The sequence below is a fragment of the Amblyomma mixtum genome, chromosome 9 (genome assembly GCF_055824585.1).
Source record: "Amblyomma mixtum isolate Tamu chromosome 9, ASM5582458v1, whole genome shotgun sequence".
Taxonomy (NCBI): domain Eukaryota; kingdom Metazoa; phylum Arthropoda; class Arachnida; order Ixodida; family Ixodidae; genus Amblyomma; species Amblyomma mixtum.
In genome coordinates this window covers 6,276,748-6,409,723 of record NC_143020.1, presented here as the reverse complement: position 1 = coordinate 6,409,723, position 132,976 = coordinate 6,276,748, and the positions used below count along the sequence as shown (strand labels likewise).

Genomic DNA, 132,976 nt, shown 5'->3' with positions numbered 1-132,976 from the left:
CCATGCTCTTGATCGCAGACAATCGCCTCTCACAGATACGCATCAAGAAACAGCATTTCACTGTGGCGAAGAACAACTGACGTGTCACTAATACAACTATCACCTCGCTTCTTGATATAGAAGGCTTCCACAAGCTCACGTTCAGTCCTATCTCGACTTTTCAATAGCACTTTGCAATCATATAGTCGAGGCTTGCAGGCTACACGCTTCTCTTTCGAGCAGGCTTGGCAGTGGTCTGGAAGATGTCCTCTCTTGTTTAAAGAATTCTTGTGTTCAAGCAGGCGCTCATTAAGACAACGGCCGGTTTGTCCAACGTACACCTTGCCGCATGTAAGCGGGAACTCATAGACTACTGCTTTCTTGCAGCCGACATGTGGCATTCGGTGTCTGATGGTGCACTCTTGTACTTTTGTTCTTCCAATCCGTGAACACATTCCGGCGAGTTTTCGCGGCGCTGAAAATACCACATCGACGCCATACTTATTGGCCACCTTCTTCAGGTTATGAGAAGTGTGGTGTACGTAAGGTACAACTTCCGGCCTTCCCTGCTTTTTTTCTTGAGGTCGGTTGTTTTCCTTGCTGCCCTTCAGCTTTTTCAGCAAGGTCTGCGCCACGGAGAGAACCAGGGAAGCCGGGAAGCCTGCTTTCTGCAGCCTGGACACCTGGGAAGCATAGCTTGCGTGCATGGCATGGTGGCAAGACTTCTTTAGTGCGGAAGCTAAGCACTGGGAAGCGATAGCCCTCTTAACGGTCTTAGAATGGTTCGAATGGAAAGGCAACAAATCTTTCTTTGCGCGTGGACAGTACTGCCAGCAAACGTGTGAAGGGTGGAAGGTTAGGGTGAGATCTAAAAACTGTAATTTGTTATTACTGCTAGGCACTTCGTGTGTGAAGGTGAGACCCATGCTATTCCGACCAAACGTACCTAAAACATCAGCTACTGCTTCGTCAAAAGTAAAATCGTTATCTGCCAAAAGGATCAGGTAATCGTCGACATATCTAAAAACGTGAACTATACAATCCGTGTCAAGTTCTTCACTCAAGGAGCGGTCAATCTCAGATAAAAACATATTACAGAGTACCGGGGCGACACACGAGCCAATACAAATGCCCCTTTTTTGTAGATACGTTTGGTCATTAAAGTCAATAAAAGTGGCCTTGAGATAAAACTCAAGTAATGACAAAAAATTGTCCACATTCAAACCGGTAGCGTTTTGAAAAGCAGTGGCTCCATTTCTGTCAATGCAATTACGCACAGCAGAATAGAGATGTACATGCGGAACAGAGTAGAAAAGATCTTCTACATCAATAGAAAAACCAGAGCTTATGTTCCTATGAGTCTGAAGGAAGGCTATCACGTCATCCGAGTTCTTAGTTGCAAAGGGGTCTTCTACTTCCAAAGTCTTCAGGTGCTTGAGCAAAAATTGGCTGATTTGTCGTTGCCAAGTTTCCTTTTCGCTTACTATAGTCCGGAAAGGCATTTCGAGCTTGTGTGTTTTGGCGGCGAAAAAAACCGAAAGGCTGCTCTTTTCAGACTTGTTGATGGCCCTGGCTAGTGTCTGCAGTTGCAGCTCATCACACAACGACACTGCATCTTTTTTCATTTGCGTCGTCTTCACTTTCACGGACCTGAAATTCTTCTTCACTGCTTCTATTGCCTTTTCGTTGAATAAACCGGACGGCATTGCCACAAAACCGCCTTCTTTGTCTGCCTGCACGAGCTGCAGATCTTTCGCTCTAAAAAACGAAACGACCTTCGCCGTGGGATCAGCTCGATGGCTGGGAGGGTTTAGATCCCTGACTGACCTGGTGAGGGTGTCGACGCCGTCCAAGAGGCACCTTTCCTGGTTTTCCTTCGTTGTTTTGTTGGCCAGTCGTCGGTTGAGGGCCAGCCATTCGTGTGGCTTAAGAAATGGAGCCACTGCTTTTCAAAACGCTACCGGTTTGAATGTGGACAATTTTTTGTCATTACTTGAGTTTTATCTCAAGGCCACTTTTATTGACTTTAATGACCAAACGTATCTACAAAAAAGGGGCATTTGTATTGGCTCTTGTGTCGCCCCGGTACTCTGTAATATGTTTTTATCTGAGATTGACCGCTCCTTGAGTGAAGAACTTGACACGGATTGTATAGTCCACGTTTTTAGATATGTCGACGATTACCTGATCCTTTTGGCAGATAACGATTTTACTTTTGACGAAGCAGTAGCTGATGTTTTAGGTACGTTTGGTCGGAATAGCATGGGTCTCACCTTCACACACGAACTGCCTAGCAGTAATAACAAATTACAGTTTTTAGATCTCACCCTAACCTTCCACCCTTCACACGTTTGCTGGCAGTACTGTCCACGCGCAAAGAAAGATTTGTTGCCTTTCCATTCGAACCATTCTAAGACCGTTAAGAGGGCTATCGCTTCCCAGTGCTTAGCTTCCGCACTAAAGAAGTCTTGCCACCATGCCATGCACGCAAGCTATGCTTCCCAGGTGTCCAGGCTGCAGAAAGCAGGCTTCCCGGCTTCCCTGGTTCTCTCCGTGGCGCAGACCTTGCTGAAAAAGCTGAAGGGCAGCAAGGAAAACAACCGACCTCAAGAAAAAAAGCAGGGAAGGCCGGAAGTTGTACCTTACGTACACCACACTTCTCATAACCTGAAGAAGGTGGCCAATAAGTATGGCGTCGATGTGGTATTTTCAGCGCCGCGAAAACTCGCCGGAATGTGTTCACGGATTGGAAGAACAAAAGTACAAGAGTGCACCATCAGACACCGAATGCCACATGTCGGCTGCAAGAAAGCAGTAGTCTATGAGTTCCCGCTTACATGCGGCAAGGTGTACGTTGGACAAACCGGCCGTTGTCTTAATGAGCGCCTGCTTGAACACAAGAATTCTTTAAACAAGAGAGGACATCTTCCAGACCACTGCCAAGCCTGCTCGAAAGAGAAGCGTGTAGCCTGCAAGCCTCGACTATATGATTGCAAAGTGCTATTGAAAAGCCGAGATAGAACTGAACGTGAGCTTGTGGAAGCCTTCTATATCAAGAAGCGAGGTGATAGTTGTATTAGTGACACGTCAGTTGTTCTTCGCCACAGTGAAATGCTGTTTCTTGATGCGTATCTGTGAGAGGCGATTGTCTGCGATCAAGAGCATGGATAAGAGCAAAGGCTATTTAAACATTCTTCCCTGAATAAATCCTGTTGAAAGTGCAGCGCTCGTCCTGTTCCCTTCCTCGTCCGTGTCCCCGTTTTGCGCTCTCATGTCTTTAACAAGTTTGTAACCGACGCCAGTTGATGCCTTGGTATCTGACCAAGGATCTATCCTCTGGAGGATGTCTAGCTCGTTGCAAACGATAGTGCTGTGTAATTTCTCTGTATGTCATCATGCGATCCCTGTCTGTAAAGACCACCTCGCTCGGGTCCGCCCGGAAGGTAAAGCCTCGGGCGAACTCATGGGCCGTCTCATTACCAGGCAGGGATGCATGTGCTGGTGTCCAGACTAGTGTAATTTTCCGGTCTATTACATGACAGCTTAGAATTGTATTCGTTAGAGGGGAGACTCGGCTCTGCTGAAATATAGTATTATAGCAACTTTGGAGTCACTGATGATGTACCTCGCTTTTGTGCTTACACAAGCAAGTGCTATGGCAGCTTCCTCTGGAGTCTCTGGGTTACCCGAGAGTATGGAGGCACTTATTTTGAGGATTTGTTTATTATTGACGACCGCGAGGGCCATCGTGTTCTTACCATACTCAGCGGCATCCACGTAGACCACGTCCTCGTCTTCGTAGGAGCGGAAGCGTTTCTCTAGCGCCCTGCCCGTTTGGCCCGGCGCACTGAGTGATGAATAGGATGCATATTCCTGAGTAATGGGGGTACAACTATATTGTCCCGAATTTCTCCGAGGATGTCAACTTTGGCAGTTGTTCTGTTACCTCGGCTCAGATGGAGTTCTTCTAGAATGGCCCTGCCGGTTGTGGTCCCGGATAAGCGTTCGATTCGGGACGTTCTCGCTGCTTCCGTAATTTCTTCCAGGGTATTAGGCATGCCTAGCTCTAGGAGGCTGTGAGTGGATGTACGGATGGGCAATCCTAGAGCTTGTTTCGTGCACCGCCTGATAATTCCATCTATGTCTTCCTTTTCTGAAACTTTAAGATGAAGGAAGGGGGCAGCATACGAGATATGGCTTACTACGATCGCCTGTACCAGCCGCAGGAGATTCTGCTCTTTTATGCCGTGTCTCCTGTAGGTACTCCGCTGTATGAGCCGCATAGTTTGTTGCGCGCAGTTTTCCATCTTAGTTATTGCATCACCGTTATACCCGCTGCTTTGTATAATCATGCCTAGAATTCTGATTTTTTCAACATGAGGAATCTCCGCCCCTTGCGTTTTTAATTTGCTGTTAGGGATGGTTCTAGTTTCTCTTTGATGCAGCGGTCGATAAAAAAGAAGCTCAGACTTCTGCGGCGAGCATTGCAAGCCCCTACGACTGACATAGTTTTCTACCTCATTTATGGGCTTCTGTACCGTACGTTCGATGTGCGCGTCGTGTCCATGGGTCATCCACATGGTGATGTCGTCCGCATACATGCAGAAGTTCAAGCCAGCTATCCTCTCCAGGCTCTTCGGTAGCCGTATAATGGCCACGTTGAAGAGAAGAGGGAGAGAGAGAGAGAGAGAGAGAAAAGGACGGAAAGGCAGGGAGGTTAACCAGGCGATGCCCAGTTGGCTACCCTACACTTGGGGAGGGGAAGAGGGGAAAGTAACGAACCCTGCGGGGTGCCTATGCTGCCTTTCACTTTCACCAAAGGGGATGCGCGCTATCCTGACTGAAAGGAAATTGGCATTGTAGTTGTATGTGCGTTCCCCCGACGTTTAAAAGAGCCAGGTTTTCTAGTATCACCTCGTGTTTTGCATTACCGAAAGCTTTAGTAAGGTCAAGTCCCACAATTAATTTTGCATCCAGCGACTTAGTGTCTAATATGTCACGTTTGAGCTGTATCATAACATCCTGCGTGGACAAATGCCATCTAAAACCTATCATCGAATGGGGTATAAGTCGTTGTCTTCCATGAAATTGTTTAGTCGCGTTTGTATCACATGTTCCATCAATTTGCCAACGCAAGATGTGAGGGATATAGGCCTTAGATTTTCTAGATTAAGCGGTTTCCCTGGCTTAGGTATGAAAATTACCTCAGCGATTTCCCACTGTTTGGGAATCTCACTCTTCTCCCAGCATTCTTGCATGAAATTGGTCAGCGCTATTATAGATTTGTCATCTAGGTTTTTGAGCATTTTGTTGGTTACGCCATCGGGTCCGGCGGCTGATTTGGTTTTCAGCTTTATTTCTGCTCGGACCTCGAATTCGTGAATAGGGGCGTCTAGTTTGCTGTTGGATTTACCCTCATAACGTGGTAAGGAAGTTTTGGTGGCGGAGCATATATATCGACAACGAATTGCATCGAGGAGTTCCTGCTCCGAACCTTCAAATTTATAACATAATTTCCGTAAATATTGTCGTTGTGTTAATTACTACCTTCTGGATCGAGGAGGTGCCGAAGGAGGTTCCATGATTTTCCGAGGCCGATATTGCCCTCAAGCGGGTCACACATTGTTTCCCAGTTCTGATCGCAGAGTCTAAGTGCATATTCCTCAATCTCTTTGTTGTGGCGCGCTAGGCGTCTTCTGAGATTGCGATTCCACTTTTGTCTCTTTAATCGCTTTTCCATACTAGCTTTGGCCTCCCACATATGAAGAAGGCGGCTGTCTAGTACTTCAAGTTCCACATTGTCGTCGAGCGTTCTAGTCGCATTCTTAGCATCCCTGCGGAGTTCCTCCGCCCATTGTTCTATGTTGGTGATTTCTGCCTCTCTCCCGTCCTGGTTACGAGCGTCGCGGAAAGCGTCCCATTCGATAATATGCGGGGAGCGCGTTTGGCGCTTGGCAGGGCCAACGTCAGTTTCCGTGACAAGTATGTAATGGTCACTGCCTAGGTTTAGCAAGGAGTTTGACCAATGAGCTGTACCTGCATTCTTCACCAGGGTGAGGTCTGGGGACGTGTCAGCGCACAGGCTGTTACCCACTCTTGGGGGGGTGAGAGGATCCGTGAGCAGGGTGAAGCCCATTTGCTGTATGTCTAGCCATAGCTCTCTCCCCTTCGCACAGGGCCGCGGGTAGCCCCACGCAGGGTGGTGGGCATTGAAGTCACCTAGAATAACCAGTGCATGCTTGTTGCCGATACGCACCACTTTTCTGACGAGCGAGTCGAATTTAACTTTCTTTTGACTTGGAGTGCTATAAATATTAAGAATAAAAGTCTTAGTTGGGTCTTTTTGGCCGCAATAAGTTCGACGAGGACGTGCTGTACGTGGCGGATGCCCGTGGCATGCTCAATGGCCGTAATGTTCCTTCTAACGCATGTGGTAACATTAGATTTGTTGCCTGCGGAGTTAAAAGCTTGATAACCAATTAATTTTGACGCGCCTCCAGTTTCCTAGAGGGCGATAACCTCTGGGTGCACCTTCAGAGACGCAAGGAGCTGCTGGAGGATCGGCCTTTTCCGCCGAAACTTCCGGCAGTTCCATTGCCACAGCGAATAGCTGTTATTCTTTGCGTAAATGGCCATGACGAATTTGCTGAATGGCATTTTCCACAGTTTGTTGCCATATGTTGATGGCTAAGAGCTCATTCCTGTGTCCTTGTGTTACGTCTGTGATTCCGTGTATTGCGGAGAGAATGACTGAATTTGGCTTTGCATGTTGGTTTCCAATGCCTGAAATTGCGCTTGCATTTTGTTATCCCGGGCCTGAATCTGGGTCTGAATGTTGGTCTCCAGTTTATGGCAGACTTCCTCTAGCGTAAGTTCGGGTTGTGCGCCCTCTAACGGTTTTCTATTGCCGGGTGGTGGTAGGAATTTTTCCACCACCATCGTACTCTCATGGGTATTATTTGTGGGTTTTTCGGGTTCTGTCGTTTCTTATCTATCTGGATCTTAAGCTGTAGCTGCTTCTTAAGTTCCGAGTTTTCATTTTGAAGGGCCGTAACCGCACCGGTTGATTTTTGCACCATGCGTTTAAGTTGTAAGATGTCCTCAGACCCTCAGCGTGGATGAGTAGGAAGACCTTATCTACAAAGCTCACCCTCTTGTGGTCATCCGGCACGTTGGTCTTGTCCGTGGGCGGCGTTGACCCTTGCTGATGACACTCTGAGCGTCCCTCGATTTTGGGCCGGGCTCCATTGTTCCATTTGTTGCCAGTGTTGTCCCGCCCCCTGGCAGCGGAGCGCTTGCGAGAGCTGGAGTGGCCCCTGGAGCTGGAACGACCCCGGGAGCCGGAACGACCCGGGAGCCTGAAGGGTCTTTGCAGCTGAGGCGGTCCCGGGAACTCGAGCGACCTCGGGAGTTGGAGCGTCCCGTGAGCTGGGCGTGATCACCAGAGCCTGTCCCCGACTGAAGGCGCGGGAGGGAGTCCTGTCGCATGTGAAACCCCCCCCCCCCCCTCTGCCCTGGTTCTTGGTCTGCTCTGTCGTCAAGACGCGTTGCTCTCGCTGTCTGTTGTTGCCTTGCTCTCACTGTCTTGCGTTCGTTCTTCCCACTGTCACTTCTTAATTATGTGCGGGGTCCTGTACAGTTCCCGGCACTTCTTGTCTCCGAGTATGTGCCCTTTCCTAAAGAGGGCCCATTTTGGGTCACAAGTATGTTCCTGAGGGGGGTTACTCATACCACATCTTCGACACTAAATGTTTTCTGGGTTCGGGCACACGTCGGCCCGATGTCCGAGTTGGCCACATGTCACAGAGACCTCATATTTCTTCTTGTAGAGATGGCAGCGTAGCGGCATGCCTGCATAATAATTCCAGTGTGGCACTGTCCCATCTTCAATGAGTAACAACATGGTGCGAGACTCACGGCAGTAGTCGCCTGACTCCCATCACCTCCGGGTTACGCGAGCACTTCAACATATCTTGAATGAATTCAATGGTGTCCGAGGTCGGAATTCCATGTATAACTCCTTTCCCACAGCCGTCCGGAGTAGCCAGGTAGACGAACGCTTCAACGCGTCCCTTTGGAGTTGGAATGGCGCTGATTTTCAGGTACTTTTGCATCCTCTCCGGGCTGCCAGTGCCGATGAGAATCGAGTTTTGCTTGTGGTTGACGAGTACGATAGCTTCCTTTAAATTCCACTGGTTTAAAACCTGCCTCCACATTCACCGCGTCCGCCACTATTGCGTCAGTGCGTTCCATGATAAGTTTGAGACCACCTTTCGGTCGGAGCACTATTTTATGGTGCTCGGGGGAGAGGCGCGTCTGCTGCGTGTCACCAGATTGCCTCGCCAGCTTCCTTCCCTCTCTCTTTATCGCCATTCTTGGCGCCGAAGCTTTGTCTTGCCTCCCGTCTTGGCTCAGGTCGCCAGCTTCCTCTCCCTCCCTTGTCTGCGAGAGGGCCTTGACTTTGCAATTATTAACCTTAAACCAACCTAATTGAGAGCAGAGCTCTTCAGGCTGGGTAATCTCTCGTTCCACAGTTACGTCCACGCGAGTCATGACAGCGACAAGCCATCCAGTGCGTCCGCTCGGCGGGCGGCTCGGGGAGCCGCTCACCAGCGTAAGCTTAGCAGCCTGGCCGGGTGGCGCGAGTCCAAAAGTCTCTAGAAATTGCAAAAGAGGGCTTCACTTGCCAAAAAAGTGGTATCGCGGTAATCGCGAAGACTTCCGGTGTTGAAATAGCACAGTAGTTTGCGAGCAGAAACGACAAAACCGACGAAAACATCGAACATTTGCGGAGTGCACATGGGATGCGTCCACTCTCCTCGACGCCGGCGTCCGTCGCCCCCAGCCGTGTCGACAGCTGTCTCCAGGGACGAAGAGGAAGAAGGAACGCCTTGCGAAACGCAGCGGCGAAAGACTTACTTTGCAATTCGGCTCAGCGAGTTCCACTCGGCGAGCTGTAGCTATCGCGTCACTCCAGGTCTAACCAGTGTTAAACCACAGCCATTTTTTTCTCCTCCGCTGACGTCCCCCACCTCTGTGCACGTGGCAGTGGTAGCGGCCCAGTTGCTGCCAGTCGACTAGCAGTGGGATGCTGTCGGCGGTGGTCACTGTCGCGCTTGTTAGACTTGCTGCCCGCAGGATAGGATAGACGAACAAGCGATAAACCGAGCATCGTGGAGGAGCTGCAAGTACGCAGGCCCCACTGCTGCTTATATAAAACTTTCTCTTTCCAACACAAGGTCGTTACTTAAAGGAATTGGTTCTCATCTCCGCGTTTTGTCCTCGTGGGGACTTTGAGAAGAAAAGAGGTGTTTCAAGTCTTTTACGGCTGCGTTGACGGAATCTTAGTGTTCACCGATGTATGCCTTCACAGCTGAGTGGATGCCGTTGTGTTCCAGTGTTTGCACTGAAGGGCCCGGGGGGTCTGTATACGTCGAAGGGGTAGCAGCACAGTACAGTCTGCCATCATTAGTCATGTAGCCCTAAGGGGCCGTAATTCAAAGGCGGTATTGCGAGCGTGTATGGAGCTGGAAAGCTTTGCAGGGGATCTGATTTGCTGTCGTCTGGGTCACTAGGGGACACGAGCATGGGGACACGAGCATTCGCGGTGCCGGGGGTGAGTGCGTCAAACGAAACGCACTCATTAGGCCAGTAAGGGCATTCTTGCCGCAGTTTCCTTCCGGCGAAGAAGTCAGTACAGCCGAACTTGTTAACTTGAAATGCTCTGATTTCATGCAGCTGAGACTGAATCCATCGTGCGAAGGTGCGTCACGGGAAACCGTCTGCCAGAATACCTTAGCAGCCTGACGTGCGAGGACTATCTGGGCATGGTCCAGGTTACGTGCGAGAAACCTGATACCCTCATCGTTCCCGACGTCAACGACCTGCGCCAAGTAAGTATAGAAAAGGAAGTCCTGTTTTTAATGCGGCAGCACAAAAAAAACCTCATCGGGATAAAAATATGCCGTCGGTAATAACATTCGCCCAATAAATGGAGTGAAGTGCCGTACCCAAAATTCCTGTCGACTTGAGAGAAGTGGCGTCACGAGAGCGGAAATGACGTCACTAGCGGCAAAAGACATCAACAGTTCCTTGCTGTTGCGTTGCAAACACTTTGGTAATTAGGTATCCTCGGAACTTTTTTTGCAGGTCTCAGTGTGAAAATAGATTACATCATTATTTCATCCTGACATATATAAACCAGCAAATGACTACTGTGGTTGTTATCACATTCGAAACTTTCTACAGTTGGCTTTCGTATTCTAGTTATTCACTTGCATATAACTGCGTAAGCAGGTTCATTGGAATACAGCATTGAGGCACCCTGGGCCTGCGTAAAGTCGCAGGCCAGAGCTTTTAAAGCTAGGGCCTGCGTCGTTAAGTGTTCGGTGTCTCCGAAGTGATATGAAGAAAATGTGAGGCCGCTGAAGGGAGCCATTAAAACTATCGTGTCCCCCGTATTTTTGCCGACTACCGATGATGAATGTTACACTTCCCTTTGTAACTTCCGTTACAACATTTTTTTTGGGGTCTCCCTCGTTGACCTGAGTATGACCTGAATGCGTGTCTGTTTTTCGTGTTTTTAAGTGCATCCAGAACCTTGAAATCGAGCAGCTGTGCACGGAAGGACAACGTTTGACAGTAAGTACGGCCAGTTATTGCCGTCTGAACACTTAATTCGGCAAAACTGCCAGAACCATAATATTCAACAGACATTTTTTATCTCTTGCATTTTTCATTTTTATACATGTCGCAGTCCGTTGCTAAAAAGCAGCTTTATCTTATATCGGAAAGGCACCTGCTTATAACAGAAGCATCGCTGCAACGAAATGCGTAATTTTTAGCTCTGCAAAAGCGGAAGTAACTGTCTTCTGATAAATGCTGCGCTGCTTAGTTGTACACGGACAAAGAAACTGGACAAACGCTGAGGTTAAGCGCAATAAATACGTTGAAGAGGTGGTCCGGAGGGAACAAAGAAGCCCGTTGAACTCGAAATAAAGTTCAGAAGTGCTTGGGACTGGGCTCACCGTTAGTCCAGTTTCTTTGTCCGTGTACAACTAAGCAGCGCAGCATTTTTGAGAAGATGTTCCAACTAGCCCAGTCCCAAGCACTTCTTAAGTAACTGTCACCTGAAGACTGTCCCTTCTTTGAACCATGCAGAGTATCTAAATGTAGAATTCCATTCTTTATTAGGGCTTCGGTAAGCGTTCAGCATTGCTGTTCTGAAAAGTATTTGATTGTGAAAAAAAAAATTATTTACCTTTACCGGGCTGCATGGAAGCCGCCATTAGTCGTGCTTAAATATTTAGAGCAAGATTCATACAAGTAGAAATCAATACATTTGATATAAAACGAACAGAATCGATTGCGACGCTGCGGTATAAAGTACCGCAGCCTAGGAGTTATTGAATTTTGTGAATAAAAGGCCTTGATTGTGGTTGATTCGTGAGCCTTAAATAACAGCCATCAAAATCGCAATAGATTTCCTTGGAACTGTTTGGGCTCAAAAATAAGCTAAAAAATCAGAAAAAAGTGACAGGATGGTATCACTTTGTAACGCGAGATTCAGTGGCAGCTGACAATGTATATATATATTTCATGGTATATTAAGATATCAATTATGAAAGAGATTTCCTATCTTCATAGTCCTAGAGAGCTGTTTCTGGTTTTACACGCGTACTTGCTTTCTGACTACCTCGCCTCTCCAGTCCGACGCTCTGTAATAGGCGCGCAGTGCTTCCGATGACCCCCTCCTTGGCGGCGCACGTCGTATCAGCTGCCGCAAACTGACCTTGTGACAATCCTCCGCTCTTACTGCACCCTCCTATTTCTATGGTAATCGCTCTCCGTTTCGTTCTGGTGGCAACCACTCACTAGTTACGCTCACATCAGACCATCCTCTGTCCACGAGAAGCCGACCTCCGAATGGTCCATAAGGTAACGCACCCACCATGGACCATGGATACTAGTACGCCGACGCGTGCCGTTATAAAAAGCAGCGATCTCTCCCTCGGTACCAGAAGAGATTAAAAAGTTGTCTCCAGATGTCATCATCTTTATCATCATCATCAGCCGGACTACGCCCACTGCAGGTCAAAGGCCTCTCCCATGTCTCTCCATGTAACCCTGTCCTTTGCCAGTTGCGGCCAACGTATCCCCGCAAACTTCTTTATCTTATCCGCCCACCTAACTTCCTGCCGCCCCCGGCTACGCTTGACTTCTCTTGGAATCCTCTGCACTACCCCTAAGGACCAGCGGTTATCTTGGCTTCGCATTACATGCCCTGCCCAAGCCCATTTCTTCATCTTGATTTCGACAAGGATGCTATTAACCGCGTTTGTTCCCTCACCCACTCAGCCCACTTCCGATATCTTAACGTTACACCAATCATTTTTTTTCCACAGCTCACTGCGTTGTCCTTAAGTTAAACCCTTTTCGATAGCCTCCACGAAGGAGATATATCGAATGACAAAGTGCGGGTTGCCGTGACCTGTGGCGACAAGGTTGCAAAGCACATCTTCAGATGATCTTGAAGTGAATATTGCAAAAAATAAATTCATAGGCAATTCTTCGCGAATAATTTGAATGCGTTAGAAGCCAAGCGTTCGTTATAACAGAGGTGGTAAAGGTAGGTTTGTTATATGCGAGATAAACGCACTGAGTACGTTACATCCTAGGTCCACACACAATAGTTCGTTGTACCCGAGGTAATAACGAAAATTTGTTATATTCGAGGTTAACATACGAAAGTTCATTGCCACCTGCCCCCATAGCAGGCGTGCCACCTCTCACTGGGTATACGGACAGACGGCGCTCGCCATTCCCATTTGCACTGACCCTACAAATGCTAACTTATTAATAGCGCTAGCCTGCTTTAGTCAACAAGTTAAATAAAACGTTTGGCTCAAAATGAAAAGTCAATATCAGATTCATCGATTCTCGCACTAAAAAACGAATTGCACATAAATATTTGTTGAAGCTATATTGATCGTGAGCACTAATCATAAACGGCACGCATTATTTGCAGGGGAAAGACTTATCTAACTTGGCTAATATACAAAAGGTAAGTAGTATTCTTGCTATTCGTGTTATGCTACAAAGGAAACGCATTTGTTGCTACCTTACTCAAATTCTGGAGAAAAGCATTTTTAAGCGGGAGATATTTTGTGCGCAATTTATTCATATATATCAGAATTTTTCTATAACAATCAATATATCTTCAACTCTGCAGTCAGCAAGTTGGCATTTTTTTTTGCTATTAATGTTTTTGCTAGCGTCAGAACCTTTTTTCATTGTTTTTCTATGGTGATCTTAACGGCTCGATGCAAGCGATCGCCAAAGTTTGAAAGATTTTGCTACACATCGGAAGAATGGACTATTGCCTTCAATATTTAGAACACAGTACCTTAGAATATTTCAATACTCAGGAATCTTATCCAAGAATGTTGGACAAGGATAAAGGGGGACCTTCAAGTTTCGATCGCTCCTTTTATTAAAAAGGTTCTGATAGAGTGTTTCATGACGATAATTTCAGGTTATTCTACTGGCATGAAATACATTTATTACCGCTAATTTAGCCTCTCTGTGCGGGCAAGATGGAGGCACTTCCTTACGATAGCGATAACTAATAAACTAATAAGGTATTTCACGCAATCTGAGGTAAATCCTAGATAACTTCTTGAATGAAAATTTTTGACCGTCTTTTTCTGGTTGGTATAGAATAAAGTTGCATTCTACAAAAAAAAAGTATCAAACGCTGTTGTCATTGCCTGCGAATGTGTAGCTCTACTTTTCTTCTATCGTTCCACTGGAGGCTTCACTGCATGACGAATAATGGATGGGAGAAATACTTTTTTTTTTTTTCGCTGAGTAAGTTGTCTGGTTCAGTATCCGCTGAGAAATGCTGCCAACTGAACCTTGCGCTGCTTTTAAATAAAACACAAGGTTAACGGACGTTATATGCGACATCTCAAGCGGCGCGGGCCGACTGCCAACCATCGTCTGTTCAGTGTCTTCTGGTCGGCAGCCGACTAAATTGGCAAAACATGCTCGGCAGCTGACTGGGCCGTGAACACATGCCAGGCTGCTCGGCTTAAGACTGGCACGAGAGGTCGGGCCCGCTTTCAGCTCTGACGTAAAGCCAGCCGGACCTCAAAAAGCTTGGCATATGCAGATGGTCCTATGTGGAACCTGCATGCACCACCGGGCTACATATACCACGGCACCCAAACAATGCACCTAAGCACTGCACTTTGGCTTTATTCATGACTTTGGCGATAAATGAAGTTCTTTTAGTGATTGAATATCGGATTTTTAAAACAATAATCTTTTTGCCAGCGTTATTATATCCAGCATCCCTGGCATCCTACAGAGTGAGCAACATCTAGAAAAGGAATGTGCTTGTTCCTGCTTGGCTAGCTCCACATACTATTCATTAAATTGCATAACGGCATTTTTCTGCCCACACTGAACTTGGCTAGCTCCACATACTCTTCGTTAAATTACATAAAGGCGTCTTTCTGCCCACACTGAACTTACACGAAAACATAGCACAATTGTTGGATCACATGTAGGTCATCCGAAAGCACTGTTTTAAATCAAAATACACTGGATGCACCGGTTCACGAATACGGATAATTGAGCCTTCCACTGATAATCCTTTTTTTTTTTGAGTGCATTTACTCCAAACTCACGCCGTTTCTTTGGTACCTGGGAAACTTCCGCGGCTAATGGCTTTCGAGAGCTTGGAGTGGAAAAAGTACAAACCTAGCTAGTAGAGTAGTAAAGTGCAAAGAGTACAAAAAGTAGTAAATCATAGAAAACTTATGTTGTCGGCTGGTTTTTATTTTTAGTTATGTTTCTAATTAAGCTGGCCATGCGCTGCAAATAAACCAAAATTCTGTGGCACCCAAATGAAACAACAAGACGCTCGCTACTGAGCAATTCTTCATTCATTCATCCATCAATGCTTTTGTACCATGGAGGAAGGGGAGAACTGAGGAGAGGCGGTTCCGTCACAATTTTCGAAGCCGGCTCCCCATGCCCGCCTGCTTGGAAGACGTGTCCGCGCGCCAGCGCATGCGCAGCAGACAATGCAGCAGACGACGCTGCTCCACTTAGCTATGGTGCGTATAGCCTAGCTGCGCCGTCGGCCAAACACTCCCAGCAGTCCTTGCGAAAGCGCGTGACTTCCGGACCACATTTCTGGCGTGCGGCTCGGATAGCGAGGGCCTCTCCTGAGTTTTTCTTCCTCCATGTTTTGGGCAAAGGTGACCTGAACCTTAAGTTGGAAGTGAGGTAAGGTTTAGATGAAGGCTAGGACGTCGGACTCGGAAACGAAGTCAAGCAGGTCACTGATCTTGCGTTTGGCGTCGCCACTGCATTCCGTCCAGTATCCGTGTGTCTGAACGTGGAGGGCAGAGGACGGGGTGGCTCGCTTTGCGGGGGCAAGTTCGGATGTGGTGCCGTAAATCGACGTTGCAGACAGCAGGGCAGTTGAGGCAGTTATTCATTTTACCATTAATGGTGCTGCTTACCCAAGAGAGAGCACCTAGCGTCTACGATGCCTCACTCGCTCCATATATAAAGAGGCTGCGACGTCCCCACTCAGTCATATCCACACCGTTAAGTACCTCCTCTGCCAAAAGTAACCGAGAAATAGGTTTTTGCCTCTCAACCATATAACGGAGCCATTACGACACCGCTGAAGACCGAAAAGTGCCAAAACGTGAGGACACAGATTCAGAGCTTAGGGGCTGCCGTAAGCGCTTCGCTACGCGGCTTAGAAATAAACCATCGTTGCCCGGTTATCTTTGGCGCTGACTGTACATGCAGCGAGCCCTAGCGCCTGTACCCGCGACTGTGGAAATTCATTCGCGCGTTCCACTTAAAGGGGTCACGTCGTGTGTGTATTTTGGCTTTGATGGCGAATAACGAGCAAAGGCAATCGAGCACAATGCTCAAGACTCCTGACGGACTATTGTTTTTTTAAGGGTTACAGTTTGTATGGTATATTTCTTTCTTTAAGGAACCCTGCAACTTGCGATAACTCTGAAATTGCGTTCTCTCCGAAGATTAAGTTGAGGTGGAAATAAATTGCGTCCGTGTGACGTATAGACCTAGACGGGCCCTCAGTGGTACAAAGAGCATTTGCGCGTGCACTGTTAACACCAGTTCTCCCACTTCAACGCAGTTTTCGCAATGCAAGCCAAGCAATCGCATGACATTCTCTCGTTTTCCTTTGTGATGGCACAAGCGTACAAAATCTGATACAGCTCGCATAGCAAACCCTTTATCGTCACTATTCGCATCAACCGCCTTCTTGCACTGCGATGGACATAACCCAATAAGATAGGACACAATGCAGATATGTGTGCTGTTCAACTTTGTGCGACACTTTCCTAGTTCATTTTCAGTGCTCACGGGAACGTATTTAGGGTAGGGATACAAAGGTTGGGTGCCAAAAGTTGAATTATTATAATGGCCTAGGACATTCGATCTTGTGTTGTCATCAGCAGAAAAGTTTCATCTATTTCAAACATAGCAGTGAATCTAAAGTGCAACTTGCATTCGTGAAGCTACGGTATGTCCAGCAGTACCTGTGACCAAAAAGAGCCTTGAAATCAAGCCCAAATAATAGTTATTGCTGGATTATGGGTGAGCTTCATTGAGATTTTCCGACGTGCGCTCGACTCAGCACGCGGAAGATCACAGAGCAGAATAACAGCACATGAAAATTGCGAGACACGGGAAATTTAATTTGGCGTATTCAAAGCACCCTAAGAAATAAGACCTCTAAAGCTTACGCCGGAGAATATTTATAGTGGAGGATAATGACACGTTTCAAGTGTCGTTAAATGATGCGTTATTTTCACGCTCAGAAATGATCAAAATTGCATAAAGGAATATTTGATCACTGGACGGTTGGTGTCGAAAGCAGGTAAGTTTTTGAAACCCCCTCAGGCGGCGGAAGAGCTCGTGACGTGAAATATATCTTTGAACAAACCATCGTGGATATAACAAATTAGAGATTTCTCGAAAGTGTAAAAAGCTAAACCAAGCTAAACAGCATACATGAACAGGAAAGAGCAATTAAGATGATCATCCGATCTTAGAAATCTACAGTACGGTGGCCGCACGTCTGCAAAGTAACCTGGTTAAGAGCCTATGCAAACAAGACAAAAAATGAACGGTAGAAAAGGCGGGTACTGAAACAGATCCAGTAATATAACGAGGCGGGTATGTCCGTCACAACAACATATTCAGATAATTCTATGTCCATCATTCGGCCTAGTAAGGTTGACGCAGTCACCGTAATCAACCACGGGGCACTGAAATGCCGTGGCAAAGTCAGCGTTGCCCCTGACAAGTTCGTTCACTACGGCTCTAGCCTGCGAAGCGATGCTGCAACGGTAGTAGGCGAAGCGGGCGTAGAAGAACTGGGCTTCGGACATCCGGTAGAGGCTCCAGGCGTCCTGCACTGTGTACCAGCTAGCTCTTGCAGCCGCTGGTGTGACGGCCTCACCACGGGCTGTGCCAGCAGCCCCGACAATGGCGGCGATTTGCAGCCCCATTTTCAGCTCTACCACACGGTGCATGTTGTCGAGGTACTCGGCGCCTGAGGCTCTCAGCACGCATTCCCTGCATGAAAAGTATTGTCAAAAATAACCTGGAAATAGGAATGAGGGGACTTTTTTAATGCGAAATCATTAGATGGCTGACTTTCAGGGTCATGTCCGCAAGATACGGCAAAGTGTGACGTCACGAGCTGAGTCGTCTCGTCATGAAAATGACGTTGCACCTACATAATACTAGTTAGGTAACGGCAAGACTAGTTAGTATGGTTAGTGATGACATCATATAAGTGTGGCGTCATGACAGGCCACGTGACATCGATGTAATGTGACGTCACACGAGATCATGTGACAATGGCGTAATGTAACGACATACCTAGCCACGTGACAACTATGCAATGGGAGTTCATACCAGGTCCCCACTCAACCCCCTCGCCACCCCCTAATTCATGAAGGTCTAGATGACATCCCGGCGATGATCCGCCAGGGTGGCTTAGTGGTTAAAGGGGAGCTCCGGCGATTTTTCGATGTTCATCTCGACCGATGTTCATCTCGATCGATGAAAATGTGCGAAAATGAGCGACAGGACAATCCTGAGAGGTACGAGTCGCATAACCTAGAGGGAGTGGAACGTCCGAAGGTCGTTTGCGTGGAATTGGTGCGTAGCTGCGACGCCAACGAGATAGTTGCTCGTCAACCTGGAGAGAAGTGTATCCTTAGTGAGTGTGGGAAACCTAAGGAGTCAGTTGTTGGTCCCGAGGTGCACACGGGAGGCTCGCAGCAAAGAGGAGAGATGAACGCACCACTGCCGGAGCAAAAAGAAATGAAGGGCTGTTATCTTGAGTTGGCAGGGCTATCTGTCACTGATGTAAAGAAAGATGGGGTTGTTTTAAAGCCTAGAGAAAAGAACCGCATTGCGTGTCAGAAACAAGGTTCTGAGCGTGCGACGCGGGCGGATAGGTCAGACAACAAACCCCCCCAGAATGCCAGGAAGTTGTCGCCTAAAGGCGAAAATGGCAGTAAGGCCACAAAAAGCCCCAGACATGTAAATGCCATTTTTTACAAATTTGTCAGCAGGTTACGCGCAAATGGTTATCCGGATGAAATAATTTCCAGTGCTTCCGAAAAGTTGATTAAATTTGTAAAAAATGGGCGACCCAATGAAGGCAAGATGCTGAAAAGACCAGCGGTGGTTCCTTACACGCACGGCTTGTCTCACGGTCTCAAGAAGGTTGCCGGCAGGTATGATGTCGATGTTGTGTTTTCTGCTCCCCACAAACTGAGCTCCATGTGCAAGCAGGTTGCACAGGCAAAGGAAAAAAAGAAGAAAGGCTGTCAGGTACGCCATGTTTCACCCTCTGTACCATGTGCAGAAAACGTGGTGTACCAAATTCCCTTCTCTTGCCGTGCTGTTTACGTCGGGCAGACCGGCAGATGCTTAAACAAAAGGCTCATGGAGCATGCAAACACAAGGAAAAGTGACCCTCTTAGCCACGTTGCCGCTCATTGTGAACAGTGCAAATGCCATCATGAAAGGGAGCAAGAAAGGAAATCGGAACAAGACGGCGGGCTTCCGCGCACAAAGTTCCGCCGCAAAAAGTGCAAGTGCGCATCTGAGTACAAGAAAACCGAGGTTCTGTTCCGCCATAAAGATAAGCTCACACGCGAAATAATGGAAGCGCATCACATCCACAGGCAAGGTGACGGATGCATCAGCAATCCTTCCGTGACACTTAGCAACAAGGAATTAGCATACATCACTTCACATGTGACATAGGTTTTGATGTTCACTGCCCTTACACACTATCATCTTACTATTTGTGTTATGTTTTCGTATATATACCCTTCCGTCCTTCAGTAAACCCAGTTGATAGTCAGCGCTTGTCTTGTCGTTGTCCCGTCTTTTTTGCGCTGTTCACCAGTATGTATGGGTGCGGGTTGAAGTGCCTGATGTGATGTGTACGCCAGAGTGATGGGTGACGGCAACTTCTGATGTGCTGTGGGCTGCACAAATTCTTCATCTGTGACAACGGGCGTGATCTACCATTGGCTTCCTAGCGATAAGAAGCTTCGCGACAATTGGATGAGAGCTGTCCGCCGTGTGAACTGGTCTCCGAGGAATCATTCCCGCTTGTGCTCGGAGAATTTCGCGCCAGATTGCTATGAAGACAGCGTGTACCTCAGAGGCAGCTTCGGACTCGCTAAGGCTTCGTTCAACCGGCGCTTGAAGGCAGATTCTGTGCCAACGTTATTCAAGTACAACCGTCCATCGCAGCGGCCAGCTGAACGAAGCGCGGCTGTCAGCTGCAGACCCGAAAGACGCTGGTTCGATCCCGGTCGCTACGCTTGAATTTCTATGGAGACGAAATTCTAGAGGCCCGTGTACTGTGCGATGTCAGTGGACGTTAAAGAACCCCAGGTGGTCGAATTTTCCGGAGCTCTTCACTACGGCGTCTCTCATAGCCTGAGTCGCTTTGGGACGTTAAACCCCATAAGCCATAAACGAACCGCCCTAACACAAACTTTGTACTAAGCTCGACACTGCCGAACTGCAGACGCGAGAAAAGAAAACACAGTAATGAAGAACGGGCTCATTTTTCTGCCACAATTTAGAAGACGAACTGTTTTTTGGTTTCACGGCACATAAGCAACGGAGGCTATCTTAAGTGAATAAGGCTTAGCTGTCACCAAAGAAATGATTCAAGCATGTACAATGTGGAGTACTGGTCACTGGCCAAGATCAATGAGGATGAAAATGTTGAAGTTTCGGGAGCACTATGGCTCCCTTGTTTACTAGAATTGTTCATTTTAATTGTTACGATGGTGAACAAGGGAGCCGTAGTGCTCCCGCAACGTCAAAAAAATGTTCATCTTCATTTACCTTGTCCAATGACTAGCACTCCATCACCATGATACCTGACTAGACGGTATGCTGTCAAACCCCCAACTAAAGCATGTGAAAATCTACCAGAAGCGGTGGACCAGAGGCGTCTAAAAATACGTTCGCAGCGAAGACGCCTGCCTCCGACGCCACTTACTCTGTAACCATTTTGACGACGCTAGCGTGCAAGGAATAGAGTAAATTTCATCTCGAACGTGATGGAGCTGCAACAAAAAAAGTCTGCTGCATGCAAGAACGCGTTCTTTCAGGAGTGATCGCTTCCTTTCCGCATTATCGTCACCTGTGGGATTGTAGAGCTGTCTTCGTTTCTCGTGACCAGTCCTTCCAGCTGACCAGTTTGAGCCACATCAAGGCGGCCATGCGACTCGCAATGACCGCAGCGTCGGCGAGCAGTGGGTCAGTGGTACCGGAACTCAGCCACCCGTAGCTCAGTGATGACACGTACAGACTGGTCTCATTCGCAAAGAGCATGCGGTCCGCCGTTCTGCTGTCGGGGTTGTCTCGAAACCAGGGCAGGCCTCGTCGAACTGTCTCCTTTTTAGCGTCGAACTCGAAGTTCAAAGCCAAGAACAAGTTCTGGGGGAAGCCCTGGGAGGTCAGGTGCGGCACGGCTGGCTCTCTGAAGACCAGGTCTCCAGGTAGCATGAGCGATATGTTGGCGACTAGGGCCCGGAAGTGGTCTGTGTCGTTTCCGGCTGCCATCAGCCGCCGAAGTGGGTCATATTCAATGAACCGTCGCCGTGTGGCTTCGAAAATTTTGTGCAGCTGGCGGTCTTTAGCAGGAGTCGCGAGTGCCGCCACGTACGTTACGCGCCATAGGTGGTAGCTCCGGCGTACGTGTTTTTGACAGACGTCCTCGCTACGCATATCAGGTGAACTTAGCGTGTTGCCCTGTGTAATGTAACGCATGGCTTGCAGAGTGACAAGAAGCATCAGGTACAACGACGACAACGGCTGATGGGTTGCGTCTATCAGAAGGCGAACGTCCTCAAACAGGCCCGCTTTAGCTATGGCAGAAATTATTTTCGCACGGTCGACATCTATAAGGAACTCGAGCAATATGTTCTTGAATTGGGACGCTTCAAGATGTCCGAAAGCATCTCTAATCTCCTTCAAAGACACGGATGATCGTTTTGGAGAGGCAGCCGGAAATTTCTGTTCCCACTTCGAGACGTCCTCATTGGTATAATTAGTGCCAAAGTGCGAATTAAGGATGGAGAGAGTGACATCAGAGCAGGAAGCATCGCAGTGATGTTGGTGGTCACCGACACGAGGTGTAAATCTAACGAACATGAGCCACGGTGTTTTGCTTGCTGAGCTCAATACTTCGAAGATGAAGGGCAGGCCGTACCGCTTATTCACCACAAGGCCCAAACGAAGTAAGCTTGCGCCACTTGTTCGCGTGGTGGTGTTGGTGATTTCTAACACGGCCGCCGCAACATCCCGGACTCGCTGGTGCTCCTGCCATATCTCTTTGATGCACGATGTGTAAAGGGTGTGAAGTGAGACTGCAGCCTGACTGCCGTAGTCCTGGGTGCCCTTGATGATGTCAGAGGTGACATCCAACTGCAAAAAAAATGGCTTGGGTTCAACGTGGCTTGAAACTAGTTGCACGAGCGAAAGCTCTTTTAGGGATGGTCTACACTGTCTGAAATAAAATATCAAGATCAAGGGTCAAGGTTAAAGGACAAGGTCAGGTACCCAATGGTCAGAGCAATGTGATCTCGGGGTCGTACTAATATAGCTCGGGGATACCACGACGCAGTTAAGTTTCTTTCGACCTTGTGATGCATTGAAGGTCATTGTCAATGTGGCGCCAACTGTCTCATATCAAAGGTCAAGCCCAAGGTCAAAGGTAAAGGTTAAGGTCCGGTACCCTGTGGTCACGGTCATATGATCACGGGGTCATATACTACCATAGCTTGGGCCATACCACCACGCAATTCGGTTTGACCTTGTGAGGCATTGAAGGTCACTGTCTGATCCGCATCGAAATCGTAAGTTGTACCACGAGGAGTAGGACTCTGGCTTTCAAACACAATAGTGGCATAGAGCTAAGCGCCTCATGAATGATCTGTTAAGCAACTTACAAAGTTGCCTAGCAGGAACCCAAATCTCCCGAAACGCGGCCACTCAAGGACACTCGCATAACATCATTCCGTCATTCACTGCAGCAAAGGGCATCTAGTGGAAATGAAGAACAGAATTGTTGATAGCAATTTTTTGTGTGTGTTTTGTAGGTAGCTAGTACTAACGATATGACAAGCTCGAGAAATGTTAAACCGAAGATAATGTTATTGTTAACCACATGTCTTAAGTGGAACAAGACGCCGCGTCTCGACACTAGACCGTTTCATGCCACAGCTGTCAAGCAGAGATGCCCCTGTTCGTAGCCACTGGTTAGTCCCTTCACGATGCGTTGTGATTGTGCAGGTTGTGGTTGATTGATATTCAACACGAACTACGCTGGCCAGTATTTCCGGGAAACTATCCGGGGTACTGCATGTCAAATATATAAACCTCCACGTTCAATTGCTAGGAAATGAAAATATTGGTTGGTTGGTTTATGGGGGTTTAACGTCCCAAAACGACTCAGGATATGAGAGACGCCGCAGTGAAGGTCTGCGGAAATTTCGACCACCTAGGGTTCTTTAACGTGCTCTGTCATCGCACCTACGCGGTTAGGAAAGTGGGCGCTAGTTGCGATTGGTCAAATGAGGTCATGTGACCGTAGTGCGTTGTGACCAGATACATACAACTGTCATATACTTTCCTCTTGAGGGATAATCGTAAACTGCCGTTCATTATCTGAAAATACCTCCGCAATGCACTCGATCCGATACCCATTCTTACTCTCCTGGTTGTTTCATCTCCGGGATCCGGACCTGCGGTGACTACCTGTCCTATGTAGTGGATATAGGTATTCCCTCACCAATCCCAACGCTTCGCTGCCTGTGTTATATAAGTTGGGTTCTCTTCCGACACTGTTGAACATCAGTTTTCTTGATATTCCCGAAAGATGCTTGTTAGATCCCGGCCGCGGCGGTCGAATTTCAATGGAGGCGAAATTCAAGAGGCCCGTGTACTGTGCGATGTCAGTGCACGTTAAAGAACCCCGTGCGGTCGAAATATCCGGAGCCCTTCACTACGGCGTCCCTCATAGCCTGAGTGGCTTTGGGACGTTAAACCCACATAAACCAAACCAAACAAAGCCACTTTTCTTTATATTAAATTTTCGACCTAATGTTCTGCTTTGCGTGTTTGGGTCTTTGATCATACTTTGCACTTTGTCCCTTGCGGTACCTAAAAAGGAAATATCAGCGAATCATCGATTTACACGTTAATCTCCATTTAATTTTATTGCCTACTCTTTCCAATCCAGATCATTAATACTTCGTGTAAACTCATGGTGAAGAGTACCGGAGAGATCGTGTCTCCCTGCCTGACATCCTGCCTGATTAAGATCTGATTTCTTTTTCAGAGAAGAGCTATGGTGTCTGTGCAGCCGCTGGAGATATTTTTCAGTACTTTTACGCATGCCTCTTCCATGCTCCGGCTCCGCAATTCCTGCATGAAAGCTGTAATTTAGACTGAGTCAACTGCTTTCTAGTAATCAATGAAAGCTAAATACAGTGATTGGTTACATTCTGCGCATCTCTCTGTGATCTATTTGGTAATGGGAAAATGGGGTCTTGTGGGGTAGCCTTCGAGACTGGAAGCCTGGTTCTTTGGTTGTTCCGTTCGCGATTACGTCAGTAAATACCTTGTAGACAACGAAGAGTCCGAAATAGTCGATTGTGTAATAAAGGCAGTTCCGGCGCCTTCCGGTTTTTAGAAAATAAGAAAATTGATATAGATTGCATTCAGCAGGTAAACAAGATTGTATACTTTGCTACTGAGACCATTAAATAAAAGTTACAGCTCATTTTCGCCATCGTGCTCTTCGTAGAAAATCTCGAGGTGTAAAATTATTGGAAATTTTCCTACTCGTACTAAGCAAGCAAACTTTCATTATTGAGCATACACGTCGGAGTTATGCGAAACGGTACGGCTTTTTGAATGGTCAACAATTTCTGGGCAAATTTTTGAGCAACACGGATTTTTTGTTTTCTTCTTGCGGGTTTACAACAGGGACATGGTTACGGCTCTCAAAATCCCAGAAGATACAGTTCTAGAGTGCCGACCAGTTGCTGAATTTGATATCGCTCACACCGGGCGGCTCTCCACAAGGCTGTCTCGTGCGACCACGTGAGCAGTGGAATATTTTTATGGCGTCAAAATTCTCCAAAAAGGAGCGCATCGATGAGGTATGCAAATTGTTTGCAAATGAATAGCAGTTAGAATTATTGCCTGCACACTGGATTCCAAGCCATATTTGTGTGCGATGTCACTGCACGTTAAACAGCCCGAGGTGGTCGAAATCTCCGGAGCCCTCCACTACGGCGTCTCTCATAGCCTTAGTCGCTTTGGGACGTTAAACCTCATAAACTAAACCAAACCAAACTAAAGCCATATTTGAAAATGGCCGCACCATAGCTGCCGCTGCGGTGGCTCAGTGATTAGAGTACTCGGCTACTCAGCCGGAATACCCGGGTTCGAGGCCGACCGTGGAGGCCGCGTTTTGATGGAGGCGAAACGCAAAAGACGCCCGTGTGCTGTGCGATGTCAGTGAATGGTAAAGGTCTCCAGGTGGTCGAAATTATTCCGGAGCCCTCCACTATGACACCTCTATTATCTTTTCTTCTTTCACTTTCGTCTTTGTCCTTTCATTACGGCGCGGTTCGAATATCCACCCAGATATGTCAGACAGTTACTGCGCCATTTCGTTTCCTGAAAAACAAAATTTTCACCATAAATCCGAAACAGTTTGTGCTATCTTCGCTTCCGATACTTGCCAAAAGAAAGACTTTTGCAATTAGAACACCACAGCAGCCACTTCCAAATGCCTGTAAAAGGGCAGAAAATTGCAGCATATTTCTTAAGCAGGCATTACTACTGGAAGCAACGGGGTAAGCCAGCAAGGATAGGACTGCAAAACAGAAAACCTGCCGTGCCTAGTGCTTCCGGCATCCCATTTTTCTGGTTTGGTTTATGGTTTATGGGGGTCTAACGGCCCAGAGCGATTAAGGCTATGAAGGATGCCGTAGTGAACGGCTCAGGAAATTTCGACCACCTGGGGTTCTTTAACGTGCACTGGCATCGCATAGTACACGGGCCTCTAGAATTTCGCCTCCATCGAAATTGGACTGCCACGGCTGGGATCGAACCCGCGTTTTTCGGGTCAGCAGCAGAGCACCATAAGCACTGAGCCATTTTCTCTTTTCGTGTTGCGCTTTTTTTCCTTTTGCAAGTGCACCCTCGCCGAAACTAGAAGTGTAGTCACCATGCGCAAGCGGCTCACCAGCAAGTCGCGTGCCACGTCACGCTGGACGAATCCTGCCTCGAGGGCGTTCTTGCAGATGTACGCGAAGAAATCTGTGCACGGCTGCTGGTTGGCGTCGATGGCGGCGAATAGCGTGGCTGCCTCGCTGGGGCAGCAGAACTTGGTCCCAGTGGCACTCGTGTTAACCCTATTGGCAGCCCAGTGAACAGCGAGCCAGGCCAGCGCGGTGGTGGCGGTGGCCACAGCGACCCCACATGCGCCGCTCAAGCAGGCGCTTGCCGATCGTAACTCCTTACTTCGCAGGATGGAAGTCCGAGTCGCGGGGCGACCGGTGCCAGTTGGCGAAAGTAGGTCTTCTTCTTCTTCTTCTTCACCATAAGAAAATGGCACATACCCACGCGGGGGGATTGGCCAAGGTGCGGTGGTGAATGCCAAGGAGGTATGAGTGCGGGAAAAAAGCTAAGTCTTCTCTCGCCGGCCGAGCTTCCATCGCGGCTGTCTTCTTCTTCCTCTGGAAGGCGGCCTCGAGGAGCGCGTGCCGCTGTTAGTGTCCAGCGCCCTCTTTGGGAAGAGTTGTCTGCTATACGGCTCGTGCTCCTGCGGCAGCTGCCCTTCTGTAATTTTCAGGGCCGGCCGAGAAAGAAAAACAGCTTCCCATAGCCCTCTTATTTCTCGCACGAAAGAAAGAACGACGAATTTAATTCACAGTTTTTACAGCACTTCTAGATAACTTCCGCTAACTTGCACTCTCTGAATCGCACTGTCGGCGTCCACATTAGCTCAGTGTTTTAAAATCCAAAATTTCCACATTTTCGTAATGTCCAAGAAATTTATTTAAACCTATTGTGGTAGGTCTGAAAAATTTGACATCTGTAGTAACGGCGACGTTGACCGCGTTTACTTGAGGAGTCGCACGAGTGCCTTTCATTGTTTTCCTGACTTCAAGCATTTGAGATGTGCGTTGCCTCGGCTCATTTTCTGTTTGGAGTGGGCGCTTAGATAACGTGAGTTTGGGGTTGCGGTCCCAGTGCAGCTACTAATGTCGCTTCTTTGCCCACAGTGGACGAATAGAAAGAAGAATTTTCTTTTTATCGCTCGGCAGATGTCAGAGCCCTTTCATGCTACCAGTTGCAAAACTTCCATTACGAAGGAAAGAAACAAACATTTATTGAGAGGGAAGAAGAAGGTGGTTGAAGGCAAGCACGCGGAGTCCTGCCAATCCCTTGCCGTGGGTGTGTGCCACTAAGACTGAGGACATCATCATCATCAGTCCACGACCCCAGTGGCTCTGGCCGCCGTCGTGGAGATAGCGATATGAGCGCCTCCTGGTATGCCAGGGTGGCGCTGGTCAGCCGCACCGCCCACTGCTTCAAGAGAGAGAAACAGAGATTAAAATTTTATCGCAAAAAAGGTGGCTGGAGAAGATTGTGAGTGAAGTTCTCAGTTCAGGACTCCAGTAGCTTCCGCCGACGCTTTGGCGACGGCGACTAGCGTCCCCTGGTCTCCCAGGGTGGCGCTGGCCAGCGTCACCTCCAACTGCTCCAGCGCCGCGTTGGGCCGCTTAAGTGGTTGGGTTTAGCTGTGCATGTAATATGTGTGAACGTATTAACACCGCCCACCAGGGACATGTATCTGCGTATAATGTTGGGTGAATGCGGTGTAGGTGGTGGAGGTTGGGGAAAGTCAGTGTTTGGATGCGTATTAGGTGTTACGAGTCCGCCGGGAAAAGTTGCTCATGTGGTGGGGTGTAGAGTCGCCGATTTAGGCGAATGGTCTCTAGGCGGGTGGAAAAATGGGTTGAAATTCGGTAGAGGATGTCATTGCTGTGCGCCGTTGGGTAGTTATATTGTTGAGCTAGGGCATCGGCCCTAATACTGCCTCAGACAGTTGCATGTCCTGGGGCCCAGGTGATGACGTGATCATAATGGAGAACGCCGAGAGTGGCGCGTGGGACACGACTACTAGAGTAGGCTCTTCAGGCGGCATGGGAGTCTCAAAATGTTGCAGCTGGGGTGTTGGGTGTCGCTCATTTTGATCCTGATGGCTATAGCGATGGCTTCTACGGCCGCTGGGTCCGAGGCTGTGAAGGACGCTTCAGGATAAGGGGTTTGGTTGGGCGTACGAATCTGTAGCTCACCAGAAACGGTAGCTGACCCGCTGACACATCAACTCTAAAAAAATGTAGCGTAGAAATTAACGCCCTAATTGTGTTTGATGCGCTGGATAAACTCTGCAAACTGTGCACAGTTGCTAATGGCGACACAAATACGAAAATTTCTAAGGGTTTAATTCTTCTAACGCAGGTATGACGGAAATTTACAGCCGCTGAAACTAAGGAGAAAATGGATGTCCATGATAAAACAGCGCGGAAAAAACACGAGGACGGACGTCCTCGTGTTTTTTCCGCGCTGTTTTACCATGGATAGTAATAACCAACTTGCCCACCTTTCTGTACTTCTAAAAGGGATGTCTTTTTAACTTGTAGTTTTTTTAACTTGTAGTTTTTAATGAAATGGGATATTAACAAAAGCAGAAGAAAAAACAACCACATGCCGCCGGTGGGATCCGAACCCACAACCTCCGAATTTAGCGCCCGGTGCTGCACCAACTGCTACAGCGATGGCTGTGCAATCTGCTGCTTTGGGTGGTATTTATTTGTAGTGTAAGCGAACCTCTAGAGTGTTCAGCAGCGCCGCCCACATCCACAGCGGCGGACGTGGTACGCCCTTTAATACCACGAGCGCCACGTAGGAACGCCGTCGAACGCGAAATTCGGAGGTCATGGGTTCGGATCCCACCGGTACCATGTAGTTGCTTTTTCTTGTTTTTACTAATCTCCCTTATGAAGAAAAACCACAAATTAAGAAAAAGCCATCCCCTGTTCGCTTCCGTCATATGTACCCTAACGAGCACCTCTACTCTCTTGTATGCTTCTAAACAGTTAGACAGAGCGAAAGTTCCTTTACACTTGGCTACGCTTGGTTAGACGCTTGAAACGCCTCGCAGGCGTTTCAGGAACACTGTCAACCACGCTCTCATCCATGTCAAAACTGCACGCGAGAGCGACGTCGCCTTCTTAAAGGGCAGCTGCAGCACTTTTTTGAGAATTTTGCGGTATTCAAGGATTCAAATCTATGTAGGCTGTAGGTAAAGCACGCCGGTTTTTTTTTTACAGTAGCCTTTAAAATAGTGACGTAATCGACAATTGAAATTTGCGCTTATCCTCAATGCACCAGAGGAGTGCAGAAAAACTCACCGTGACGTCACGGAAGGTATGATTTTAAATTACCGCTGTCGTCAGCCACACCCTGCCCTGACGCGTTAGACGCGGCCAAACTCTCGGCAGGGTTCGCCTTTGGTGGCGTTGTTTTTCTTCCTTCAAAGCAGGCATTTGTGCGTTGGAAATGTACCGATACCTTCGATGACGTCATCATGACCCCCCCCCCCCCAGCCCACCCACTTGGCGTTGTGCGCTGCGGAGAAGCTTGAAGGGCGTCCGGATTTTAATCGGCCATTACTTCGTTATTTCAAGTGCTAGCCCCAAAAAGACTTCACAAGCTTTACCTCCAAGTTTTCGCACATTCTACCCTCTTAAGCTCGTTGATGTCTAAAACCTATGCAGTTTCCCTTAAAGTGAACGTCGAGTCAGGTGCATAATCACATGACCACATGTGGCGAAGCGGCGGTCGGCGCGCAGCGGTCAGAGCAGCGGCGAGTCACGTGGTCTGACGTCACAGCGACACCTCCGGCGCTCTTCCTCCTGAAGGTCAAACTGCAACACCCGATGACCTTGGCGAAAGATGGCGTAGCCCAATAAGACTTGAAACCCCTCGTACACCCGGTAAATTTGTTAACAGTATCGCACGAAGAACGACTCACTGGCTTGTCAGCGCCTTATCATGGCACAGAGCGGTGAGACAAGCAGGAACAAATGTATGAGTTTCAGATACGCCGATTCACGCTGACAAGGCGCTGACAAGCCAGAAGGCCGTTGGTCGCGCGATGCTGTTAACAAATTTGTCGGGTGTACCTTGCAGGACCAATATGTGGTCTGCAGAATCCCATTTCCGTGCGAAAAATGCTACATCGGCCAAACCGGCCGGTGTGTCAATGTTTAGATAATGGCGCACAAATTGGCTATTAAAGACCCGTCTGGATCAGGGCACTTGGCGACACATTGAAAATGACTCGTGCTCTTCCGAGAATACAGTCAGTTGATGTCTAGGATTAAAATGAAAAAAAAAAATGCAGTTAGCGGTACTTTTTCTCTCACAGTTCTTGCTGTTAAGCGCTGGTTACTACTTTCTATTTCTCATTAATTCTTTTTAATTTTATTTCACATATTTTGACGAACGGGTTCACAAAACGTACTATAAACCAGAATATGACCGAGAGGAAAGTCTGCACGATTATTCGTTTTCACCACGGCGCTAGGCTGCTGGCCCACAAGACGCGGACTCGATCTAAGCAGCGACGGTCGCGTTTCGATAGAGACGAAATGTTAAGACGCCTGCGTACTACATGACATGACATCCTAGTTGAAATCAAGAGGAACAAATCGGCTTGGGCAGGGCATGTAATGCGAAGGCAAGATAACCGCTGGTCCTTAAGGGTAAAGGAGTGGATTCCGAGAGAAGGCAAGAGAAGGCAAGGACAGGGTTAATTGGAGAGACATAGGAGAGGTCTTTGCCCTGCAGTGGGCGTAGTCAGGCTGATGATGATGATGTCGATGATGATGATGTACTGTATGATGTCAGTGCACTTACAGACACCACATGTGGGCGAAATCAACGGAGCACTGAGCCCTCCAATACGGCGTCCCCCATAGCCTGATTCAGCTTGAGGCGTCAATCCTCAGAAAACCATAAAATCAGTCTTTATCACCTTTTGCAGAATGCTAACCACAGCAGCAGCGTGAGTAATAGACAAAATCACAGCGTATACTGCGGTGAAACTGCGTTGATCTCACGGACACTGCTGCACAATCCCCATAAAAAGAAGTGCCGCGCAGCCCAACTTGCTTCGCTTATAGAATTTCTCTTCATCGTCCTTTCACTTGAATAGTAAAAATAGTTTCACCAGGGTCGTCCATGATTGTGTCATAGACCCCGCTATCGTCTTTTTGTTACCAGTCAGGTGCGAGCGCAGTGCAAAGAAGCAAAAAAAAAAATTCAGGGGGGGGGGGGGCACTTTGTTGACCTAAGCCGCCGCGGTGGCTCTGGTTATGGTGCTCGGCTGCTGACCCGAAAGACGCGGGTTCGATCCCGGCCGCGGCGGTTGAATTTCTTCGGAGGAGCAATTCTAGAGGCCCGTGTACTGTGCGATGTCAGTGCACGTTAAAGAACCCCAGGTGGCCGAAATTCCCGGAGCCCTTCACTACGGCGTCTCTCATAGCCTGAGTCGCTTTGGGACGTTAAACTCACAAACCAAACCAAACCAAACCAAACCAAACCAAACCAACCACTTTGTTGACCTAAAGTGCTGTGAGGCGAAACCCTTTAGCGCGGTGTTGCGGCTTGTGTCACTGATGTGTGGTCAAGATGTTAATTAAGTACACAATTGTTTTCGAATCGTAAATTCTGGAGACACAGGAGGGCGTTTGGGGATGCATCCGTCTGATTAGGCGCCTTTCTGCAAACACTCCCCAGCGTCTTAGACAAGGAGAACTACATATTCCAGCCCGCCGCGGTGGCTCAGTGGCTACGGCGCTCGGCTACTGGCCCAAAAGACCCGGGTTCCATCCCGGCCGCGGCGGCTGATTTTCGATGGAGGCGAAATTCTGGAGGCCCGTGTGCTGTGCGATGTCAGCGCACGTTAAAGAACCCCAGGTGGTCGAAATTTCCGGAGCCCTTCACTACGGCGTCCATCAGCCTGAGTCGCTTTCGGACGCTAAACCCCAATGAACCGAACCGAACCAAACCTTCAAGTTTCTTTTGATCGTCCCTGTGCGCATGGCGTCCCTTCGCTTGGCTTTCCAACCGCAGGCTATTAGATAGCGACGAAATTCGTAAATGCTGGCTATTGGGCTATTATATTTTGATGTCGAGCTCAAAGTCAGCGTACTGTAAAATACGAAAAAAAGGGAATGAGAGATAAAGCTGTAAGTCCTGCGTCTTGTATTGAAGTTAGGCTCAAACCTCATGGTATCTGCTCGGTAGCATAGAAGAAGGCTATCTGTTTGATTAGCCAGATCCGCAACACTTGGTACATCGCGTGCTTCCTACACCTAGATTAATGCTTCATGGTGAAGAATACTGTTGATATATGATTTTGCGTTCATATCTTTGTTTAGTGTTTCAAACGCAGAAGATTTCTAGAGATATGTGCGGAGCTTCTTCGTGCTCTTTGTGGCTTCATGGTGAGCATGATATTTGGTATTCAATGCCCGCCATTGGCTCCGCTTTTGTGACGTGGCCGATGCCCTAAAAACGTGATGAAGCGTCAGAAACAAGCTCAAGCGCTGAAAAAACTTAGACGCCTTTCGCTGGTGCTTCCTGACGTTTACAGTGAGCTTGCGCGCTTCGATTTCTACTACCAGTGTAGTCGGCTTTTAGGCCTACGTTTTGGCGGCTTCGAAAGCATCAGAGCTGAGCGAACAGAGCTGCAGAGCCTCTACCGTCGAACGTTATTAACCGTTCTATCGTCATGACATCCAAGGACCTCGAGACACTACGCGACCATCTCTGCCGTTTGGACCCAAGCGTGCAGCAACTTTACCAAGCGCTCTATTTGCCACGACAGGCGAGTTCAGGCGGCACAGTGCCGTCAGGTGTGGCTTGGAGCAAGGTATACGATTCCCTCCTGGGAGGCGTTGCGATGGAAGAGCGTTTACTTCGTATGGCCAGACTTTACGTTTGGCTGACGCCACATAACCAACTAGGCCCGTGGCAGGTGTATCGCCTGAAGCGCGACGCGTCCCTGTTCTTCGACTGCCCAACACTGTTCCATCACGTCACAGCCGCGCTGCGCCTTCCTCACTATGACGTGGCAATGGCGGGCAACTCTCTGCACGGTGTGTTCTATGCGTGCCTGCTCACCGCCGACGAAGAGACTGGGCAATCCGAACACAATGTTGTGTGCATCGCCCTTTGGTCTGGACTTCCGTTGCTAGCGGTCCGATTTGAAGGAGCCAGCATTGGACACCGCTTTACGGTCGCTCTGACAGCGGCGCTATACGGAGAGACCTTCTCTCTCATATGCAAGGACCAGGAAAACCTGAACAGTGCGTTCTCCGCGGGACGCAATATTTTAGACCAGCTTCCTAGCCTTCAAAGCGGACACCAGCCGTAAGGTGCAGCTTTGCGGAAAGCGCCGGCTGATCAAGGTCAGTTGTCCGCCGATGAAGTTGGCCTAAAGAGCGGTGAGCACTCTTTTCTTTTCCTTGTCATAAATATTGCTGCTCTGGGTGGTCACTATACCCTAAGTGCGAATACATCGCCTCGTTAATACATTTCATTTCATGGGTTCCTTTCGTGTAGTTTCAGTGCGAGGGAATGTTCCGTACTTTTCGTTCGAAGTCCATGAGGTAATGCAATTACGCTGAGGCTCTCCAGTTGCGTGGGGCCTAAGAATTCAAAGCCATATTTGTCCCATGGAACCATGGGCGTGCGACATGAAAATCGAATTGGAGCGCCAGTTAGGTGCTCACATATAAATTCGCCAGTAAGTCAAGTACAACAATGATAGTTCATGCAGCTTTAATTGTATTTAGCTGCGGATTAAGGACTCTTAGTTTTTAGTAATGCGATAGTTAGTGCGTGGGTGCGTTGACAGGATGCAGGCCAATATCTTGAGTATGCGCTGCTTCACAGCGCATGAACTGTGATGAAGCGACGAGCTTTTATTAATGCGTGTATTTTGCTGAAACTGTGTTCAGAGTATAAATACAACTGTTTTCAAACTCTGTCCACCTTAGCTTCTCCAAAAGTACGAACCCTCTACCCTCCAGTGACTCTTGGAACTGTTCAAAGGGAGTTAGCCATTTCAGAATCGTCCTTGACATTGCTTTGGGTAACGAAGTGTTCAGAGTGACGATGTGCTTCTTAAAGGCACCTGGTATGAGTATTGTGCATAATAAGAGACAATTTTTAACGCGAAAAAAAAAAACACCAACAATATACCAGCCTTGAAGGCTTCATTGCCCAGAAAATGTGGCGTCGGCGTTTTCGGTGTTGTGAGCGAAAAATCGCGAGCCCGACTTTGACAGGTGCTGTCCAGGGAGCAGCCTAGGAGGCAGGTGCCACACCTAGGTCACGTGACCCAGCGTAATCATTACAACCTGCCCACCGGATATTGAGGAAACTGCACACTCTGGCAGGTGTCAATTAGATTAATGATTGGTCGCTCTGGGAGAGGAAACTGGGCCCGCACAAGGCTCTCCGGTGGTAGCACCTGCCATCGTAGGGACGTGGCAAATCACTTAACCGCTGCACCACTGCGCCGGAAGGGGTGTGAGTGAGGAGACCCCATGGATCTATCAATGTATAGTACAGAATGAACTTCGGCGTATATCGAAATTAGCTCGTTACGCCATAGCGTCATACCCTTTGGCATTTTTCGAAAGGGCTAAAACAACGTGGACAAACAAGGAACAGACAGCGACGAGGGCTTTGTCCGTGTTGTTTTAGCGCTTTCGAAAATGTCAAACGTGCACCAACTAGCCCGAACCGCCACTCTTCATACCCTTAAGGCGGAGCTTAAGTGTTGCCTCCAATTTTAAATTTATTTATTTTATTTATTTACAAATACTGCTAATCCCAATTGGGATTGTGGCAGGAGGGCTTAGTAAGGTTAACAGAACGCGGTCAAGCATAATTGGAACATTCAACTGGTCAGCATGTTAAGAAAAACAACAAACGGTAAAACGAAAATACAACCGAGCTGTGACGAAAACAATCAAATAACGCATAAAATAAGGCTAATGTCCGTAGTATTATGCAAAGAATAAGAAAATATTGAAACATTGCTAGTTGTTATAATACGCAGACAATAAGTAAACAGTAAATATTATAATCGTACACTGCAAAGGCATTAACACAGTATAGGTGTTTAGTTTAAGTAACACTGCATAGTTTGACAAAAAAAAAACTTACACATAAAAATACAAATAACCATGGGTATAATAATAACAGAACGCAAGCAACCAGGAATGAATAACTAATAACAGGACATACTCTCAACTGCAATATTAAATTTTGTCATTGATGAACAGTTAGTAATAGATGGATCAAGGCTGTTCCATTCTCGAATTGCTAGTGGGAAAAAGGAATTTTTAAAGCAGTTAGTATGGAAATGATACTCACTTAATGTATGCGAATGTTTATGACGCGTTGATCTTGCTTCAGAAAGGGAAATATATTTAGTAGTGTCGAGTTTTAGATGTCGATTTATTAGTTGAAACATGAGTTTTAGTCGTGCGACTTTTGCACGGGTCTGCAATGATTTTATTCCTTCAGTTTTCATTAATTCAGTAGGCGAATCGGTTATCTTGTATTTGTTAAATATAAATCTGACTGCTTTTCTTTGAACGGCTTCAAGTTTGGTTATATCTTGATTAGTATAAGGAAACCAAACGACGTTAGCATATTCGAGAGCAGATCTAACCAAAACATTGTAGGCTAAAAGCTTAGTTTGAAAACGGGCTAATGTGAGGCGTCGTCTAAGAAAAAAGAGTCGTTTCAAAGCTGTTGAGGTGATTTTGTCCACGTGAGCGTTCCACCTGAGGTCATGGGTTATTAGTACGCCAAGACACTTATGATTAGTCACTAGAGTAAGTGGTGTGCCATTTATAGTATACCGAAAGTCGGATTTATGTTTCTTTCTAGAAACTGTCATAACAGCAGTTTAATTTAATTAAGCCACCCCGGGACTTTGTATTTAATTTTAGGTACGCGCTCTGTCTACCTGCCCTTATTTTGTATTTTAGGCACTTGTTTGAAAGTTTTTGATGCATTGGGGAAAAAAAACTACTGTTCTGTTCTGTATTGAAGGTGCAGCGGAAACGGGACAATGCTGTGCGTAATCGCATTTTGTGTCAATTCCACTCAATAGTGACTGAAATGCACCCCTTCCTGAATGCGCAATTAACAGACTCGCCTTTGTGCGCATGTGATGAGTCACTGATTGTGCGCTCATGCACGCGTTCAGGCTCAGGAGCGATCTGCGGAAGCGGAAAGGAATCGCTGCTCCCGCCTTCACAGATAGGCGCTCTAAAGGAGACCCGACAAAGGGATCCTTTTGATAAACCATGTTTAGATATTGAGCGATGCAATAGACACTTTTAGTTGCTGCGTACGAAGCGACATCGCATACGCAACGCTCACTACGTTCCGTACGCTGTAAAGGACACCCCCGTCACACTTTAGTTGGCCGTACCGCCGCGGAGCAGTCGCGTAGCGCGTTGTGTTCTGTCGCCATCTAGTGACAAACACTGAAAGCGCTGTAGCGCTCGGCTGAACATTTTACAGTTTTGACAATATGAATAGTATATTACTGTTTTTAATGGAGGAAAAAATGTATAATGTTTAATGAAGTGCAAAAGTAGGCACATGACTAAAAAAAATTATTCGACAGGTGCGGTTGTTATGGCGATAAACGTACACAACGTTAGTTAGGCTTAAACGGTCAAAAATCGCCTCATTATCTGAAAAACAAGGGGCATTTGTCCCTAATATTTCGGCGTGTGGGTGAGAGTAGACTAAATAAAAGCTAACAGCACAGTTTAGGGCGAGCCATCGCGTTGAAGAAAGCAGCGGCGAAGTGAAATCGGTCCGAAGCGGGCGAGATGGTCGCCGCCATGTTCTCTACGCAGCACGTAGCGTCCCGCGTTGCGTACGCTACGCTGTGCTTTGCAGCGGGCGGGCGTCCGCAACGCGCGGCTAGATACGTTGCGTTCTGCGCATGCGCATTCGTTACCCGCGGTGTCGTTGCGTACGCAAGCTCACTGCGTACGTCCAACTAAAAGTGTCTAATATCCGAAAAGATTCCGCGCCAAGCGGTTCGGCCAAACGGCAGTGGGTTGACCACAAGGATTTCGCCAAGCACACTTTAGAATTTACATTGTGTCTTCGGCAATTTTTCTCGCCTAGTCATTGCTTGCTGGAGGACACAAAATTTTCGCAAGGGCCGAATGTTCTGCTTCAAAGCCAAGAGGCAATGTGCGGCATAAAAAAATATAGGAATGATAAACGTAACTGATGCATCAAAATGCTTAGTGGCTCGAGCGTTCCTTGTTGCTTGCGACCTTGCTGCGGTGTTTCAAATGTCCCGCTGTTCCGCTCCTTTCACGCAAGATGAAGGTTCACTGCGCGTTTTGTTTTAGCACTCGGCGTTTGGTTTATGGGCTTTAACGTCCCGAAGCGACGGACGCCGTAGCGGAGGGCTCCGGATGATTTCGACCACCTGGGGTTCTTAAACGCGCAAGCACACGAGCCTCTAGCATTTCGCCTCCACCGAAATGCGACTGCAGCGGACAGCATCGAACGCGCGTCGTTCGGGCCAGTGGCCGATCGCCGTAGAAACTGAGGCACCGCGGCTGCTACCTATGCGTTTGGAAGGGGATGGAAGTTGACCAAGACGACGAGATTCAAAGCATAGCGCTAGAGATTAACACTTAAACACACCTGATGGCAGTCGTATTGGTGCAATACAGTGGCCGGCTAAGTGGAACTGTTCGCCCCGCCAAGGGTTCGAATACTGTTCGAGGATAAATCTATTGGCTTATTTCACGCCCCGAAAGGATGTGACATAGACGCTGGATGCCAAGGGTTTGTTCCAGTGCGGCTTCTATGCTATCACATAGTACTGCACTATCAGTACACCTATACTGCGCAGCTCGCCAGCGGCAGTTACTGCCCATGCTCAAGCACACTTGCCGTCCTGAAAACAGGCCGTTGCCATTGTCTTGTCCCCAGGAACTATGAGTGCGTCTTGCATTTTCATCAGATTTCATACTTCGCGGAGCTGTAGCCTGCTGCAGCTGAAACTTGAGAATGAACTTAACGGAGCTGCAACATTGGTATGACGGCCTAATATCAATTCTTCGTGCCAACTGAATGACGCAACCACGAGTCTTTAATGACCGCAAAAATCGCCATTTTTCAGGCGTTTAGGCAATTCGTGTCGAAGTAGCTCAAGTGTTTCCAACTTTTCAGCCACTCACACCCTAACATTCACGTTCATACCTGCAGTTTCCCCTGACTGGACACGATTATGCTTATAGATAGAACAATAGAAACGTGGCGAAACAGAATTAGCAATTACAAAAAATGTCTTGACCAAGTTTAAAGCATCTGGATGGTAGCGTTGAAGTGCTGCGGCCCTATATTGTAAAGAGGCTTAACTGTCTTCGAGCAAATCCTGGTGCCAATACCAAATAACAGATTTAGCGACTAGCTAGAAGCGGTGGTCTCTCATGCTGAACTACCAATAATTTAGCTCAGTGGGGTGAGCACTGAACTTAATAATAGGGGGCAGTTCACATAACATTGTTCAACGCAGCATTTTCTCTGTTCTACATATGACATGTTTGACTCCAAAGAACCCAGCGAAACTTTTTCGGAAAAATGTGCTATCTCTGATTTACCCCCTTTTGTTATGGAGAGCGCTAGGGAATTCCTAACCGCTCGGAAAAGCTTTGCAATCCTCCATAAAATCAGGGCATTAGTGCGCCGTTGTATTAGCGGCAAATTACAAAATTACATACCGAGTGTGCGCACAGCGTGCAAATTATTGGCTGCCTACGTTGGTTTTTCTGCATTTTGGCTGCTAGTTTATATCAACATACAACTGAGCATTAGCGCCAGCCCGAATTGTGATATTTAACGCGGGCATCATATTGCTTGTTTATGCCTGCAGTAGGTTATCGATCCACTTTCTTATAGTGACGACTGCCTCCACAAATTCTTCAATTTCGTAGTTGGTTTTCATACGTTGGCCACCCTTCATCGCACGTGTGCGCCTTTGCTACCATGCTTGTAGCGCTGTAAAAGCATGCAATTCACCAGCGCCATCCAAGGATTTTTGCGGTTGGTGATTACTTTTCAAGAACCTATACTGACTGCGAAAACTTCGAATCTCAGCATACTTATGGGCACAGCATCAAAGAACGAATACGTACTTTGCTGCTGCTATCAAGATGCGCACTTTGCATCTGCCACCCTGAACTAGTAACGTTTATTTCAGAGCGAATTACGCGACGTGAAAAAGCGTTTTAGACCATGTGGCCTTTTCCCCCCGAAGTGCTACTGATATGACCACTCTTATCGCGGGATTACCTGTGGCATGAGTAAAGTTGATCATTTTCGAGCGCCGGAGATATTGCTCATCTGGGTGATTGATTACCTTGAAAAACAGCGCTAGATGAAGCGGCGGTGAGGCCCAGATAACGGGATGCTCGACGCTGACAAGGAAGTCCGCACTTGGCGCAGAAGCGTGTCGCGTGCTTCGCTTTCGAGTGTTTTGGGCGTTTCGGGCAGCGAGCATTTTGCGGCACCTGGCTGAATTGCGGTAGCGTGAGCCCAAACCTGGCTGGCGCGGGGATTACGCTCACCTCTCGCGCATGTTACGCGGTTTTACGCCGTTTGGCACGAGTAGGCGTAATTCTGAACTGTCCGTTTAAAAGAAAAGGATTCAGCTTCCTTTGATACGCGTAGTTTCTCCCAGTTAAAGGGCACTCAGGGAGCAAGAGCCGTAAGACCCCTGTCTCTACGTCCTAAATTGGGGCCTTCATTTTTATTTAGTCCTAAGTAAGCAAAGTTTAGCACGTCCATTATATCTTACTGAAGTGTGGACCGAGGAAGCGGTCTCGATGACAAAAAGGCTAAAAGCGTGCAATAAACTTGTCACCTCCCGTGATCAACAAGAGCCAAGAGTTTTACCAGAGCAAGGCTGCGTGTCGTGTACTCGTGTACGCGTGTAGTGTCCCCTCCATTTTTTTTCTGGTTCAGCTGCACATTATCTTCACGTCAATTTTTACGTCGGCTGTGCTGTCACCAGTCAGTCCACCACAGCTACTTTCGCTCTCCCTTTCTCTTTTCTCCTTGCACTGCTTTTTGCAGCGAATACAAAGCGTAGCAGGACACGTGGCCTTAAACGGCTGTGGATGTAAAAGACGAAATGTGGCCACGCTTTTCGCTCTTTCTGAATTGTCAGAAGCGACAGCGCAAGGTGTGCTTCTATGACTCCAGCTTCTATACTCCAGCTTCTATGAGTTTAACAATTGGTTCGGTTTATGGGGTTTAACATGCCAAAGCTACTCAGGCTATGATGGACGCCATAGTGAAGGGCTCGGAAAGTTTCGACCACCTGGGGTTCTTTAACGTGCACTGACATCGCACAGTACACGGGCCTCTAGTATTTCGCCTCCATCGAAATTCGACTGCCGTGGTAGGGATCGAACCGACGTCTTTCGAGACAGCAGCCCAGCTCAATAACCACTGAGCCACCACGGCAACGATACCGAACAGCTGCGCGGGCGACCAGCGCACACTCAAGAACGCCATCCGACTTGTTCACGTGGACGTTTTTCTCCGTGCCCTTTGATAAATAACATGCGCTTATAGAGATACATCAAAATGGGAGCCTTTATTTACTATGCACTGGTGCACTTGCGCCGTTTTCCTGGAAATAGCAGCAAAAACGCAGTGTTTACAAAATCTAACCCAACGCCCGAATGTTTAATTAAAAATCTGTCTTTAAAAATTTTTTTCGCGATTACGTCCTGATCACTAAAGCGCACCAGGCGTCACTGCTTATCTAGAACTTGCCACTAACGTTCTGAGTGCTTTGTTCCTTGAAACATAAAAGTTACACCCGCTTACTCTCAGGGCAGAACGAATGACAAACGATGTCTGGTTGTCAAAATTATTAACTCAGTGTTCAAGCAAAGCTTGACTGCTACTGCACTGCCCTGCCACTGAAAATAAATTGCGGATTCAAATATCTGCAATATACTATGGATGGTTTATGGTTCATACTTTATGGTTATTTAACGTCCCAAAGCGACTCAGGCTATGAGGGACGCTGTAGTGAAGGGCTCAGGAAATTTTGATCACCTGCGATTCTTCAACGTGTGCTGACATCGCGCAGTGCTCGGGTCTTCAGCATTTCGCCTTTATCGAAATTCGACAGCCGCGGCCGGGTTCGAACCCGCGTCTTTCGGGTTAGCAGCCGATCGCCATAACCACTGAGCCACTGCGGCGGCCTTATCCTATGAATGATTCGACGTATGTGCTGCTGAGGTGTAATGCAACACGCATGATGGTCTGAATAAGGGCCGCAGGTTTGAAATCGGTAGCCAAAGTTGGCCTACCTCGGAGGGTGGAGACCCTGGTGCAATTGCCAAGCCCCAGAGCGGGTACCTTTAAATGCATGCATTTAGCTGTTTCTCGTTTTGCTCTTCATTTTGGTAGCGGACGTGTGTGCGTGTGCGGAGAGAATGGAGATATTGCTAGTCGTGTAAAGGGAAGAACTCTCGACACGAATGCAAAGAATGTCGCTGCATACGACGCGATATCGCAAGGGAGTGAATGATCATGTAGTTAATGAGAATTATTGTCCAGTGGTGCAGCGGTTAAGCGATGCACCACTGCCCTCCGCCGGCAGCTGCTGCCACCTGTGGGGCTTGTCCGACTCATGTTGCTCTTCACGAGCAACCTCTCGCAGCGAATCATTTATTAACTGTCATCTGACACGATGGTCAGTTTGATCGGAATCCGACGGGCAGGTTAGGATGATGCCAAAAGGTTATGGGACCTAGGCGGACCCCCTGCCTCCTAGGTTCATTCTCTGGGGATTTTTCTAGTTTTGTTTTTCTCACCGTCAACGACGCCGGCGCTGACGCCGACATCGACACCGGAATTTCTGCGACGCGAGATCCTTAACGCTATCGGGTTAGAACGCGTGTGCTCTACTACCACACACCATGCGGGTTTTCTGAGCCCGGCTACTGAAGCGCCGCCAACGCCGCGGCCCCACACCGCTCCTCACACTGCGCCTCATTGCGCCTGTCACGTCGGACTACTTGTTTTATATGGATGCATACTGTGCTCGCCTACCGGTGCTACACACAATCCATGGGCGTGCATTGCGCAAGCCTAAACTACCGCCCTATCCCTACACACCACACCCTGATTTGCTATACACTCCGACAGGCATGAGCATGTCACATCACCCCACATGCGGCTCTAATTAACACTTCCACGGCCGTAAACGCCTGGCGATTTTAATTTAAGTTTGTTGAAACGTTCTCGAAGTTGAACAACCTTCGTTCAGAATAATAATTTGTTTATTAAGTGGGCCACTGGCAATACGATCATAAAAAAAGATTAAGTAACCAGACTGCATTGTGTTCATAGCGTTCTTTGAGGCTGTATTTCTTGTGCTGCTAGTTTTTAATTCTGGTTGAGTGGCTTTTTTTTTCAGTTGTCTTTTTCTCTCTGAGTGAGCGTTGCCTTGAGTTTCTTTTCTTTTGGTTTTCAGCTGCAGTGTCGTCACATGACCCGAATAAGTGGGGACCGTTTTAAAACCGTCGACATACGAAGCTGGCAGGAGGGACAGTAGCGACGTATCGTCCCCGAGCGCTGGCTCCAGAACTCTCTGCACGACGGCATCCCAACAGAATGCCCCTTGGCTGCCTTGGAAAGCACTCCTTTCGCAACCCGTGCACTTCAGGAGTTCCTCAGCGCTGCTGGCTGGTAATCAAGGCCCGGAACCAATTATGCCGCATTGCATTCGTCTAAAGAAAATTCTAGAGCTATGTCCTGGCAAAGGACATGGCTCAGCTGGACTCGTTTTTGTCCATTTGCTTTTGTCCACCTGTCCATTAGTATTTTAATTAAAACGTTTGACAAGGTGCACCTCCATTACTGCGCTTACCGAACACCTTTTTCTTTTTACAAACTTTTATAGCAGGTTACGCCAGGGCTCTTTTTGTTGACTTGTTACGTTACACTTGTTCTTTTTCAATTTGCAAGAGTCTTTTTGTTTCTTGTTTTCATGGCGCGAGACTTGCGCCAAAGCATGCATATTCAGTTTTGTTTTTATGCGTTTAGACAATCGTATGTTATTTGTACAAGCATTTTTTACTTGATGTACTAGGAGATCTAGTGTGAATTCCATAAATAAAAATGTTGTAGACGTTCCGGAAGCGTACCATGGAGGCACAACGAAACAGTAATGACTATACAAACAGTCCAACGAAAAAACTCAGTGGGCGGTTACCAGCTCTAACGCATTTTTTCTGCGACAGGTGCTGCAACTCCCAGTGCTGAGTATTCGCACGTACGTTCTTTTTGCCTCGACGTCGGCGAACGCACATTTCTCTCTAAAAGCGGAGCACTTGTGGACAGAGCTCAAAACGCATTGACTTCCTATTCCACACACAACTCGTTTCCGGGTTCTGGCCATCCTCTTGCATGCAGCGTCCCGAGCACGGTGTCTCCTCTCGACGGTCGTGGTGAAAAACTTTGAAGGGAAGGACAACAGGGCATTGGTCATCGTCGACAGGTCCTCAGTGCAGTACTGCAGCTGCGTCTGGTATCCCGCAGGCCCGCATGATACGCCATTGCTGATGTTGCAGGCTAGAGAAAGGTAGAGTAGGTTGCCGTGAGAAGGGAGTGGGGTGGGGTAATACTCGATGCGGTTGGAATTTGGGCGCTACTACGTGCGGTGGTGGAGAGTTGGTCGCACGTTGCTGGATGGCGGGCAGCGTGACGGGAAATATGCTCGTGGTAGATGCCCCGGAAGCAGTTTGTATGGTGCTCTCGGAAGTCATGAGTGCGGTGGGGGTAGTTTACTTTGTTTGAATCCGTAATATTCGAAGATATGCTAGAGTGTGAGTGTTTCCAACGGTGATGCGTCGCCGTTGAGGTGCCTTCACGGGCGGCATAAATCAAACTATTTGTTCGTTTCTCAGCAAGTCTCTGGCCTACAAGAATGATTGGGTAAAATCTAGATACACACCAATGCAGTTAAGTGTGGGGAGTGCCCGGTTTTATGGATTCCGCGATGGCTTGTACGTGACGTCACGGGAGGCACTGTGGTCTTCAATGCACGAATTCAGCCGATATTGCGGTAGGCGGCATCAAGAGATTTAAAAAAGCTCGCAAGATTTAACCTCGATTTCGTTTAATCAATCTGGCTTCTCCTAAAATATCGGTGCAGGAGCTCTAAAAACGTATTTCGGCAATAATATAAGGAACCAGATGCAAAGAGCGCAAGGTAGGCCACAATGTACGCGATTAGAAAGCAAATTGGTAATTCAACTGGATGTCGTTTTCAATAGGCTTCACTTTGGGAAAGCGAGATGCGAACAATGTAGTGAGCTGTTTATACAAGTGATGCGACTCCCTAGAATATATTTCGCCATTGCAGGAGCATGAGTCAAGAAAGATTAGCGGTGCGATTCTGGCCTAGAAGGCCTGCCTACTTGATTTCTGCTCGGGACATGATATCCCATATGCCAGAAAAAGGCATCTTGTTATGAGTGTGCTGTTGGCTTTGAGCAGGTACTCAATATGACGACGAAGCTTGCGGTGCTAGTTGTCACTAAGTTCTGGTTTGGTTTGGTTTATAGGGTTTAACGTCCAAAAGCGACTAAGGCTATGAGAGACGCCGTAGTGGAGGGCTCCGGAAATTTCGACCACCTGGGGTTCTTTAACGAGCACTGACATCGCACAGTACATGGGCCTCTAGAATTTCCGTGTACTGTGCGATGTCAGTGCTCGTTAAGGAACCCCAGGTGGTCGAAATTTCCGGAGCCCTCCACTACGGCGTCTCTCATAGCCTTAGTCGCTTTGGGACGTTAAACCCTATAAACCAAACCAAACCAGAACTTAGTGACAACTAGCACCGCAAGCTTCGTCGTCATATTGAGTACCTGCTCAAAGCCAACAGCACACTCATAACAAGATGCCTTTTTCTGGCATGTGGGATTGCATGTCCCGAGCAGAAATCAAGTAGACAGGCTGTCAAGGAATATTTTGTTGATATCATGGCTATCGGGCCTGTTACGTCGCTCTGGTCATTCAAGAGTGATCAATCCACTGATGTGTTTCGAAGCAGGCGCAGTATGCAGGTACCGTCGTCCGTGCATTAGATGCTACTGGTAGCCATTACTCGTAGCTATGACTTGTAGCGATCGAGGCGGTGACTCCTTCCTCATTGTATTGTATTCCTCATTGTATTGATGCGCATGCAAGCTACCGCCCTTGTCAACGTTACTAGATTATCTGGTCAGTTTGCAAACTCCGCTGCAGTTCGGCGGCCAAACGTGGCCCCATTCGGCTCCCTCTCGTGAGGTGGCGCTTTCGACGCTGTTGGCCCGCTCCGGTCGGTCTCTCGTCACACGAACTATCGCTATGAGACGAGCGCGCCTTGTTTCACGCCACTTTACGCCGGTAATTCCTGTTTAATGAAGATATTTCCAAGATAGGGCACAAACATTATTCTGAATGTGCAACTACAGTAGCATTAAGGCTGCGCGAACGGTCCGGGGCGGCAGAGGTACGATCGGGATGTCTGAATCATTAGCTATTTCGATGAGACATCTGGTTCTTGGTCGGGCATAGTTTTTTGTTTCATTTACTTCCCTACAAACTAAATGACTCATTGCTTACGGCGAACCACGACACGGTAAATCAGTCGCATGTTGCCGAAAATAACGAAACCTAAGGCCAAGTACGATCGGTTTGTAGCTAGACAGTCAGCGATGCATACGCGCTTTTTAAAGGGAGAAGCAGGACTACCACCGTGAAACTTCGACGTTATTAAAGTCATAAAACGCGAAAAATGACTGCAATAGTACAGGTCAGATTGAAAGCAGTTTATTCAATTCATGTAGGAAAAAAAAACATGTACTTCTTAATGGGAGCCACTTTTAATGGGCCAGACAGGTACAAGAGACGTGCTTTTACAAGAGATAAGAGACGTGCTAGAGAAAAAGTGCATTCTTGTAGCAAGAATAAAATTCAGTATCTGACAAGTGAATGCCCACATGTGCTCAGCACAACTAAAGCGAGCAAGGCTGCACTTCTCTAGCTCTTCCAGCACTTTCCAGAAAATGTTTGCAGCCTTGGCGATGGTCCGTGTGAATTGCGGTCGCACATTACGTAGAACGCTTATCTTGGCTTGGTTTGTGAGCAGACAGGGTGACAGCTCGGCCGCACTGACTCACGGACGCATAGCTCGGGTGCACCGACGCTGTTGGGCTTCTGTGTTGAGTTGGAGCCGGAGCCAACGCCGCGCGAGCTGCGTCGCTCGAAACGCACTTATATAAATCTGGCAAGGACACAGAGGAGCAGCGATCAACTTGCAGCGCAGTTTAACCCAACAAAGAAACGCCTGGCACAAAAACGTTTCGCTGTAGTCTTCGCTGACGTGGTCGGCGCGGCTACCGTATCGAGAAGCCCGTCAAACAGCGACGAGAGCGCCCCCGCTCGGCGGTACAGGCGAGGGCGACCTCCGCGGAGTCGGAGTTTGCAAACTGAAAAAAATTACCGACGATTACGTTACTTCCTAATGCGAAATTTGAGCGCAGCAAATAAGCTGTTTCACCTTTTCGATAGATTGAGGCACAGAAATCGAGCAACACATGTATGCGCTATCACAGAATTTTTTTTTTAGCAGACGGAGGACTTCCATCGGTCGTCTCGCTCATGGGTCAGAAAGAACTGGCAGATAATTTCGCAGTGGCGAACGGCAGCGGCAATTTCGGCTCGGGCGGTGCAAATATACAGATCCGCCGCCACCGATCTGGCTCTCTGATTGCCACCGCACAGGGCGAACGGCAGCGGCAATTTCGGCTCGGGCGGTGCACATATACAGATCCGCCGCCACCGATTAAGTTCGAGCCGGCGCTTTGACAACCGGAGACTCGCAGGAAGAGGGGGGAGGGGGGCGGCGTGTACACCCAGCGGCAAACGATGGGGGCAGAAGCGCGCGCAGCAAGCGGACAACACGATAAAGGGAGGAGGGAAGAGATAGCAGCGACTGACTGATGCCGCTGACGCCGATAGTGAGTCAACCCCAGCTGCGGATGAAAGGGGGGCGGAGCTGGTTACGAGGCCGACGACAACGCCGACGACGACGCGAAACCCAGGAACGGACGCCAAAGAGCTGCGCTCTAAAAGTAATCTAGTAACGTTGGCCCTTGTATCGTTTGAATAGACGTTGCGTTCCCAAGCAGCATAGGTGACTGGCGGCATATTGGAAACTTACCGGCAAAAGCCGGTCCTACAAAGGACCAGAGTGAAATCATTCATTTGCAATATTGGGCAGATTACCTGTGCTGCTTTGGTGCGTGCCACCGACATCTGAAGAGCGGCTCATCTGCCCCCGGAGGGTCTACGTATCCCTCGCTCGAACGCCGAGATATCCATAAAAGGTGCTCCCTTGTGCCAGTGGTCGACATGCTCTGCTGTAAAAAGAGTGGAGTGCACAACAGCCCGGGTACAGCAGCGTGACAGCCTGGCTCCTCGGGTGGATGCAAGACTTCGGCTTTTCAGGTGTCGAGTCTCTTCCCTGGTCGCCGTGAGGTACCGTGTTGGGTTTTAAGGGGGTTTACATTTGCCCGGACGGTATGCTATTGTTATTGTTGTTGTGCTTACAGTAGATGGCACATGTCCACACTGGAGCATCGGCAAGGATCGGGAGGCGTAGATTGTTATTCACCTGCATTTTTACGTGGCCTCGCTTATTACGAATGAGGGCGATGTGGCCATTAAAATATGTATTAGGGCTACGACATTGCCTCTCAGATACAACGAACAAGTGTGCTGCATAACTCGGTAAAGCGACCGAAAAGGTGCCCCAAAATCAGCCCCGCCGCCGAAAACCTCACACTTCCTGTAGAGCCAGTGTGCGAATAGCGCCTCCCAATCCCCGTGACGGAATCTCTCCTCTCGTTTGGAAAGAACGTGGCGTCTCGAGAAAGTCGTGATTAAGGCATGATGTGTACAACGCAAACGAAACTGCTTATCAGACGTGGCCGTCGAAATGCATGCCTGGCAAGGCATCTTTCTGCACACGTTTACGGATGGCAGCAATCGGCGGCTGCCGTTTGACACCAGCAAGTCTATCAGGCCAAGCTGCTTTGTGAGCAACGCAGGCGTACACTACAGGCCCAACACAAAGACCTGGATCACAAACGACTTTTGTTTATTCGACGAGTATGCCCCTACACTGTTAGCAAAAAAAACACCCAAAAGGGAGTAAATGGCTTGTCTTCTAACGCACACCCAAAAGGAGGTTTTTTACTCCATATGTATGGTGTTTTTGTTTACTCCCTTATATTAGGGAGTTAGTTTGGAGTATAAAGGGAGTTATTTTGAAGTGAAAAGTGAGTAAATTTTTTGCTACCCACAGAGATGGAGCCCAAAAATGGCGTCTTGTTTATTTATCCTCCTTCAGTCTCATTCTTACAGTAGTGACAAGGGCGGAAACGGGCAGTAGCTCTGCGGGCCGCCAGCAACCCAACTTGGGAAACTGCGCTGCCCTAATGTGACCCCGCGCCACGCATTCTTTTCGCCGTATGCAAGCCCAGCGGCGGCGTAGGCGGCAGGAGTCGTCTGCTTGTCGTCTCCTTTTGCTGTACGAGCTCGTTTCGTTGTCCATGTTCGTAGATAAAGGGATGTAACATTATAATCAATATTTCAAAACTGAAAAGGAGACGCTGGGTAGTTTACACGGTCATGCACACGCTATATTTGACTCAAAACCAGAGCATAAAATATGAAAATACTCCTGATGGTAGTTTAGAATGACAGTGTTAGCTTTCATATTCCCTTCATTAAGGCTTGGATTTTAAACATGGCAGAGGAAAAATGTGGCCTCATGAGCTCAATCAAGAGCTCAGCGCTGACACTATGTTCTATCACAGTTCCATGTTCATGCAACACATAAGTTGTAGCAATACATTGCGAGGACCACACTGAAAAATGTCTGCGAGAATTAGGCCTAAGCGGGGGCTGCAACAGGGTGGCGACACAAACAAAGGAAAGTCAGGTATGGTTAGAGCACTGGAGGCTTCACAGAAGCAATTCAATTAAGTAACGTACTGTAGGAGAAAACGGCGACAAGTCGATATCTTGTACCGCGGCAGGCGCCCGTGAAGGAGCAGAAGTCAGCAGAGATGCAGCGACGATGGTAACCAAGCGGTCTTCACTCACCGCCATTATTCGACGACTGACCAGAAGCAGACGAGACGCTAGGCGGCGCGGCGGATTGCACAAAATGGTGTTTTTTTACTCCATTTCGGCACTGGTGGAGTATTTGGCACAATTAACTCCATTTCTAGACTGCAGGTAAATCCTCATTTTTACTCCATTATTCCCCCATGGGAGTAAAATGGGGGACAGTCCACCTTTTTACTCCCCACTCATGGAGTAAATGTTTTCAGAAATGGAGTAAAAAGGGTGGACGCCAGCCTTTTTACTCCCTTTTGGGTATATTTTTGTTTACAGTGTAGGCATTAGTTTAGTGGAGGGGGTGTATACGAATGACACATCATTTCATTTCGTTTTACTTCCTTAAAGGCCCCATGACTGAAGTATTATATAAGGGGTGGGAACTAATAAAGAAAGCATTCTTACAACTGTACATAATTTTTATACATTTTCATTGAACTTTGATAGCAGGTGATGGTGGCAGTGTCGCTTGGAAGGCCGTTCCAGTCTGCAGCTGTGAGGGGAAAAGAAATTGGCAAAGGTGACAGCGCGCGAGAGTGGACGGGCTACAAGAAAATGATTTTCTAGGACAACATGGCGAACAAAGTAAAGTTCATGCTCCTGCTTGACAACTGTGCGGAGCACCGTGTGCTGTCTTTTTGGAATGCGGTGACCAAGTTCTCCTGCCACCGAATGCGACGCGAAAGACCAGTCACTCGACATTGGCGTATCGATCACGCGTTCAAGGTGCCCTATTGGCGGCGCGTCACTGCGTATATGTGCCGGTAGCTGCTTCGAGACTAGCTGCCGATGTCGCGGTTATGATCTGTTTTTTTCGCAGCCAAGAAAATGATTTAAACCGCTTAGATGGAAATGAGTGCATATGAGCGAATCACGAATTGCTTCAGTGGGGTAGGATTTACGCACCCGAGAACGACGGAGGACGCGGTCGAACACCCACGAGTTCTGAACAACTTGCACTGGTGGCAATGTGTCATTCAAAGTTGGCCAGATATGAATTTCTATAGAATGACTTGGTTTGAGCGGTTGATGACGGTGACATAGCAGAGCCATACACCGATTCGGCTAAAATACTCGAGCTTAAGCATTCCTAAGCTACCAAGAAAAAGAACATTACGAAGACGATGCCGAGGAGGCCGAAGTAGCCCCAGCTGCCGTGAACGCGTCAACCGAGATTAATTAATCTCATCCCTAAGCAGCATGTTAGCATAGAGTGTCCCGGCGAAGAGCACATGACGTCTCTGGCGAAGTCGGAAAGCGCCGCAACGTGGTCTCCCTTTAAGAAGCGGACACGCATATTGAGCTTCTTTAAAAAATAAACGGCACTTCTGGCTTTGTACTTTTGGCTGTAACATGGGATGCCCACTTACTGCGAAACTAAAGCGAACGCCATCGGCGTGACCACCAGGTTCGTTATAAGTGGGCTCGACTGCATTAAACAAGTGAAAGAGAAAATAGAGGTAGAGGAAATGCAGGGAGGTTAATCAGAAGGATGTTCCGGTTGGCTACCCTGCAAGGGGGAAAGAGAAAATGGGCGTATAAGGAAAAGAGAGAAAAGATTATGAGGCCTGGAGCAAGCCCAGCAAGCTGAGATATGAGCGCTGAAAGTCAGTCCAACGCCGCAGAGGCCTGCACGCTTTGAGGGCTGCCGAGCGCTGCGGCATCGGCACAACACAGCGTCCGTCCTTCGCCGCAACACACAAGACACTCACGCCGAGCAGACTGTCTGCCATGAAGCAAGGTTGCTTTCCGGTGTAGTGTGATGTGATGATGTCTATGATAAAGTGAGACATCGCGGCTTCTCCTTGGAATGATGCGACTAAATAAAGGCAGATAAAACGCAAGCGGAGGTGCAAAACCGATGGGTTCAAAGTACAGCCTGGGCTGAAAAAAATGTTTCAACAAAAATGATAAATTAAATAATTCAAAAATGAAATCGTGTAAAGAAAAGAAAATATTGTAATATTTGGCAAGCTTGCTCTGTGTCGCAGAAGGCGCATGAATTTTTTTTGCCTTTGCATCAAAAGTCTCATCTTCAGTGCTGGAAATTAGACGTGCAGAAATGCACCCAACTACTCGTCATTCATCGCGAAGCGGGTAGAAGCCTAGAAGAAGAAAGGAAAAAAAGCAGTTCTTCGAATTTCCAGTTAGAACCCATGGACCAAGCCTTACAACGGAGCACCCTTGCTTGATAACTGGAACCAGTTGGCCTTCGCCGCGACGTTCATTATACATTATCTTGCGGAGAGTGTTCAAAATGAAATGCTTGTAGCTCCTTTTCTCAGGAAGCTTGAGCGCATTTCTTCAGGACATGGAGACGCACATGAGCCTGAAACACTGAGAAGTCTTTACAGAAGCAATATACAACAGAAACGAGTTTACCGTACCAGCCCTGAAAATAATTAAAACCAGGCCGCTGCAAAGATCATTCTGATTTCCAGATGTAAACAACTAGGGCAATGCCAAATGTACTCGCGCTACGCGTTCTCGTTGGTCGCATCACGCGTTACGTATTTTAAGTACTCTTCTTCATACTTGACCCGTAAGTAGTAGGTCTCCCGGCAGTCCTATGAGTCTTCGGCGACCTGTGTATGTCTTCTTCCTCACCTCAGTATGTCGATAATGCAGCGTCTTCTTAGTCTTCATAATATGCTGTATGAATCTGGACGTGCGACTTTCTGCGATCTTGGAGCTTTCTGATGTGGTGTCCAGAGGGGGTGGTTATGAGGAAAATTTCTTTCAATACAGAGCTTTGCGCCTCATAACTGGGATGAACCTTCAATCTAGTGCTCCTATAGCCTTAGCTTTTTGCTGTACCCGGTTAACTAGCTGTCTTTGGTCCTCTAGACTTTAGCTGAACAGCGCAGCCTACCACTGCCCAGGTTGTGGGTTTGGAATTTTCAGAGCGGCATCACAACAATTGAAGATTGGGTTAGAAACATAAAAGATGCTAACGCAAAAACAATCCAAATCATCCAAACTAAAACAGAAACACTCGAGATAGACAGAGCTCCTCCATTTATGGGAAGCCCGAAAAGGTCCAGTAAAACGTTGGAAAAAGCAAAGACTAAATAGAAAGCTACAATTAAAAATAGCGAAGATTACGGCAGAAGCCCAGGAGTATGCTGTAAGGCTCAGCAAGCAAAACTGGGTAGAGGTTCATGACTCGCTGAAAGGTGCCCAAAGTACGGCCAAATCATGGTCAATCTTACGATGCCTAATAGGCCCATCCAAAATCAAATCGGGCTCAAGCAGAATACTAAGTTCCATAGCCCATAGATTCCGGGATACGGACTCATATTTAATAACAGCCATGCACAAAAGTAGATTCGGGACCCCTCCCTGGCTTGCAAAACTCGAGGGCTAGATAAACCCCTCCCTTGACTTCCCCATAACACTGGCAGAGATCTACGTAGCAGCCCGTATATCCACAAGAAACACAGCCCCTGGAAGTGACAGGGTTACAAACGGCCTAATCAAGAAACTCAGCAACAACCACCTCATGGATCTAACCAAGTACATCAGCAAAGAACTGTGGGAAAAGGGCCAGCTCCCGTCGATTTGAAAACACACAGACGTCATCAGTATACCTAAAGCAGTGCAGCCTCCAGCTATAAGGTATCTCGGTCCAATCTCCACCACTTCGTGCCTAGGAAAACTCTATGAACGAGCAATACACTTGAGGCTTCAAAATTACATAGAAGAAACCAACCTATTTCCTTCATGCATGCTGGGCTTCCGCAAGGGACTCTGCAAGAAAGGCGCCTTGCTCCGTATTAAAAAAGAAGTAATGAATATCTCTGAATGCGGCTAAAACCTCCTACTCGCACTAGACTTGAAGGGAGCCTCCGACAATGTCGGCCACCACGCACCATAATGCAAGAATTAAACAATCTCAACTGCGGGGAGAAGACCTTACAAGTCCCAAGGAGAAATTGAACACTACCTAGGAAAGCAAAAATCCAGGAAAAAGAGAAGACCAGAGTTTTGGGGCGGTGGTTACAAAGCAATCTGAGGGCGGATTATACAATAAAACTCGCAAGGCTACGGTAACCTAATATGAAGAATAAATGAGAAGGGTAACCTGATATCGGAAAGGAACTAGGGAGGAAGACACCATACGTCTAGTCTAAGCCCTAGTCGTAAGCAGGATTACCTACGGGCTCCCCTATCAAGAGATGAGAATCATTGGTAGAAGGGCCATTGATACCATCTTAAGGGGAGCCCATACAACTGCCCTAAACATCGCATCAACGACATCAACGGAACGTCTTTGTGCATTCGGAGTAGACAACACCTTTGAAGAGCTCAAGGAGGCGGTTTTAGTGGGTGAAAAAAACGCTTAACCACAACACGAGCGGGTAGGGATATCCTGGCGAGACTGTGGCTATGGTAGGCACTACGAACTAGTGAGAGGAAGTCCCAAATTCCGACACTTTCAAGAGAGATGTATGTAAACCAGATATTGAGGCACATGCACCACGAACGGCAGAAGAATGAGAGCCACGGTCAATGCACTGGCAAAAAAGCTATCAAAAGACCCGGAAGCGGTATACATGACATCGCGGCCTACGCCGTGCCAGGCAGGTTCGCGATTGCTGCAGTCGACAGCCAGAAGAGGCCAATCATTAGGGCTTGTTAAAGCCGAGGTAGCAGCACCCCGCCGCTGCCACCAGTTTGTTACAGACGAGGTAGCAGCATCCCACCGCTGCCACCAGTTTGTTACGGACGAGGTAGCATGGTCGTTTGCGGGAGAGAGAATTGAGGGACGTCTGAGACGAGGCTGCTGGGAAAAGACAATTAGAGGACTTTATACAGGAATATTTACAAGTGAGCTGCAGGAACGCTGCATCACGACAGCTCAACAGGAGATCATGATGACAAAAAGCTCTCGGCCGTGCCGCTGCCGCGCTTTTTAAGAGTTCTCTTCCCTAGGGTCCCTAGATGGGGGCCGGGTTTCACTGGCACCAATCACAGACGCGCACGCACTCACTCACTCCCGAGAGATCACGCCGCCGTCACCCGCTGGGAGAGGGAGAACGATGCCATCGCACAAACGCCACAATGTCCTCGAGCGGCGTTTCCCGCGCATTCCGAACGCGCGTTCACACTCGGTGTAGGTGAAACGCTCGCTCCACCGGGCAGACGGACGCGGCTTCCGTGGCAATCCAGGCGCTCACCCAACGCGCGTCTCGGGGTTTGTCGGCGTTTCGCTGCTGCCATGTCGCTGTCTTCCCCAGGACGAAGGCGAGTCGTAACAGACTGCCCCGCCGGGGGAAGGAGATCCCGATGGACAGGGGACAGCATCCGCTGTCCGGAGGGATGTCGCTTGAGGCTGGTCTCAACCGGAGTCGGTTGTCTCTCGGCGGTTCTGGAGCTCAGCGCACCCCGAAATCTTCCTTCGCATGTGCAGGTTCCCAAAGGGCACTGCAAAGTGACTCGTGCTCCGCTAGCGTTAGAACCACGCCGAAAACCCACCCGCTCAGTCCGCAAGCACGACACAATCCCCACTAAGCGATGCCAGGCTCTTTCCCTCTTACCAAGCCAATTAATTCCTGGGAGTGGTCCAGCAGCACTCAGAAAACTCCCACAGATCGGCACATTACACCACAAAGCGCATCTCAAATTTAAAACAATAAACAAAACCAATAGGCTCAAAATCCTATATCAGGAAAAAAAAACCACCAGCAAACGGCAACTATGATGCTGATTCTTGCGCTAGGGTCCTCAATTTAAGCTATTGGCATTACCTTTGAGACTCCCCTTTTTGTGATGTATTCCGATTCGTAATGAGCACAACATTTCATTCTGCATAGCAGCATACTGCCGTCACCTTGTATACCCCCGCAAAGATTCGCTCAACATCGGAGCCAAAGTCACCTTAATTTCCCAAATTCCAAAAAAAATCAAGCGACTCCAGGCGCTTATGCTAGTGGCCTAAATGGCCCGTCTGGTTAGCACTTAGCGTTTTAACGGACGCTGCTACACATGGGCACCACTAGTGCATTTTTCGAAACAATCTTTGTCAAAAGAAACGCTTTCAATACAAACAACGCGTCGGAAACCTATTCCTGCTCAAAATTTTTTTTCTGCAAAACTTTTTGGTCTGCAGGAATGGTTTAAAAAAAAGAAAAAGCAAACAGCAGAGACATCCTCGGAATCCGCTGCTAACGAGCCGCGCGGCGGCTCAAAGGGGTCGCCTATTATTCAACCGCGCCCTGCGCGGACGCACGCCAACAGTGGCTTTAGCAGCCGACAGTTCACAAAAATCGAAGGGCTTAACTCCGCTTCGACACCTGCGAGCCCCAGACGCCATGCAACTACGATTTGTTCCGCACCCCGGCCGCGCGTCATCAACATTCGAGCAGCGTCTGAACTGTTGAATGCGAGGGGATGACGGTCGCGTATGAAAGAAACGCCTACGAGGACTCCTTTCTCGATTCAACCGTGTCCTTCGACTGGAACGCGTTCCGCGGCGTTCTTCCATGCGGTAGCTGAGCGTCCTCTGCGGCCCGCTGCGAGTTTTACGCGTCCTGCTACCGTAGCGTCCCCACAATGGGACAGGTGGCTTTCGCGCTGTCTGTACGCGCCGAGCTAGTCTGGCCTTAGCGCGGTGCATGACGCATATGGAGTGCCGTGATGATAGCCTCGGGCGATTACGCTGCTGGCCGGCCTTTATCTTTACAATGCCCTCGGCCCGTACTTCGTCCGTTCTCTCGAGAGCACCCCTCGTCTTGGCTCTCCTAGTGCGTGGTCGCCTTCCTAAAACTGCCTTCGCAGAACGGCCCTGCGCGCCTCCCTTTCTCGCGGTGCCCTCAACCTCCGCATCTTCTCTGTGACGCAGCACCGAGCCGTATTTCACCCCTAAGTTCGAATTATCGGCTCGTGCTTTCGGTGAGTCACCGCAGGTCGCAATAGCTAGCTGTCCCGACAGCACTTTACCTCCTGCTGAGCATAACTTGCTCTCCTGAGGCTTGCTAATCGATCCTACTATCCTAACGCTCTTGGCCGGAACTTGAACTATGCGACGCTGTTCGGCTAACGTAGCGTTATTGTCCTGGGTACTACCTTCTCGATCGCAGCAATCAGCCTCCTTCCCTGAAAGTGCATGCTTCTCTGGGCTCAAAACGAACGCATTGCCCCTTTCCTTATTTTTAGCAGTGCCTACATTATCCCCCGAGCCCTCACGGCTGGCGGATCTGCACTCTTCCTCGTTGCTAGCCTTAGTGCCTACATTATCCCCCAAGCCCTCACGGCTTGTGGATCTGCACTCTTCGCTAGCTTTTCGACCGAACTCCTCGGTCTTCGATGCCGAAGTGGCCTTTCTTTCCTGGACCAAACCTGTCCTATGCCGCCACTTCTGCACAGCACTCGTGTCATCCGGCGACTGAGCGGAGCTTCTAACTCGGTCCCTGACACTATCGCGGTGTAGCTTACCACAGTCAATTTGGCCTTCCAAATATGCCTCCGCGGGAATACGAAAGTATCGGAGGAGCGCACTTTTGGTTATCGCATAGTTGTGGGCATCCTCGTCAGACAACCTCGCCCAGACATTACAAGGTTCACATGGGAGAAATCCCATCAACACAGATGGCCAATAACTCTGGTCAAGCTGCTCCTCCATGCAAATTCTCTCAAAATTTTCCAGAAAAGTTCTGAAATCTTCGTCTTTTCTGAAAACACTTAAGCGAGATCGCGTTCTAATACTTCTGAGCGTGTTAAGTTCACGCGTGAGTTCCCGCATCTCTCTTTCGTATTCCTGTTGCCGCTGCTCTCTTTCGCGTTCCTGTTCCTGCAGCTGTCTTTCGCGTTCCTGTCGCCGCTGCTCTCTTTCGCGTTCCTGTTCCTTTTTCGTTGCCAATTCCCTCTCCTCAATGGTCTCAAGGCATTCCGCAAGCTCGTCATCTTCAGCCTCTAACGCAAGAATAGCCTTCAGCAGTTCTGGTTTTCTGAGTTTGTCTGATACCTCCAGACCCAACTCTTTCGCAAGCTCCAGTAACTTTGGTTTGCGCAGCGTCTTCAAATCCATGGCTGCTCCGAGTGCTGCTTCTCTACTGTCCGCTATTGTCTTGCTGCAACTAACCCAGCAGCAACGACAACCCAATTACCAGCTCTGTTCCTGACACTAACAAAAGCCTGGCAAAACTCAGCAGAAGAAAGTCCCGCACTCACCAAACCTCGCAGCCAAGAATCCAGCGCAGTCGGTCCGCTGCAGGCAACCAGTCATCACAAAGGGCTGTTGCACTGCCTCCGACTCGTCGTTCTGCTGCTCAGCGTCCCGTTGTCCGCAACTCTCCGCTGGCGTCCGATGTTTCCATCAGCCTCGCAGCCAAGAATCCAGCGCAGTCGTTCTGCTGCAGGCAACCAGTCATCACACAGGGCTGTTGCACTGCCCCCGACTCGCCGTTCTGCTGCTCAGCGTCCCGTTGTCCGCAACTCTCCGCTGGCGTCCGATGTTTCGCGTCCCACCGTCCTCAACTCTCCGCTGGCGTCCGATGTTTCGCATCCCACCGCTGCCAACCAGTTTGTTAAGGACGAGGTAGCAGCATCCCACCGCTGCCACCAGTTTGTTAAGGACGAGGTAGCAGCATCCCACCGCTGCCACCAGTTTGTTAAGGACGAGGTAGCAGCATCCCACCGCTGCCACCAGTTTGTTAAGGACGAGGTAGCATGGTCGTGTGCCGGAGAGAGAATTGAGGGACGTCTGAGACGAGGCTGCTGGGAAAAGACAATTAGAGGACTTTATACAGGAATATTTACAAGTGAGCTGCAGGAACGCTGCATCACGACAGCTCAACAGGAGATCATGATGACAAAAAGCTCTCGGCCGTGCCGCTGCCGCGCTTTTTAAGAGTTCTCTTCCCTAGGGTCCCTAGATGGGGGCCGGGTTTCACTGGCACCAATCACAGACGCGCACGCACTCACTCACTCCCGAGAGACCACGCCGCCGTCACCCGCTGGGAGAGGGAGAACGATGCCATCGGACAAACGCCACAATGTCCTCGAGCGGCGTTTCCCGCGCATTCCGAACGCGCGTTCACACTCGGTGTACGGGAAACGCTCGCTCCACCGGGCAGACGGACGCGGCTTCCGTGGCAATCCAGGCGCTCACCCAACGCGCGTCTCGGGGTTTGTCGGCGTTTCGCTGCTGCCATGTCGCTGTCTTCCCCAGGACGAAGGCGAGTCGTAACAGGCTTCAATCTATGCCAAAGATCCTGCGGAAGCGGAAACACTGGCCATAGCCATCACCATTAAAACCCAAGATCAAGAGGGGAAATCATCGCACATAGTGACTGACTCCCAACAATCCTGTAGAGACTACCTTGCTGGAAGACCTCACGGAAGAGCCAGCACACTATTAACTGCACTCTCACATTCACACAGAATAACATGGAAACCTGGCCACGAATGCCTAGCTGGAAACAATGTAGCGAATCATCTAGCCCGAGCTCTAACAAACCGGGAGGACCCGCTTCCCTACCCCACTCCGCTCCTAGGACCGTATGTTGACAGGCTCGAACACCTTAGGCTATAAAGAAGACAATTCTCACCGACCACCACACAAACAACTGTTCTCCTCTGATGCCACTGGGTGGAGGAGAATACAAACAAACACATATCCAAGTCTTTACATTTTACACAAGATCAAACCAACACAATACCCGTTACTATCCTTTTTGCGGAGCAAGCCCCACGCTGTGCCATACATCTTGGCAATACCACGACAAACCGGACAAAAAGTTAATAGTGCCACACCCGACACACACACGAGAAGTGGTAGGAAGCCCTCACCAGTGACAACCTGGACTCGCAAGCCTGGATCATCTAACCAGTCCGCAAGTCAGCTGCCGCCAGCGGAGCCCTGGACTAGCGGCCCCAACCATCCGGCTCCTGCGAATTAATCTATGCTAACTAAAAGTTTTTAGTAGGGTACAGAGCTGGGCCAATTGGTACGTAGTTTTAAAGGCGCACACACAGAGAGGAATACATGACGACACTGGACCTGTGTCCCACTCTGTGTCTGCGCCCTTCCGCAGTTTTTTCTTTCGAATTAAAAGTTTTCTCTATCTCTTCAACAGGGGGCACGAGCACTTTACCGGGCATTTCTAGCACAAGGAGGCGCTAACCACTCGCAGTTGCACGCACTCCTCGAGGGAATTTTCCAGAAGAAGAGAAAGACAGACACGATGGAGCCTCAGCCTACGGAAGAAGACCTACTTTCGCCCCTTGGCGGCGGTCCGCCAGCGTCTCGGACTTCACTTTGCCGGGGCAAAGAGCTACTCTCAGCCGGCACCGGCCTTGGCTGCTTCTGCGGAGCCTCTCTGGCAGCGGCCACCGCTGCGCTGCTCTTGATCACCATCCATGGAGCTGCCACGCGGGACGAGAGGAACGGCACTGGACCTCGGTTCTGCTGCTCCAGCGAGGCAGGCAGGCTGTTCGCCGTCATCGACAAGCACGAGTCGCCCTGCAGTGACTTCTTCGCGTACATCTGCAAAAACGCCATCAGACACGGCATCGTGCAGCAAGACGTGGCCAACGACATGCTGGTGAGCTTTCGCGCGGACATCCTGCTAATTTTAATAACGAAAATCTGCTAACCTGCATTTGCATTTTGCTGGTTTCGCCTGCCGGCGAGTCTGAAACTGTTTTAAATGGCGAATTTCGCTAATAACTTTTGAATGTAACCTAAATGGTCACTCAAGTCGAGAGAATTGTAAACGATTTAATAATCATCATCATCATCAGCCTGACTACGTCGACTTCTGGGCAAAGGCCTTTCCCAAGTCTCTTCAATTAACTCTGTCCTTTGTCAGTTGCGGCCAGCCCATCTCCGCGGACTTGATTGTGTGGTGACCCTTTCCGGCACAAACTAAGGCTGTTAAATATAAAGAATCGATGTCCTGAGGCCAGTATGTGGCGGTGAAGGATAATTCATCAGAAAATAATATTCTGTCGGTTCTCTATCAGTTTTTTTGTATCATTATAAATGGAATCAGAGGAGGAACTTAATGCGTTCAAATGGCTTAGTCGAGTGATTCCTATGAATATTTAATATCTGCTTTGAAACAGCTCTTGTCATTGCTGAACTACAGCTTGTGTGTCAGTTTTTATCAAGCATATGCGATAATGATATGACGCATAGCTTCTGCCTGCGATGTTATTTTTCAGTTGCGTGAAGGTCAGTGTCCGGTCCTACGCAAGAGGAATTCTTGAGTTCATTGAACAAAAGCATTGCTTCTTTTGGGAGACGGTGTGCAAGAAGCAGGGCGACTGCGATCTCATTTTGAAGATTTAAAGCCTCGAGCGCACAGCATCCTTTTGCATTTTCTGAAAATGTAGAATTCGAAATACTCAAAAGAGAGAAATATTCATTAGTTGAAGGTGCTTCTTGCAGGCGGTGCACGAAATCGATTTTTATATGATTACTCTTTTGGTCGCTCAGCACGAACTATTTTACGAGTTGGTCCACTTCTCAAAAATTGAAAGGAGGATTGCTAGTGGTAGTGAGAAATTTAAATAAATCATTGCACAGGTTTTGACTCTCTGTTGGGGCCTTTGAAATCGTTTCAGGTATAACCGCACAGTAGAAGTCCATGTTTAAGAGACAGTTGAAAATGAAGGGAAGTAAACTGTTGAACAATTAATGTATGCCAAACCAACTAAAATTATCTTGGCATACTCACTAGGAGGTAACATGTCTCTTTTATTCACATTGCAATACATGAGCGGAGATATCCAGGTCTCACTCTCTTCTGGCGGGTTTTAGCCAAATTTGGAACGAGTACTGTCCACCTCCAGAGGGTTCTTCGGGGTCCTTACTTATGACATGGGGAAAATTTAAAAAAAAAAATATCAACGCACACTTAAATTCATACACAAAAAGACTTACTCTCTTGCACGCTTGAAGGAAACATAAAGGAGTCGTGGCAATGAAAGAAAAACATAGCTATTAATTTTTGACCAACATTCGCAAAGTAGTGTCTCCATCCTGCCGTAGTGCGCCTGTTTATTAGGATCAAAACACTAAAGCAAAAGCTTTCATTCTGGGCGGTGCTAGAACCCGAAAAATTGCTTGGTTTTCAGTTGAAGATTGAATAATGCTGCTATCTTTAAAGACAAGCTAAGCAGCCCTAATGAATTACATTGTGTTCAAGCGAAGCCTGTTGATCAAAGAACAAAAAAAGGTGTGGTTTAGCTTTTGTTAAACCTGGTTGGTTGCGCAAGCAGTGCAGTATTATGCTTGGTCGCACACAGTCGTGCTGATTGTTTGCTTGTTTAGCGTGGGCATCCTTGGTTTTCATCCGCTTTTCAAGATATTCGGCCCGTTGTTCTTCTGTTTCCTCCGCACGTCTTCGTCTCCTAGCTTCATTCCGTATAGCATGGCTGGACTCACATTCTGAACTTGAAGTGGCTTGCTTAGCTGCTTCTGATTCTCGTCGTTTTCGCAAACGTTCTTCTCATTGTTCCTCTGTTTCATGGGCACGTTGTTTCCGCTTGGCATCATTCCGTTTAGCTTGCCTAACCTCAGCTTCTGAACTCGATAGAGCTCGTCTAGCTGCTTCGGCTTCTCGTAGTTTCCGCAGTCGTTCTTCTCGTTGCTATTCCGCTTTTTGGGCACGTTGTAACCTCTTTCTTGCATTCTTCCTAGCTTGCTTGGCTGTCGCCTTAGAGTTACTGTGCAGAAGCAGTAGATCAACTAGATTCAGATACAGACTCTTCGTCGGTGACTTCCATGGCGAGACTCCTCGAGGAACGCGCGCACGACCGGCTCCTCTTGGCTGCGGTGGAGAGAGCAAGCTGACGTTACACATCGCCATAGCAACGGAGAGGCTGACGTCACACCATCTGTTAGGTGCGGCGTCAGCTCCTCGAGGAGCAGGGGCGTCCACGGACCACGGGACGAACGGTTAGACCTGGCGTATTATTGCTTTCGCAATAAAACTTTTTGCCATGATAAAAGGTCTGCTAAAGCCCACTTTACATTATATTAGCTGCAGAAGTTGTAGTAGAAGCTTGTTCGGGTGTAATAAACAAGACACCTAAGGTTCTTGTTTGTGCAGTATTCTCACGACATTCTTGGCTCCGAAGTTTGGACGGGATCACTAGGAGATTCGTTACGCAGTGAATAGGAAGCGAAGTTGTCTGCTCGTTTCAGCAACTATCTCAGCGGTGCACTTCTCTATGCTTACTCGATCCAAGCAACAAGTTTAGGCTGACGACGGCCTCCGTCGGCCGCCAACGTTGGCCCAGGGTGTGCCAAGAAGGTTGGAGATTCCGTGGCCCCACGTTTGCCGACGTCCATCCCTACTCTATGTACGCTTAAGCGTTTGAACCTGTGTATTGCGCATCACTTCAGTCTGTGCGCCCTCTGCACGGCACATAGCAGAGTTGAGTGCCACACTCCAACATATAGCGGTCATTTCGTACGCTGTCTGGATACCAACTGCTTTTAATAGCAGGTGAACGCGTCCGGTTTCAGTTGCACCAAGGGACAACTGCTTCGTTTCTTTATCCAGTTCAGGCATGGTGAAAGTGTGATTGGCGTTAACGTTATAATTATAGAAGGAGTAAGCGCAACCCTCGTCAAAACTGAAAGACCACTGGGTTTCCTGTTGGGCCATGTGGTGTGAATTGGGCATCGGCAGTTTTGAGAAGCCTTGAGGCGAAGAAGCACTAGTCCTCTCTCCTCTGTCCTGCAACGTGGGACTTCGCGGATTCTGCGAGAACATCAGCCATGGCGCTTCCTAACAAAGACATGAACGATCAATATAAACTATGTAATGCATTGCCAGTCCGCGAATAGAACATCGCTCGGTACGTTTAGTACCCCGAAAGATTGCCGTTGTTGCATGTTGTGCTTCATGGGATATATGTTAATATGTAAAACACTCTCCGCGTCGGCTTTGCCTTACTTTATCGCCGCTTGGACATCGAACCCACACAAAACAATCCCTAAAGATGGGGATCGGCACTCCGTGGTACTATTCGCACCTTGGTTCAACGACACGACTGTCAATGCTCCGTAGTACGACGAAAATGACCGTTGTGAACAAATTTCATTATGCGTCTTTAATTATATGCTTGGTCCTTGTCCTGTTGTGCAATTTCGCAGGAGGATATCGCCTCCAACATCATCAAAGGAACACAAAACTACGGCAGCCCGGCTGCGGCAGCACTTCACGCTCTCTACACATCGTGCCTCAATGAGGTTTGGCGCCAAGATCAGCGAGCCAGAGATGTCACGACGATCGTGCTGGAAATCGCCAACACCTCCAGCCGAATGAGTGGCGCAGATTTGCTACGTTTCGCCCTCGCGGTGGATAGGCTATACCACCTCAAGTTTATTTTCACTTTAATCAGCCAAACCACTAAAACACAAGGGTTCGTGTTAAAAAGGAGGCTACTCCGGACCACTGAATACAAAGCATTTTGCGACGATTCCTGCTACATCACTGCTCTCTCCATCCTGAGCGCGCATTTCGGCACTAACTACACCCGGAAGGACGTGTCCGCGTGGGAAAAAAAATTTCCACTTGACAAAAAAAGAACTGGTTCGTTGTCTTTAGAAGAGATGAGCGGCATCTTCGGCGGTCTGAAAGCGTCGCAGCTGCGGGACATATTTCTCGAGTTTCTGATCGATATTGACCAAGTTGGGGAATTTCAGACGATCTCCAAGGCTGCTTTCTCTACGGACGTACGCCTCTTGAGGAGCGACCAGCCGTTGTCCTTATGCTACATGCTACTTGTTGTCGCCCTGGATGCCATGAGCTACATTCAAAGGGGCAACACATTGAAATCGCCAACAGTGCGTAGCAAGGAAGTCTGTAACGACCACGTGTTCCAGAGTGGCCAGCTATGGCGGGTGACGTATGTAGCGGCCCTCGCGAGTCCCGCGAAAGACCAGCAGCTGCATAAGATCTTCGAGGAGACTCGAAGAAGATTCGCGGAATACGCCCCTATCCTGCGGCTCATTGCGGCGCCAAATGACACGGAGCACTTCCGGGCGATGGTCGGCAACTTTACTCTGAAGCTACCCGGCGACCTGGTGTTCCAGGAGCCGGCCGTTCCTCAAATGTCAAAGCAAGGATTCGCACGAAACCTGTTCTTGGCGCACAACTTCGAGTTCGACGCTAAAAAGGCAAATGCGAAACGAGGGTTCCCCTGGATTCGAGACGACAATGAGCACAGAGCCAACAACCGTCTGTACTTTTTGAACAAGTCCACCCTGTACGTGTCGTCTTCGGGCTACGGCTGGCTGAGTTCGGGCACCCTCGATCCACTTCTTGCGGACGCCGCGGTCATATCGAGTCGTATGGCAGCTTTGATGTGGAGCAACGTGCGGAGACCGGCGCGCTGGTCTCGAGAAACAATGGCGGCGTTCAAAGAGTTCAGGTAATGTATATCACTATGTTGTGAACGAGCCAAAAAAACCAAGCCCTCACGAAAGAACGTGGCCTAATCTGTTGCAAGCATTTTCGGTTAAGATCATAGTTTACTGTGAGCTGAAGGTTCCGCTATGCCCAGCACAGCAGCTACCGACCGCGGGTTTATTTCACAGGTGCAAATGCAAAGTATTCCGGCGAGGTCATCTTAAGGCGCTTGCTGTACCCTTTAGCAATGTGGGAGCCTAAAGTGACTGAATTTAATTTCTTTTTTTGGGTCTAAGGTACGAAAATTATTATTATGTACAACAGCCTCCGCTGCTCTCATGCCATGAAATCCATAATTATGGGTCTGCGTAATATGAAGTCTCTGGTTAAATGCTTCCCGTTCACATCACGCTTTAAAAATAACCTGGCGCTTTACGCAACCAGTCATTCTTAAAGTAATTGTTGGTAGCGTGTAGTTGTTTCGCCCGCAAATTAACGCTGTGATTAATAGTTTCACGCTAGGCTTAGAGAATGCTCTGAGTTGTCTCAGTACTGCCGTCACCATATTCCGCAATCAACCTTAAAAAAAAAGTTCACTCCTAATTCACCTAACTTTAGTTGGCCGTTTTCTTTAAAATGTTGCAGTAGACATTAGGATACACGGCCGATCATGGCAGCGGCTTAACCAGAAATATTTTTCGGGGGCTCTGATGTGCCACCGTTAAAAAATTAAAAGAAAGACAGCATGCATCCCAAAAATATCTTAGTCATTTTTCTGCTGCAATAAAGCCGAAGGGTTAGTTGTTTCATTCACTGTTACATCCGCCTTAGGTGCTTCTGCGCCATTAGACTAAACATAACCAGTAACTTGTCCCGTGTACATGTCACATCACATTCATCAGCGTCACAAAGTTGGAATGAAAAAAAAATCACACCATATCTACAATTTAGTCTTTACTAACACGTGGATCACGTGAATGGAACCTTCCCGGAGAAATTCTCGACATAAGTGATAACGAGCATTTTCGGACCGCACTAGCATAATTAACAGGAGGATGAAACTGTTTTGTAACAGTTATTTCATTACTTTATGTATCGTGTTATTTGTAACCACTCCTCTCGAATGCGTTTGGCCCTGAGCGTTCAATAAATAAAGTATTCAGGTTCTAATGAGTCTTTAAAAAATATTTAGACATGTTGTTTCAGCTTTAATAAAGTCTGTTTGGAAACATTCTTTATTGCTGAGAACCTAAATGTTAAGTACGTAGCACTATAGGCAGGAAGCTCGGCTATTATAAACTGAACGAGGGACAAGATACCAGAAAGAATGTACAAAAATGCACTAGTAAAATGAATTCAGTACTGTAGCATGCCGATATAACAATTATACTCCGCGCAAATAGAGAAGGAGCGCACTCGTAGTACCTTTTCTGAAACTTTGAAAACCACCAACAGGTTCTAGGAGTTATAGGCCGATGGCCTTCACCAGCTGTACAGCAAAATCATAGGAAAGTGCTGTGGACATATGACTAAGCTAGACTAAGCTAGACTAAGGGTGCGTAGAATATGGTTCAGCAAGAGCATCCTACTTGAAAGCATTAGACCCTGTCCGTTATCTTTATTATCTGGCGCATTTAGAACATTGCCGGTAGCCAGCCTTTACGTTGACGCTAATGAGCCCGCTTTATAGGATCGAAGAGTGGCACTTGCATGTATTTACGTCCTAAAAATGCGTTCTTTCACGAAATATCTCTGGCATCCCATTGCCACCAGGTGCCCATGCAAAAGACTATTCAACAGCAAACCACATTTTATCAGTCGATTAGTACTGTGCTTCGAAGATCAATGCGAAGAGTTGGAAGTACTAGATTCTGTACTTAACATTGTTGTACACACACTGACACATTTACACAAAACGCAAAACCCAGAGGAGCATATACTGCACGAATTTGCACTGAAAGAACAATGTGACACCTACACTGCATTTTATACTGTGGCTCAAAAAAAGAAATACATATTAGAGGCGAAGTAGCTCATGACAAAAATAAAAAAAATGATACGGCGGCCACAGTTTGCATCGCTTTTTATTTCCGAGGGTTAGGCTATCTTCACAGATGTAGAATAAATAGTAAAACAACATCAAAATCAGCATTGTCTACACTGATTCTCTGAGTATGCTCAAAGCTCTTCAATCTAGAAATGCTGCTAAACCTATGCTAGGAAACATTTTACATGCTACAGTTTGTCACAACATTAAACCATAACATTGAATTCTAATAGGCCCCAGCTGTGTCGGGATGGTAGGAAATGAAAAACCAGATGCGTGCTAAGCACATGCATGATACATGCTCAGCACATAAATGTGAAACACGTTAAACACGTAACTAACTGTTAGTTAGTCATGAGAGAAGGCAACATCCACAGAAACCAAGTTGCTCAGGGGATTTCAATTAATTAATTTATTTTCTGCTGTTGTTCAATTTAGAATAACACTGAATATGTTATGGCTTAAAGCTGATTGATTAGAAAAGCAGAAGAAAAAACAACCACATGCCGCCGGCGGGATCCGAGCCCACGACCTCCGAATTACGCGTCCGGTGCTCTACCGCTGAGCTACGGCGACGGCTGTCAAATCTTCTGCTTTCGGGGGTATTTATGTTTACAAATAACCTAACCTTTGAGAGAGTTCAGCAGCGCCACCCACGTTCTTAAGCGGCGGACGTAGCACGTCCCGAGTTACCGCTGATGTGACGTAGAACGTCATCGAACGGCGAGGGTGGAAGCTGTGTGAGAACCCTCTTATGCTTCCTATGGCGTCAAGGCTGCCAGAGGAAGCAGAGAGTTAGTTACATGTTTCACATTTATGTTTTCAGCAATAAATAATGATTCCAAACAGACTTTATTGAAGCTGAAATAATGTGTTTTAAGTATTTCTTTGCGGTGCGCAAATAACCGGGATAATATCTTTTGTTAGTCAGTTAGTTATTTAGTTAGTTAAACTAACAAACTAACTAAATGACTGATAATGATTCCAAACAGACTTTATAAAATCCGAAACAATGTGTTTTAAGTATTTCTTTGCGGTGCTCATGTAACCTGGATAATTTCTTTATTTAGTTAGTCAGTTAGTTATTTAGTTAGCTAGTTAAACTAACTAGCTAACTAACTGACTGACTAACTGACTACCTATATCCAGGTTACATGCGCACCGCAAAGAAATACTTAAAACACATTGTTTCGGCTTTAATAAAGGCTGTTTGGAATCATTATTTATTGCTTAAGACAAAAATGTGAAACACGTAGCTTTATAAGCAGGAAGCTCGACTATTATATACTAAATGCGGGACCAGTTAACCGAAAGAATGTACAAAAATTACAAAAATGCCCCGAAAAAAAGAATTCACTACTTTATCACGTGGATATACCCATTCTCCGCGCAAATAGATAAGACAGGCCCTTATATCAAAACCTTTGGCTGCGGCTACTTAAATGCAGGCAGTGCGAGGCGCGCTCATCACCCGCAATGGACCCCAAAGGCGCGGTCGAAATGGAGGCGTTGAAGATGGGTCTGCGCATCGCCGCCGCAGTCGGGTCAGCGCCAGCTGAGCCTGCAAGAGGCGTCGCACCTGCGTCGCCAAGACCCAGCTGGTACACAATGCGACCTGCCTTCAGTGTCCGCTGGATGTCCGAGGCGCAGTTTTTCTACGCCCGCTACGCCTATTACAGCTGCAGTGGCACATTTGACGCCACGCTTTTGGTGAACGTGCCACTGTGGCGAAACGCTGACTTTGCCAGGGCGTACCACTGCCCGCCTAGCACGGAGGCCGGTGAACCGAATCAATGCGAGAACGTTACGCTACCTCACGGCTGATGCAGCGATGTGTATTTGTGTGCGGAGACGGCTGCCTGGTGATATGTTTTTGTATGATTTTTGCTTTTTGATTTGTGTGTTCCCTCTTGCGATACCTGTCGACCAGTTGGCTTCGTAGCTATGAGACGTTGCTCTCAATACTCCACACCAGCCGATCATCTAAGCATTTTTAAAAAATTATGTATGACTCTTGCTGACCCTTATCTGGTATGAACATTTGTGTGTTAACTCATATCTATTATCTTCACAAAGAACTGTGAGAACAGCGCGGTACTTTTTCGGCGTGCCTTCTGAGATATTCGCGAGAACGACGTGCCTGGGCGATAAAGCCCTGCCACTATTGGCCCAGCATATAAAAGCTCAGGAAATGATGTAAAAAAAAGCACAACGCAACAAAGCTAAACATTGATGCGTCATAAATTTTCCTGCTTCGAATTCTATGAAGTATCCTTTACAAATGTTATTTAAGGGTGCGCAAATAGTATTTTTTAGAAATCTAAGTGCCGTTTTTCCGCCGCATCGAGTAAAAAATTAAGCAAAAAATCGAAAACGAATCGCGTTGTATTAAATAGAAATCGTATAAGAATCAAATTTTTTCTAGGGTATTCGCTACTTGTGCGATATTCGTAAAAAAACTAATATCTTGCGATAGATAAAGGCAGTGGCGGCGTTGTTCACCGATTCTGTATCCTAAGGACTTTTCGTTATCACTGTCAAAATACTCAACACTGATCACTACTTTACTCTACTCGATGATAGCTTTATCTTCGCAACGAAGAGGAGGCTGCGCAGGCGTAGTGGTCGCAAGTCTGCCATTTCTCCAAATAGAACGCACGGTAATGCTTCTTGACGAATACCGCGTTACTCAGCGTTCTAGCCGTTTCTCTTGTCTCTGGTGCATCTGGTGTTTCGAAGGTTCTGGTAACAAGACGAACAAAGGAAATATATTGTAAACAAAAAAATATTTTCCTTTGCTTCTTAACCGTTAAAAATTGGCAGTTGAATAAGAAAGATGCCCTCAGTTACAAATATTTACTCTACACTTTCATGCTTTAGCTTTTTTACCCAATTTTCATAGGAATTCATGTGAGCGTTGGAGACGGTGCCCCAACTCCTCTATTTACAGCGCGATATCAGTGCGCTTTAAAGGACCGCAAGTGGTTAAAATTATCCGGAGTCCTCCGCTACGGCGTTCCTCATAGCCTGAGTTGCTTTTGGACGTTAAACCCCATAAACCTAACGCAACAAAACCAGACTCCTCTATCTTGACTGTAGGGGTGATAAAGTTGTACTCATCAGTGCAGGAAATGCGTTCATCAGCATAGACAAGCACTGTTGACTTGAATGCCCAAGACAGTAACACCCTGGATATTACTTTTAGAGAACACTCAAACGAAGCGGGTATAGATAATTGCAAATAGTAAGGATGAAAAAGGAAAGTCTTGCTTCACGGACGACCGCATAGGAATGAGCTCGGAGGGATGGCCGTTAATAAGCTGAGTGAATGAAACATTTGCAGTTGAGTTGCATTTTTTTAGTAACCTGATTTTCAAAATTAGACCACTTCAAATCAGCAACAATGAATGAATGGCGGACACGATAAATGGCTTCGAAAGGATGATTTGGAGGAAAGCAAGCTGTTCATGAGGTGAGAAGCAATGATAAAAAAATGTTCCAGTAACGTGTGCATTACTTTCAATGAAACGGCCCATGAGACCGCACTTTTAGCGGGGCGAATGAGAACTGACATTCTGCTTTGTGGAAGATTTAATGAAACTTAAGTGGAAAGTTTGCAGTCCACATTTGCCAACGTGATGGGCCTGTAGCATTCCACAGCGCGCACTTTTTCTTCGAGACAGTTCTTTGGGATTAAGAATTCGGATTTAGCAATAGTGTAACAGAGCGCACCATCTTTCATCCATCTTGCAAAAGAAATAGCCTATTTTATTGTTTTATGGGCTGCGCGAAACGGCCAGCAATGATTTTCTTCTCTTGGCGTCTATGTTGTTTTATCTTGTCGTGTTTTCATTCTCTTTCCTTCTTCTGTATGTCTTCGGAGCTGGAGAAATAAGACAATGAGTTGTTGGCTTGGTGTCTTGTGTACTGTTTTCTGGTCCTCTTTATAACATTCTGTTTGCATGCTTGAAAACACACTGAGCAGAGAGGACACAATCAACGATAAGAAGTCTTGTGCTAAAAGAAGGACTTTTCGAAGGTAGTCTTCTCCGCTTAGAAGAGGACGTACGGCGCGATAGAGCTGCGACAAGTTTGAAGACTTCTTTGATCTGCAGCACAAAAACATCCAAGAGGAAAGAACATTTTTGGAAAGTTGATTCACACGCTGCTAACCGACCTCTAGAACCTGCTTCTTGTCGCGCTGAACGAAGCCGGCGACCTCAACGTATCTCAGCGTAAAAGATGCATAGGAGACATAACTGCACTCGTCGCTACAAGTTCTGACGTCAATGGAAGCATAGTTTCGCCCTCATGTCCACCTCTTGCCACAATCATGCAATCTTCATCTTTTTTTGGGCGGATTATGCGAAGCCTGATTCCTTGTTGGAATGGCCACGAGGGACGGTTAGAAGTCCAGCTACCTTGCAACTGAATGAACGAGTGTAGAGTAACTAAGTAGCCTCTTTTTCTGATGAATGCTCCTGGAGTGAAGGAATGGCCTGCGATACTTATACATGTACACTTGCTGTGGACATGCCCGGCTGCGTGTTCGCCAAATGCAGCCGGTACAGCCAGCGATGACAGCGCCGCCCACCGGCAGGTATCAGCCACATTAAGGCTGGTTATAAATATTCATTCAGAACGACGGCTTGACATCGCCGCTTTGGCGCAGTGGATTAGAGGCACGTGTTGCGTATGGAAGGTCGGCCGTTCGGCTCCGCTCTCTGTACTGTAATTTTATTGTTTTTTTAATTTCATTTTTTTCCATTTTTTCCCTTTTAGGTCGCAAATCGTGATGCTTAGAGGCATATAACGCCATTTAAGAGGATTTATTATCCCTTTTAGGTAAGCCGTTGTGACAATCTTCAGTCACCGTGATCAATTCACTGTGGTTTCAAGCCTTGTGGCTGTACAGGCTGCAGTTGGCGAATACGCCGGTTCCAGCTTCCGTGAGACGACGTTTACTAAGAAAGGTTGGCCTGCGATGGGACGTTGCAGACGACTATACCAAGTGGACTCTAGATAATCGCTATATCACGAACTTGTGCCGCTTTTTAAGCGAGGCTTGTTTGCACTCCTTTTTATAACTTTCTTTCCTTTTTCATTATGCCTGATGGGAAACAGCTCGAATAAAAAAAAAATACTCTGCCTTGTACAGAGCCCATCCACGACCCATTGCGGCGGTCTTCTGTGCCGAATACTTTTTCACATACCACGTGTACGCACTATAACTTATTGGCACACATTTTGGAAGGCTTGGGTGTTGAGTTTGTTCTTTTTCAATGTGTTCTTGCGTTCCGCTACTCACACTCTTAACCTCGGCCACACACTGCGCTGAGATCTGCTTGCCGTTATTCGAAGGGTTCTGCTTAACATTCTCGTGCTTCATTTCAGAAGTTTTCTCATATTTGGGGTCGTCTCGTGGACAAGGAAATACCTTTGTCACCTGTGTCTCCTCAACGTCTTCTTGCTTATTTTGTTTACTAGACCTTGTCTTGGTAGCCTGCATCTCTATTCTAATGTCATGCAATGCAATACGTAAGTTCGCAAACCTTTTGTCGACGGTAGCCATGAAAAGTGCTCTGCGCTCATCATCCGCTCTTATCTCGATCAAATGTGCTCGGATAAGCAAGTGCAGTATTTCGCAAGCTATCTTCCCAGTTCGTTTTCGGGGATTGCAAATCAGCCTTTTGCGTTTCATGTTTCTTCTGGATGAATGCTGTCAAGGTATGTATTCTTTCAGTCATATTCTCTATCGTCTTGGACTGTACGCATACTGAGGACACAGGCAGTTGTCTGTCCCCATGCAGTGCAGAGAAGTGTGTCGCTGTTTCTCTGAAAGCTGCTGTTTGAGCGGTAATATTGGCCAAGGCTTCCTTGACGTTAAAAAGTTCATTTTTAACAGCTTCGATATCCAACTTTATGCATTCCTTAGGTGAAACACCTGATGGTGTCGGTAGAGCAAATGCACCACAGTTTGACTCTCTATGTGCTATGATCTCCCTGTGAAGAACTCTCGCTCCGCAGCTTCGAAAGCGTGATACTTGGTAAGCTCAGTTTGTGTGGAAGTGATTCTTCATGCTCGAAGCATCCGTGACAACTTCACCGCCATTTGGATGGTTCCAGCAGCGCACCTGCAACGAACAGATATTGATGACTTACGGTTATACGCGTATGCGTTGCCAGCGTATGCGTTGTTATTTGAGTAGCGGGCAACCGACGGTACTGCGACTATTGTAGTGACCAAAGGGAACCGTTCGCTTTCTCAACTAGCCCGAATCCTACCAATATGTGCACATAGCAAATCGTGCGCGTTGAAAGCCTCGAGGCTATTGTATTTATGTTTGAAGCGTGAAGTATAATATCGAGTGGGAGCAATCCTTCAGGACTAGCTCGAGACAGCTAGGCCTCATGTTCCGCTGCTTTGGAAACTTTCCTTTGTGGCTGTTTTCTCCTCACAGAAAAATCGCTTCCTCGGGATGCGTAGTGAAAGTCAAGCCTCTACCGCAAGACGTTATCACTTCTCAGAAGACACGGTGCATACTCACATCCGATTAGTACAGCCCAGCCGATAAGCACTTACTTCATCGGAGTGACGTAACCCACCGCGGCAGCGACGGTAACTGCACAACACAGCTGCATGAAGAAGCTGTTCCGCCACCGAAACAGTCACTTCGTGGTTTCATTTGCTGTGCACTGTGCTGATACCCTATTGCTCGTAAGGTATAAGGTGTGCGGCCAATAGTAAAAGGAGCTCCCGAGGCCGAATTCGGAACGAAAAAGAAAAGGCTACTTAGGCTCCTACATACCGCTATTGTTTATTATGCACTGCACAGCCATGAGAGCGGACAACGCTTACCGTGAGTCCGTGTGTTACACGCCGTCTTGAGGCTACTGTTGAACTTCGCTTAAAGTAGCGTGGTTTTCGTGCACCATATTCGTAATAAGGCATTTGCGTTACGGCTACTGTGTTGGGCGGTTGTCACTTGCTCGCGGTCCATGCGAGACAGTCACTAAAAGTTACTCCGCACGTTCAGAGTGAAGCTGATTAATTACAACCAATGAGACCTCGACCATTTTCATGTCCGCATATCGAGCGTGGAGCGTACCACAGTTTTATGTGTGAGGCTGACATAATTGTAAACTTCGTGTAATATGAACACGTTGCCATGCGCGCGTTATAACAATTATATCGCGGAATCCTTCGAAACGATTGTACTCTAGCTTGTGAAGGCTGCTTGGTGCATGGTACTGCTACCATAATGGTCAATATTTGTGTCAATTTATTTTTGTCGCCTTTCTGTGTTTAGCAAACCAGTAGAAAATATTTTAGGTTTCCTAAGCAGCGTAGTGAGCGTATAACAAATTCGTACGATGTGCATGTTAGCGTTTTAAAGCAGTGTCTACATGCGGATATACAATAGGACAACGACCTGCGCGGCCTCGGGAGCATTAAAACTAGCCATTTTTGATAACAACAACAACAAAAAAAAAACATTCAGCAAAGCCTTCAGCGCATGCAAAGACAAGCATTCAGTCGAGCCTTCCGCAGGCTGGAAGAGCCGGCGAGATCAGCGGCTCTCCGCGACATGCAGCACGATCATGTTTTCGAGCCAGAAGTGATCAAATTAGGGTCCTCACTTGTCCTTCGAAGCTTTGGCCGAACCGCAGTGTCGTCTTCCCACTCCTTTACAACCGTATTAGCAGAAACACTGCCTGTCGTAACCGAACCTTCAGATGCAGCAGCCTGCGCGACGGGGTGCGCGCCGAGCAATCAGGAGGTGTGTAATGGCGGCGTGATCACGTGATCAAATATGGCAGCCCCCATGATACGGCGCTGTAAAGCGTCTATAGAGGCTTTCATTGCGCGTTTGTAAGCTATCGTTGTTGTTGGTGGGCCTTGATGTAATTATGTTTCTATTTAGTACTTGCATGCATGCGCGCGATTTTGTGAGTTGGGAATATTGTTTCACAATATATTTATAAGAATGGACAATGTCACAAATATCGGAGTACATTTGGAAAGCTGGCGCTGCGCGGAAGGAATGTCTCTCGCCCGCGCCGTGGACGATTTGGAAAGCTTGGAGCAACGACCCCTATCGCCGCCTCAGAGTGGGTAACTTGAAGCCTGCTGCGAGAGGCCCCTTGCTCTACACTCGGGCTAGGCGGCTCCGGGCTGGAGAGAAGTATTTAGAACTTTTAAGGCGAAGGCCTTTAACGCATCATCGTTGTCGACAGAAGGTTGTAAGCAGAGGTGTCACGCTTTTCGGTTGGTCGAAGTGATTATGACGTTAGAGGGCGCGGATTCGCCCCCTTTGGAGCAGACGACAACTAATAAAATAGTTGTCCGCTCCGACAGGGGGCGTAAGGCGTCCGTAGGTGACTACATTACATACCTCATTACTGCGAACAGAGCCACCGAACTCATCGAAGGAGAGTGAGAGTCGCGCTAAAGAAGCAGTCGAAGTCGGCAGTCAAAGGGTGTAGTTTAATGTGTAATCAAAGTGTGTAGTCAAATAAAGCACTAGTACACCACAAACAGTCAGTCTCGCAGTCAATGTCAAACAGTGCGCCAGGAAAGGCTTTCGCCTGGCAGCACTTTAGAGAGCCAAAGTGCTCCCTGAATATTTTGGGCTCTCTCTTCGCCTCACCACTGACGATGCAGGCATCGGTGGGAGGATGAAAGGGCGGTTATACTGTCGATGCGGAGTGTATGTGTGCGCCTGGCTTGGCGCGAAGCGACAAACAGCCGTAGCGCGCTCTATATACATAAGGGACGTTCAGCGCCCATATAGCAGTTCCAGCTTACGAGAACCGCTCCCGCAAAACACTTGCGACAACGCTGGTGAGGCCCAGCAAGGTACTAGACAGGTAGCGCGCCAGTCTTCGGGACGGCAACAACGTAATCCTCCGTCGGACTGACTCAGAGCTCAGTGAAGAAATTGCGTTTTTTGTGTTTGCCTCTCTCGTGTTGAAGTGCACTTTAGTTGCAGGTTCTCCCTTGTATTGTTGCCTCTGTTACGAGTTGCGTTGCGTCCGTTGCATCGTTTCAGACAATACTGTGCATGTTTTCTTATGAATGCTATGTTAATCCTCTGTATCGTCTCTTCGCTACACAAAGGACGTTTTGTTTGCGAACCTTAGACTCCAACCGCTTCTCTGACTTGCCATTGGCGAAACTGTGCAACAAACGACATCCCCCTTTGCCACTCTGTAGCTCGTTTCTGGCTGAGCTTGTAACGCTAAGTTGAGAGCATCTCATGAAGCACCTGAACAGCTACCCCCACGCTGTTTAATGGCGTCTGGGAGCACAACAACCTGTGCGCATTGGTGGCGCACTTTACTCCGCAAGACTGAAGTCTAAGAACCAGGCGGCCCCCTACGAACGACTGCCCAACGAACGAATGACACGTAACCATTCTCGGCCTTTGCCAAGAATGTGAGTGTACTCAGATAAATCAGTGTGGCGTCTTATGACTGAGTTTCCTCTTCTTCTTCTTCTTTTAAAAAGGGGCTGCGATGTATTTAGTCGTTGTTGTTGGCCTAACAAACGATTATACATAACCGCACGGTGGAATCGCCAAAGAAGGAATTTATAATTGAGGCGGCAAGCGCCACATTTCCTCTACAGATGACTTGAGCATGCTTCGTACTCCCTTAGAACTCGGCCTGAACTGCCATGATTTGGCCATAGGGTTGGAGCGATAGTGCCTATCACCTGCCGTTATCCTTGCGTGAGAGACAAGGTAAATGTTCTCATCCGTAGTTTTTACAGTAGCAGAGCAGTGTTAGAAGCATCTTTCTCTTTATTTGCAGACAATGGCGTCTATGTCGGCCAGTATGTTCAATACCGAACCTTTGAAGAAGCGCCTTACTTTCGCAAAGCGGGAGTTGTGAGGAATGTGATGTTTGTGATCGCAGTCCACAAACTGTGACGTTTGTGATCTCTCCTTTTTACTACCTGCATGGCCCGCCGGCTGGAGATGGTACAACAGCAGAGCTGCAGGCATTGCACAGACGTGGCTAGGGTGGTCAGTCTTATTTAATACGTTAGCATTAGAACGATCATGCGAACGAAAATCCGGCGTCTACCTGTCGGTGTACAGTCTGCTAGAAAAAAAAAATCCTTCCCTTATTTACGAACTCGAGTGGAATTCAAACCCCAGGAAGCGCGAAGAAGTTCCATGCCCAGTATTTTTGGACAAAAACATCGTGAACGAGGACCAGTTGATGAACGCAATTTTTTCATATACTGTAAGATTTCATTGTGACAATGAACATATCTGCGGATCTTTCTTCGGTAGGCCTGCATTGCTTTGCTACTACCGCTTTTGCTGTGGTCAAGAGCGTTCTGTTTGGCTTTCTCTGGGGTCCTAACTGCTCGATGAGAGTGAAGGAAACACTATGTAAGAAAGCTTTTGCTACGCATTGGAAGAATGAACCATTCCCTTCAATATGTCTATAAAATACCTAATATTCTAATATGCAAATATTTTCTCCAATAATGTTGGACATGCAATCGCTTGCCGCCGCTTTAGACCATCGAGCCAAGGTCGCAGGCCTTTTCATGCGTTAAGCTGGAAACAACTGCAAGCTTGTGGTTGTTGCCTCTGCAGCGATGGCATATGCTCATGGCAGGGTTTGGTGCCAGTCCAAATAGGGTAAAAATTCATTCAGGCTTATCTCAAGCGGCTCATAAAAAAAAAAAAAAACTGAGGAATCTAGGGCTATCCTTTGGAAGTCTTCGTCTTCACGAAAAACTTCAAACCTCTCGTGCTGCGCATTCCATGCGCCGAAGGCAGACTTCAAACTAAACAGCACGCGTAGAATTCAACGCGCGTGCAAAATTTCAACGGGTGACCGCTTTGAAGCCAACGCTCGATCAAACTGGGCCCCTTATTTAAATAGTTTTGATCGTGTCTGAAATGATTTCAAAGAATAGTAAAGCATGACATGCAACCTTTCTCGCCGCTAGTTAAGCTGCTAGCCTCTCGCGCTTTGCACTATTTTCGCAGCTGCACCCAGGCGGCGCCACAAATTCGTGCCGCAGGGGTTAGTTTTCACTCCTACGGCAAAGGTCAGTGCACTCACCAGATCGGTGCCCACATGCTAACGCATTCCTCTCGACATATATGGCGTTTATGCTCGGAAATATTAGTTTGAAGAGCAGACACGCAGAAACACCTCTTGTCGCTCGGAATTAAGCACGGCTATGACATGGGGAGAGAGGGGAAGTAGGCAGGCTCTGGGAGCGCACCTACTGTATTTTAGATAAAAAAAGATGCCTGGGGCTCAACGCGGCTTGAACCTAGTTATACGAGTGAAAGCTCTGTTACGCAAATCAAATGTCAAGGTGAAGGGTCAAGTTCAGAGGTGAAGATCACGCACACAATGATCATAGTCATATTATCACGTGTTCATACTACCATAGCTTAGACCATACCACCATGAAGTTAAGTTCTGTTTGACCTTGTGAGACATTGAAGGTCATTGTTGACATGGTGTCCACTGCCTAAAATCAAATGTGAAGGTCAAAGGTCAAGGTAAGATACCCAGTGATCTGTCATATGATCCCGTAGTCATACTACCATGGATTGGGCTATAACCACTACGCAGTTAAGTTCGGTTTGACCTAGTGAGGCACTGAAGGTCAATACCTCAGCAACTTCGGAGTCGTTAATTGTGCCCCGAGGAATGGAGCTGTCGCTCAAAAATACTTCCCAAGGTGCGTCGTCACCACCCGTGCCTCTCGGCTGAGCTGCGGGCACGGTGAGGGAGCGTTATTACCACCTCCGGTTCATGCAGTCTGTGTGAGGTGGTCACTTGGGAGGTGAAAGTATCGATTTGCTACAGGCCAGGCTTTAGCCTTCGCTTCAGCCCTACTACGGCGTGTCTCTTTGAAGAGGGCGGGGGGCTGTGGCACGATACCTTGCGTGGAGCGAAGGCGAAATAGCGCTTTCATGGCGTGGCTTCTGTTCGCGCTATTTAAGGAATATGAGCCGCGGTAAGCGGGAATGGACTGCACGGATTCGGCGCCCCTAGGGCTGACTGACCCTCTGTGCCCTGCTAAGCACCCTGCTGCACCGCTAGCTCAATAAACGCGAATGCTAAAGAGGAAAAATTTACTTTGGTCAGACACTGTGTTGAAGCAACCCCTATCGTGATTTTTTCCTGTGTTTCCTCGCCTGTGTCCTTGCATTCAATGCAGCAATATCTTGCCAAGCTTTCTATGGAATTTAATTTTGTTATTTGAGTTTGATCTTAGTTTACAATTCATATCACTTGTGAAAAATATCAAGCTAAATTTTTCTATTACATTATTGCGATCCCAGAACGCAATTCAAAATTCATTTCAAGAGAAAAAAAGAAGCTGAGACCGGAAAAAGAGAAGACATATCGGCTTCCATACGAAAGCCTTGTTCACTGAAATTTATTCTAGAAGAGCGGAGCTTAAATGCGCTTCAATAATCTTCCCAAGCATCTTGCGTATGTTGGCGGGAGGTTTCCGGCGTTAAGATTAACTCTTTTTTCAGTAGTCTGAATCACCACGGACTCGAGATACTGGCGTGGAAGCCAGTTTTCTTTGGCGATGATAGAAGTCCCTTCCCAGCAGCTATCATGACCTGCCGATACGGCCTGCTCCAAAAGTGCGTTGGAAGTGACTTTCTTGTTCTTTACGTCCAACATATGTTTTAACACCATTCATTGATTCACTCATTCATTCATTCTAACCCAATTCTGAGTGGAAGGACAAGACATTGTGCGATAAGTCTTTGCCACGTTCTTGTACGCATAGAGTTTCTTACTATTACCTAGAGGGAAAGCTGGCGGCGCTGCACTTCAGCCACCATGGACGCCCAAAGCATCATGGGGCGGTGAGCTACTTGTTGCGAGACAGTCGTAGTTTATCGGGAACATGGAGTGGCACTACTGAGATGTTTCATTCCGAAAACGCTGTCCGTGTGTGCGCAGACGACTTTCGCGCGAACGCAGTGTACAAAAGCCATAGTAGTGAAAACGCGACGACACACGACGCCAATAAAGGTTTTACTCTTCCGAAATATCATTAAAAAACCTCTTAAAGTATCTAAGCAACAACATTTTTTTAAAACATATTTACTTTTAAAAGTGCGCCTGTTAATTACGAAATATTAGTTTTTATAGTCTCACCTTTCTTTACACAGAATCAGAGCTCAAGGGCTGCCGTGAGTGCTTCGCTACGCGGCTAAGAAACGAACCACCTGCGCCAGGTTACTTTTGGCGAAGACTGCACATAGCACATAGTTGCACGCATATTTAAAACTTTGCACGTTTTTAATGACCGCGGCAGCTTGTGCACTGCATTTAGAAATGCAAATTCTATTTTCGTCAGTTTTAGTCCATTTAAAGAAATTTGCCACACACTGGATTTACAGCAAGTGTTGCATGAATGGCTTCCTCCGGCGCGAATATGAGTTTGAATTTGTCGAGAAACTTCGCTTGCCAGACAGTACAATATGCTCTGTGCAGCTGCAGTTGCAGACACTATCGAGGATCTGATATCTCCCATAGAAAGTCCCAAAAGACGACTGCCGGTCTATTTTACCACCTAGAACAGCGAAAATTGTCTGCATGACACAATGCAAAGACACATGGCACAGTACAAGAGTGCACAAATAAACTCTAATTCCTCAGTTTTATTGCAACAGTCACGGGCTGGGAGATTTGAGCTCCACTAAAAGGCACGGTCCTAGCGGAAGCGGACAGTGAAGAAGGCAAACGACAACATGGAGCCCCAACTTTCAACTTTATTTGAAACTCACTCTTTCGGAGCTATGTGTGATATGGGGAACGGCATCTCATGCCAGATGACGGAGCTATGTGTGATATGGGGAACGGCATCTCATGCCAGATGACTCAGGGTGACACAATATAAAATGTGATCACATTGAAACCGAGAAAGAGCCAAAGGGAGATAGTGTAATCGTCCAGTGCGGACAACTAATACCAACAATCTTCTCCCTTGTGTGCTCTCTAATCGGTTCCATACTCATTTTTTTTTGTCAGCACAGTAAATCTTTGAAAAGTTGTGAAGGTAAGAAGACGGTTTGCTGCGAAGAATTCTCCTTTGCTCAGTGATGCTGGGGCTTCTCAACAATCATCAACCGTATCTATGACATGCTGGGTGGTAATCTAACATATGGCAGTACATTATCATATCCGGCACGGTGTAGAGGTCTTGGAAAAACGTGATTAGACTCTGGAGCCAGCGCAGCTTGTAGAACCCCGGGTCCGAGTAGTCAATGTCCATGGCGGCTATGATGTACTTGAGAGACGTGTAGTTCTGCTTGATATAACATAGCTGTTAACGTAGAAGAAAAAAGATATTCATGATCGTGGTACTCGGCTTGGAACGCTAAGACACATGTCACTATTGCAAATAGATCCACATGGCAGTGCCTTTGCAGCAATCGGAGTCAGCTCCGGGATTATACAAACAGCTTCAAAATGCCTGGGGTTCAACGTGGCTTGAACCAAGCGACAAGAGCGAGAGCTCTCTCAAGCATGGACTCCATTGTATCAAATCAAATGTCAAGGTCAAGGTCAGATGTCAAGGTGAGGTACCAATGGTCATAGTCATATGATCACTTGGTCATAATACCATAACTTGGTTCATACCACCATACAGTTAAGTTCTGTTTGTCCCTATGAGGCATTGAAGGCCACTGTCGATGAGGTGCCCACTGCATCATATCAATTGCCAAGGTCAAGGGTCAAGGTCAAAGGTGAAGGTCAGATGCCCAATGGTCAGTCATGTGATCACGTGATCGTACTACCTTAGCTTTGGCCATACCACCACGCAGTTAAGTTCGTTTGACCTTGTGAGGCATTGAAGGTCATTGTCTCATCCACATCGAAATCGGAAGTTGCACCACCAAAAGTACAGCTCTCGCTCTAAAAAGAGCTTCGCGTGTCTGCTTGCAAACGATAGTGCCGCGGACGTGCGCGGGAGAATTTGGAATTTGCAGCTAAAGCCACGTTATGTTCTCTCCGATGTAGGGTTATAATCACGGGATTTTTGATAAGAAAGCCTCACTTCTGGCAGGAAATATACGGACCTGACCTATGCTTCTGGCCCCAATGCCGCTGATGTCAAGCTACAGTCGGAGTCAATTTGACATAACAGACGTTGAGGTAACTCCCTATTCCGAAAACATATTACCAGGTAGGCTTTAAGACAATCGAAACATAACATGCGAAACTGCCGCTTGACAACTGAACCTGTTCCAATAGGCCCGCTTGCTTATGTGAACCAAGTTCCCCATCTTGTGTTGCATTATGTGGATCCATACGTGCAAGATAACGAGGAGATATTCGGGACATCTGGATAGCTTAGGCCACCGTTCCTTGTTTGGCATCATTCGGCCTGCGAATAAGCAGGGAGGAGTAAAAGCCACAAGAACCGAAAACAGAGCGAAATAAACGGATCCCAAGGTTAGGTACGCGCGCCTTACGCCCGTTACTTTAAAATGTGGGAAAAATTGGTTTGGTTTATGGGTGTTTAACGTCCCAAAGTCACTGAGGCTATGAGGGACGACGTATTGAAGTGCTCCAGAAATTTGGGCCACCTGGAGTTCTTTAACGTGAAACTGACCCCAGGTGGTCGAAATTTCCGGAGCCCTTCACTACGGAGTCCCTCATAGCCTGAGTCGCTTTGTGAAGGGCCTAAAATGGAACGTGTTTCTTTTTTTTGTACTCAATATGTCAATTCGGATGTACCTGAGGCACCAATAAAGAAGCGGTCTTTTATAACAAGACGGGTGGGTATATACCCGTAGCCAGCCTAAGCAGACCAGGTGAAGCCAGTGATTTGATCGGGGCTTGGAATTGACTCTTCCGTCATTTCTATGCATGTATGTCACACTGCTGGCCACTTGCGCCGGCATGCAGTTCGACTAGATTCACTAACACCCCCCACCCCCGCCTCCCGGTCTTTAACCATTCCTTAACCCCGTTACTTAATCATACTGAGAATACTCCACAGTCCGGAAGCTGGGAGGCAAGATATGGGTAAAGAAAAACATTGTTCATGAAAGCCGTGAAGCGTTCGGACTCCTTTCAAACCTGAATAGAAATACAAATCTTTTTTTTTTTGGCTTTTGTGCGTCTTCATGGGCGAGTCTGTCGTTTTTTAGCCCGTTTCATCGAGGGAGCGCTGCGCTTCATATCAGCATATGACAAAAGAGTGAATACACTAACGTAGGCTTTCGTTAGGAGCCCACAAAAAATGCGTATCAGGACTGTAACACAGTGGTTACAGCCAAAACAGGCTCAGCTAGCTGCATTGCAGCCTGCATGCCGACCTTACGAAGTCGCAAGCATATCCGTGCCATCTGTACGCACCGCTCAAAGGAAGTAGGTAGCCGTGGGAAAAGAATAAAAAGGATAAAAGTTGCTACCAAGTGAGAGGTAAGTGCTTAAAAAAATAGAGGACAACGGCGCCTGTTTTGTGCACTCTCCTGCATATTTCTTTACTTTTTGCACTGTTCTTTGCGCTTCACAAAAACGAGTAGTAGCCCAAGAAGGACAGCTAATCGGGCTAATATTGTAAGTGGATGGTTTCACTCTGGTCCTTTGTGGGACCAGCTTCTGCCGATACATGTCCAATGTTTACCGGATTACCTGCGCTGCTTGGGAGGGCAGTCCGAGCTAATAGCTGCGCTCGTCGGAAGTGGAGGAAACCAACCTTAGGATGAAGCCAACCTCACCTTGTGTCTGAGCGACCCCGATCCGTCGTTTATGTACAGCCAGCACGCGCTCTTATCGAAATAGAATTCGCTGGAGGTGTCAGCGTCCCACGAGAAATGCCCTTCCCAAGGCGTACGCGACTGGCAAACCTGCGCAGAGATCACCCGCATTTCTTTGGGGCAGGGTTCGCATGGTAATCAGCAGAGCCACGTGCAAAGCACTATCGCTCAGTTAGTCAATTTATTTTGAAGGATTTTATAAAATTCTTTCGACCTTCCTCGGTATACTGGGTATACTCTATGAGACAGATTTTGTGGGCACCTCATCTGAATTTGCAAGAATGCTTCAGAGCACAGAAAAATGTTATAAAATTTTGCTTTATCCTAATATAAAGTAGCGGTTTTGGCAATATGTAACGTGAAAGGCGAACACTATGTGCTTTCTCAAAAGTATTTTTTTTACCAAGGTAATGCGATTGCGTGTTTAAATGAAAGGACGCGGTTAGACATGAAATGCGCGCAGGAGTAAGCCACCAAATGATGTTACAGGTTGTCGATGTCCAAGAATGCTGAGCATGGATACTTTTGTAAGCATCAGGTGTAATATGGTAATGTTTTATTGGCCAGAATAATGACCTAGAAAGGCTTGTAATGATTTGAAAAATTAAGCTATTTTATGCAAATATTTCAAGGTAATAGCGGAGGCTAATTGACCAACGAATAATTGAAATCCGCGATTAGGTATATGGCACAAACAGTGCATAACAAAATGTCTTTGTAATACACACGCGTACCTAAGTAATGACCAGTAACTACAATCGCAGAGAGGGTAACAGGCGCTCAAAAATTTTAAACAAAAGTTATACTGTTGGCAGCCAGAACATTCTGAAGGTCTAAACCGGCACAATTCGTGTTTAAAGTGACTGTTTTTCTTTTTTCTCTTGCTACAAGATCACCACTGCGACTTCTAACATTGCCATCGAACTTTTATACTTTGTAAACAGCCGAAAGGCTTCCAGACTATTTTTGTTAAGTCTTGTTCCCTCACTTACCGTAATAACACCTATGATCTCAAAAAAACTGCTCAGGTCGTACGTACGATACACAGCAAAACGATGTTGCATGAATCGATGCCTCGGACTGTTTTAACACTCCCTATTTCAAGCTTATTTCCACGCGTTTGTGTACACATATTTTTATTTGAGGGTCCTTGCGGAAATTTACATTGCCCGGTCTTACCTCCAGGATGCCAGCCAATTGAGGTCCAGGGAACGGCTTGCACGGGCCCATGATCAACTGTTTAGTCGTGTCGCTGTCAAACTGTGAACATTGACTCGGGTAGCGGGGTTTGTAGCGGCGAAGTGGAATTCCCACAGACATAGCCAGCGTCGTGGGCAGCTCAGCATCACCAATAGTCTGGAACACCTCGTGCCAGAGACGCTGTGCCGTTGTTCAGTACGTGCGAAAGAGAGAAAAGCAAGTAATAAGCACCGACAGTTGCTTAAGGCATAAGTGTGTGGCTCTATTCTTTTAATTGTTTACTAACTTGTTATTTAAACCTGCGGACGTTGCATACACTCTGTTAACATTCACCGTGCTAATCACACCCCAGTCCTTGAGCAAAGCCTTCTTACGGACGAACATTGCTGATAAGACTAAGGCAGGGATTCAGACGCTGGCAGAGGTGAACATCCAACAGCGTTTCTGGTCGCTGTACCTCATGAAGTGAAAGTCAGGTAAGGTGGCCGCTATTGCAGTTATCTTGAGGCTTGATATCGGGTAAGGTGGACGTTTGGTTTCTGCCAGTGATTTCAAGTGCGAAGCGTAGTATGTTAGGCATTAAAACCCGGTTAATTCATTTGTTCGCAAGAGCGTGTTATGAAAGAACCAGTCCGGTCCGGTCCCGGGTCAGGAGGAAGTGACGCGATCCCAAGAGCTCCGTTGGGAACGCAGGTTTTCACTGTGCTGGGAAAAAAGGATATCCCTGAAATTCGAGCGCATACCAGAGAGAATGGGTAATCCGGGCTGGGGCTGTCAACGTATGATGGAGACATCATCAGGCAGTTGGGGTTATTCTTGTCCTCGCCCACCTGGTGTGCCAAGCCAATCACGATATCCACCAGTGTAGTCCTGCATCGACATAACATTTCGGGATTTTATTTGATTACCACATCAGCACTGTATGTTCGCTCTCTGCTCTACTTCTTCCTTATCCCTCCCTCTCTCTCTCTCTCCCACTGCTGAATAGCAGGCCAGGTAGACGTTGCCGCTGGCTCACCTCTTCAACTTTCCTCTCATTAGTCTATTTTCCCTCTCACACACACATGACGTAGATCACACTAAATATGCTTAGCAGTATCTGGTTTTATAAACGTTCGTACCTTTACCAGGACGGTAGCAGTGATTTCGTAAATGATAAGGGAATGAGAGAGTGAGAAAATCTAGAATGCCTGACCTTATTCGGAACATTTTTGCGAAAAAAGTATGCTGCAGAGCCAGTGAATTCTGCACGCAGCAAAAGCCTAGGAAGAGCTAGCACAATGTCGCTTAAATAAAGAAGGGTGTTCGTAACTGCATGCGATTACCGAAAGATTTCCTGTGTCTTCAAAGCAACAGGTTTGTGTAGTCTGCTCGAGATCATTCCCATTCGCTCTCACCTCAACCGCTCGACGACGAACTCTGCAACTTTTACGTTGATGATTGGCAGCGCGACTGCTGTGTAGACGGGTCTCTCGTTGATGTCCTTGTCAAGCATCAAGGAGGCAATAGTCTGCGGAATAAATACGCGGAAACATTGAGAGTAGTCATGTGACCCCTTTGCTGTAACCGCCTCATTTACTCTGTTGTCTCAACGTTGCCTTAGAATACGCAGTATTGTAGAAGATGAAACCAATTAGCCGGTTAGCCTCTCGAAGGTAGATGAAGGCCAGTTTCGTTCATTGATTAGTTGTGCGCAATTATATCCGAAAGCAGCGGTGCGGTCTATGAGGTGTCCGCTGTTCGAGGGCTCCGGACAATTGCCCCATCTGGATTAATAAAGGCCCTCGGAACCTCAGAAAACGGCTATTCTTGCAATGTCTCCTAGGAGCGGTGGCTCCCGCGGCCCGGATCGAACGCACCTATCGGTGCTCAGTAGCCAAAAAACTTATCCCCTGATTAAAGAAACAAAGAAACACTGTGGAGGAAGAAAAATTCCAGGGGTGCAAATATGTCTGTTTAGAGCATTGCGAAATAGCATTTCCTTTAATGTTGCCGATTATGTTGCTGCGTGGTCGTTTCTTTATGTCTGTGCCGTTGCTAAGTCGCGTTTTCGTTCTATCCTCGGTTCTACTACATTCAAAAACGTGGGTTCCGTTCCTAGAGTGTCTAGTAACTACATGAATGTACTATTTAATTATTTATTTATGTTAATTATGTAAGGAATTTATAGATACAATATAAATTACCGACAAATGTGTTTATTATTAATTAAACATCCTGGCGAGTAATTATTCACTCATGCTGAATAGGTAGTTATTTGATGAACTATTCTATTGTTTACTCATATAGTGCATGACTGATAGTTCGTGCGGGCACGTTCTGATAACATGTCCTGTATACGCCACTCACGAGACAAGAAATACTTTGACATATTTCTAATTCTAGAAATATAATTGAACTCTGTCGATCGGGTATCGTGTTATAATACTCAATGAGCACTCTCACACAGATCGGAGTCTTTATAGAGAACAAAAGATAAAAACTAAAGACAGATGTCTTCGCCGGCGGATTTCGCAAGTATAGAACAGCCAAATAGTAAATCATAGCTGATATTCGTCGAGTGAAAAGCTCCTCATGTACTTTTGAAGAAGGCGAGAGATTGCGCAATGAGTTCGGAAGGCAGAAAGAGCATGCCAGACGCGAAACGTACCCATGCGTTCATAATCAGGTCCGCAATATCGGTAACGCTGACATTAAAGGCTGGTGTGTTGACGTGGCCGTAATGATAGATGCGCCGCTTCCAAAGGTTTTCCAACTCCGTCTTCGTAGCGGGATCAGACGCGAGAACCATTGTATTCCTCCGCAGCCTGGCCGAAGAAAAAATAAAAAAATAACCATGCATTATAAAGGCGGACAAACCGCAAAACGAGAGAAGACGACGCAGAAACGCTGGAGAGGAACAAGGCTAACACTGGAGATACTTCTGCGTCTCCTCTCTGCGCCATCAGCTACAACCACCACCAACATGTCGTCTCCTGCTATAAGTAGGACACAGATGTCGCTGCAACTGCGTATGTAGTACAGATCCTAAGTCGTCCCCACGCCACTTCGAAGTGACGGCAATAGTATTGGCGTAGTTGTTGAAATTCTGACAGACGGCCGACCAATTTGACGTACGACGTCGAGTGCTGTTTTTGGTTGATGTACGCTACATTCTTGTTTTGTTCAAGCACCTGTCCGTCGGATAGGAGAATAGTGGACCTTACTTGTTAATTATTTTCTTTTCTTTGAGTAACTCCAACTGCCTGTGGTTCGTATTCGGCTTTGGTTGTCAGCCGCTCTCAGAACGGCTTCTTCGAGGTTTATTCTCTCACATAATGTTTTCATAGCGGCCTGGATATTTCGCATAGACTGGCCTGGCTGATATAATTTTTGCCTTACGCATTATATCTTGTATGGCATTTGTGTGTATGGTATATAACATGATGTATATGTATATAGGAGGTTTCTTCTCTGCTCTTTTCGCTTTCTCGTTTTCTTTTTTTCTCTTGCCTACTCTCTCTGTTGGAGAGTCAATCTTTTTTATTTTTTAAATTTTTTTTATTTGTTTCCCTGCCCTCGCGGCCAGGAGAAGGAACAAGTTCCTGCATTTTTCTACGAAAGTTGCTGCACGGCCATGCACCTGCCAAGCACCTCCGAGCTGGACACGCCTCTCAATAAGCAAGCCTGTGGTGCTTAACAAAGCAGAGGCCGTATCTGGACGTTGTATTTTCTTACTGAGTACATATTCGTCGCACTCTCCTTTTCTTTTTTTTTCGTGTGGGTCGCACTGCCTCTAATAATTTTTATGTGTATTTTTCTGCTATGTGCTTTGTGTTTCCCACTTACCTGTTCTGTGCCCACCTCTAAAAAAGGGGATGCATTAACAAAGTAAAATCACTCCTGAAGAAAATCGGCCTTCCGATCGAAACGTCGAGTCGGATAAATATGTTTCCTTTAACGAAGCGTATACTTCGCTATATATATATATATATATATATATATATATATATATATATATATATATATATATATATATATATATATATATATATATATGCGATGTCAGTGCACGTTAAAGAACCCCAGATGGTCGAAATTTCCGGAGGCCTCCACTACGGCGTCTCTCATAGCCTTATTTATTTATTTTGTAAGAGGGGATTGTGGCTCAGCAGTACCTTGGTCGACTTCCAACGTCCAGCAAAAGTCCAGGCAAACGTTAGGGCTACGAGCGAGTTTCATGCCTCTGAATCGTCGTCGTCTTTCACTCACACAGCTCCCCACAGTGAGCGAGCGCGGCTGCTACACTACAATTACCTCCCGGCGAAAAAGGAGGCATCCTGCCGACTTAAGGAGCACACACGGTAGGCGGATCGTAGTAAAGCTTGAGACGGTCGATGTGCACTGTTTCACGGCCGCGACGGCGCGCATCTTGGGGCGGCGAAACCGGTTCAATGATGTAGTTAACAGGAGAGGTCTGGCAGACGACACGGTACGGGCCTTTTGTACTTTGAAATCAGTTTCGTGGAGAGACCGGGACTGGTTGAAGGAACCCAAAGCCACACGAGCGAGTCTGGGATATAAGATGGAGGCGGACTGGTAGGGGCGCGAAGGTGCTTCTGGCGATTCTGATCCTGCGTTGTAATAGATCGGGCAAGCTGGCGGCATTCCTCAGCATAGGTCGCCGCTTGAGAAAGGGTAAGGGACTCGGAAGCATCAGGGCGATACGGAAGCACAGTATCCATGGTACAGGTAGGTTCGCGGCCGTAAAGAAGAAAGAAGGGAGAGAAGCCAGTTGTGCTCTGTGTAGCAGTGTTGTAAGCATATGTCACGAATGGGAGAATGCGGTCCCAATTTGAGTGGTCAGAGGCAACATACATGGCGATCATGTCGCTCAATGTGCGATTGAAACGTTCACTAATGCCATTCGTTTGAGGGTGGTAGGCCGTTGTAGAGCGGTGAACAATGCAGCATTGGCGAAGCGGGGCTTCGACTGTGTCTCAGAGGAAAACACGGCCGCGGTCGCTCAGAAGTTCCTTAGGGGAACCATGGCGTAGAACGAGGTGATGCAAGATGAAAGACGCAACGTCGTTTGCAGACGCGGATGGTAAGGATGAGGTTTCGACGTAACGGGTAAGGTGATCGACTTCCACTATGACCCAGCGGTGTCCAGCCGGAGTGATGGGAAGGGGCCCGTAGAGATCGATGCCTACGCGGTCGAATGGGCGCGTGGTGCAAGGCAAAGGCTGCATCGGAGCAATGGAACGGCGAGAAGGGGTTTTACGACGCTGGCATTCCGGGCAGGAGCGAACATACTGTCGGACAAAACGGTACATTCCCCGCCAGTAGAAGCGGAGTCGAAGGCGCGTGTAGGTCTTCACCACACCGGCGTGAGCACACTGGGGGTCGGCGTGGAAAGAGGAGCATATGTCGGAACGGAGGTGCCGAGGAATGACAAGGAGCCATTTGCGCCCGTCCGAAAGGTAGTTGCGGCTGTAAAGTAGGCCGTCCCGTATGGCAAAGTGGCGGACTTGTCGACGGAGAGTGCGGGTCGCAGGTCGCTGAGATGGTGAAGACAGGAGAGCGAGGAGGGAACCGATCCAGGGGTCCTGATGTTGTGCAAATAGCATGTCGGCAATATCAAGAGAAGAGGCATCAGTGGTGGCGAAAGATGTGGAGTTGAAGTCACAAGGTAGCGGGGAGCGCGATAGTGCGTCGGCATCAGAATGCTTACGGCCAGATCGATAGATGACTTCAATGTCGTACTCTTGTAAGCGCAACGCCCAACGAGCAAGACGTCCTGAGGGGTCTTTGAGGGACGAGAGCCAGCAAATGGCATGGTGGTCGGTAACAACAGAGATTGGGCGAACGTATAGGTAAGGTCGGAACTTTCCAATAGCCCAAATTATTGCCAAGCATTCCTTTTCTGTTACGGAATAATTCCGCTCAGGCTTTGTCAAAGTGCGGCTGGCATACGCAACAACATGGTCGGCGAAGCCGGGCTTCCGCTGTGCCAGAATGGCTCCGAGGCCCACGCCGCTGGCGTCAGTGTGAATTTCAGTGGGCAGGCTGGGGTCGAAATGGCGGAGGATCGGCGGGGAGACAAGCAGGCGGCGAAGCGTGGTGAATGCCGCATCACAGTCTGCTGTCCAAGACGAGAGGTTGGCGTCGCCGGCAAGAAGATCGGTCAGAGGAGAGAGGATGGAAGCGAAATTGCGCACGAAGCGGCGAAAATAAGAACACAGCCCGATGAAGCTACGCAGCTCTTTCAGGGTTGTGGGTCGAGGGAACTCGGCGACTGCGCGCAGTTTTGCAGGATCGGGAAGGACGCCTTCTTTGGAGACGACGTGGCCCAAGATGGTAAGCCGCCGGGCTCCGAAGCAGCACTTCTTCAAATTCAGTTGCAAGCCGGCGTCGGTCAAACATTGCAGGACACGCTCGAGGCGGACCAGGTGGGACGAAAAGTCTCGAGAAAAGACTACGATATCGTCCAGGTAACAGAGGCACGTGTGCCACTTGAGTCCGCTGAGAACTGTGTCCATCATGCGCTCAAATGTGGCCGGCGCATTGCACAAGCCGAACGGCATGACGTTAAATTCGTAGAGGCCACCGGGCGTAACAAAGGCCGTCTTTGGCCGGTCAGCAGCATCCATGGGCACCTGCCAGTATCCGGAGCGGAGGTCCAGTGAAGAAAAGAATTCCGCGCCTTGCAGACAGTCGTGGGCATCATCAATACGGGGAAGTGGATACACATCCTTTCGCGTAATCTTGTTGAGGCGACGGTAATCAACGCAAAAACGGATGGATGCGTCCTTCTTCCTCACAAGAACAACGGGGGAGGCCCAGGGGCTTTGAGAAGGCTGGATGACACCGCGCTGAAGCATGTCGTTCACTTCTTTGGTAATGACGGTGCACTCAGGGGCCGACACGCGATATGGGCGCTGGCGCAAAGGGGCATGCGTGCCGGTGTCGATGCTGTGTGTGACGACGGATGTGCGGCCAAGAGAGGTGTGTGGGAAGTCGAATGACGGGCGGAAATGTTCAAGTAACTCCACGAGCTTTGCACGTTGGTGTGGCGAAAGGCTGGCATCGATAGATCGGGAAAAAACAGAAACGGTGTCTTGGTTTGGCGCAGCAGGATACGAATCAATGGCATCTATTTGGACAGGGGCAGGTTCTTCGGAGACGGAGTATGGGAGAGCATGGTCGACCGATTCGACATGTCCCAGGCATTCGCCACGGAGAAGCGTTGACGGGCAAGAAAAGGGGTTCGTAACGTAAATTGCGCTGTGGCCATCGCAGATAGTGAGAAGAGCGAACGGAAGGAGGAAACAGTGGCGACGGGCAGCAGCAACAGTCGGAGTAAAGAGAACAGTCGAATCGCGAACGCAGAAGCAAGAGGGGAACCAGGGCGGCAGAGAAGGCAGGGATGTCAGTGTCTTTTCCAACCAGCATTTTACCAGGTCGGGGAGAGGTGTCGCACGGCTGGGTGGCACAGAGCGGAGGCAGTTCAATGCTGGCACGGGCACAGTCGATGATCGCATGATGAAAGGTTAGAAAGTCATAGCCCAGAATGACATCGTGAGAACAGCGGGACAGCACGAAAAACTCGGCGATATACACAACATCCCGGATAGTAACGCGAGCTGTGCATGACGCTAGAGGGTGAATGCGGTGCGAGCTTGCAGTGCGGAGGCAAAAGTTCGAAACAGGCGTCGTCACTTTACGGAGTCTTCGGCAAAGGGCGGCGCTAATAACGGATACAGCAGCGCCCGTGTCTACAAGGGCAAGAACGGCGACGCCATCAATAAACACTTGAATAACATTTGCGGGTGACGACGGAGGACTTGGAGAGTTCGATAGAATCGCAGTTCTTGCCTCCGGAACTGCGGCTGTTAGTTTTCCTCTGGACGGGAAGGTGAGCGTCGGCGCATGGGAGAGAGAGATCGGCGACGCGGAGAGGGCGACCGGCGTGAACAGTAGGAAGAGCGGTCAACAGGGAACGAGTCCGCAGGGGTGCCGGAGGAAATGGGTGGTGAAGGAGGCATAGGGTCGTAGCGGTATGGGCCTGCCCCGTCTCGGAAACTCGGCTCGTGTTGGCGACAAAGCCGTGCGACGTGGCCCGGCAAGCCACAGGCATAACATATGGGGCGGTTGTCGTGTGTGCGCCATGGGTTCATGACGGCGCGGCGAGGTGGCAGACGACGACGAATAGGTGCCGGCGGAGGTGGCAGCGGCGCGACAGGTGGATGGGAAACATAGGCGTCGTGGCGTCGTGGTCGGGCGGCAACCTCGGCATATGTGAGAGGGGCAGACACAGGTGGGAGCCGAGGGCTGGAGGGCAAAGCGTCGGCGACCTGCTCTTGGATGGGGCGTCGAAATGTGGGATCAAGGGATGGCGCAGAGTCGCCAGACACAGGTAGGAGGGACAGTTGACGGGGCACCTCTTCCCGTATAAAGGCCTTGATCTCGGGAAGCAGCGAGGCCGGGTCAGAATCTAAACTGCAGACAGTCGGCGCAGCAAGTGACTCGTCGTGCACGCCGGAACGACGAGTAGAAGTTCTCTGCTTCCTGAGGACGTCATAGCTCTGGCACAGCTGTATGACATCCACCACTGTTTGTGGATTCCTTGCCAGCAACATCTGGAACGCGTCGTCGGAGAGACCCTTCAAGATGTTATTAATTTTGTCGGACTCCGGCATGGATGGGTTCACGCGCTTGCACAGGTCGAGGACGTCTTCTATATAACTTGTGAAGGTTTCGGTGCTGGACTGAGCGCGGCAGCGGAGGCGTTGTTCGGCGCGCAATTTGCGCACAGCCAGGCGGCCAAATACCTCCGAGAAACTGGTATTGAAGGACGACCAGGTCGGCAAGTCGGCCTCATGATTTCTGAACCACAAGTTGGCTACGTTGGTGAGATAGAACAGGACGTTACCAAGTTTGGTGGTATCGTCCCACTTGTTGTGGGCGCTGACGCGCTCGTAGGACGACAACCAGTCGCCGACATCCTGGTCGTCGGCACCACTGAAGACGCTGGGATCGCGCTGCCGGAGCCCGCCAGAACAGAAGATGGTAGGCGAAGGGATGGGGGTTGTCTGGCTGGTGACTTCGGGCATAACGGACGGCGAAGGTAAGGTGCGGCTACGGAGCTCCAGGATGTGAGGGGGAACGTACAGCAGCCTCCACCAAATGTAACAGGGGATTGTGGCTCAGCAGTACCTTGGTCGACTTCCAACGTCCAGCAAAGGTCCAGGTAAACGTTAGGGCTGCGAGCGAGCTTCACGCCTCTGAATCGTCGTCGTATTTCACTCACACAGCTCCCCACAGTGAGCGAGCGCGGCTGCTACACTACAATTTATTCAATAAACCCCTAAAGGCCCTCAATCGAGGGTATTACACAGGGGGGAGCAATGACACACAACGCAAAATAAGATTGAGCAAGCGCCAAGGTGCAATACATAGGAACAGAAAGAACATGTAGAAACAAAAGAAATAAACAAAAACCTGTAGTATACATTGTAATTTACACGAAAAAAAGAACAGAGAGTGTTTTAGAGGCATAACAACCGCAGGAACAAAACAAAATAACAAAAAAGCTGAATGCAGCAAGTGGTAAAATCAATTAGTAAAGCTAAACAGACATTTGGGTAATAAGGTCCTGAAACTTATCAAGATCCCGTTCAGAAGCGATGTGTGATGGTAGATTATTTCAGTCGACTATAGTACGTGGTATGAAAGAGTTAGCAAACGAAGAAGTGTGGCATGATATGCGTTTAACTTTCAGCGGATGGTCGCGACGTGGAAAAAAGATTCAGGTGATTAGTCGCTTCGCTTAGTGGAAAGATTAGTCACTTTGGGACGTTAAACCCCATAAACCAACCAACTATATATATATATATATATAAGGGATAACAACATCTTAAAGGCAACTGCTTAAAAATATAAGTTTGGAAGTCACATAACCTTATATCTGATGCAAAAGAAAGGTTTATGATTTATTCATGGCCTATCGTCGTATCAACACGTGACTGAATTTTTTGTAAGAGATGGCATATTGAAACTTGAAGCCTTGTATTACCAGCGGCTTTCCGAAGCTATCTATCTAAAGGTGAAAGCAAATGGCGAACTTTTCTTTTCTACTTACAATAAGTGTTTACCTTATTACGCTTTCAGACACCACTCCTTTTGTAAACCTTTCATTAGAACGAATTATGGTATGCAACTGCTCAACTGGCAAATTCCTAACTGCTTGAATCTTTTCCCGCCTTTAATCGAAACCATTAATTGTAGTTCTTCCCTGATTTCCTTCAGGAAAAAGAGGAAAATTTATTTTCTGTATAACTTGTAAGCATATCTACAGGATTTGGTCAATGACGCTGCTTGCGAATAGCATACCATAATAAAGTGTTGTCCTGTGATTTTATTATTTTCCACTGCGTGAGTCCATGCCCACTGATTGGTTCTGTATTTTATTATTCAACTTATTCTGTCAATTGATTTTGTGCTTAGTTTACACAATTGTATAATTTGACTACTTAGTGCTGGCTTCAATCCTGCTCTTTTTAATTTGCTCTGTAGTCGACAGATTGCCTCTGTTCAGGTGCAAGTTTGCTTTATTTGCAGTCATTACTATGTCTGTGCTGTTTGTGCTGCAAGTTATGTAGGGACATTGGCCCAGTCAGGTGTTCATTGCTATCGTCTTTTGCCTCTGCCCCTTTGCACTACTTCTGTACCGTCTTAAGCACAATAAAGAAACAAACAAAAAACTTAACAGATTTATTCAACGTTTCGACCAGGGACTGGTGTTTTTAAAGACCAAAAAGACCAGTGCCTGGTTGAAACGTTGAATAAATCTGTTAACTATTTTAATGTGACTTCCACAACTTATTAGATATATATAGCACAAAAAATGAAAGCACTTGCTTGGTAGAGGTAAAATGCGAAATTCAGAAAGGCTTCATTTAGGTAAACATGTATTCCTAATCGACGTTTCAGACAGAGCCTGAAATTTTCAAGTCTTCAAAAAAGGACGGGCTCTGTCTGAAAAGTCGACTAGCAAAAAGTATTTACCTAAATGGAGCGTTTCTGAATTTCACGCATATATATATATATATATATATATATATATATATATATATATATATATATATATATATATATATATATATATATATATATATTGTAGTGTAGCAGCCGCGCTCTCTCACTGTGATGAACGGTGGTAGTGAAAGACGACGACGATCCTTAGGTGTGAAGCTCGCTCGCAGCCCGAACGTTTGGCTGAACCTTTGCTCAACGTTGCACAGCGACCTAGGTTCCGCTGAGTCACAACCACCATCCTACATTTGGTGGAGGTGCGGGTGGGAGGTGCGGGGAGGTGCGGGGTGCGGGGGTGGAGGTGCGGGGGAGACTCCGTAAAGTGACGACGCCTGTTTCGAACTTTCGCCTCCGCACTGCAAGCTCGCACCGCATTCAACCTCTAGCATTATGTACAGCTCGCCTTGTTATCCGGGATGTTGTGTATATCGCCGAGTTTTTCGTGCTGTCCTCCTGTTCTCATGACGTCATTCTGGGCTGCGACTTTCTAACCCTTCATCATGCGATCATCGACTGTGCCCGTGCCAGCATTGAACTGTCTCCGCTCTGCGCTACTCTGCCGTGCGACACCTCTCTCCGCCTCGGTAAAATGCTGGTCGCTGCAGATACTGACATCCCTGCCTTCTCTGCTGCCCTGGTTCCCCTCACTTGCGCCTGCGATCCTGATTCAACTGTTCTCTTTACTCCGACCGATGCCGCTGCCCGTCGCCACTGTTTCCTCCTTCCGTTCGCTCTTCTCACTATCTGCGATGGCCACAGCGCAATCTATGTCACGAACCCTTTTTCTTGTCCATCAACGCTTCTCCGCGGCGAATGCCTGGGACATGTAGAATCAGTCGATCACGCTCTTCCATACTCCGTCTCCGAAGAACCTGCCCCTGTCCAAATAGATGCCATTGGTTCGCCTCCTGCTGCGCCAAACCAAGACACCGTTTCTGTTTTTTCCCGATCTATCGATGCCAGCCTTTCGCCGCACCAACGTGATAAGCTCGTCGCATTACTACAACATTTCCGTACGTCCTTCGACTTCCCGCACAGCTCTCTTGGCCGCACATCCGTCGTCACACACAGCATTGACACCGGAACGCATGCCCCTTTGCGCCAGCGTCCTTGTCGCGTGTCGGCCCCTGAACGCACCGTCATTACCAAGGAAATGGACGACATGCTTCAGCGCGGCGTCATCCAGCCTTCTCACAGCCCCTGGTCCTCTCCCGTTGTTCTCGTTCGGAAGAAGGACGGATCCATCCGCTTTTGCGTTGATTACCGTCGCCTCAACAAGATTACGCGCAAGGATGTGTATCCACTTCCCCGTATTGACGATGCCCTCGACTGCCTGCAAGGCGCGGAATTCTTTTCCTCATTGGACCTCCGCTCCGGCTACTGGCAGGTGCCCATGGCTGCTGCTGATCGGCCAAAGACGGCCTTTGTTACGCCCGACGGCCTCTACGAATTCAATGTCATGCCGTTCGGCTTGTGCAATGCGCCGGCCACATTCGAGCGCATGATGGACACAGTTCTCAGCGGACTCAAGTGGCACACGTGTCTGTGCTATCTGGACGATATCGTCGTCTTTTCTCGAGACTTTCCGTCCCACATGGTCCGCCTCGAGCGTGTCCTGCAATGTTTGACCGACGCCGGCCTGCAACTGAATTTGAAGAAATGCTGCTTCGCAGCCCGGCGGCTTACCATCTTGGGCCATGTCGTCTCCAAACAAGGCGTTTTTCCCGATCCTGCAAAACTGCGCGCAGTCGCCGAGTTTCCCCGACCCACTTCCCTGAAAGAGCTGGGGAGCTTCATCGGGCTGTGTTCTTATTTTCGCCGCTTCGTGCGCAATTTCGCTTCCATCCTCTCTCCTCTGACCGATCTGCTTGCCGGCGACGCCAACCTCTCGTCTTGGACACCAGACTGTGACGCGGCATTCACCACGCTTCGCCGCCTGCTTGTCTCCCCGCCGATCCTCCGCCATTTCGACCCCAGCCTGCTCACAGAAATTCACACTGACGCCAGCGGCGTGGGCCTGGGCGCCGTGCTGGCTCAGCGGAAGCCCGGTTGCGCCGACCATGTTGTTGCGTATGCCAGCCGCACTTTGACAAAGACCGAGCGCAATTATTCTGTGACAGAAAAGGAGTGCTTGGAAATAATTTGGGCCATTGGAAAGTTTCGACCTTACCTATACGGTCGCCCATTCTCTGTCGTTACCGACCACCATGCTCTCTGCTGGCTGTCGTCCCTCAAAGAGCGCTCAGGCCGTCTTGCTCGTTGGGTGTTGCGCTTACAAGAATACGACATTGAAGTAATCTATCGATCTGGCCGTAAGCATTCTGATGCCGACGCACTATCGCGTTCCCCTCTACCTCGTGACTTAGACTCCACATCTTCCGCCACCGCTGATGCCTCCTCCCTTGATATTGCCGACATGCCGTTTGAACAACCTCCTCCCTTTGAACAACCTCCTCCCTCCTCCCTTTCCTCTCTACACCATCTCAGCGACCTGCGACCCGCACTCTCCGTCGTCAAGCCCGCCACTTCACAATACGGGATGGCCTCCTTTACCGCCGCAACTACCTTTCGGACGGGCGCAAATGGCTCCTTGTCATTCCTCGGCACTTACGTTCCGACATATGCGCCTCTTTCCACTCCGACCCCCAGTGTGCTCACGCCGGTGTGGTGAAGACCTACACGCGCCTTCGACTCCGCTTCTACTGGCGGGGAATGTACCGTTTCATCCGACATTACATTCGCTCCTGCCCGGAATGCCAACGCCACAAAACCCCTTCTCACCGTTCTATTGCTCCGATGCAGCCCTTGCCTTGCCCCACGTGCCCATTCGACCGCGTTGGCATCGATCTCTACGGGCCCCTTCCCATCACTCCGGCTGGACACCGCTGGGTCATAGTGGCAGTCGATCACCTTACCCGCTACGTCGAAACGTCACCCTTGCCATCCGCGTCTGCGCCCGACGTTGCGTCTTTCATCCTGCATCATCTCGTTCTACGTCATGGTTCCCCTAAGGAGCTTCTGAGCGACCGCGGCCGTGTCTTCCTCTCAGACACCGTCGAAGCCCTACTTCGCCAATGCCGCATTGTTCACCGCTCTACAACGGCCTACCACCCGCAAACGAACGGCATTACTGAACGTTTCAATCGAACATTGACCGCCATGATCGCCAAGTATGTTCCTCGGACCACTCAAACTGGGACCGCCTTCTCCCATTTGTGACATATGCGTACAACACTGCCACACAGAGCACAACTGGCTTCTCTCTGTTCTTTCTTCTTTACGGCCGCGAGCCTACCTGTACCATGGATACCGTGCTTCCGTATCGTCCTGATGTTTCCGAGCCTCTTACCCTTTCTCAAGCAGCGACCTATGCTGAAGAATGCCGCCAGCTTGCCCGCTCTTTTACCACGCAAGATCAGAATCGCCAGAAGTACCTTCGCGCCCCTACCAGTCCGCTTCCGTCCTATACCCCAGACTCGCTCGTGTGGCTTTGGGTTCCCTCAACCAGTCCCGGTCTCTCCACTAAACTCATCTCAAAGTACCACGGCCCCTACCGTGTCGTCTGCGAGTCCTCTCCAGTCAACTACATCATTGAACCGCTTTCGCCACCTCAAGATGCGCGCCGTCGTGGCCGTGAAACAGTGCACGTTGACCGTCTCAAGCCTTACTACGACCCGCCTACCGTGTGTGCGCCTTAAGTCGGCAGGATGCCTCCTTTTTCGCCGGGAGGTAATTGTAGTGTAGCAGCCGCGCTCTCTCACTGTGATGAACGGTGGTAGTGAAAGACGACGACGATCCTTAGGTGTGAAGCTCGCTCGCAGCCCGAACGTTTGGCTGATCCTTTGCTGAACGTTGCACAGCGATCTAGGTTCCGCTGAGTCACAACCACCATCCTACAATATATATATATATATAAATATATATATAACGGGGAAGATCTGAACTGTGTCTCATAGAAGCAATGAATCGCGATTAAAATTCCTTGTAAATCGTTTTCTTAGTTCTTTTCTAGTTTGTTGTAAATCAGCACTTTTTTCATGCAAGTTTACAATGGGAATTGACTAACATCGTTTTGTACCACGCTTATAAATTGCTAACACGTGGACAATTTCGCCATAAGGCGTGACGTCACTGGAATACTGTGTTAGTTTTTACAAAACATCAAATATCCGTGTAAAGCTTCATATATATGAGAATACTTTATAACCGCCAATTTTTTTCGGAAATCTACTTTAGCACATCACCCTTGAAAAACAGACCTGAAAGATATCTTCCAACAGCATTTTTCTTAATAAACACGCGCACAGTGGGCAAGGTGCACACAGGTGCGCACAACAAGCCAACGTGTACACAGCAAGCGCCAAGCGGCCGCCAACACTCGCGGGTGTAGGAAAAAACGTCCTCGGAAAAAAGGTGCCCGAAGAAGATTTCATTTCATTTACTTCACGTACTGAAAGGACATGAGGGGGCGAGAGAAAAAAGCTGCCTTACGGGCAGCTTCACAAGCTCTCACCCCCCGTTACATATGGACGAGGGCAGACACAGTACATGCGCGAAACATTAGGAAATTACATATTTTGTAAAGCCATTAGAGTAATTAGATAACAATTATTATCAAAACACATGACAACTCTATAAATACTGTAATAACATGCAAATTTGACAAACCAGAGAGTGGCAATTTCCATTGCCGTGTAAAAAAATGTCGACATAATACACACCACTTTCACACACACATGTACACATCAACTGCATTCATCAGAATTCATATATCATAAATAAAATCAACTCTACAAGACGTCAAGGTTTGTAATATGTTCATGCATTGTATGGCCTTTATTAAGATTATTTAACAGTCTTGGAATTACATTACACAACATTTGCATTCCATAGTTCCAACATTTGCATTCCCCCTAGGAAGCGCCCTCTAGCAAAAAAATGTCCCCAAGTGAAAAGTTACGCAAAGAATAATTCTTCCGGAACAACTTGACAACAAATTGCCCTGTATATTGTACTGTTCCTTGAATTGGAGAATAGATGTAGGCGTGAAGTATTTTGCAGTGCCAGACCACACCGTGGTCATGCAGACTTCATTCTCGGAAAAAAAAGATACCGCAGCGTTTAAATTTAGCGCACTTTTAGCGCTCTGCATGGCCTTACACCACATCTGCTAAACCGTACACTTATCTTGCAATCACGCCGCCGCGGTGGCTCAGTGGCTATGGTGCTCGGCTGCTGACCCGAAAGACGCGGGTTTGATCCCGGCCGCGGCGGCTGGAATTTCTTTGGAGGAGAAATTCTAGAGGCCCGTGTACTGTGCGATGTCAGTGCACGTTAAAGAACCCCAGGTGGTCGAAATTTCCGGAGCCCTCCACTACGGCGTCTCTCATAGCCTCAGTCGCTTTGGGACGTTAAACCCTATAAACCAAACCACTTACCTTGCAATCGCCGCTGCAGGCGGGAAGCTGCTTTCTGCTGGTGCAGTGTGTAGACACTGAGCTACCGCCTCCTAAATATTGGATTGGGCGCATGTGATAGCTCGATGATTGCGTAGAGGCCATGCGCAGTGTTTGTTTCACGCTATCATTAAGCTATAAATGAGACGTGCAGCATTAAACGTATTTAGCTTATATTTTTCTTGTATATCAAGACGCCGTTCTCATCCAGTGTTTTTCCCAGCCTTGAGCAATAATCCACACCATCACTTGCGTTGTGTTGACCATACCGCTGTGTTCAGGGCCAGTGCATAGTTCCACCGTTAAACAACTTAAATCCGCCTCATGAGGTAAGAGCCCACTAGTGGCATTGCCCACATGTTAGGCCGATGCTCAAATTACTGCGTGTTACGAGGCGTTTCATGGCAACCATCTGGGGACATTTTCTCCCAGTTCGCAAATGGGAGCATTTTTCCCCGGGGCGTTTTTTCTTGGGAAATTTTTCCTGGGAATGTTTTTTTTCCGGAACCCCTCATTCGCAGCAAACTTCGGCAGATTGCCCTCAGTAATTTTCTGTTTTGATACGCTGAGCCCATTCGCCTTCACTTATTTCTGCCCATCATGTCTTATTATGCTTTGGTTTATGGTTAATATGGTTTAACGTGCCAAAGCGACTGAGGCTATCAGAGACGCCGTAGTGAAGGACTCCGGAATTTTAGACCACCTGAGGCTCTTTAAAGTGTAATGACATCGCACAGTACAAGGGCTTCTAGAATTTCGCCTCCATCGAAATCCGACCGCTGCGGCCGGGATCGAACCCGCGTCTTTCGGGTCAGATGTCTTTTTAACAAGACAAGGTTTTAGCAGCGCGGTCATATGACGCCCCTTCTTAATGTATTCTTTCTGAAGCGGCGCTCCATTAAAGTTATCAAGACAGTAAGGCGCTAAGTGTTTCGACACTGGGGGGGGGGGGGGGGTGTTGCATAGTGCGTTGATAAAAAGATAACCGCAGCGCGCCAGCCACGAAACTCACCTATAGTCGAAGCCGATCCCGAATTGAGTGACCTTATGTGCACCAATGGCGTCAAGGAATCGCTGGAAGTTTGTTTTGAAGGGCTCGCTCAGTGTGCTTCCGCCTGGCTTGTACAGTGAGTCGTAGAAAATAATGGTGCAGACACCGTCTGGCGGAAGCTCGGTGTTGCCCGTGCTGAGGTGATCGCCCATAGTGCAGATCAGGGAAGTATTCGGGAGACGAGCCTCTGCACAACAACAAACGTTTACAAAGAGTCCTTTAGAGGGTAATCGGACATCGCTGATGAGTTCGTATCAACGCCGTTGATGTTATAAAATTTCTTGCACTGCACAGCCTGAAAAAAGAAGAGGCTCTGAATGTACACGAAAAAATATTTGGAACACGGGTGTGCGTCGAAGGGAAATAAACTGCGTTCCACACGCTAGAATTTCGTAACAATAGAGCTCAGGCTTCGACAAACTGCAGATGTATTAATAGTGATAGCAAGATAAACGAGAAAAACCTGCTCCTTCAAACAAAAATATAATATTCATGAGAAAAATACTGTTTTGTCCACAATGAATCTGTCTTCTGTTTCTACAACCGCAACAGCTTGGCAAACATTGCAGTTGGTTTTGAAATGCAGAAGACACTGGACATCTTTGCGGAAAAACTTCTAGGACTTCTAGGTTTGTTAAAGTGTTAGGTGCTAGTCAAATACAAGTAATAGAAAATCTTTGCCTGTTGCTTGAATGTTTGAATTTCGGACAAGCGGTCTTATTTTCTCCGGCTGCATTAAAGTGAGGCAAGGCTTTTAACAATGAGAAATAATGCGTTGATATCATACGTTAAATAACGAAGGGAATCAGCGAGGGAATGCAGAACAGAGCTTGATAGACTGCTAGGGCTAGTGGCACTGGTTAGGCACTGTCACGTGCTCTTGTCAATACGTACAGATTTCGCAATTACCTGAAGAATTGCAAGAAAAGAAAAGCTATATTCTTCCGAATGGACACCCGAGAGAGCATTGAAATGCGATGCGAATACGAAGCATACAAATAAGACAAAATTGTCACGCAGAGGTAACCGGAGCCCCGCAATCGGGAAGACATCGAAATGCTTACAAGAGGGACTCTCTATTGGGCTAACTTGTACCCCGTAAGAAAAGAACAAATTAGCACCGCGGATAGCAACAAGCGAACTCGGTGGTCGTCGATGAACACAATAGTAGCTGCTCTCGGCAGCGTTCAGTTTAAGGCAGACAAATTGCTTTCTATATATGATGTGATTGACATCGATGGTAATATCACACAACCTAAAAGGAGTTGCGCGTGGCTGCGGTCATTCGAGAAAAATTTGGCTACATCTCACGACAGCAAAAAATTGTAAAGCCGTATGCTGGCAGCCTTGAGGAGAGAGAGAGAGAACAACTTTTATTTAGAAAGCCTGCAGAGTCGGTTAGGCTCCCTCCAAGCAGGGAGGACAAGCTTTTACCGCGACGCGGCCACTACGTCAACCTCGTGCGTTGTGCTCCTTGAGGTCTTGTTACGCCCCTCGCTACTTCCGCGGGTTCGAGAGGGCCGCCGCCCCCTTCCTGGGGGTGCCACCCCCCTCTCCTCGGTTTCGCTCGGTCGCTGCCTCTCGAGAGCTGCCGAGACCTGCTGGACGGCCTTGAGTTGTGTCTTATGATCACAGCTCCTCGTTGCAGCCTCTAGCTGCGGCGGGATCGTCGTCTTCTCGCTGGCTTCGCGCGGATTTACGCTACAGTGCCAAAGGATGTGAGCCGCGGTGGCTCTCTCCTTCGCGCACAGTCTGCATATGTCACTCGCGTACACACTCGGACACACGTGCTTAGCTAGCACCGGGGTGAGCAGGGACCCCGTCTGTAACTGTCTATATAACACTGCCTCCTTCCGGGTAAGCCCCGGGTGAGGTGGCGGCATAGTCTGTCTGTTCAGTCTGTACCATTTCACTATTTCGTTGAAGGTGGTCATCTTGTCCTTGGCACTGCGTCGCGACCAGGACTCCGAGTCGGCCGTACTTTCATCCGCGCGGTTGGTTAGTCCTCGCGCGGCCGAGTTGGCCGTCTCGTTGTGGTTCACGTTTCCGCGTACCGACACGTCACTGCCCATGTGGGCCGGAAACCACTTGATCACCACAGGATTGTTGCGTCCGATGTCTTCGGCCTTGCGCAGTATGCGCGCGGCCTCACTACATACCCTACCCTTGGCGTAGTTCTTCACTGCCGTTCTAGAGTCACACAACACTGTAGTACATCCGGGGTCGGAAACGGCCAAGGCGATGGCCACCTCCTCCGCCCGGTGCGCTTCTCGAGTCCGGACGCTCACCGCGGTCTTCGTTGCACCCGTCGATGCCCCGACAACCACCGCCGCGTAATCGTCGGTGCTCCCTTGATACTCTGCCGCGTCCACGTAGGCGGCGCCTTCTTCTCTGGCGTGGAGGTCCACGAGAGCCCTGGCCCTCGCCAACCTCCGCTCCCTGTTGTGCTCGGGGTTCACGTTCTTCGGGATCGGGAAGACCCTGAGCTTTCTGTTGATGCTATCTGGTATAGGTACGTCTTTCTGCTGCTTGCCTTCCCTCGGTTCGAGGCCAAGGTCCCGCAGTATCTGTCTTCCGGTTCTCGTTTCGGAGAGACGCTCGAGTTGCGCCGTTCTCTGTGCTTCGGCTATTTCGTCCAGCGTGTTGTGGACTCCCAGTGCCATGAATTTTTCGGTGCTCGTGCTCCCGAGGAGACCGAGTGCCGCCTTATACGCCTTGCGTATGGTGGCGTCTATCTTGTTACGTTCACTCGGCCTCCAGTTGTGGAAGGCGGCCACGTACGTTATGTGGCTAACTGCGAAGGATTGAACGAGCCTAGTCAGGCTCTCCTCCTTCATCCCCGCTTTTCTGTTGGACACCCTCTTGATGAGCCTTGAGGATAAGCAAATTCAGACTACAAAGAATCGCGACATTACCCCACTTTATTGAACAGTCGACCCGATGTGCTGGGACATGGTGTAGGACAGAATACGTGCCAGGCCTACTGCTCTGCGTCGACTTACACAGAAAGTATGTCAGCAATAGTCTTGTTAAGGCGTTCCATGAGGCCGTTATTTTGCGGATGGCACGCAGATTTTCTCTCCTGTGGTTTGTCTGACTGTGGGGCAGGATAGTTTGAATGAGCTAGACTGTTAATGCTGCTGCACTGTTCGTTATGACTACCTCGGGGGCGCCGTGTAGCAGGAGAAGGCATTCCACAAATAGTATCACAACTTCTGCAGTGCCGATCAGGTTGGCGTTTGTTCCGGCGTATCGGGTGAGGAGTAGGTCGCTACTATTATCCACTTCCGGGCACTGACGTCGTAAAAGAGCTGAGTAGGTCCATGCTGATTTGCTGTGGTGGTGTCGTCTTCAGAAATGTGCTGGCGTCGCAGAGGATGCCGTCGCTGCTGGCAGTCTAGGAAAGATTTAACGATCTGTACGACGTCCGTGGATGGTCGTGACAAGTAATAGTTGTTTTGAATTGGGCATAGGCTGCGGGTAAACCAGAGGTTCCGGGCTGTAGGTTCGCCACGTTAATCATGAAAAATGTCCTCTCGAAGGCTGTCAGGACAAACGAGAAGGGCAATGGTCTTGCTGGACGCCAAGCTCTCCACGATGATTGCGCTTTGCATACAGGAGGAGGAAAATACAGGCTTGAACGCTGTAGGGGGCCAAGAATTCTTGCCTTCCAGGCAATAGATGAGAAGGTCTAGGACGGAGTCCGAGCATTGCTGCTGCGTAGCAGTGCTGTTGGCGAAGAGTGCGAGGAAGGAGTCGTCGCTGTCATGTTTCGGAGCTATATCGACAAGGGCTCGTGACAAGCAGTCAGCGTCATGTTCTTGCGCCAGGCTTCTGGACTACGCTGTCGTCTAATTCGATAAGGCGCAAGCTCTGTTAAGCGAGGTGGCCGGAGGAATCCTCAAATTGGCAAGTCAGCACTGCGCATGGAGGTTGCTGACAACTTTGAATGGTCGCCCTTACAGGAAGGGGCGGAATTTCATGTAGCCCAGATGATGGCGAGACACTCCTACTCGGCTGTCGAATAGTTAGCTGCTGCTTTCTACAAGCACTGGACTGCATACGCGCTTACCTTCTCAAATCCGTCAGGCGTCGGTACTCCCGCCTGAAGTTTGTTGCTATTACAGAGCCTTGCCCTTCCCTGACCACCTTAGAGATAAATTCTGCAAAGGGATGCCTTGGTCCAGCAGCAGATGCATATTTCATTACATGACGCCGTCAATATTTTTGGCATAGAAACAGCTACGGTGACCATAATGCTTGAACGTAGGGATATGCTCACTTCTTTGTCGAGCACACTGAGCCCTACATGATTCGTCAGGGTCGAGTTCGAAGGCATGGGCTCCTCCGTCGAGTGTGTGATGGACTCTAGCATGAGCTCAATGATTGGTTGGTGCTGCATCGAGAAGTCCGCGCGTAGAATAAGGTCTCGGGAAAAGCCGCTGCGGTAGCTCTTCGGGTATAGCACTCGGCTCCTGCACTGAAAGTAGCCGGTTCGGTCCGGCGGCGGCGGTCGAATTTCGATGGGGGCGAAATTCTATAGGCCCGTGTACTGTGCGATGTTAGTGCAAGTTGAATCCCAGGTGGTCGAAATTTCCGGAGATCTTCACTACGGCGTCCCTCATAGCCTGAATTGCGTTGGGACGTTAAACCCTCACAAATCATAAACATCACGGAAACACTGATGGAGCACTGTGAAAGGTGCACGGCGCGTGTCTCCGTGGTCTGTAACTGTTGGAGTACACTATCGCGACAAGGTGGTGAGATGGCCTCCGAGTGCGCCCATATGCGGGCCGTCTCAAACTGTCGTAACCTTCTTCAGCTAAGCGGAGGACGGCTCACCGATGATTAAGAGAGAAAGAGAGGTGTTCACCAAGGCTGTGAAGTTGCGGCCCTGGATAGTCGTTACTTCGTACTCTCCCGCTACTCGCCGATCGTTTTGTAAGGCGACGGCATGGCAGGCGAATCAAGTCCTATATGGGCCGTTGTCTTCGCAGCACTAAGCAGCTTTGACGTGGCTTTGTGGGCCCTTTGGTCGGGTCCTCCACTTGAGTGCGTGGCGTCATGGTCGTTGGAGGATCTTCGTCGTTTCGCCGGGAAGCAAACTAACATCAAAAGGCTGCTGCCTTCATTTTGCCCTGTGGGGGTGGAAAGCCTACCTCTGGCGGCTGCGTTGTACCTGCGGTGCGGTGGGGAAGCCGCGGAGATATCAGTGTCTCCAAAGTTGATGAGACGCTCTATGTGTGATCAAGCTGACGCAATTACTCTGACTGCGTGTGATCGCTGGTCGGGTTGTAGTCGCACAGCGCCGCAGGGGAAGCGTTTGTTCCCCATTCCTCGATAAGGGCAGTGCCGGATAATGTGCCCCGGTTCTCTACAATGAATGCAGAGCGGGTGGCGCTCATCGGGAGTTCTCTAGACGTGTACTTTCCTTAGCGTAGCTCTTTGGTCCAAAGTTGGCAGAGCGGGTGGCTGCAGAAGTTCAGATGGTGCATAACGTTGCTGGGGCGGGTTGACGTGGGTCGTTGGCTGCGTACCACCGCGGCGTGGGTCATTGCAGCGAGTTTTGCTGTGCGTATTATCGTTTTTTCAGGACGCCTATACCTTGCGGCAGTTTCTTGTGGACATCGTCCGTTACTGCAGGAGTATAAGGCTGGGCTAGCGACGAAAGCATTAGGCGGTGTTCTCGAAAATAATTTCGCGAAATCCGTCTGGCACGTTTGAGGTGTTTAGGGTTAGCATATCCATCGGTATCGCTGAAAAGAAAAGTGCCTGATGGTCGTACAGGAGCGCCCGGGCATTCAAGATATCGACTATCAGCGGTTTGGTGGGGAACTCAAATTGGTTCAGGGGGATTCGTACCAGCTTGGTGAAAAGATGTTCCCTGCCACATCGCATGAGCAAGTCGGCCATCTTGTCTTCGAACATGGCGGTGTCGGCTTTGCTGAAAAGGAGCGCCATCTCTGCAAAGTACATTTTCGCAGTCTTGTGGGAACATTGCAAACGGGTCAGGAGCCGGCGGTCTGCGCTTTCTTTGTGCCCGACGCTTCTGGTCGTTCCACGTAGTTGGCTCTCCAAGCTCTTCCAAGTAGTCATAGAATTTTGCGTGATTTTCACACTGCGATGTTCATGGGTCATAAAATGCGTAGACATTCCGGAGCTTGGCGTCGTTGTCCTATGGGTTCAGCGCAGCCACTCTGCCGAATACGTCAAGCCATTCTGCTATGTCCTGATGGGTATGGCCACACAATATGGGCTGCTCATGACGCATGCGAAAACCAAGGGTGCCTTCTTGAGCCACCGCGGCGTTATTTTGGGGTGCATAGGAAAACTACAGGACAGCATCGCCATCAGATGTCGCATAGTGGGGACGGAAGTCCGGCAGTCAGGAAGGGACCCAAAGGCTTGAAAAAGGCATTCTTTATTGGGATCTCTTGAGCGCTCAAAAGACAAAAGAAATTGGCGGCGATAATAGCAACAACCCTGCTCACTGGTCTTCGATGAACAGAACTCTCACTGGTCTCCGCCGTGGTCAGTTTAAAGAAAGCAAATTTCTTTCTAGATAAAGCCCGAAGAGCACCTACGATAATATCCTTGAACTTAGAACCAGTTCCGCGTGTTTGCGATCATTCGAGATGTATCTCGTTACAACATGGGTCAGAAATAATGATTAAGTGACATGCCGGCGGCTTTGAACATAAAACAATTAATACAATGTTTCGCGCCAATAACCCTCTGTGGGACAGCACACATTTTTTTGTAAAGTCGAGGAAAAACTTTTCATTGCACGAGCCACTGACGTTCCCAGAAACGGTTCCTAACAAATTTCACAATTTTAGTACAAATAGTTAAGTGGAACAAACTCGGACATATTTGTTCCGTTTCCACTAAATGGAGATGAAGAAAATGGGACGTATTTGTCGAATTGACCTAGGTGGGCTAACTTACTGAGTTATTTTCTTCTAGCCACTTCATTACCTTGCTCACACTTGTTCGATAGATCTTGAGCTTGTTCGCACTACGTCGCCCGTCTTGGAGCACCAGCGGCGTCTACTCGTTTCACTATCACAGGGTTGTGTCCTTTGTCCACGAGCCGAACATCACCGCAGACGCCAACTATTTCTGGCCATTTTTTGCCCTCGATGTTGTCTCGGAAGGGCTGCTTGGTGCATGCGTTCTGAATTTTAGTTACTAACAGTTTGGCGCCCAAAAACAAACTACATACGATGTTTGAGCATAACCGCTAAATATTCAATCGTTAAATGTCCAGCTAGTTTTAGCATGCTAACAAAAAGCTCTGTCTTCTTATTGCTTGTCATGTGAAATCTTTGGAACAAGTCCATGTTGTGATGTGGAGTTTTTCCTCCTTATGCATAAAAAAAGAGTCAATCACCGGGCATTTTGATCTTTGTTTTTTTGCCAGATCGAATATAGCCAAAAACTTGCAGCGTGCCCCCCAAAAAGGACGAAGTTTAGAGGTCTTGACTCGCTACGTCGTCTAGTGGGCGCGGCTGAAACCACTTTTAAACAAATCATTGGAAACTTAAGATAGGTGGGAGTGCAGTATAAGTGGGACTGCTGTATCCCAGTGCCTCACAACCTCTTTAGTATGGGGAACAAAATGGGACATACGTGTGCCATTTTCTTGCCAAGGGATAATATAAACGCCATGCGGACACTAGTGTATACATGTAGCGACCGCTAATCCGCTCGAAACATTTGTGCCACGGGCAGCTCTCACCGTGGTAATAATCCAGTGAGAAAATGATCAAAGAACCTCACGAGTAATAGGTGGTCGAGTCAGACCAGGTGTAGTCGTGCTGTTCTGCTTCGTGGACTCTGAATTGAAAGAGAAAGACAAAGACAATATTATAATATCTATTGTTGGTTTCTAAAATAACGGTAATTTTATCGCGCACAATCTGTTTGACGACCGTAATATTAGCTCCTCATTATTAGGCAGAGTAATAGTGGGTCAAGTGAGACCTGGTGTAGTCATGCTGTTCTGCTTCGTGGACTCTGGATTGAAAGAGAAAGACAAAGACAATATTATAATATCTATTGTTGGTTTCTAAAATAACGGTAATTTTATCGCGTGCAATCTGTTTCACGGCCGTAATAATAGCTCCTCATTATTAGGCAAAGTAATGGTCGGTCAAGTCAGACCTGGAGTAGTCGTGCTGTTCTGCTTCGTGGACTCTGGATTGAAAGAGAAAGACGATGACAATATTATAATATGTATTGTTGGTTTCTAAAATAACGGTAATTTTATCGCGTGCAATCTGTTTCACGGCCGTAATAGTAGCTCCTCATTATTAGGCAGAGGAATAGTCTGTTTAGCCATACCAGGTGTAGTCGTGCTGTTCTGCTTCGGGGATTCTGGAACAAAAGAGAAAGACAAAGATCATTATTATAAAATTTATTGTCGGTTTATGAAATCACGGTAATTTTATCGTGCGCCTTCTGCTTCACGGCCGCAATAATAGCTCCTCATTATTAGGCAGGGGACAGTTTCCCAGGAATGAAGTATTATTGACGCGAGGGTGGGCGATGACGGTTATAGCTCAAGCTGGCTTGTACCGGGATGTCAGTTTTCTAAGAGAACAATGCAGGCAGAAGTCTACCAGGGAGTACAAAAGATATTTCGGCATTGCTGCCACAGCAACCAATAGAACACAATAAAGGGCTAGAAGGCTCGAGAGCGTACTAAAGTCGACCAACCACAAAAAAATAAAAATGCAGGTGGCACGTGCGGCGCCTTTACAACAACTGAACTTGCTTTCTCTGCGAATGGCAGAAATTAGTGAAAACAGGCCATGTTTAGTCGCTGTATAAAGATTTTTTCGAAATACACTAGGATATAAAGCCTGGATAACTTCATGACAAGGAACTTTGATTTGATCATGGCATCACTGGTTTGTTGACATGAACCAACATTTAAAGAACTGATAATCGAGAACGAAACCTTGGATATTTACGTGCATAGCATTGACCCTGAAACCATCCCTGAATGGCGGTTCCAGAGCGATGGAGCACGATAGATGCATTAGGCATGCGGTAGTAACATTGATATTAGGGACGAAAGATTCCTTGCAACCAAATCACCTGCGCACTTGGGCGCCCAGCGATATTTTTCGCACTCTTGGAAGTGCAAAACAATCCACTGCGTTGATATTTTCGTCGAGATGAGTTAGAAATGTTGATGGCACTGTTGTGAATGCTCGCTCGACGTTTCGCTGGTTTGCAAGGAAAAAAAGAAGTTTGATTTAGGCGAAAAATATTTTCGGATTGCCAAAACATGCTTACAAATGAATTTATCCGAGGCTTTTGCTACTGGTGGATGCTTACGGCTGTTTTTCGCTGAACAAACGCAAAGGTACGGCCTAGGCATTCCTTGCCTTTAGAAAAACATGGCACGATGTACATGTTCTAAATTATATGTATGCGCTCTGTGTCCAGGTACATCTAAAGAATATTCCTTCTCATTTGAAATCTTTCGCTCAGTTGAAGGAGCCTTGGCGAGGCGACTGAAAACCATCGTAATGTGGAACATAAAACTGACTGATAAAAATCATACGAAAATTGCGCCCAAGAACTCAAAACATATTTACTTTGCCCTCGAGTGCTTTGAATAGGTTGACGTCGATTGCAACGCCCACCCTGGTCAAAAAGCTTTCGGAAAAGATCACAAATTCTCACCGGATGTAGTCGTTGCATTGGTCCACACGACTGCAAAAAAGACAGACAAAACAAATGTCTTCAGTACGGCACCCGGTACTGGGTTCGAATAAGATGGTTTTTTAAAGTACCCAGCATCACCGGAGGTCTAAAAGATGGCGCTTCTGCGGGGCCACGTAAAAGGCGGCTTACTTTTCGCATCTATAATAACGGCTTTTACAGCGGAGATGAGTCTTGAAGATTCGCCGAAGTCAGTGAGGCTTAAAGCCACATACCTAATCATCCGGCATACCACCTTTCTTCTCAGAAATCAATGCAGAATGCACCTGGTGTTCCGCTTCGTGTAATACCCTGAGATGTGAAAAACTAAGCTGATGTCCTTTTCTCGTAGTACTCCCTTGTTGAAAAGATTACTTTCTAGAATTCGCGTGAGTCACTTGGCATTTTTAACAAGCCGGCTAACTGAGTAGCATCGACGACTGCCATAGCCTTGGCTTCCTGTTTGTTTCTTTTTTGTTTATTCGTGTTATCACATAAAGAGATTACTGAAATGCGCCGCTAATTTCGCCCATTTAGCTCCCCACCCCTTCAGAATTTGCGTAAAGATTGTCGCTGTAACATTTATTCATCGACATTTCTCGCACTGCCCTACAGTTATATTTTCCAGTAGCGAGCATCCATGACATTTAAAAACTTCATCAGGGGACATCTAAATTTTGTAAGATCACTCACATTAACCATAATCATAGAGTATAACCTCTTATTACACGTTCCAACAAAAATTGTGACACCTTACTCGTTCAGACAATGCCACCAAATTTTTCGCAATTACTTTACGAATTACCTTAATTTCTGGGGCTCGGCGCGTATTCTGAAGGGCTCAGTTGAGGGTGAAAAATTTTTGCTTTTGTAAATTATTCCCATCACGTATGTAGCCCTTCAGAACAAGGTCTGCCATCCAGGCATAAACAGTTTATGTGCATGAGCGGCGGAACTATAGTTTCATCTTGGAATGCAAGAACCGGTAAAATTTCTCTCATATTAGGCAAAATCAGAAAAGTACAGTGTATAGTCCGAATCGTTAGATATCCGGGTAGTGTAAATTTCATCATTTTCAGATTTTTTGTAGAGTCCGTAGTCTGTACTTCGGAAATCATGGTAGACTCTCCTTTTTAGCCTGGCTCATTGTTTTACGCGTGCTTCCTCCATTATATTTGCCTCTTCCTTTTGAGAAAGGTCCTCATTTCTAACCTTTCCTCTCTATTTTCATCCTTCCTTGTTTTGCGCCTAATTTGTTTAAACCTGGTCACTTTGCGTAGACAAGCTGTTTTGTGTTTAATTTTCCTGCATGCCTCATGCACTGCTCCTTTATCCAGTTTACAACATTTTTACTGCTTTTGACGTTCAATGCTGTGTTTGCGTGTTTCCAAAAGGTGCTTTTTTATCATTCTTGTTGGTGTGCAATGACTGAAGGGTTCAATGCACCAAAGAAAGACGGCACAAGAAACGCAAATACAGGAAAAATGCTTTGTTTGCTATGTTCTACCTGTATATTAATGCGAAGGCATTTCTGGGCTATGTCGGCGGGGTGGTGTCACCAACCCGTGTCCGCAAAACGTGTCTGCCGCAGTTGTGACGTTCTCAGAAGAGGTAGCATTAAACGAATGGTTAAGATCGATAGAGGAAGGTGTGAGTATGCTGCGCAAAGAACGTTATGCTAATAGGATGATTAGTTAATTAATTAGAGCAAAAATGTCGAAAAACGTAAAATTAACAAGGACGTCGATATAGTGAGTGGCCGGGAAAACAGCCGTGGGTGGCAAAATAGTGGCAAAATAGGCAAAGGAGTAAAAATAAAGTCTGAAACGAATTTAAACGTATTTGTTGAGTGATAATTAATCGAACAAAACTGCTGATTGAGAGAGAATAATTAGTTATATATTAGCAACAACCATTGGACGGTTGAACAGGCTGGACGGCGATATAGTAAGTGGACGGAAATTGTTGATTTAGATGAAAAAAGGTATAATAAGAGTAAATAAGTCGATCTTTAATAAAAGCATAAGATAATTACGCTAATTCAGTAGTTATGTAATGAACAAAAAAAAATAAAATGGTAGAGAGAGAGGCGACGAGTGCCGAAGAGGCGTCAATGTTTTCGCAGTCTCTCAATGCGGGTTGCCGCAGTGATCTCTAATTTTTTTGTTAGAAGCTTCGTAATACACTTTTGTAGGTCAGCGTCCGCGTGCCTCATGTCTTTTCATTCCTTGTGTCGTCGTCCCTTAGTGCGCTCTATGCTTCAGTCCCCCCGTTCCTCTTCCGTGGTGATCACCGACTACCGCATATTTTTTTGCGCTCTTTGCTCAGGATGCTCGTTTAGCGAGACATCGTGCGGACCCAGTATCATCTCTTGACTGCAACTGCAGATATTTCGTCGTCTTAATTTTTTTTTGTCAACTAGAGGGTGTGCAGAATAAATCTGAAATATTCTTTCTGGAGAAGACGAAGCTATTCAAATATTGCTCGGTTGGCCTAACAATAGCGACTTCGTGAAAACCTGTTACTGCGTGAGATTCCTGTTACTTCTAAAACAGCGTCTTCATGAACTGCTGTCAAGATCGGGCGCACTTTGAGCGGACGTGCGAAGCTTGTCGGTGGGAGTGGCTCTAACTTGAATACGGCAATGCAATTCATTGGGTGGGGAGCCTTGTTTGTGCAGTGTGCCCCTTCGTTCTCGTCTTCTATCCGAATATAGGCTTCTCTAAGTGCTGACTTCATTTTTATCTACACTAAGAAAATGTTGCAAAGTTTTACTCTTAACTTTGAAAGTTATGTACCGTTCAGATAAGTTAACAGGCTTAGGAAGGTGAACGTCATTTGAATCCAGCCATTTTATATTCAAAATAAACCAACGCAAGTGGATCAGCGTTACGTTGCTATCTTCGAAAAACTGCAACTTACGTTGCTATTGTTGGCGGTGTTCATGTCTTTGAATAGGATTTTTTAATTGTACAACAACTTCGGCCATGCATAGTTCTTTGCGAAGAAAGACGAATATCTTCGCACATCTGTGTGTAACAAAATGCAAGATTATTTAAAGGTGCACTGAAGAGGAATCTGAACTCGTCGGGAACTCAATCTACACGTTCCGAGCATTCTTAGAAGCTTCGACTTTTTGCCCTGTGTGGCTGATTTCCCTAATTAAATCGCATTAACATACGGCTCCCGTCTTTATTTTTTGAATTCTCCCTCGTACGGTGGGCGGAGTCGACCAACGCGGGGAGTGCCTTTCACCCAGTCCCGTGACGGCTTGCCGCTCTGCCATCGGCAGAGTAATACGTAGTAGTCCGTAGAAGCAAATAGTCCGCGCGTATTTTTATTTCTGCGGGCTTATTTTGCGGTTATATTATCTGCAAATGAAACTATTTATTCCCGGAAACCTAAAAAACAAAATGAAGCGAAAGCAAAGCCTCCACGGAGCTGGCTGAAAGGCACTCCCCGCGTTGGTCGACTCCGCCCACCGTACGAGGGAGAATTAAAAAATAAGGCGGGAGCCTGGCGTTAATTTGATTTAATTAGGGAAATCGGCCACACAGGACAGTAATTTGAAGTTTCTAAGAATGCTGGGAACGTGTAGATCGAGTTCCCGCGACAAAAAGACGAATTCAGATTCCTCTTCAGTGCACCTTTAAAGAGGAGGTACTGCGGAAGTTTCAATTATGATATGGCTGATATGGCTGCATTGGTACAGTAGGAAAGTATATTGTGAATTGAAAAAGAAAACTGTTATTTTCTTCTGCATAAAAGTCATAAAATACACCGGTGGCAAATTCTGTCAAGGCACACAATTGTATGTACTAGGCGCATTGGAATGCATTGTGACACTCTGCGGCAATCACAATGCCCACCTTCTCCTTTCGGTAAATATGGAGTAAAAATTACCGGATGTGGTCGTAGTCTTCCGCCTGAGGGGTGCTGGAAAGAGGGACAGAAAACGGCATTCAATACAAGATGTAGTCCCGGTTTCTGAGAACACATTACATTTCCCGCGCGCAAACCGGTTTTCCACTTGAGCAGAGCGTGTGATGAAGATCGCTAAGGGAACAATAGGATAGGCATTTTGTTGCAGCTCGGCTTACGGGCTTCTGGAGGGGATAAAGGTGAAAGAAAACGTGCGCATAACATTTTTCTAATGGAACAACGAAGGCATCAGTCGTTGGCAAAAGAGAAAAAGTTTTTCGCCGGTACCAAGTTGAAGGCCCGGCGGCTCCCGGCCCAAAAACTACAAAATGAACGGCCAGAATTTCCGATGTGAAAGGAGGCAGTAAACTAAGGAAGGGTTATAAAGCAAGTAGCATCTTTCAGGTATTTTCAACAACTAAAATAATTGTTTAAAAAAGCTACTTCTTACGCTGCCAGGTTGAATTCCTGCGGCCGAGTAAAAAAATACGTTTTGTTCCAGACGATAAGGTGCTGATAGAACAGTGGACTGAGTTGAGGGGTAGTGAAAAGCGCAAGGGTACATGCATTGGCAGCTTGAAGTGAAAAGCTAAGACCCTCGGGCAGTTGTTTTCATCTTCCCAAGAAGACCGCACCTCACGCAGACGCCGCACTGTTCTGAGTGCTTTCCAGGAAAGGCTTTCAGGAAGAGTTTTATTTTCTACAAATGAAATTAATTTTCAAAGGTGCCACACTTCAACGTTTTATTCCTAGACGACGTTCTTTTAATGCAAGGTCGTAGAAAAAAAGACAAAAGAAGAGACATGAGCTGAAATACATCATGGATGATTTGCAGTGCCTGTTCAGGCAGTGTTGTTAGACACACATTTTCATTTCTTTAGCAGTAATACTATCAGCAGCAATTAGGGGTTAATGACATCGAGGCCGCTCTGTCCACTATGGGTTAAAAGAGGAATGGCATGAGTTATTTGGTGCCTGAAATTTTGGAATGCGTCTGAAATATTTATCTGCTTAAAATTGAATTGAAGTCATAATTACAATGACGTCAATGGCTTAACACTGAATAAAATTCAAGACTGGCAAAGAATGCTGTGTGTGCAAATTTTACTAGATGCTCACTTCCTTTTAAGAAATGATTTTAGCAAGAACGTAGTATATGTAAGACTTGCAACTGCGTAACACTCTGCACAGGTCAATGCATCTGTGTTCGTCACATACGATGGACGCGTTTTAGCCTGGCGAGAATTTTACATTATTTCATGAATGATTTTGCATGTGATAAGTAATTCCTGTCAATCCGAGCTGATTGCAGTCATTTCTAACGGCGTTTCTAAAAGCTGATTGTCATGATTTGTAACGTTTACCTTTTAAATGCATTCTTATTTAGACTGCGCCTTATCCTATGTAACATTTTATCAGCACGGAGCAAGTCAGGCGCATTTACTGGCGTCCATTTCTGAAAGTGTAAGTAAACCTGATGAATGCTGGAGAAAGTTCATATTATAATTTATACACGGTGCGCAGTTACGAGATATGAACAGCCAGGTATTGCAGTGCGCACATTTCTAACGACGCATATACGCGTTGATTAACATGTTTAGCATATTTTATATTCCTTTTGCCTATATGAGCGCCATTCCGGTAATGTTCCGCCTTACCGTACTGAAACTTATGTTATGTATACTGCTGATGTTGGTTTTGCCGTTTTCTACGCTTCGCTGTAAAACGCTATAATCTCGTATCCTCTTAAAAGGTCAAGCTCTTGTACAAATGCATCACGCGTGAAGCCTTCTGCCCACTAAAGATTGTGTCATGAAAGACACCTACAGCGCATAGTTTCCGACTGTGACAGAGTGTCCGACTCTGAAACCCTGTGCTTTTGCGAGCGGCTCAAGGTTTAGCAAGGTACACTGAAATCTTAACACCGCCGAAGCAATGGAAAAATAACCAGGCTGATGGATGGTTTACTAAGCCGATGGAAGTGGTGTAGAAAATACCCTTTGCAAATATTTATGAATACAGATTTCGAGAGCGCCGATCTGGCCCTCAAAGTGCTACTGAAAGCGTAGCCCGAGGCTAATAAAAATTTGGTCTTGGAAGGCTGCCGTGCAAAGTTAAGGACAATTTTTTTCGTGCAGCCGCATTACATCCTTATTCAATGTGCGTAATGCTACCAAGTCATGCATTGGAACACAGTTTGCTGTTGGCGCACTCTGTGATAATAATAATCGAGTACGACCGCAGTGTCCTGCTGAGTCGAGTGTCATGTTGTAGCTTATATAGAGATGTTAAATCATAATGGTATAAAAAACATTGTGTACGCTAGAGTTGCTCTTTTTATTCGAACTGTGAATGCTTAAACGTTGAACCTTGCGGCACTTGTACTCAGATAAATTTCAAGGAGCAGTTGCTGCAATTGTATTGAAGGTATGAGCTTAGAAAAATTTTATGATGCAGAAATATTGTTTCATGGATAGTGAAAATATCGTTAGAATACCATGGCTACCAATTCAACAGCCACCTCACCTATGTAAGGAACAATCTGTTCTATTTTTTCCTGCCGATAATCTTTATCTTTTACGTTTGCAATGTGTAAGGTATCGGTAGCGTCCGCGGGGGTCATAGGAACGCGGCTGGGAGCGCTCAAAGCGAAGCGTCCCCTTCTCGGAACGCGGCCGCTCGCGAACGCGCCAGGAAGTACGGGTGTCCACCCGCCCCGCGGTACCGATTCGCGCACGTGCTGGCACGAATGTCTATTTGTGTTTGTTTTTATTTTGTGGTGGAGAGAGTGCTTTACCTTGTTGAAGCCGGAGGGCTGGCCATGCCCTTGAAGAACCAATGATGTTGACAGCACAACATGATTGGAAGCCACGAAATGTGGGCCGGGCCTTTAGGGCTTTAAAACCGGGCCCCGGAGAGGGAAGCGGGGTTCTGCGCTAAGGTGAGATGCTACGCATCTTCGGCCATGCCGGGTAGGGGCCTCCCCTAGTATTAGCCAGATCCACCTTTTTGTTGTTTGGTTTGTCCTTTTGCCGTTTAATTTGTCTCGAGTGTCTAAACTTCTGTACGCTGTAAATATCTGTACATAAACCTCAGTTATTGCCTTTTTTATCCCTGTGTCTTCAAGTCTTCAAGTTGGAACAAACCGTCTCTGGCGGTGCACCTCTGGTGCAAAGAAGAAGAAGAAGAAGAACCTGATCTTTACTGGCGCAGTCGACAGGATCCTGCGGCCATCGGAAGACGGCGCAGGAAGAAGACTTGAAGGCAGGGAGAAAGGCGACGACAAGGCAACAGGTCAGCGTTCGAGACAGGACCTGTGGAGAGACGGCGGCAAGGATGCAAGGACCACGGCAGTAGTCCGGCGACGCGGGACTGCGTCCGGTCAAGGAAGCAGCGCGTCGGGAACTCGACGGTCACCGGCGGCGGACCAGCGGCGTGCGACAGCTCATCGCAGCGTCCGGGGAAAGTGGCGGTGGACTCCGACGCCAAGGAGCGGGCAATGCGGATCGACGCATCGAAACAGTGAGTTTCCTTGGTCGCATTGTTCACGTCCCTGTGTTCGAGCCGGTAGGACAGTTGAGGAGTACAGACGGCGGTATGGAGGGCTATCCATGCCGGCCCTCACTCAATGTGAGGTACCAGGTTGAGTTAGCGAAGGCGCGCTTAGCGGACCTTCAGGCTCAACTCGCGAAAGTGAATGGCGGAAAGGCGGTGCTTAGTGAGGAAGAACCTCAGGATGTTAAGTATGTCTTGGGGGTATTAGAAGCGAGACGCCAGCAGGTAGAGCTCGAGATTTCTAAGATCAAGGAGTCTAGGAGAGCTAGCCAACTAGCCAGGGAGAACTGCTCCGAGTCACGAGCAGAGAGGTCGCCAGTGCGGGAAGGCAACGGCATATGCCTGCCGGGCGCAGGTCAAGAGGACAGCCGGGCAGAGGTAAAGGGTGAGCCAGATTTCTGCGAAGCTGGAGTCGCAGTTCAAGAAAGCAGCCTGACGGAACGCAGCGTCGCGGTATCAGAGGCGGTGAACGCGCACGCCGACGACACGGCCGCCCAGGTTAGCTCAATCCCAAATGACACCAGGGACGCGGACGCGTGCTCAGGATTGTTGGAAGTGAGTCTCACAATTCCAAAAACGCAGTCTCAAGCAAGCTGCGGAAAAGAGCATTTAGCTCAGCAGGGAACGGCCAGCGACGACAGATGTCAGATCGCGGGCCTAGTGACAGGAGAAAGTCTAGCGTTGCTGGAACCGCACACTGTGTCGGTCATAGGGCATGAAGGGCCCCGTAGCGTCATTGATGGAAAGAGCGTTCCATGCGAGCCAGGGAACGGAGGCGGGCTTGCTGGGCCGACCGGGCAGAGCGCCACACAGTTGTGGAACGCACCCGATGTGTGTCTGGCCAGGTCATTTGAGTACCCGGAAATGAGTGGCGACTTGCCGCAAGGCAAGCTCGGGTCAAGCGACGGCGAGTCAGCTCGTGCAGCAGACGATGCCACGAAGCCGGCCAGCGTCTATCAAGCAGGGAGCGGCGATTTAAATGTTTGCCCGTGCAGGAACGGTGCAAATAGCTCCAAACGCTCCAAAGTACCAGGGGACAGGCGCATAGCCTTCACAGTGAATGTCGGCGCGTGGAACAGTACGTTCCGTGCTGCGGTACGCCAAATTATGTTCAGCAAAGCCGGCCGCACTGTTACAGCTGAACTCGGCAAGAGAGATGTTCCTTACGCAGCACGCGGTTCGTACCGGCGCGCCAGAGAGAGCGGGCCCTCAGGTGCGTCGTGTAGTGAGGGGTTTGGACCCATCAAAACCCGGGACGTTTTTGATCCTGGAGGGCACCATCTTTTCAGTTCGCGCCCCGTTGTGGCGCCAGCCTAATGAGTGAGTTACCGTTTAGGCGTTAATTGTGTTACTGACAACACGTGGTGGCTCGAATGTACACAGGGACGCTCGGTGCGACTAAGGAGGCTCACGTGGGCATTGGGCGAGTGCTGTGACCGCTCCAGTCGCGAGTGTCTGTGTCTGTGTGCTCATGCGCGAGCAGGACGACGGCGTGCATGCAGGCGAACTGGGTGCAACGCACCAACTTGGACGCTGTGTTACGGCGCACGGCAGGCATGCCACTGTGTGTATTTAAGTGTGCATTTTGCGTGATGTTGTGTTGGTGCCCGTGTGCATTTTGTTGTTTTTGGTTTTGTTCGTGCAACTGGTCGCAGCGCGACAACTTGGACTTCGGTGAATGCGCTGGTTTTACAGGTGTGAAACGCGCATTTGAATGTGTACGTTTTGTTTATGTTATGTCACCCGAAGGGTAGTTTCGTGTCAGACACCGATCCCTTTTGTTTGTAATTCTAAAAGTGGCATTTGAGCCCTTTGTAGAATCTTGGGAAGGGCGTGTAAGGTATCGGTAGCGTCCGCGGGGGTAGCGTCCCCTTCTCGGAACGCGGCCGCTCGCGAACGCGCCAGGAAGTACGGGTGTCCACCCGCCCCGCGGTACCGATTCGCGCACGTGCTGGCACGAATGTCTATTTGTGTTTGTTTTTATTTTGTGGTGGAGAGAGTGCTTTACCTTGTTGAAGCCGGAGGGCTGGCCATGCCCTTGAAGAACCAATGATGTTAACAGCACAACATGATTGGAAGCCACGAAATGTGGGCCGGGCCTTTAGGGCTTTAAAACCGGGCCCCGGAGAGGGAAGCGGGGTGCTGCGCTAAGGTGAGATGCTACGCATCTTCGGCCATGCCGGGTAGGGGCCTCCCCTAGTATTAGCCAGATCCACCTTTTTGTTGTTTGGTTTGTCCTTTTGCCGTTTAATTTGTCTCGAGTGTCTAAACTTCTGTACGCTGTAAATATCTGTACATAAACCTCAGTTATTGCCTTTTTTATCCCTGTGTCTTCAAGTCTTCAAGTTGGAACAAACCGTCTCTGGCGGTGCACCTCTGGTGCAAAGAAGAAGAAGAAGAAGAACCTGATCTTTACTCAATGTTTGAAATTTTAATACACTTTCGGCAATTGAGGAACTGGCTAGTACACTCAACAGGAAGCGTTTGAGTTTTCCCTATGGTGAAATTGCATGAATTTCATGAAACCACTAATCATAAGGAGAACTGAAGTCCACAGTGAAATCAAAATATGCAGGTGCTATTGCTATTAAAAGCTTAAACAGTACAGCTTAGGGGCACCAACAGGTTGGCGTAGCTCGCGAAAATCCATGGAGGCACTTTGCGCCAATCGGAAAGGTTACCCACTTATTACCAACGATTGAAAATAGGTTAACGCTCACCAGGAGTACCCTCAGTGTTGAGCCACAGGAACGCTTGGAAAAAGAGAGAGAGAAACACAATTCTTTATGCAACACATAGTCTTGGCAAAAGCAGGATGGACATTAAAGCTCGTAACAAGTTTATAGTGCCAGCGAAGATCGAAAAAGAAAGCTACTTTATAATTTACAATAGAGAATCTTTCTAGATGTTTAAGGTTTGAAATACTCCAGCCGAGAATGGTAGATAAAGGTAACTCGCAGAAAGCACGCGCACACGTATTCGGCTGGCATTTTTCAGAGCAAACAGTCAAGCCTAGCGGCCTCAAGAACAGTAAAAAAGAACATGAAAGCTGCGCCCAGGTCGAACAGCTTGGAAAGCAAGCAAGTGAAAAGCACACAACAGCTGTATCTTGCCGGTATTCACCTACGGGGCAGAAACGTGGAGGCTAACGAAAATGGTTCAGCCTTAGTTAAGGACAACGCAGCCAGCTATGGAAAGAAAAATGATAGGTGCAACGTTAAGAGACCGGAAACTGGCAGAGTGGGTGAGGAAAAACGCGCATTAATGACATGTTAGTCGGTACAGAGAGGGAGAAATGGGTTTGGGAAAGGCACGTAATACAAAGGCAAGATAACCGCTGGATATTAAAGGTGACAGAGTGAACTTTCAGAGAAGGCAAGCGTAGCAGAGGGTGGCAGCAAGTTAGGTGGCTGGATGAGATTAAGATGTTTGCGGCTATACAGTGGCCGCAGCTGGCAAATGACAGGGTTAATTGGAGAGACATGGGAGAGGCCTCTTCCCTGCAGTGGGTGTAGTCAGGCTGATGATGATGATGGCAGAACCAAGAGGATTGTTGCAAGAGGGAAACTTCAACGAGAACAGATCAACGTCGGCCAGTAGGGGAGAGAGGAGGACGACTACCCTCTACGAGGGGATGTAGGAGGAAAGTATGGGACGCTGAGGAAGACTCCGGAGACTAGGCTTAGTGGTGAAGAAGAAAGTCACGCTGTATGGGAAATCCTAGAGCGGCCTGATGCCTTCCGCTGCGGAGTCGAGGAGTCCTGCACAAGCCTCTTAGTGGTGAAGGTGAAAGAGGTCTGTCCCGCTCATTCCGCTTTGAAATGGAGGAAAGACTCGCCGTGGGAGAGATCCGCGAGCAGTCGAACACCTCCCACCCCGACGCCGAGTTCGATCAAGACCCGGATGAAGCATGGCCCACTTGCCCGTGCTGCCGCCGACCAAGCGCTTCGCTACCCCGTAACCGTCACTACTGCTGCAGACTCCCTCAGCCTTCACCGAAGGAAAAATCCCTTTGTGCGCGCGCCTATTACGAAGGACTTGCCAGCGAAAACTTCGCACTCTCGGGTGAGCCGCAAAGGCACCTGTAGCCCCACTGTTTATTTTACGGTCTTTCTGCTTCCTTCCTTTCTTTGGCCTTGTGCCTTTGCGCTGAATACTATGAACTTAATTTATGGTCAAACATGTTTGCTTGTTTGCTCATCCTGTGTCTCTTTTCCTCAACTTTGTGTGGACCAACGCATGGGAATGTATAAGCCGTACTGAGCGCGCCACACATGCTTGCTAGACGCATGTGGATCTTTCAAGAAGTTTAACACGCACAAGTATGTAAACTTCGCCGTCATTCCTAAAAAGAGCGAAGCCGACAGTGGTGTGCTTTGCTATGCACCATTACAATCTTGGTACGAACTGTACGGGCCCGCTCTGCGTGTATATTTCATGGGCCCAAACATATCTAGAAATTCAGGACAACACCACTAATTCGCGGGAAGTTATTTATCAACGTATTTTTTTTTCGTAGATGAAAAGATTGAAGCACAGGATTCAGATTACCTGCAGATCTGTCCTCGGGACGCTTCTAATTTTCTGCTATTTAGTGTCAAAAATAGACCCTTTCGTTTTTTAAGACAACCTTAGCTACTGAACGTGAGCGCAGGAATAACTTTAAAAGCTATATTTTTCTCTACTTCAGAAGGGAAGACCAGTCCTGGCATATGTGTTTATGACTTTGCGTTACAATATTCTGCACTTGTGTCATAATAAAAAGTGGTTTCAAAAAAGTTAGTTGGAATTGCTCGTCCGAAAAAGAGTTCACAGATCTCACGGCAGTCGCAAAGCGCCATTCATATATACGAGGGGGGACCCAAAAGAAACCGAATTTTTCGTATAAAAACTTTATTTATTAACTCTTGCACAAAATTCCTTCAGTCACCTTCAAAGTACTCTCCATGAAATGCGACGCACTTATCAAGTCTTTTTTCCCACTGTTTGAAGCATCTCTGGAACTCTTCAACTTTGATATCGTCCGGTGCCCTCTGCGAAGCTGTTTGTACGGCCACCACATCACCAAAACGCTTCCCTTTTAGACTTTTCTTCATTCTCGGAAAGAGAAAAAGTCGCACGGGGCTAGGTCTGGTGAATATGGAGGGTGGGGAACGACAGTCCATCCCCGATAGGCCAAATAGTGGGTCACTCGTAAGGCCGTGTGTGCGGGGGCGTTGTCGTGATGAAGGAACCAGTCACCTGATCGCCAACGTTCCTTGCGTTTCCTCCGCACATCCTCTCCCAGACGTTTTAAAACTTCCAAATAAAAGTGCTTGTTAACAGTCTGGCCAGGGGGAACAAATTCCTGGTGCAAAATTCCACGAACATCACAAAAGACAATGATCATTGTCTTCGCATTCGACTTCAACTGCCTTGCTTTTTTTTGGTCTCGGGGAGTTCGTAGACTTCCACTGGCTTAACGCTTGCTTAGTTTCTGGATCATACCCCTAACACCAACTCTCATCACCTGTAATGACTTTGGTGAAGAAGTTTGGATCACTTTCAATCTCTTTTTCTTTAATCCCTACTCAAATTTAATCGAATGTTCTTTTGATCCTGTGTGAGAATGCGAGGAAGAAATTTAGCGAAAACACGTCTCATTTGCAACTGCTGAGTCAAAATTCGCTGACAGGAGCTCCAGCTCACCCCTGTCTTTTCTGAAATTTGGTCGATCGTAAAACGACCATCTTTGTTCCTTTTTGGCGGATTTTTTCAACGTTTTCATCGTTTCGAGACGTTGAAGGATGCCCAGAACGATCATGGTCTTCGACACTCATCTCACAACGTTTGAAGCGCCCAAACCACTCGGAAACTTGTGTGCGGCTCATAGCACCCTCTTTAAAAGCCTGTTGCAACATTTGGTAAGCTTCCGTTGCCGATTTTTCAATCAGGAAACCAAACTTCAAACACACTCTCTGTTCTTTTAAATTTGCCATAAAGATTTCGCAGGCGGAACAAAGTAACTGCAAGCGAAACACAACACTACGCTCAAATGTTTGCCTACAAATTTATGTCGTCTGAACAGCCGTTTCGTGAAGGTCTCTGCTAACCCCATCTAGCGGTAGAACTCTCTACTACGTCTACGAATGGTAGCGCGCTCTCAGTTCGGTTTCTTTTGGGTCCCCCCTCGTACATTTGGTATAGCCACTAAAGGGTGTTTTTCTTTTTGTTAATTCGTTACGACAAGTGAATTCAACAAATTTTGTAACCAGAAGAGGAAAAAGAAAAACAAGGTGATTAGGAACGGTGTTAAATGTTCGGCAATGCCGGTCCTATAAGAAACTTTCACTCTGATGCAAAGTAAGTAAGCATTGAGAGAACAAAATCTGGAAAAAAAATCATCAAAAAGGATTGCCGTTCCTTGTGTTCATCGATTGTATAACTTGTTTTCGTACAAAGCTTAATACTGACACGCGAAGGACCGCGAATAACAGGGCTTACTCACCTCTAATAGTGGCGAACATCGTGACAACAAAGAAGAGAAAGACAATGGCGCTCATGCATCCTACGAGGACCCACGCTTGAGGCGAAGGGCCGACACTAATGAAAAAATAGGCGAAGATGTTCACCATTAGGCACTGTATACGTTATGTTCATCACTGTGATTACAAATCTCGCTTCAAGGAAATTGTGCGTAATATTGCAGCAGCAACAAATAAAAATTAGTCTGTTTCAACTGAAACCATGAAGGTGTACACTGTAATAACTCTGTTGGTGTATAATAATTTTGGTGCTTCGTGGACAGACAACCTTTTCGCCTAGTCTATTCTAACACTGGAGCTGGCTTCTAACGTTCTTTGATAGCTATTATGAAGATGTCACACGCGTTGCCCTTGGACTGATTCGTGCCGACACAATTAAAGGAGCGAAAAATTGTTTCAAAGTGCCACCTGAAGGTTTAGAGGAGTATTTGGACGGCGTAAGGTAAACGGCAGGCACTAAGAATAGTTTCCTACCGAAATTTTTGAAATTTTCTAAATATTTTGATTTCACAAACTTAGGAATTTCTAGACCCAAAACAACGTATTTGGAATGGTCTCCATTTGAGAGGGCTCAATTTGCTGCATTCTTCGCCAGCACAGGTCTTCTGAGCCTAGTGTAACAAATCAGCAGGAATTTTCAGGGATATGAAGGCCTCGTTACGACATATCTTCAATAAAAGTGAATAGCTGCGAATACCAAAAATCAACAAAGAAATGCTTTTTTGCGGTGTCTCTCTGGAGTAAATTAAAACAGTAATCGTTTTTTTACATTAACGTTAACAGACAAGCAGAAAAAATTAACTGGCACATCTAATTCCGCTGTGTGTTGGCAATGCGATAATATCCGAAGCTGTTGATGCCTTTTCCGGAAGCGACTAACGAGCCTTGTCAGACACAAGTTGCTCTACCTGAGCTCTTCGTGTGCACCGCATAGCGTTGTTAGCAGGAGGAGGTTTAACTCAGACAAAACCTTGTCTAGTGAGGCTGCCTTTTGAGATCACTTCTTACCACCAATTGGACATTCCCTGCTCTTGTGCAATCGCTGATGAGGTCACTGCTCACCAGCCAATCAGGAATTTTCTGGACAACACCAGACGACTCCGGGTTTTTTCACCGGTCAGGGTTTACGCTACCACAAAGAAGCCCAAGCAGCCAGTGGGTTACCATTCCACCATCTTCGTATGCCACGTAAGGGGCCCCACCAACTGAAACGTGGCGAAGGGTGTCCAATCCCCGATTGAGTGGCACTGAACTGAATTCTAAATGTTAGGTTACATGAAACACGAATACACTCGAAAGCAGAAAACTGGGAAGACGCCGCCTTATATACGTTGATAGAGCACCGCACACGACTTAAAGAGATCATGGGTTCGTATCCCACTGGAAATATGTTGTGCTTTGTTGTCCTTTTCTTGGTTTTGGCGTCTAGAGACTTCTTCCAAATGACGAGGTCAAGGTCAGTTTGCATGGGTCTCGAATGGGTTGCATCAAGCACAAGCGACATCTCTAAGGCGGCGGAACTGAAGTGCTAATATGAAGTGCGAGTAAAAGCACAAATGAGTGAAGAGTAATCGGTCGCATATTGTTAATTTATAGCGATTTAAAACGCAATTCAAGTTATTCGTTTATTTATGCTTTTTTGGTGTTTTTCTTCCCAAAGTGCAACGCTCTTTTAATGAAATGTGTAGCTCGCGTTCCCTCACAGTAGCGGCCTGCGGCTCTTACGTCATTCACCTTGACAAACGTTGACCTTCGCTATTCTGCCGCTTGCTTGCCGCTAGCTGTCGACTGCACCCCGCCTTGGCATGCGGATCTCGCTTTTTTGTGACTTCACTGCGTGCAGCTTCTCGGCCTTTATCAGCGGGGATCTCAAACGATTGGTTACTTTTTATCAACGTAGTACTTTCCTATCACCTACGTGCGAACGCTGCTTTTTTTTCTTCCATGCCAGCCGCAATTTCAGACTCACGCTGCTGCTTTCGGAAAGAAGGTGTGGTTCGAGATGAAGGCTTCAACTTGAGCGCGACGCACGAGGAAAAGACGAAGGAAGAAGACACAACGTGCGCGGTTTACTGAAAATAGCGGCGGTGCTCTTCTCTCGTTGTGCGGGCTTTTCTCATCTTTGCCTCGTGTGTCGCGCTGAGACTCGAGTTGTTCAAGGATTTACTCCTCCCCACGAAAACACCTGTCTATGACGTCATGTTTGGTTGTTTAATTATGACGTCATATTTCAGTTGCGCGCACACTTCGAAGACGGCGCTGGCTCCACACCATTAGCCGCACCTTTTGAAGGTATGGGCTTTTATATGCAAGCAGGTTTGCAATTTAATCCTTGAGGTGAGGTTTTATTGCTCTTGTGACGCGCGTCTGATTACGTACAGCCTTCTACTCATTCCCATTTCGGTGTGTTACGCTCTCTGCGTTGCACTTACAAAGGAGCGTTGCCTGAATGCGCTCAAGAAGTCATTACTGGCATATTGGTATGCGAACGGGAGATTTACATGGATACATTTTACCATGGGGCCGCTCCTCAATTTAAGAGGGCCTAGTAAAGGCGGAGTAAAATGTAATGGTCGGTACATCATGCTTCAGTGTTTTCGGTTTCGCTCTTGCCCTTTAAACTTTTTACGCTTTTGCTTACACTGAGTTCGGTCATTGTCAAAATAAACGAGAGCACAAAAGAAAATTGAGCATGAGTTACATAAGTTTTTGCTTTCGCACTTGCCCTTGAAACTTATATTTTTGCTTACACTGAGTTCGGTCAGAGTCAAAATAAACGACAGCTGAAAATTGAATCGCGCAATGCATGATGAGCTCCTAATTCAAAGGAAACTGGAAAGTGGCGCCGTTGATTTTGAATTCTAAGGCGTGGTTACACCTCTTTTTTATAAGTAACAAAGCCGGTTTGAAATTCCTATCAAATAAATAATACCTATGCGCTTTCACTTTCCCGTTTCTTGATATTTTGCTCGTGCTTGAGTCTGACCCTTTTGTAGAATTACCACATCTCATTCAGAGACGCTGCGCTCCGACCCCTTTGCTATCTCCGGGGTCTACGTTTGAAGACTACACGGCAGCTTAATGGAGGATGGACACCTTCCTAAAAGCAGAATCCCCTTAAATATCCCCATTCGCTTTCCATGTTTAATATTTGTTGAATTTATACAAAGCCGTCGACTGCAATGTCTAGCGGGTGTTTTGCTTTATAGGTATGGCAAGAAGATAAGTACAAAAGAAGAGCTCCGTTGAGGATCAATAGAAAGGGTAGTACTTACTGGCGTACTTCCTGGTCTGCGAAAGAAATAATTTGGAAGAAAGTTCTTTTTATAATCTCTGAATAGTTACAACAATTCCCGTTTTCTAGATTAATGTGACGAAAAAATGAATAATTTCGCCCAAGTATGCTCTCGTATTCCATATTTTCTAATGTGAATTCTTGGTTGTTTGAAAACAGTGCTGTATATATCCAAGATCACTCATCCACGCCAGCTTAATTAGGAAAGCTTCACTGTTAAAAAACGCGGGAAAAGGACACAGCAGTGTTCAGTATTTGCGCGGCTAAAGCTGTGCAATAAAGTAGACGGGTTGTAGAATGTGCATTTTATGTCACGTCGCTATTAAGCTATATCCGATCACGACTTTGACGCTGATTCGTCGAACTGGTAGTCATGTCGGCTGCCGATTTTTCGAATCCGTTTCTTCAACGAGATTTTTGATAGCTTCTATTAAGAACCTATATTTAGTTACTCATAGTGTATGCCATTATTTATGGGGTTCCGGTCTTAGACCAGCCTTGATATCGACACCTATGATAACCGATTTCCTATTGAGCTTTTCGAACCTGAGATCTTCTTCCACATTTCTTGTCTACGTCTTCCTCGGTCCTCCTTTGAGGATCTTTCCCGTTTCCAAGCTTTGCCTTTTTTATACGTTCTTCAATCCACATCATTAAATGACACCACCATGCAAATCAGTTCGCTTCAATTCTTCGTTCAGTTTGTGTGAGTTTTCCATCCACTCTCTTTCCAGATCTTTCCAGAGTGAGTTCTTGCATTTCATTCCACAAATTTATCTTGCGCGCAGATTTCACAGAATAATTTTGTCGCGAAGGAAAGCCCCAGCCGATAAACAAGCGCTAAACATACACCCTCCCCCCCCCCCCCCCCCGCATACTTTGGCAGTTGAATCATACAAAAAAAACTTCGCTTTTGTACTGTTTGAAAAAGGATACGATGGTCGAATCTCGCCGAGCAACATGCTACGACTAGCTCGATTGAGGATTCTGATGAAATGATGCGGCCGTGTCTGTTTCCGGTGAGCATGACATATTCAGCGAGACTTTCAAAATCAGACAGAAATTACATTTAAGAAGTAACAACCATACATGTAATTTTTTCCCACTTGCAGAGAGTCAGTATTGAAAAATATAACGCATGCACCAGTTTTATATCCATTCAGCAAAAAGCGGTGACATCGTGCAAAGCACAGAATAAAGAACATACTCTTTCGTCGTCGCCTTGCCAAATGAGGATTTTATACAGTGAAAACATTTTTCCCAGATTGATATTCCTCTAGAAACCGTCATCGCGAAAGTGGCATAGGCCCGTGCGAATGCGGGTATTCATTGCTTTCTTCTCACCCTTGCTGCAGTAGGATGACCCCGCAGAGGCCATTTACAGGTGAAGCTTATGCGCCGAAGTACGCTAGGCCAGAAGGCCTCGTGTTCTCATAAATGCAGCCATTCAGGCGGCTCACATGAAACACTAGAAGTTAGGGCGGGTTAACGCACGGAGGAACACGCTAGCAGGTTTCAAGATAAGCCAGTGCACTGCGGTTTTGCGTGCCCGATTGCAGCCTTGTGGTCTAGTGCAACGCCGTATGTTATGTTATGACTTGGTTTATGGAATTTTAATGTCCCAAAGCGACTCAGGCTATGAGAGACGCCGTAGTGAAGGGCTCCGGAAATTTCGACCACCTAGAGGTAAGATCTGCGCTTTTATTTTACCACGCATGTCATATTGGTGAAGACAGGTATCGTCTACTTTGAAATTCTTGGTGTCGAAATTCTCAGCTTCAGAGTGGGTTGTCCCCACTGCTGAAGATCAAGCCAGTGTGGTTAAGATGACTAATTGAAGCCTTTGTGAGCCTGCTACTGTATACATGTTAGCATTGCGCAGAATCATAACACTTAGTAGACAGCGTCTTCTCAAAATATGGCTACATGCTCATGCAGGCAAAATGGTAGGCGCACAAGTAAGTAAGATGGCACAAAGACCAACTACTTTCAACGAACCCATGCATTTGTTTCAGCTGAAATTTGGTCATTATTCAGCTCTCCGACATATAGCTTTCGTAGCAGTGTCTACACACAACCACACTGTTTCTGAATATAATTAAAAACCATAAATATTATTGAACCTCAACTGGGGAGCGACACGTCCGTTGACGATACTCACATGTCTAATACTTATTATATTTAGTTCTCTGCTCAGAGATACACCATAGCAAAGCGCAGTTAAGATATGCCTGGAAAGCTTGACAAAAAAAGACCTTCCACTTAGGAGCGCAGCATCCAGGTGCCTAATATCACCACAAGGAAAGGTAACAGTCACAGTAAGAGTAAGCCTGAGTGTAGGCCTAACACAGCGATCAGGAACGGACGCACATGCATTAACAAACTTACCCCTGTTTTCGTTTTCAGCGCGGGATTCGGCTGAAGAGGAAGGCTGTTGCTCTGAAAAAAAAGTGACAAAATGTTGGCATGTGTCGATACATTTTCGTTTCGCAAAGCAGTCTTTCCATAGAGAGAATTGACAGAGAAAATGCGGGATCGATTATCCCAAATACGAACTGAGGCTTGTGGAGATCCCAGAAAAAAAGCATCCTTACAAAGCTGTCTTTCATCATTGTTTACTAGTACATAAGTAGTCACGTTTTAACGAGGGCCAGGAGTAACTGTTCTAGACGGAAAACGTTTTGGGGCTAATTGCTCGAAACAGTAGTGCCACATGATGGCGCTACGACACGCCAAGCAAGAAGGAGGTCTACCGCAAGCGTAATTTTGTACTCGGTTAATTGCGACATCTGTGATTTACGTGCTCATAATTACTCATGTACGCCTCAGTGCCTATCTCAAAGATACTTGCTAAGACAACTGTGCGTTCACTAGACGCCGCTTTATTCAGCTGCAAGCGTCGAACCGTCATGGCGCAGTCCGGCAATAAAGAAAAGAAAAACCGTTGTGGTGCAGTGTCATTGTCCCCGTCTCGCACGGTCGAGGCCCGGGTACTGTTCTCTTCTAGACCCAACTTTTTTTTCCTTATTTTTCTTCACTGACAGCTCGTGCGTAATTGGATTCTGGATTTGATTACAGATTGGATTGTGTATTATGGTTTAGCTTGTCGGATTTAATAATGAATTGGGTTGTTAGATGGCTACGAATTGGATTGTAAATTGGCTATAGATAGACTAAGGCGTGACGCAACCTGCCCACCTTTTCGCATTAATAAACCCAGGCTGTCATGTTATTAAGAAATGCTTTTGCCTTAATAGGAAGACGTTTCAGTCGCCGCGGGAAAGGAAACGGCGAGTTTTTTGGACGTTTTGCTGATTTCTTCCTAAAACGCCAAAAGTGTGAACTGGAGTTATATCAGCGAGAATATTAGATTAGTTTTCTGTGCTATGCATGCAATAAAGGTGTGTTGAAAATTCTTACGCAATAAAAGAGTAAAAAGAAGAAAATTGCTCTGCGAATTACACTTTAAAACACACCAGCAAGAGATTTCCTAACGTTGAAGTTTAAAATTGCAATTTTGTATTTTGCGGGCATCCCTCCGCGGAGAGATGGTTCTATCGAGAAATGACAGAAAATTTCTTCATGATAAATAACGCTATAAACAATCAGCCTTATAACCAATATTTGCGTGCCCTAAACTCGTCTATAGTACACCGCACTGTTGGTTATACGGTAAGATAATCGCTGGAAATTGTATTGCATTATGTAACTATTACGGGTTCACCTCTCGAACAATGCCCAGTGCTCAAGGCACCAGTGGCAGGCAAAGTAAGCAGAATGCCTTGAAACAATGTCGTCGCACTTCAGATCAACAGCGGAAATTCCCGCGCCTAGGACTGCGTTCAACAACGCAGATTACGGTTTTATCTCTTTCTAAGCGGACAAATAACCATAAGAACACCATATACTGAAACGCCTATAATGCACGGTGCATGGTTTACCGAAACCTGCTGTTA

The 132,976-nt window shown here is 47.6% G+C and overlaps 4 protein-coding genes and 1 pseudogene across 4 annotated transcripts; 2 read left to right on the top strand and 3 right to left on the bottom strand.

Annotated features, from left to right (window-relative positions):
- Positions 1 to 17,240: 17,240 nt before the first annotated feature.
- Positions 17,241 to 27,823, bottom strand: LOC149328174 (uncharacterized). Its single transcript, XM_089558915.1, has 5 exons — positions 27,713 to 27,823; positions 27,087 to 27,201; positions 25,856 to 26,205; positions 20,735 to 22,020; positions 17,241 to 17,619 (listed from the first exon to the last, which is right to left on the bottom strand). The coding sequence occupies exons 1-5, from the start codon at positions 27,821 to 27,823 to the stop codon at positions 17,241 to 17,243; spliced, it is 2,241 nt and encodes a 746-aa protein (XP_089415041.1).
- A 31,384-nt stretch (positions 27,824 to 59,207) lies between these two features.
- LOC149328173 (uncharacterized) lies at positions 59,208 to 68,262 on the top strand. Its single transcript, XM_089560241.1, has 3 exons — positions 59,208 to 59,567; positions 63,134 to 64,413; positions 67,887 to 68,262. The coding sequence occupies exons 1-3, from the start codon at positions 59,208 to 59,210 to the stop codon at positions 68,260 to 68,262; spliced, it is 2,016 nt and encodes a 671-aa protein (XP_089416367.1).
- Positions 68,263 to 70,780: 2,518 nt separating this feature from the next.
- Positions 70,781 to 75,107, bottom strand: LOC149328172 (uncharacterized; annotated as a pseudogene).
- A 5,471-nt stretch (positions 75,108 to 80,578) lies between these two features.
- LOC149328171 (uncharacterized) lies at positions 80,579 to 112,644 on the bottom strand. Its single transcript, XM_089558914.1, has 9 exons — positions 112,614 to 112,644; positions 109,791 to 109,847; positions 101,970 to 102,195; positions 87,076 to 87,232; positions 85,823 to 85,935; positions 85,169 to 85,295; positions 84,405 to 84,605; positions 83,187 to 83,315; positions 80,579 to 80,779 (listed from the first exon to the last, which is right to left on the bottom strand). Exons 1-9 carry the CDS (start codon positions 112,642 to 112,644, stop codon positions 80,579 to 80,581), a joined length of 1,242 nt encoding a protein of 413 aa, XP_089415040.1.
- Positions 112,645 to 118,679: 6,035 nt separating this feature from the next.
- LOC149328170 (uncharacterized) lies at positions 118,680 to 121,338 on the top strand. Its single transcript, XM_089560837.1, has 2 exons — positions 118,680 to 119,814; positions 119,893 to 121,338. The coding sequence occupies exons 1-2, from the start codon at positions 119,244 to 119,246 to the stop codon at positions 120,516 to 120,518; spliced, it is 1,197 nt and encodes a 398-aa protein (XP_089416963.1). The 5' UTR covers positions 118,680 to 119,243; the 3' UTR covers positions 120,519 to 121,338.
- Positions 121,339 to 132,976: the final 11,638 nt, after the last annotated feature.

Coding starts and splice junctions, on each gene's coding strand:
- LOC149328174 (XM_089558915.1), bottom strand. CDS start 27,823: ATGCCGCCTGAAGAGCCTACTCTAGTAGTCGTGTCCCACGCGCCACTC. Junction 27,202..27,712: donor ACATGCAACTGTCTGAGGCA/GTATTAGGGCCG, acceptor CTCTTGAAGCAG/TGGGCGGTGCGGCTGACCAG. Junction 26,206..27,086: donor TGATGATGATGATGTCCTCA/GTCTTAGTGGCA, acceptor CTTATGGTGAAG/AAGAAGAAGAAGAAGACCTA.
- LOC149328173 (XM_089560241.1), top strand. CDS start 59,208: ATGGAGCCTCAGCCTACGGAAGAAGACCTACTTTCGCCCCTTGGCGGC. Junction 59,568..63,133: donor ACGTGGCCAACGACATGCTG/GTGAGCTTTCGC, acceptor GCAATTTCGCAG/GAGGATATCGCCTCCAACAT. Junction 64,414..67,886: donor GCGGCGTTCAAAGAGTTCAG/GTAATGTATATC, acceptor ACTTAAATGCAG/GCAGTGCGAGGCGCGCTCAT.
- LOC149328171 (XM_089558914.1), bottom strand. CDS start 112,644: ATGGCAGACCTTGTTCTGAAGGGCTACATAC. Junction 85,936..87,075: donor ACCTGATTATGAACGCATGG/GTACGTTTCGCG, acceptor TTTATTCCGCAG/ACTATTGCCTCCTTGATGCT. Junction 83,316..84,404: donor AATTGGCTGGCATCCTGGAG/GTAAGACCGGGC, acceptor ATCTCTGCGCAG/GTTTGCCAGTCGCGTACGCC.
- LOC149328170 (XM_089560837.1), top strand. CDS start 119,244: ATGGAGGGCTATCCATGCCGGCCCTCACTCAATGTGAGGTACCAGGTT. Junction 119,815..119,892: donor CTGCGGAAAAGAGCATTTAG/CTCAGCAGGGAA, acceptor CGTTGCTGGAAC/CGCACACTGTGTCGGTCATA.